The sequence below is a fragment of the Melanerpes formicivorus genome, unplaced genomic scaffold (genome assembly GCF_026170545.1).
Source record: "Melanerpes formicivorus ecotype bairdi unplaced genomic scaffold, bMelFor1.0.p_v2 SCAF_48, whole genome shotgun sequence".
Classification (NCBI taxonomy): domain Eukaryota; kingdom Metazoa; phylum Chordata; class Aves; order Piciformes; family Picidae; genus Melanerpes; species Melanerpes formicivorus.
This window is the reverse complement of record NW_027142400.1, coordinates 5,196,724-5,340,902: the sequence shown is the minus strand read 5'-3', so window position 1 is coordinate 5,340,902 and position 144,179 is coordinate 5,196,724. Positions and strand designations below refer to the sequence as shown.

Below are 144,179 nucleotides of genomic sequence, written 5' to 3'. Positions count from 1 at the left end.
AGTGAAACCTCCTCGATCCTTCTTGCTACTTCCTCAGACCTAATGATCATCCCAGGCAGCTTTTGGTGTGGTTTTTGGGGAGGAGGGTCCCACAGGATGCAGGCTTGGAGAGAAAGGATGCAGAGTACAGACCATTGCATTTGGCCCCGTCCCAGCTGCAGTGGCTGGCTGATGGCTGCTCGGCTCCATGCTCCCCTCAGTCCTCAGCCCTTTTCCCTGAGCACTGCACATGGCCTGGGCCCAAGTCCTAGCACTGCTGCAACATAAACCAAACTGGCACTGGGAGTGTCATGGCTGGCTAATTGTAACTGCTTTTCCAGAGAAACAGGGCTTATGCAGCCTACCTTCAAGTGCAGGGGCTCCAGCTACTCTCCACCCACCAGCACATCAGCCTCTGAGCTGGGGCAGTTGCTCCAGAATGGTTTAGTGATGCTGTTGGAGAGGGCAAGCCATGGAGTTGAGAAATAAACATCCATGAAGTCAAGAGAGAAGCATGCCACAGACCTGGCCGTCTGCACCTGGGCTGCATACAGTGCAGCTCATTGGAAAGAGAAAGGAGTAGAAACATGCAATGCAAATAGCTTAATGTGTCTCATTTTTATGTAGCAAAGTTGTTTCCTTGTAAAACATTGTTCTATAAGGTCCAGTTTCTGGAAAAGATGAGAGAGGGTCTCATGGGTTGGACATGGGTGTGGTGGTTGGGTTTTGCAGGGCTGATGCAAGCATGGCTGCTTTTTCCTCACTGGCTTCATAAAGCTCATCCACATTGTGCATACAGCAGTGCAAAATTTACACAGAGTACTTACTCTTCACATAAAAATAAAGAACTTTTATTTTCCTAGCGTACTATATTTAGGTCTTTTGAGTGGAATTAGAATTTGGGGGGTTTTTTTGAAGAAGAGATCTTGTGCTGAGCCCTAGATGCAGGTGGGTCTGAGAGGGAAGTCTGGAGCCAGGCAAGTCCACTCCACACTTTTTGAGGAGGCTCAGAACCCAACTCTAGCTGAGACTCTCATAGCATGAAGAAGCCCTAGGTACTTGGGACAAGGCCAAAATGCTGTAGGGGCAGGTGTCTGGTGCCTCATGGAACATGCCCTGATGCTACAGCCATCATCCAGCTGCAAATATCCGTCTTATACAATGTTTAAAACAAAAGCCAAGTGCTCACCTGCAGGAAATCAATCAAATGCAACTTAGGTTATTTCACAGCTCCTCTCCTTTTGCCAGCAAAAGCAGTACACTTTCTGCCATGTAGCATCAGGCTGAGCTATAGGGATGCAACAGGGCAGTTGACAGGAGCCACCTGCGTAGGTTAAGAACTAACTGTTGGCTTCCCTTTAACTGGATTCAGGCCAGCTGGATCATTCTGGTGCACAGGCGTGTGCCTGCCCCTTTGTGCTACCTGGAGATATTAGATCTCATGCAGCAGCATCCAATACACAGCGGATCAAGGGTATTCCAGGTCGTTTAATGGGTACAATGCTCAGCCCAACTTTCAGCCACTTGCATGTAGATCACAGGCACTCTAGGTGGAAATTCTGCCATCATTTCTGTAATTTTCAACATCTGTGTACGTAAGTCCAACAGGTAAAAACTAGTCATCAAAGCACCAGGTCTTCAGGAACTGTGTTGAAGCATGAATGTGAGTAGACTGGAAAACAGGATTTCTTTGATCCATCCATTTACACTCTGCTGTGGGGTCTGTGTTTGAGCACTGGCTTTCTGAATGTGTTCACCTCCTCTTTACCAAATCAAAAAATGTAGCTGCTGCTCTTTGGCATATTCCCATACCTGCAAAAAAGAGCATGCATCTCAGCTCATAATACTCTTAACGTACAGTTTGGCATTCACATTTCAATAAATGTAAATGGCAAACAATAGCAATATTAGATGATTCTTCTAAGCCTATGTGTACACTGATATTCCTATTAGGCTGCAAAACACATTATTAAGCATGCAAAGACTATTGCACTAATTCCCCACTTTAAAACCAGCCTGAGTTTGAGTACTCAGAAAGCTGCTTATCTGTTCCTTTGGACTAAGAAGACTCAAATGCTTTTCAATTATTAAAAGGGCTGAATTATGTCTCAGTCTAAACTTGGAAGTCAGAGGAGTCACAGACCTCTCTGAGACCTCTGAAGGAAGTAAAGTCATTTTAAATACAAGCTCAGATTTTCAGAGGGCGCATGCAGCTTCAGAAGGGATCTCTCATTTGTTTGTTTGTTTTCAACCAAACTTATTCCCAAGCAATTTGCATTAATGTGCTTTGTGGGCTTGGGCTTTCCAGCGCTTCAAGGGAAGTCCCAACCTTAATGACTGTGCTGTCCCTGGTGAAAACAGATGGATGTGCAGGAGGAGACTCAGCACCCAGCCCTGTGTGTGCAGTTCAGTCTGACTCCTGCTCAGTATCATGGAATCATAGGATCATTTTTGTTGGAAGATACCTTTAAGACTGAGAGACCATTAACCCAGCACTTCCAGATCACCACTAACCTATAACCCTCAGCACCATGTCTAGACATCTTTTAAATACCTTTAGGGATGCTGATTCCACCACCTTCCTAAGCAGCCTGTTCCAATGCTTGATAACCCATTCTGTGAAGAAATTTTTCCTAATAACCAACCTAAACCTCACTGGGTGCAACTTGCCAGCTTTTCCTCTTGTCCTTTCACTTGTTATTTGGGAGATCAGACCAATCCCTTGTGCCACTAAAAAGACATTAAAGGGACATTGTTTTCACCTGATAATATGGAGAGTGAGAGGCTCAGTCTTGCTTGTTTAGTACAACCTAATCCAGCACTGTAATCTGTAGAGGTCTCTCCATCAAAGGCAATAATGCTGCTTGCAAGCTCCTAAATCTTTGCACATGGAGCATTTCTTTGCAAAACACCAGCCAAGGTCCTGAAGATTAACAGATGATAGGGAAATACAGCAGACCTACAAGAATACTAGATGTATTTTCTATTTGCAGATTTATTTGTCTGTCCTGGGATGTGTTTTTTGTCATGCTTACAGCATGAGTGTGCTATTTGACACTCTAAATCAAGGAACAAAGGACTGAAATGTTAGAAAGAACTAAACTGAAATAAATTATTTTGTTTATCCTGCAAATCAACATCTGCTCAGACCTATTTCCTTCAACTCTGAAGTTGTCATAATGGGGTATTTTGCCTTCTGCTCAGTCTAATTATAGATACACAAGCCAAAATCTCTTCATTTTGCTCACAGCTATAAGCAGGAGCTTTGCTGCTGTGTAAAGGACAGGGAGAGTTAAACCCAGCTGGGTTTAAAAGGCTCTTCTTCAGAAGGTGTTTCCCCAGTAAATTGTGTTGATACCTATCTGGGAGGATGTTTTCACATTGAATTCATTGTGTAGCTGCTTTTCAGTGTTGATAAAAATCATCACAAAAGAAGACACAGAGTGCCAAAGGACTGGGTCTGCTCAAGCAGTGATGGGAGGAAATTGATTGGCTCTCTCTCATCATCACTGTGCAGTGCCCAAGAGGAAAGGGACTTGTGCCACAGCACAAATGAGGCACCCTACACCTCTAAGGTTCCAGAAAGGACTTTAAGTTCATAAATATCCTCCATAGAAGTCTTTCCTCCAGCGTCATGTGGATGTGTGGCTCATGCAGGATGAAGGTGCCCAGGATGGGGCAACCATGGGACTAGTGACTGCTGAGCCCAGCACAGACATGCCTGCAAGTTCAGCAGTATCAGCCCAGGGAGCCCGAGCCTGGTGCAGGCTTGTCCACACACCTTCAACTGCAGTATTTGCATGACCTTAGCAACCGTGGTCACATTTGTGATCATCTCCAATTATATCCTTTTCATTCCACCCTCATAAGAGGTCCAGGTATCCCACACTGTAATGATAAAGGACTGTGGCTTAATTTGTTCAGGTTTCACCAATTTTCTTGCGAATATGAGCCATCCTTACTTCAAGAACTTGGTCTCTGAAAGCAGAGGGAAAATTTCAGCTACTCACTGTCCTGATGGAAATGATGTGGTTTTATTCGAAACCTTGACGCCAAACTAGGTTCGGATGCAAATAAATACAGCTCCACTGTTGTCAGAAAAGGATCTATGTTGACTTACACAGGAAGAAAGCATGACTGTTCTCTGCCTTCATTGTTTTGTCACAGCTCCTGAAGCAACATATCCAGCTTACAAGAAATGGTCAACACTGAACTCCAGATCTGCTCTTGAGGAAAAGGAGCGTTCACAGGGTTTCCAAGACTTCTGACTACAGATTTGACAAGAAAAAGAACAAGCAGACGGAAACATGCACAGAAATTGTTCTTCCGTTCCTCCAGAGCTATACCTCCTCCCAGGACCTTATTCTGGTCATGATAATGTCTCCAACATCTGTTGCGGCTGCCTGCAGCAAGGCCCTGCCCTGGGGCTCCTCAAGATGTTGTCTGTCTGCCTTACCACCCTACTGCTGCTGCTGCTTATCAGAAGCCCTTGCTTGAGGCTACCCCAGTAATTCTGTTTCAGTGCATGACCATTATTTGCTCTGCAGAGCTGCAGAGCAGGGTAAAACAAGAAGCTTTTCCCAATGCTTGATATTTGCAGCTGTGAGTTGGGAACTCATTAGCTCCCTTATCTAAAGCCATCAGCACACAAACTGGGTCTACTTTAAGTAAGGAACATTTAGAAAAATAACATCTTATTACCAGCACTGGGCCTCACACATGTAGAACTCTTTCAGAGAGGCTTGGGGAGATGAAGAGTTTTTGCCCTTAATTCACAGTCTTCAGATTTGAGTGTGCTTCTCTCCATTAGAAATATGCCCTGGGAAATGCAGCTGCTGAAAGTAATCACTGTGCATGGGTCTGTATTGGTGTACACGCAGGAGGGCCCAGGATGGTTGTTTAACATTTCCTCTGTGGACCTACAGAATATTCCTCACCAGCTGTCTCTGGATTCTCTGTTAGAATGTCTCAGACATACTGAGGATCCCTTGGATATGGCTTACTGGACTGGAACTACAGCAAAAGTTCAATATTGCCATTAAAATGTAAAACAAATATTTTATTTATTTTTTTTAAGCCTCTATTAAAATCGGTCCACCTATTCATAACAGGTAGTTCAGTTGCAGGTTCCTCCTCCAGAACACCTGGAAAGACAAAGGTTCTTCAGTGAGGGCAAATGCGGGGCTGGTCCAGATGCTCCCTGTAAAACACGTAACAAGCAGCAGGAAGGAAGTTGCTGCAGTTAGCTATAGAGATGCTCTCAAGCAAATGGGCACAAGAGAAGGAGGACAAAGGGACATGGTAACCATTCTTGTTCCTCCAAAGACTGGGAAATGTCTGCATTAGTAATAAATGGTGTATGGCTATCCTGTTCAGTTGGATTTTAGGCTCTAATGAACAATGAAAAAGGGAATGAAGTGGAACAAGAACATGCATCATGAAACCCTGGCCTGCACAAGTCAATCCACTAAGTTTGGTAGGGACAGGATTTGACTCTGCCAGCCCTGTCACCCTGTGTCTATAAGCCTGTGTAAGCATTGTGGCCATGTCTGGATGCAACTGTTGTGTCCCCCACATCTACAGGACCTTCTCTGCAAGCAGCACAGGCTTTCTCCAAACTGAAAGGCTAGGAAAATGAAGGTAGCACTTAAGCAATATCCTGTCACAGAGACCGAGCAGGAATTTGTAGCACTTGAATAGTGCATCCCCAAAGAATCTTTCCCAGGTCTGACCCTGATCCTAGTGCATGCTGGAACAGGACTATGTGAATTTGTAATCAGTGCTGTAGACATGATTTAAAACCCTATAATATGTATCTCACCATCACATCAGTGCTTTACATTGAGGAGCTCAGAGTACTGTATTTTCATGCATATAGACTGCATCTCAGATAACTCACGCAACTGTTAAAGAACTATCCTTTGCAAAGAAGTTCTTAGCTAATCTGCATCCTCAGATAACCCAGGGGTCGTCTTAGAGTATCAGTTGTGTATGTGAAACCATGGGTGTAGGGTGGCAAGCAGCCGTTCCCTCCTTCCTCTAAGCCTTCACCTTCCGTTCCCACTCCCACCTCCTTCCCACAAGAACACAAGTTTTCCGCAGTCACCATCTCTCACCCCATGTGAGATGGCAAACCAGAGCGAACAGCAGCTCATGCTGCTCACACCTACACTCTGGTCAGTTTTGTTTCTATGTGTAACTCCTGGTGCTGGCACCAAGCATGGACCACTCCATTTGCTTTGGGGTGCAGTCAGTGAGGTGGCAGCCTGCAGCTGCCATGAGCTGATGTGGGGAGGATGGAAAGACCAGGGGAAGTCACAAACTTGTTCCTAAAACTGTGCCAAACTCCAAAATAACTAATTCTGTTCCTATTGCATGTGTTGCCCTCTCAGTGGCAGGATGATCTTTCTGTGTCTTGTTTTCTTATTCCCAACTCGGAGTGCAGACAGTAAAGCCTCCCTGATGCAAATTTCCACTCCAGCATTACAGAAGCTTGGCAGAGGAGCTGAGCATTTACAGAGATGCATGCTGCAGCCAAGAACCTAAAATTAGACTTCTAATGCCACAGTCAGCACCCAAGAGGTGACCTGATTTTCAGAAGTGGGGGGAAATTTCAAAGCCTGGGCCAGGTATGGTTCAATACTCCACAGAAGAATCCACAGCATCTGTGCATCAGCTGCTTAAACACTGATTTGCATCAGTCAGGCAGGTCTGCAACACAGAAGGACACCAAGCACGTAAAAGCCAGCTGCCCTCTCATTAGGGGACTCATGTGCAGAGGTGTTTCATCTGTGGCACATTTATTCAACCACCTTGCCTCCTTCAGACTCTTCTCACTCACAAAAATTTCTGACCATGCCTTTCAAGTTCTACAGTTGAGCAACTTCACACATGCATTTATTCAGCTGATGAGATAACGGGATAATGTATTTGCAGGCATCAGCTCATGGGCATAGACATTTGCCAGGCTCTGTGGTTTATTTAAAAGCTTAAATATATTTCATGGTTTCCAAATGAGCCAAAGAAATAGCTGGTTCCCCAGCCAGCAGCATCAATGCTGTGGGTGTATGCAAGGCCAGGCAGCTTCAGCAAGACAGTGACACATACAACCATTTTATAACAAAACCTGTGAGTGTATCAAGCCCTTTGCACATGCTGCACCTAGGGGCCTGTGTTTGTTTTTGACCAAGGTCATCAGATGAATTATATCCTCATTGCAGAGTTTGTTAGAAAGGTCTTTGAAACCAGATGGGATTGTGAAACACTCTTTTACTACACCTAATGCACTGCAAATAACAGTGAAAAAACTGACAGCAGGCTGGAATGCAGAGAAAATTGCTTTGATAAACTAAAGTGTTTAAAATAAACTTTAATGTTATTGATCTTAACCCACGTTGGGAAGCTGAAGCAAGAAGCATTCTTTCTAGAGTAAATGAGTTCAGCTTCAAGTTGCTGTTGAAAAATCAACAACACAGGAAGCAAGAATTAATCTGTGAAAAATAGGAATGTGTGAGCCATATCAGAAGGGAACAAACCGAGGCTGAGAATCCCTTAAAATGTGCTCTGGTTCTATTACTTTCTTTCACAGAGGAATATAAGCACCCTAGCTAGCAGCTTGTGCCCTAGCTTGAGAATGTGGTGGATGGAGGAAGAAGACAGTCGAAGTACACCATCATCCTTGCCAGCACTGTTCTTTGGTGCCAGGCAGCAACAAAGGGCCATCACCTGTGCTGGATATGAGCTGGGACCCTTTCAGGCAATGTGTTTTAGAAGACATCTCACTTGATTTCCATTAAGAAGTGTCCTCCATGTCTTTGGCAGCTCCTGTATTGCCACATGGAGATAGAGGCCCATGGTGCAGACTCTGCAACTGAGCTGCCCCAAGCATGCTTACCACAAGGTAAAAACAGTGGAGGGAGTATGGGGGGGCGGGGGAGCCTATGGTCACATTGAATTGTCTATTAAAGCTGTGAAACTTGCTGGAGCAATGCTCACAGAGAGCTGCAAAGTCTCTCTCTCCCATCTCATCCTGAGGTTGGGGACATGGGAGCTATCTTTGCACCATTACAGGCTGGGAGGAACAACAGTGACAATCTCCTACAGGCAAATGTCCCCAGAGCCACCAAAATACATAGAAGCATAGAATCAGACTATTGCAAATTGGAATGGACCCATAAGTATCAACAAGGCCAACTCCTGCTCTTTGCAGGACTACCTAACCATAGACTATATGATTAAGAGCATTGTCCAGACAGACCTCAAACTCTGACAGGCTTGGTGCTGTGACCACTTCAATGATGAGCTTCTTATAGTGACCAACCACCCTCTCAGTGAAAAATGTTTTCCTAAAGTCTAATATTAATTTGCCCTGACAGCTTCATTCCATTCCCTTGTGTCCTGTGACTTTCATTTCTCCTGTCCATAGAGACAGGGGAGCATTTACTCTCCAAAGGACCAAGTAACTGCCCTCCCATATCTCCCCCAGCAGAGATGTTCGCTCTGGAGAAGTTGCAGCACACAGGGAAGCTGCTCCATGGATACTTGGCCAAAGGATGTGCTGCAGTGGCACAGGGCAGTATGCCTGGAGGATCAGTTCCATTACACACCAGTCCTGCCAAGCTGGCTGGAGGGGCAGCTGGCCCCATCCCTGAGCACTGAGATCTCCCCTGTGTCAGATGCCTGTGTCTTCTGTATCATCCCTCCTGCCCCAGGTATTGGCACTGATGGAAGGTGCCAAGTCTTCTCTGGCTGTTGCTGTTTCTTATTGAAGTGTCTGTTTTTGTTTTCAGAGATGAAAGCAGAACATCGTACTCGCTCCTAAGAGCTTTTCTGAGTTTCCCCCTTCTTCTGATCCTCACCCTCCTTTCTGGCTGTGCAGCCTGGGAGAACTAGGATATGCTACCTCCTGACCAGACCATCTTACAGAGCCAAGCTGAGACTGAGGTCTTTGAATGACTCCAAATTTGAGGCTTTACTGCTCCATCCTGACCCACATCCAAATCTCCTTGCATGGGCCCTGAACTGAGCAGAGGGTCAGATCTGTAAAGGCTGTTTTCTTGCTCGCTTCTTTTTCCTGGAAATCTCCCAGCCAGCTGCTGCCATGGCCTAGTCTTGTTTGGCTCACGAGGTCTGATAGGATCACAGCCCGAGATAGTACAATCGCTGGCCAAAATCTCTGGTGTCATCTGCTCCTCACTGGCTGGAACAACTCCCCCAAGGACCCAATAATGACAGATTTGCAAGGGCCCTCTTTGGGGTCCTCCTGTCTGCAGCACATTTCTATGCAGAAAGGATATTGCTGATACATCTTCTAGGTCCATTCTTTAAAAAGCAACACAAAATAACCCTGCATTTGTCTCCAGAATTTGATAGACATTTTTATGTAAAGCAGCTACCTAACTCCTGAGGGCTCTGTGCTCTCCTTTTGGATCAGTCCCAGGATGTGGACACAAGATAAAACAAAATCTGCTGGACTCAGAGACTGGGGACCCATGATGGAAGTTCATGACCTCCAGCCCTATCTTGCCATGGGCAGCACAGTGGTGCTTGACTCGATCTGTCTCTGCCACAATCCACTCCGCTCTCCTACAGCAGCTGAGGCTTCAGTGATTTGATTTTTGCACATACCACCACAACCTCTCTAGATATTAAATCCTACCACAGGTCCAAGTCTTTAAGAATCTATCTCAATATGAACCATTTCTGAAAGTCTTTTGCAATCAGCAAAGCCCATGGTGCTGGATTACAGAGACACTTGCAGGGCAAATAAGAATAATAATTTGAAAACTGAATCTCAGATGAACCTGTTTAGGATAGTGACTGTTCTTTGGGTGGTCACTGCAGGCAGAACTCCACATGTGGGGCAAAAATTGGCAGAGCATAGGAAAAAAAAAAAGAGGGTGTGCAGATATATTTTTAGACTTTCTATTTTGGGGTACTCATCTCTAGCATAACATCTGTGGGATCATTTTATAGCTGTGATTGTTTACCAGTGACTGGCTGACACTGACATAGCAGGGATTTGATAGTAGTATTTTTTTCTGTGTATCTGTAGATACATGTTACTGGAGGGCAGTGGGGGTGGGTAAAAGAGCTGTATTTAAACACCACAGCAAAGGGAATATATTTTTATATCAATCATTATCTTGCTACTTGTAAGATTGTCTAGTCTGTGAAAAACAAAAGAAGTTCTAGGGTAATGTTTGCTATTTGGAGATTACCTTGAATTTGACCCTTCTGCTCAATTTAGACTGTATAAGCTGCTGAAATGGTCATGTCCAAATGCCACAGAGTCCAATCCAAGCTTTGCAGTTGCAACTCTGTCTAGAGACTCCATGGTTTCTGCACTGTCAGTTCCTGTGAGAGCCTTATCAACAGGACACATCAGACAAAGGAGAGTTTTTAAATGATAAAATTGTGGTTTATTAAAAAAAAAAAAAAAAATGGAAGGAGAGAAGCAGAGAGGATGGGCATGAGAGGAGAATCAATCCAGGCAGAATATACTGCAAGGCACATTTAGATGCAGTGCATAATGGAGATTGCATTGATTTTCCTCCATTTACTGTAAGGTAACTGCGAGTGAAACTGTAACAGGAAACTTGGAAATGCTCTTCACAGAAGCTATATTTAGGCAGACACACTGACATGATACCACTGAATAAAATAAACATGCAGGAGACAACCAGTCCTGAGAGACTTGCAGCTCCATCCGCATGACATGCAGCAAGAGACTGCGTTATTCCCAAGCCATCTATGCGACCTTTACCAAAGAAACCTATAGAAAGCCAGCAGGGTGCTGGGCAACGACCAACCTGAGTAAAATGGGGGCATCTTAATTAAACTTAAGGGGTTTGGTCTTCCCTGCTAAAACAAAATGCCTGCTAGCCGGCCAGAGCACAGCCCCTTGGGCTGATGATCCCTTTTATATAACAGGATAATTTACCGCTTGTTGTCAACAGAAAGAGTGACAATTTGTTTGCTGCTCAGGCTGGAATTAATGAGTTTTCTCAGAAGCCTGGGTCGTTTCTGGAGTTAGGGGGCAGCTGCTTCTTTAAAGCCTTTGGCATTATCTCCTGTGTGAAATTAAGCTGTGCAACAGGTCCATCCGCCTGCTTGGGGTGATGCCATCGCAACGTGTGCAAGGGCCTGATTTTCAACAGGGCACCCAGAGCTTTACCCAGCTGCCTGTGCTGAATACCCTACTGCTCCTTTCCCACTGGCAAGGGACGGCTTTCCCCAAAAGGATGACTCCCAAAATCTCAGGCAAAGAGAGCAGCCCTGTGCCCTGGTGCTCTGCTGGCTTTTAGGTCCTGCTAGGGTCTTTCCAGAGCAGCCATGGGAAGTCACTTAACTCCCCTGTAAGTGGGAGCGATGATGCTTTCCCTCTTCACAGCCTGCACGTGACACACGCTATGTAAATATTTAGTAGTTGAGCCAACTAATGCTTGCCGGAGTGGCACAAGTGAATATCAGATCTGCAAACATTATGTCCAGGAATGCAGCAGAGAACACTGTTTATTTTTATGAGCTAAGTGCACACCTTCTCCTCTTGACTGCAAAAACTGCCCTGTGATGGGAAGGGAAAGCAAAAATCTGAGCATTGTCCCAAATATCAGCTTATTCCTCCTTGTACAGCATCCATGCTAAAGTTTGCCTTGCAGACATTAAGGACAAGGTGTGAAATGACCTTCCTACTAGGCTGAAGACCTCAGTGTACCACTACCATTCCTCTGTAGCAGGGGAAGAGGGGGCATTTCAGAAAACAGCAATCAAACTCTCTGCCTAGGCTCTGAAGAAATGAGTGTTGAGGCCAAACACCCTCAGAGATGAAAAAGCAAAGTCGAAGGATTTTGTGGGGCTGGCAGGGTCTGAAAAGGAGAGGAGGCATGGGGAGCTACATCAGCTGGTCTTTGCCATGATCCATGTTTGAGGTTGCCCCCTGAGCAGCTGGGGAATAAAGATAATCCACTCAGGCAGAGGGTATATTTCAGTCCAATAAAGTGACCCATGTAATCTACTCTTTATTATGGAGCAAGCCTATTGTTTCCCATCTTCTGGTTTATACCAAGTGTCAAAATGATGGATTCCTTTTTTGGAATCAGCCATGTGAAATCAAGCCTTTGTTTTTGCATACCTGTGTTTAAGTAATTTCTCTGTGCATTAAAGAGGGTTTTATCTATATGCCCACCAGAAAATAAATTCATGTTCTTGACCCAGATTGATTGCCAGGTTGAAGGGGTTGCATGAGCAACTCCTTGCTCTATTTCATGCACACATTCAATGTTTGGTTACATTAATCATAAAAAAAAAATATCACTAGGCCATTTCTTTTGCCAGGCAGAGGCAAAACCCCCTTGCTCTGTGGTTACAGACTGCAGAACACGCTCAGTGTTGAAGCCACAGTTAAGATAAATATGTTGCATAGGTATCTCAAACATTTGCAATGGCTCAAAATCCAACTGCTTCCAGGGTGAGTTTCTGTATGAGTTTCATTTCTTACAGACAAGTGTCTGTAAGGCATCTCCAAGGCTCTTATCCTGTGCACACTCCATCTTTCAGATGACTACTGTGGTAAATCGGCACGAGACATCTACTGTAAAAAGCTGCCGCATGACAGTTAGATGTGTTTGCCAGTGCCACTCATCCTCATTATATTTAGCAACATAAGCACCAGGTGGGCCAGTGAGGGCTGACCCACTGCAAGTGAGTGTGGATGATCTCACTCCCCTACAGCCCAACAGTGTGGGAGGGAAGGAGGAAGTGTCAGTGCAGGCCAAGGCGAACAAAGGATATCTGTAATTTTTCAGTTATTCGGCTGTCTTTTTTATCACTGGTCACCGGCCAAGGCAAATAGACATCTATGCCACCTCTTTGTGAAATGTTTCTCCACAGCATCAGTAGCTTGATCCAAGTGGTACCTGCTTATTAGGAGTCCACACCCACTGGTGGCAGCTGGACATCTTTAAAAGACAAAGGAGCATGGTCCAGCGGTTGTACCACCAAGAGATGATGTGATGAGGCATAACGTTGGGGGAGGAAATTGAAGCCCCAAGAAGGGTGAAACATACATGGGGAGTTGTGAGCACAACACAAGCCATTGAGTGCCATCTGCTGCTATCTGGAGATCACGTTAGCTCTGCGAAGGGCACGACACTAAGGGGTCTGCCTAATATGGAAGGAAAAGCAGGAATGAGCTCAGTCATGCTGCATCTGCTCTCCCAAGCCAAGGACGAGCAGGGAAGGGGTCTGGAAACCATACAGATCCACCAGCTGGCTCAGCACAACCCTCATGCATCTGACAGCCATGCCCCTGCATTGAGGAGGAAAGCCTTTCCCAATGATGTTTTCTTGCCACCAAACATTAATAACGTGGTGTGAGGTCCTTGCAGACAGGCAACTGCTGACCTTTTTCCTCCCACTGCAGAGCTCTCTGAAGTGACATTTTTCACTGCTGCAGGAACGGCTGCTTTTCATGAGCCTCATTGACATCGGGCAGGGCCTCTGGCAGTGGAGAGGGCAGAGCAAGGCTGGCAAATGGCTCAGAAGAGCAAAGGAGCAGCTGTAGCTCCTAAAATAGTTGGGTTGTGTCATTTCGGTCTCAGTGGGCCAAACCCAGAATCCATGCAGAGCAGTTGGGAAGCTGTTTGGTCAATGTTTGCTGCTTGCACAACACTTCTTGTCTTTTCTGGATGGATGGATGGAGCTGCTCTACAAAGATGTGACCTGTAGGCCACCAAAGAAACTTTACCACAAAAACATTGTGTGACACACGGTTGCCTGCTTTCCTCTCCCATAGCTCACAGCACCCCAAATTATGCCTTAATCATGTTGAGCCTTTGCCAGAAGATACAGGACACACCCTGCAGCACCACCACAGCTAAAATCCTCTTGCCCATGCCTGACTTGAGGAAATGCAGCCCCTTGCCTTGATTTCCTCTTTGACCTCTCCCTAAATGCCAGCTGAGGTCCAGCTCTGGTGCATGGTGCCTGCCTCAGTGCATGGTGAGCTGTACACACAGGGCTGAGGCTGCTCAAGTACTTTACTCTCAGGCAATGCAAGATCTGCCATTTTCAAACAACTGCTTAATTCATTACGGCTTTGTGTGATTTAGCCCCTCCTGTCATTCCCTTAAGAAAGGCTGACTTGGTTAGAAGGGCAGGTTCATTTGTCAGTGGTGTAACAGCTGCAGTTCAATCCAATTCTCATTGCTACCACACATCCGACCAACTTGTTCACAGGCTTACCCTGATCACCTAGCCATAAAATCATAACCTGCTCCATGCAGTACTCAGCACTGAGAACAGTGATCTCATTAGAAGTATGGATGTATTACAGAAATAATGAGACAAGTTCTGCGTGGGAAAGGCTTTTTTTCCCCATTTTGTGATGGCAGACTTCCCTTCTGCACTGCAAAACCCTTTCTTCCTCATCAAGAGGCAAAGCATACAGTAAAATTACCTCTTTTTTTCACCTAGATAGGTCCTTGGATGTTGTGAAATACTTCATGGCATCATTGCTCTGATTTTACCAGCAAAAGGGCAGATCAGGGCAGAATTCACCCCAGATGCTAATGAGGGAGAATGCCAAGAGAGCAGTGCTGGGGCTCTGTATGGAGGCAGGGGCAGAGAAACTGGCACGTGCCATCTCTGCCAGCAGCATTTGCTTGCATGTGAGTCAACTGTGGGGCAGAAGGCTCTTGAGAGAACACAAGAAGGAAAGCAGATATTTAAGAAATTAGTCACAAACATAATGGCTTAATCAAGAGCCCGTTGGAGGCAGTTGGGCTGTGCTTCACCAGAGGCTGCTCTGGCCACCTGGGCCAAGACAGAGGGGTGAGGGCTCTGATTCAAGAGCATGGCTAACTTCCATCTTCCCTCCACCTCTCCCCACCTTGTCTCTCACCAGCACTAGGAAAACCATCCTGCCATGTACTTGCCCATGCAGCAGCTCTGTGAGCTAGCCCAGGAAACTGATCCATCTGGAAAATAACAGGAAAGGAACAAATGAAAAAAGAAGTCACATGCGCCTTGCAGTCAGATCTGATCACTCTCACTGTCTTCACTAGACATGAATAACCTCCCTCAAACATATCCAAGAGGATGGAGCAGGGCAGGAGCAAGTAATTGGGAGAGAGAGCTTGGAAGAGCTCATTTGGCTGAAACTCAGTGTGGCTGGAGATAATGATCCCAAGGTGGGTGTCTGGCTTGGGACAGTGCATGCAGGTGGGGTGTCATAACACCCCATACTGTGCTAGTAACTGGGCCATGAACTAAGACATGAAGGCATCACCTTCAGGCTTTTAAAGCAAAAGAGACAATGTGGTGATGGTCTCCCCTCCCTTGCTCTACCTGAAGCTTCTTTAGCTGTTGCTCCAATATTGTTACAGCAGGTCACATATATATATTTATAATGTCACCTTGTCTTTCCTTGCAATAGAAACCAACGGAAGAGAGGGATGACATGCTGAAAAGCATTTGCATGTTTGCACTGCTCACATTTGGAAACTAATTAGGTATTCTGTACAAAATGGATATTGAAGGTAAACAAAGTGCATCTCCCAAACTTTAATGTTTGCTTTAAAATAAGCAAACATATGAAGAAGATAATTCAGAGGCTGAACCTACTTTGTATTAATAGTTGTCTATTTAATTTCAAGTACTGACTGGAATATATCCTACTAATAGAAAGGAACAAAGGGCACTCTACTATTAGTAAATTTAATTGGAATATTTCTGCTGAGACAGTTTTGCTAGCAGAATCCGTAATGTTTACATAAAACCCCCTTTCTCTATTCCATAAAAGAAACCCATGTTTTCCTGAGGAAAGCCAAAATGCTTCAGTGCAGCTAAAACTTAACTTTGTCAAAAAATATCTCAGTCAGAAAAGGGAAGGAAGAGATAAGGAGAGGCTTTCCCTAGTTCAATCTAGCCATTAGCCGCTTTGTTGCCCGATATCTTGATTTCATGACTTCCAATAAAAAGTTAAGCTACAGGACAGGCAAGAGTGCCTGCACAATGAAGCTATTTTTTCTGTCTCTACAAAATGCCTCAAGAAATGTTTGTCACAATGCTAGAAGTTCTGATAAGAGGTACTGCCAATAAAGAGCCAGCTGCATTAGGATGTAAACATAAAAACCAAGCATTACCAAGGAAAAAGAAAAAGAAATAGTAACAATTTTTGTGAAGAGCATTCAGGATGGAAAAAAATCAGTTGCTATAAACACAGCTAGAGGTTTGAATTAGATTTTTTTTTTTTTTTTTGGTTAGCCCACCCAGTTCAGTCTGGCTTAGGAGCTGAATGAAGAATCTGGCTTTTTCAGTGTAAATCTACCATTTGCATATCAGGTCTATGGAAATGTGCTATCAAACTTGAATTGTTACTTCATTCTGTTGCCTGCATGAGAACAAAGATGACTACATGGCTACATTTTCTTTACAGTAAAACAAACGAGAGCAAGGAGGGAATAAAAGCCACCAGCAAACCCCACTCCTTCTGTTTAAAATTATAGATGTAAGCAAAGAGCCCAGGGAGCAGCCCATATTAGGCAAAGTGCACTCTTTTCTTGTAAAAACTTTGAGGAATTGAAGATCGGCTGTCCCCACTTACACACATCACTGTGCCTGTGTACTGCAAATGAAAGCAAGAAGATGCAAGAATACTGGAACAAAGGGAGGTGCTTTAAAGTCCTCACTGGAGTGAGTGAAAGGTGAATAGGGTCATGAGACATGCACAGAGGGAAATCATGGGGTCACCCCACCTTCAGCTTGATAATCACAACTGAACTGGCATTGGTATCAGCCCTGCACCTGTTCTGCAACCAAGAAAACTTCAGGCCAGGCTCCACTGGAGAAGGGACAGTGATAGGAAAATCCATGTCCTGGGGGTTTGTCCAGGTTACCCATCTCCAGGCTGCAGATATTGATGATTTGCCATCCTCACTCCTACAGCTGATGAGGCTTTGCTTGGCAGCCTAGCAAAGAGCACCCTGCACTCCCAAAGCCCCATCAGACAGACTCTGTGCACCCAAGAGATAGCACTCTGCCTGTGATGATGAAACCAAAGCTTGTTTTAGGTCTGAGAGCTTCGCCCTGCATGACCGTGCTGGGTAACCCAACGAGGACATCACACGTAATCAAACCTGTTAGAAGCATAATGTAACACTACACCTGGGTCAGGATCCCAGGTATGATTTCTGCCAGCTCTGCAGCTGAAAATGAGCTTTCTGGTATCTGGTCTCTCTCAAGCTTCAGGGATCAGATTGGTTTATGAACCTGCTTATATTAAGTGCAAACAATTTATCACTGCAGATTTTCCGTGAAGTCTCCTCACTGTTGTTCCTCTGTCTTCACAGCTACCTGCCTCTGAGAGCTCAAACCTCAACCTAACAGCTTCTGGGAGCTGTGAAACCTGTGGACTCTGTGGGTACCTTCTTTTACCCCTCAAGACATGCCTCAAATCTGGCATTTTTAAACTTTCTTTTTACTTTTCCAGTGATTTTTCCTGCAAGGTGTTTTCAATCACAAACATTGCATAAAGGGGGGCAGTATGTAACACGAGCGAGAATGGTACACTCCCTACACACAGTTCTCTTCTTTACATACCATGGCTTTTGGGTTGGTTGCATCACAATCAATAAGGTGTGGGGGTTTTCCAGATACACTGCACATACCACATAGTATGTTTGAAACTGCAGCATCAACAAATCAAAGTAAACAGCCTTCTCTCCTCTGTGAGATGATGAAAAACATAAATTATGTAGTCTTTAAACAAATGGTAAAGAGTTTCCTTATTAGGCTTCAGGGTCCTGTGTGTGTATATGCCCCTTGTAAAATCCTTGTCATTCCTGGGTCTGTAGGTCTGTATAATGTTCTTCACAGGTTCAACTGAGTGGTCAAGCATAGCATACTTGGGCTGGGGGATTTGACATACACACATCCATGCATATATATTTATAAACTACAGTGAAAAAGTTAAAATCTCTGCTAATTCTTTTGCAGAATTTTCCTTGAGAGTGAAAGCTTGCCCTGCTTTTGGTAGGAGATTTCCTCTTCCATTTCCCTTCCACAGCATTTTCTCCATTTCTTGACTTGCATATAAATGTTCTCTATGTTGAACCTCCAGCTTTACCAGGTAAGACAGTTGCAGGCTGGAGACACAACCTTGTCCTTCCCAGCCACATAGCTCTAATCCACCTCTATGTCCTCCAAATGATAGTCTCAGACACATCACCTCATACTGCCTTTCCCTGCTCATCACCTTCTCCTGGCCACAGCCACCAAGGCACCTGAAAACCAAGGAAGACCTTGGATGAAGACTGAAAAAGGACACTGAAAACACCGAATAAAAATGCATCAGCAGCTTTACTCAGGCTCTCCATGTGCTGTAGCAGACAGCTGGGTAAGCTTACTGGGGGCAGTGGATGGGAAGAGCCATGATGCGTGCTCACTTCCCCAGGCTGACAGGGGACCACAGTGGTTCACCACAGCCCTGTGGGAAATGACTCCTTTGAAACAGGACATTAGTGTGACCACCAGCTACCTAAGAGTGCCTGTGAGTATGAGAATCGCAGTGCCAACCGCCCATATATAAATAATTTTGCTTAAACAAATAGCATCTAGTTCCCTGTACTCCTTATGGGAAATATCTTGGACAAGCAAATACTGAGGTTATCAGAGAGATATGTCTTATCTAAGGCAAACAGCAATTTTTAGGAGGGTCATCCCTGTTGACCAGTTAAACACAATCCTCATAGGATGTCTGGCATGTATTTATCCATAGAAATGCCTCACCTGTTCTGGGTAGCCTTTGAGAGGCAAAGCCTGTCCTGGTCTCTTGCCCAGCTTCTATTTCCCATGCAATCACCTGTTATCTCAAAGCAAATGTGCAACAAAGGAGGAGAATCAACAAGATTTTTGCAAAATGGAGTGCTGAACCACAGCCAGGCCTCCAAAGATTACAGCAATACAAGCAGTATCAGAAACAGTGTGTCCAGCATGAGTAGGGAAGTGATTGTGCTCTTGTACTCGGCCCTGGCGAGGCCACAGCTTGAGTACTGTGTTCAATTCTGGGCGCTGCAGTATAGGAAAGACATGGAGGTCCTGGGGGGTGTCCAGAGAAGATGAAAAAGGTTTCTGTGGGGTTTGGAGGGCATGGCATGTGAGGAGCAGCTGAGGGAGCTGGAGTTGTTTTGTCTGGAGAAGGCTAAGGGGAGATCTTACTGCTCTCTACAATTATCTGAAAAGAGGCTGTAGTGAGGCTGGTGTTGGCCACTTCTCCCAAGTAACTAGTGATAGGATGAGAGGGAATTGGTTTAAGTTGTGCCAGGGGAGGTTTAGATTAGGAAAAACTTCTTTATTGAAAGAGTAGTGAGACATTGGAATAGGCTGCCCAAGGAGGTGGTGGAGCTGCCATCCCTGAAGGTGTTCAAGAAGTGTGTAGAAGTGGTGCTTCACAACATGGTTTAGTAGTCATGGTGTTGGATTACAGTTGGACTTGGTAATCTTAATGGTCTTTTCTAGCCTTAGTGATTCCAAGCTTCTATGAAAGTATGTGTAGCCAAATGTACTTAATGACTCACCATCCTGGCAATTCCCTGCCTCTTTTCTACAGCAACTTTTCACCCCAATATTTTTGCTGTGTCTCATTTGAGATATAACTCATTAAAGGTAGAAAATATTTCAAGTTACTTTAATTGAATCACCGTCCCAGAATCAAGCCAAGAAATTGCAGTCTCTGATGATGATCTTTTTGTTCCCTCTTATTTCTCATGGACCAGTAAGGAACTGTTGGTATCTGTGAAATTATAAATGGGACTGGGAAACTATTGCACAGGTATAACAGCAGGATTAAGGACTGCCCTATTGTTAACAATTGCTCTTTGACATGACTGAGCAGTTTGCCAGCACTTTCAATTAAATGGGCATTTTTCTAAGATGATGGGTAATTTGAAGGCGATTTTTGGCTTTGATGTCTTAGAATATACTGCAGTTGGCTTCTTTAAATCACTGATTTTTAAAAATCCCGAGGTAAGACTATCCACAGTTTCTTCTCCGCTTTCATGACCATTATTCTTTCATCAGTTCATGACCTGGAAAAGTGGGTAAAGACTTACTGGGGGAACAAATAAAGGCAGCTCATGCAAGGAAAGCTACAGATCAGCATTTTAAAATTGTAAACACCTGGCATTTTATGTAAGCTGGTATTTTCTGCAATGGGTAATACAACACAGTTAAAGACAACATTAGGGACCTGACTCCCATTTTATTTACTTCACTGAGAAGCTAGAATGAATCCATTCAATTCAGAGGAACTAAACCACTTTAGGAGGGATTGGAAGTCACCAGTAGGCGTATGAAATCTAGGCAAATTTACATGATGTAGGAGTCCCCAGCTTTTCAGCCACAGTGTAGCTATTAAGTGAATGATCAGCAGTTCATTATATTAGTGTTGGCATACAGTAGAAGGTAGCAGATGACTGGGTAACACATTCAGATTTAGCTCACACTTTCATTGAGGGCTGCTCACCATTATCTCCTGCAAATATCTTTTCAGACATCAGCTTTAGGGGAATGTGCACTGAAATGCTCTCTGCTTATAGATTGATAGATGGAGAGAGAGATGAAGCAGCCAGTTGATGACTGGCACACCTCCACCCAGCAGGCTGGGCACTGCAGGAAGAAATCCCTGTGTGGACCAGCAGAGCTTCAAAGCCCCATTGCAGCATCTCCCACCTGGAGGGGAAACCATTGCCCTCTCCTGCACTTCCCAGTACAAGACAGTTGGGACAGGACCAACAAATGGATGTACATTGGGTTGTAAGGGCCCCTCAAAGGTCATTTTGTCCAACCCCCCCCTGCAGTGAGCAGGGATACCTCCAACTAAATCAGGCTGCATCATCTCCACTTCAGCACTCTAAACGTCTGGGGGACTATGGGGTATATTCCGCTTTCATGTGCAGTGTTCATAAGGTACATCCCACATTTCCTGCTTTCACTTTTGCCTGTGCATGCACTGGTTGTGTGGATACTGCCTTGTCTTTATCCCAGATTAGCTTTTGCATATGGACTCTGCTGTTTATTGCTTAATACATCCCTGTATAGTCATTTGGCAGCTGAACACATGCCTTGTGAAAGGAAAGAAAGAAGTGGAAGGGCACTTACAGTAGATTTAGAGACTTATTACAGTAACCAGCAGTTTGTGCCAGACATTATGCAGCCAAAGCACTGAACAGGATTGAACAACCTACTAAAATCCAGAGAATTTAAGCTTTTTTTTTTCCTGTTATTTCTCTGTCTCACATTGCTGGCTGAAAATAATGCTTTTCAGCACACAGACCCATACCAGTACTATTTTTCCACATGGGTGAAAGAAAGACCCCAAAGCACAAGCACACAAGTCTCCAGAAGACATAAGAATTTGCAGCTTTTTGCCTCCAAACAGGTGCCCAATACTGGTGGTGGCTGGACAAAGTGCTTTTCTGAATGCTCAGGGAGGAGAAACACCCAGCAGTCTTGCACAGAGAGGAGCATCTAATGGCATTTATTTCCTTTTGGCAAAAGCTGCTGGTAATCACTAGTTCCATTTCCACCCATTCCCACATCCCATTAGGTCAATTTGTCTCCTGCAGCAAAGTAGGATAAAGTATTTGTGGCATTGCTATACATGGGCACCTCAGTGTCCAGCAAAGCCAGCCATGCAATGCAACTTACTTAGAAAGTCAATGCCACGATTTAGAGACATTCTGGGAGTTATTTCCTTTTCCATCCCTCCTCCTTATTTATCTCTGTGGTTTTTTGCCACTAGGACTGCTGTCTTCATTTCTGACATCCACCACAGGCAGAGACACCCTCAGTGACCAGCTCTGCCTTGTGTGTTGCTCAGCCTAAGCTAATACCTGCATGGCTGGAGCAACAATGTGCCCCATTTGGGACTCACATCACAAAGCTCCCTCCACATCCAGGGGAGGATTTGGAAATAGTGTAAATGTTGCTGCATCCACTATCCACATCCAGGAATGGTGTTTACAACCTCAAAGGAGGCACCTGACCTCTCCAAACTGCTTTCTGACCCATCCCAGTTTGCAGACCCTCTCTTCTCAGCAGAAGTCCTGGAGAGAAAATGAGGCCTGCTGGCAACAGGCTTGCATTGCTTACACTATAGATCCACATCCACATTGTTTTATGGTGAAGTCAGCTGTGCCAGCTCAATGGATGGATGGGATGCTGAGAGTGTGACAGCATCGGGGAAGCCTTTGGGCTCATGGTGATACTGTTGTCACTTGTATTGCACCAGATGAGCTCCAGCTCTAGATCAAGCCATGTTTTCTACATTTCCCAAAAGCTGGGTGCAAAAGATGTCTCTCCTTGCTTCCCTGTCTGCAGAGGGAGAGCAGGCACTTGGGGACCAGGCACCCTGAGGCGAGTCACAGAGCACAGCTGGATCTTGGAGTGCCTCATAGGGCAGTGGTGTTTGGATGTAGGAGCTTCATTCAGTTTGCAGTGAAGACAGAGCCTTATTTGCAAATCTCAATTTCAGGAGGGCTCAAAAATCCCAAAGTAAAGACATCCTGTGATTTAAATAGGGCATGTCTTACTTAAATGTTCACTTGAGAAAGGATTTAGCTCTTAATCCTTCCTTCTTGAGCCAGAAGGGAAGGATATGTCCTCTCCATTTTCCTCCTATTGTATTGCACCCTCTGAAAGATCATCAGACCTTTACTGATGTTTAGATGTAATGGTGATGGGCACATCACGAACTCCTTGGAAAAATAAATTTGCTTTGACTGTTGTAAGTTAATTGGGGATTTGTTTTCTTTAAAGCCCAAAGCCCCACCTCTTCACTGTCTGGGTTGGTTTGAATAGGACCAACGTTCAACCTGGGTTTTGAATAGGATCCCACAAAGCATTTGCTTCGTTCAGACCCCAAATGCAATGGCAAAGGCCCAACAAGTGAGTCAGTGAGGTTCTGTGAATCTGTTTATCAGACAGCAACAATCATTTGTGGAAATGGCTTTTGTAGCAACAGAAGAGTCTATTTGATGGTACCACTGACTAATGTAAATGAGGATTAATTAATGTTTTCCTGCAGTGATGTTGGCACTGATAGTGCCTTATTCATGTAATTTAATTTCTATTGACAGGCTGCTAATGGAAATGGATAGCAATGGGTGTCTCTTCCATCAGGCACACTCTGCCACAAAAATAATTCTCTGAACTGGCAGTTGCACTCATTTGTTGCTGAAAACGTGAGGCAGTAAAAGAGGATGAGTCAGAAATGGAAAACAAAGGGACTTACTGTTAATTCATAGCAGTCATCTCCCAGGTATTCGAAACAGGAAAAATCTGGGGGTTCAGGTCTGGTTTGGGCTCAACTGCTACTGAAGCCCAGTTTAAATTAAGCCCCCAGTCATGGATGCGCAGCTTCACAGTGGGAAGGAGCATATTTAAAGTAGGCAGGGGTATGTGCAGGCAGTGCCATAGCTCAGGGCTTGGGAGGGGAGAAGGTCAGCTCCTGACCTTTGCATTCCTTATAGCCCAGCAGGAGGCAGGAAGGGTACTGCAGTGTTAATGTGCACCAAGTTGGATCCTTCCCTCCCCACAGGGGAATCCTGAAAGTACAGATGCAGACCTGCTTTGAATAGGTCACCAGGAAAGCCACTGTTGTTCAGGGATGGTTTGAGTCCAACAAAATACTCAGGTTGGGACTCCTTTATGAGCTGAGAAAAATGGGCTAGTTTTCTTCTGGTGCTCAACTCCATGCTGTCCAGAACTGCTCTCAGAGTTTTGAAGGGCAGCTGGGGAATTGAAGCTCCTCAGAAATCATGGAAGTCAGAAAGCAGAAAGAAATAATCACATGAAAAATCCACCTTTTTTCATCTTACCTAGATAATTCCTGTAGCAATCCACATACTTTTTTTTTTTTTTTCCTGTTTAATTACATTAATTTTGCACATTGCTTACTTCTTCAGCAAATATATGTTCTTTTGACAATGGAGACTCATGGTGAGTTTCTAAGGGGCCAAGATTTTACTCTGTACTGAGAAAGCTTCACATAAGGCTCAGTAAAAGGTCTTCTGGGTGAGTGGGTAATCGCCAGGGCAGCAGAGCCTAACACATGCTGTTGCCCCTGTCCTTGAAGAAAATGGCAGAAAATGATCTTTCAACATCTCTGTATCTTTAAGCTTCCCCAAATGTCTGACACTGAAAAAATTTTGGATGTTGAAAGTCTTTCCTGTGATCGTTCTGAAATACTCAAGGCTATGTTTTGGATCATACACCTGATTGTATGACATTGAGCAGAAAAAAAATACTTTGAAATGTGAAATGTGCCTGATCATAAGTAGTAAGGCTGGAACAAAAGCAGAACACCAACCAGCCATGACCAGCCTGGAAAGAAGAGAGAGCAGCACCTCTCAGAGAGGTAGGAGCAACCAAAGCAAGAGCCCCGTGGCCAGTAACTGCCCCACAATTCAGCTTGTCCCCACATGCAACAGCCTGTAGCTCTCCCTCTAATCTGACCAGCCATTTACATGCTCACCATCAGCATTTGCTTAATCCTCATACCTTCACTGAACTCCATCCTTGTCCTTTCAAAGGGAGATCAGTAACCTTTCCCCTCCGGGTATGCTGCTGCTGCTGTCCCCATTCTTTAACCAGACTGGATGCTCTAATTTGATGTTTCTGCTGTGCTCTGCCCTGATTGCAGCAAAAGCCAGGAGAGCTTGGCACATTGGAAAATTAAATATTTGCCATCTAAAGTCAAGCATCCAGAACTGGAGGATATTGAAGTTGGGAAGTGAACTGCAATACTACTCCATACCTCAAGTCCTGCAAGATCCTGGTAGCTGAAACCATTACTGCAGTAGCAATTTATTTCCTGCTGCCTTCTGGAATATCTTCTTGCTGATATGAGCAGGGAACAGCCTAACTGTGAGGACCAGACCCCCTGGTTCCACCATGGGCACAGTCAGATGAGGAGCCAAGCCCACTGGAAGTTCACCAAGAAGGCACCAGCTTCTGTCTGGGATAGAGTGGTGTTCTCCACCCCTCCTCTTGCTGATGCAGAAACAAAAATAAGTGAGGAGATGAGAAGTGGAAACAGCACCCCAGCCTCATGCTCAGGGCACCCCTAAGGAAAGCACTCTGCATTTAAAATTAAAGAGGAGCTGAAAGAGCTGGGGGAACAAGGACGAGAGCACAGCTTTCCTCTCCCTGCCATTAAGCAAGGGCAGGGTTGTATGGAGATACAATGACCCTCATCAGACTAGCTCATGCAGTTAGAGAACAAAAATCAGGTTTCCAGGCCTAAAAGTCCTTCTTTAAGCTTGAAAGAGAAGCAGCATTTCCAGTCTAGGGATATCTGAGCACAATTAGTTTGGTTTAATTTTGTTAATTGCTTAATGTAAATGACAAGAAGGGTTATCACCTGCACAGAAGACAGAAGTACTACCAAAGTGATAAGGGTAGGGAGGAAAAAAGCAAGAATTACTGCCTAAGGAAGGGAGAGTGGCTAGACCTGAGGAAAAATGTTAATAAAAGCTTATGGAGTCCTCGGGTTTTTGCAGTCAGCAGAGCATTGGAGGCTGGTTTCCAGGCTGACCTTTGTCACAGAGGTATTTATCACCTTTGCCCTCTCTTCCTACAAGCACCTACCTGCACAAAGTCATAAGCATCCCATCTGTGATTAGAGAGCTATTGTGCTCCCCTAATAGGTGAGGAGGATGGGGCTTGAACATGTTCCTCTTACACAGAAAGTGACTCCAGCCCACCTCCCTACCCATCCCTGCCCTAGGGACTTGAGCAGCAGCCTGGCCCCTTTCAATGGGTATGCCAGATTAGAGTTATGCAGCATGGCTTCTCTTTCCTTTTTCAGTGTCTTATAGCCACGTGCTTCACCTCCTGCCTGGATTGGGCCCCTCACTGCTGGCAATATCCTAAATGTCAGAGGGACTCAGGCTGCAGGTAGGCAGGGGCAGGCAGAAATCCCTACCCAGATCACAGGCTTGTAGGTGACATGAAGGAGAGTGGGCAATGCATTCAAGTGCTAGACAGGAACTGCATCTATGAGCCACAGGATACTTGATGCTCAATGTGCAATGCTCCCAGTTTGTGATCTGGCCATGCCTGCACATGTCCCTTCTCCAGGGATTTGCCTGTAATGGGAATTCATTAGCTGATTTTACAGGGCTGCTCCAAGGCATGGGGCATGTATAGGCAGTTTACACCCAGTGCATATCACCCATGGGACACCACAGCTCAGAGAGCTTGTGTCAAGGCTGGACATTGACCTGCTCCTGTCTGAGCAGTGGTGGGTGCAGAGCAGCACCCCTGCATAAGTTTTGGAAGCTATCGCCTTGACAGAGGCACCGCTGAGAAGGTTGGGCAGCTCTAGGCTGGACAAAGGAGGTTCAACCTTAGGTGTTTCTTCCTATTTTTATCACCTCTATCCTTTGTTGAACATAGCTTACAGCAGCCCTGCACCAGGTTGTTCCCTACTGGAAGCATGGGGTTGCAGAGAGGTTGGCAGATGTGGCATTAGCTGGAACAGATGACAGGAGGTGTTTTGTGAAAATCACTTTTGCACTGTTACGGTATTCTGCATCTTGGTCACTGACAAACATCTTACAAACCAGTTTCAGACATCTGAGCTCTGAAAGACTGAGCACAAAGCTTCTATCTGCAAGTTTGCTTATTTTCTGCTGGGTCACCAGTAATCCAATAATTTATCTTTTCTTTCCCCTATGTATGTGGTGCTTGCTAGGTCTGTGAACTGACCTCTGTGAATAGTCACTTAGATTGTCTATCAAGGGGATGTGACCGGCAGGACTCTCTTTCTGCTGGATCCCTCAAGACAGCCTAGCAGCATTTGATGAGCATGCTTGCTGATCTGCTGATAATAATACCATGTCACCCTACATCTTCAACACTCCTACGCCACGCAGGCTTTCTATATCTGTTTCATTTACAGAACACAGTAATTATCTGTTTTACACATGAAGAGCCTAGAGGCAGCCCAGCATTGTTCGGCTCACAGTGTTTCACTGCGGGTTGTAGTCTACTCTCTCAGCCTGAGAGGTAAACAAACAGCCTATTTAATAAGTACCAAATTCTGTCAATGCCAGTAGTTGCTATGGTGAGAATTCCCAGTGCGGCGCTGCAGCCTTGGTCACTCCAGGCAGACAAACGTGGGCGTTTCAGATCACAACACTCTGTTTACCAAGGTAGGACTGAAATGCTTTGGAGGGCAGGGGTGGAGGTTGCTGGAATGGGGAGCCTGTTAAGGAAACTGCCAGAAACAAACATTCCCAGATGGGAAGATATAGGAATAATCAGAAAACCAGCTCTGGTCAAGAGCACTTGATTCAGCACTGGCTGAGAGCTGTTTAGTTTCTGATGTATCGGTATTTTTCAGGGCAACTCTGAGCTTGCAGGGATGCAGAGCACAAAATCCCTCAGCAGAGAAGCCAGCAAAGGCACCAACAAGCAGCTGCAGATGGAGAAATATCTGATCTTTCAGCCCTCAGGAAAGGCTGTGCAGAAGAGATGAGAAAGCTGATAGCACATTGCTTGATCTGCTTGCTGCATCCTTGCTGCATGAGGAAGACTGCAGGCTCCAGGCCTGTCAAACCGTCAACTTTCACTTGGTTTGACAACAAACTCACTTCACATATATGGTTACATTTAAAGAAAACAGGGGTAAAAAGAAAGCTGTTGGAGCAAGTAATGTCCACAGATGCTTCCTAGAAGTAGAATGTTATTTTGCGATCTGGCACCAGCATTTTAGCAGCCTATAAAAGGTAAAGTTGGTACTACAGCCAGCCATTTCTACTGTACAAATAAGAGCTGTGAATATATTCTGGAAGTAATGTCAAAGAGGACCAGATGGGAAATGAGCAGCACTCATTCTAATTTAACAAAGACAGCTAACCCAGAATATGCATTAACATGTAGCATTTTCATCTGCCTCCATTCAGAACAGATTCTTGGTATCATTTCCAAGCAAAGGAAATTGAAGGAATACTTACTCCTTGGTGAATTGCTGTTCTCTCATAATTGGAAAAGTTTGGCATCCAAAGCTAGGTGTAATATGTTTTGCCTGGAAATGTATGCGAGGACACAATACACCCACAAAACCCTGCATTTGGGCATGCAGCCAGCTCTGTTTTGGTCCACACTAGATGGATCCAGGGTTTCAGAGGCCCCAGGCATGTTGCTGGCCTGCAGAGGGAGATACCAGCATGGCACTGAGGGGAGACTGTGCCAGCCATAAAGAGAGTCTGACATGGGAGCTGGGGGTCTCTCTCCAGACAGGGGTCGGTTTGAACAGTAAAGTAACAGCAGGTCTGATTCCCTGTCTCCTTGCATGCAAACATTGTGGCTTGTGTACAACATAATCTTTGGAGACACACATTTTGAGGGCTAACCCCAAATTTAGAGGCTACCATACCCTAGATGCGCATTTTTAAAATACAAACTAATTTTTGGCTGTTCCAGAACTTCACCGAGTAGAGCAAGCCTGCTTGAGGGTGGGGATTCTAGGGCACAATAAACTGTGAGATTTCTTCATGTGTTCAGTAGAATTCCTGATACTATTTTTAAACAAAAAGCCACATTTCCATTCCAGCTCTTTCTTTTCCACATCCTGAATGTTGTAGGTTTTGTTGTTGTTTGCTGGGTTTTGTTTTTGTTTTCCAGCATGAATTCAATCTTTTTATTCAAAATTGTTCATTACTGGAACCTGTCTCAACTTCCAAGCTCATTCATGTAATGGTGGCAGTTCCCCCAAACCCTCCATCCTGCCATATTACAAAGCCAAAGCTTTATAATATCCTGCTCGGCAGAACTCTGCTTTTAAAACATATCATTAATTTATGATAGCAGAGCAACTTCAACACACAATTAACAAAACAGTCATCAGCTCCATTCCAGAGCACTCTTTCCTGGAGAAATGGACAGAGACAACTTGTGCCAGGTCTTGGAGCAGTCTCTCTGCTCAGCAGGTTTTTTTCACTAACCATTTTGTTAGGCAGTCCCCAGGCCAAATTCTGTCCAGCAAGTGGCCCTTCCCTGAACCAAATGCAGGGAAACCTGCTGCAGAGCCTCTGTTTTAGAACAGCAAATGGAGTCAAAGCCTGAAAACTGGTTGAGGTCAGCCCAGATCACCACCAAGTTTCCATCTGACCTTGAAAATCTGATCAAAATGCACAGCTCTGGCTGTGAGTTGACACTGTACACAAGATGCTTTTTGTACAACTGAAATGTCTGGCTTAATGGATCCCTTCAGTCCCTTAGCTTTGCCTATGCAGAATTACATTTGAAGCAGCTTCACATAACTCCTGGCCAGTGACCTGTGTCTTCAGAGAACAAATCCTCTTTCTATCTCTCTTAAGAACACCTTCAATATATTCAGCTGGTACATGAAGAAGCCACTTTCAGAAGCAGAATGGAATCTCTGACTTTCCAGGCGAAGTCTTTTTCTTGATCCCAGGGACAGCTGTGCTGGCCTGGCTCTGAAGGGACTTGGCATGCTGGGAGGAGAGCAAACCTGGCAATAGTCCCCAACAGTCTGCAGCCAGTGACAGACCTCTCCAGACAGACTCCCTCAAGTTCTCATTCCCACCAGCTCTGGGATTCTGCCCCCGAAATCCCTGCTCTGCTTCCTGCAGAGCCACTGCACTAAAGTGTGTTTGCTGTGTCATTCACCATGAATAAGCAGCCTGTTTCACTACCTGCTTCATCACTGCTTCATGAGCAGAGCAAAAGGGGAAAGCGGTTGTCAGTGAGTAAGGAGAGGCACATGCCTTGAGGCTTGCTCGCTCATGGTTTAGAGAGTTTATAAAGGAATCCTGAACAATGGGAGACTGCTGCTCTCTGAGCATGCTAGGGATCATCACAGCCAGGAACAAAAGCACAGACTGGGGAAAAATCTTAACCTGCAATTATGTTCAGTATAGTGCACCAAACCCTCTGTACCCCACAACTTCTTTTCTTTCCCTGTGTTTTCAGCCTCTGCAAAGTGAAGGTGCAGGTTATGTCCTATTCTTTAGGGCTGGAGTAATGACTTGCAACAGCTTCTGAAATTACTACCCTTGCTGGCTAGGGCAAAGCAAGCAGCATGAACTTTATAGGCAAGAAAGACTAATAATCTCTCTGCTTTCTCCCTTCTCTAAAATCCTTCCTCACCCCTCCCCTCCCGGAACAAACACACTTTTTAAAAGGCTTTTAAATAATCTCATGTTCCTTAACAAAATTACAGCAGCAGTTTCCTCCTTTAATAGCACTCCTCTTCTTAGTAATCTTGTTTTAGCTTCAGTTTTTGATAGAGAGTGCTGGTAGATGAATCATCTGTCACCCCTCTTGGTTATTTTGCCTGGCTCCAGGAAGAAGGAATTCTGTTCTGGAGCAAGATCTCTTGCTCAGAAGCGGAAGCTCTCATTTATGTCTGCTTTTAACTAGGAGTGATAAAAGTTTTATTTGAATGGTTAATCAGGACATAAACAGATTAATTCAGAATGTGACTCTGATCCAGCACAATGAATGGTGTGGTTCTGCCTCTGAATTACTTAAATGAATTGAACTGTCTTCTGCAAGCTAGAGGTCTGCTCCTGCACATAGTCAAAGACTGACTGAGATCCAAATGTTAAGGGAAACAGTGGGCAAAAGTGGGTTTGTTCAAAAGCTGTGATGTGGATGATCACTTCTGTGACAACCTCTGCTATATAAAAGCCTAGAGCTATTATTTTTGAAAGGAATACAATTTTATCAAAATGGGTAGAGGTGTCAGCAAGGAATAAGACTACATGAACATGCACAACATAAAATTATGCATCAGGCAGGGAAAAAATCTATAGAAAGATGATACATATTGGATTCTTTTTGTTGTTGGGGTTTGGGTTGGGTTTTGCGTGTGGGGCTGTTTGGTTTGGGCCTTCCCTTCCCTTCCCTTCCCTTCCCTTCCCTTCCCTTCCCTTCCCTTCCCTTCCCTTCCCTTCCCTTCCCTTCCCTTCCCTTCCCTTCCCTTCCCTTCCCTTCCCTTCCCTTCCCTTCCCTTCCCTTCCCTTCCCTTCCCTTCCCTTCCCTTCCCTTCCCTTCCCTTCCCTTCCCTTCCCTTCCCTTTTCACCAGTGTCACTGTGTAAGCACACACTGGAAGAACTTTTCCTGCACATCTCCACTGCTGGGGCTGGGCTGGCATGATGCTCATGCTAGGACATCACCAGTGTGATGTTCAGCAGTTCCATATAGAAATCTGTGTTTCCATAGGTCTGAATGATTTACTTTTAAGCACATTATATTATAGTGGTCTCTCTGTGACAGAGGATCCTAACAAAAAGCAATTCTTCTTCCTCCAGTGTTGGATAGGTTTTTCAAGTGACCAGAAGTAGTGAGAAATATCAGCTGAGGATGCTGCTGCTGCATGAGAACCTAATATCCGAGAGAAATTCATGAACCCTACTCCACTGATGATGAATAACATCCTTTCAAATAAAGGATGGAATAACAGCTTCAAACACCTCATATTTTTTTTTCTTCTGTCACCTACCATACTATCCAACTTACATTTAAGTTTAAGAAGCTGTGAGCTGGTCAAGGCAAGCCACATGGCTAATGTTGTGAAAGGAATGTCTGTATGAAGGGAAATGCACCATTTATAGGTACAGACTTTTTAGCAGGTCCTGTTGCAATAGGACAAGAGGTAGTGGTTGTAAACTACAAGAAGATGGATTCAGACTAGGTATAAGGAAGAAATTCTTTACCATGATGGTGGTGAAACACTAGAACACATTGCCCAGAGAGGTGGTACATGCACCATCCCTGCAAATATTCAAGATCAGGTTGGACAGGGCTCTGAACAACCTGATCTATTTAAAGATGTCCCTGCTCACTGGAGGGGAGTTGGTCTCAATGACCTTTAAAGGTGCCTTCCAACTCAAAACTATTCTATGAGTCTATAATTACATCTGTGTACATGCATCTGGTACCTCTCTCTCTTACACCTTATTGGTTCATTGCATAGATGCATGTCTGTTTTCCTCCCTACTCATTGAATATGTCCCTTTCACAGTTGTGGATATTTTATTCCTTTTTTCCTGAATTCTGCCACCTGCTCTTGGCAGGACAACAGCACTTCCTGATCAACAGCATCTCCTGCTCTGCCAAGTGGTCCAAACATGGGAGAGGGATGTCAGGCCTCCATCCTCTAACAGAAGATTATTCAATCTCTAGATTATCTGAATCTATATTGGGTTTCAGCTAAACCACTGGGCAGTGACTGGCTGGAAAGCAGCCCTGAGGAGAGAGACTTGGGGGTGCTGGTGGACGACAAGCTCAACAGGAGCTCTCAGTGTGCACTTGCAGCCTGGAAAGCCAATCAGATCCTGGGCTGCAGCAAGAGTAGTGTGGCCAGCAGGTCAAGGGAGGTGATTCTCCCCCTCTATTCAGCTCTGGTGAGACCCCACCTGGAGTACTGCATCCAGTTCTGGAGCCCCTATTACAAGAGGGATATGGACGTGCTGGACGTGTCCAGAGAAGGGCCACGAGGATGATCAGAGGGCTGGAGCACCTCTCCTATGAGGACAGACTGAAGGAGTTGGGGCTGTTCAGTCTGGAGAAGAGAAGGCTCCGAGGTGACCTAATTGTGGCCTTCCAGTATCTGAAGGGGGCCTACAGGAAGGCTGGGGAAGGACTTCTCAGGATCTCAGGTAGTGACAGGACTAGGGGGAATGGAATGAAGCTGGAGGTGGGGAGATTGAGGCTGGACATGAGGAGGAAGTTCTTCACCATGAGAGTGGTGAAGCCCTGGAATGGGTTGTCCAGGGAGGTGGTTGGGGCACCATCCCTGGAGGTGTTTAAGACCAGGCTGGATGAGACTCTGGCCAGCCTGATCTAGTGTGGGGTGTCCCTGCCCATGGCAGGGGGGTTGGAACGAGATGATCCTTGTGATCCCTTCCAACCCTGACTGATACTATAATACTATGAACTTTTGTGCTTTGGATAATTTCCCTATGAATTTTCCATGGGAATCAGAGATCTGTCACATTGGCAATTGGTTAGAACCAACATATGCAGAGTGGGTTTTCTTAGAATTGCTCAGGTAAGTTTGCATATAAAAGGAAGAAGGGAAAATTCTTTCCACAAATAAAGCACTAACTATTTTGGTCACGAGTGGCATAAACTATTTAAAACTTTTCCTGAAAATGAATGCATGGCTGTACAGGTGATATCACCAAGAAGTTTTCTGATTTGCTTGAGCTTGGATGAATGCTTCAAAAAAAACAACTCTCAAAGCAGGGAGAGCACCTCTGTGCACTGACTAGCTGAACTGATCCAACTAGGATCCTCAAGGACTGGTTTCAAAAGAGAACAGGTAAATACAAGCATCAAGTACTCATGCAGAGGTGTATGAACTAGGAGAAACACCATTACTCATAAGAAAATCATTGGAGGGATGCTGAAGAGGATAATGGATTATCTGATGCAATAACACAAACAGTGTAAGGAATAAACGAGATAAAAACCTTGATACATAATCAGAATGAGAATTGAATCTGACCCTAACCAAAGAGAAGGAACTGCTTGTAACATGCAAGAGGAAGGCAGCTTGGGTGAGAATGACCATGGAACAACAGAGTTCACAAGTCATAGGAAAGGAAGGAAGGAGAACAGCAAAATAAATACAATGGACTTCCAGAAACCATATTTCAAAAACCTCATAGAACTGATAATCATGAGAAACAAGTCTCAGAAAAGTTGGCAGCACCTTAAAGAAACAATGGTAAGGACACCAATTCAAACAATCCCAGCAGAGAAGAGAAAGCAACTGCTGTAGGAGATGGATGATTTGTTTAAATCATGACCACTTCATTGACCTCTAATTAAGAAAGAGTGCATTCACATGGAAAAGAGATTCACTTGCATGTGAATGTAAATGCAAAAGCTGAAGATGTAGGGATCAAACCAGAACAGTCAAGGTACAAAAAGAAATATAACCAATAGGATCAACAGCACATCAAGAAAAATACCTTAGCAAGGACATGAAGGCCATGCTACTACTACACAATGGGGAAAGAAAGATAGCAATGCATGATGTGAAGACAGTGGAAGTACTGGCATTTTCCACTTCAGCTTTCAGTAAAAAGAGCACTCTTGCCCAAGTTAACACAATTAGTGCCACAGATGACACAGAAATATCTCCATCTAGAGAGAAAGAAGAATAACTACTTAGCTGGATTAAATATTCTATGTTTAGACTGTTTATGGAAGCAACCTCAGGGCTGTTAGCAGCTCTCTGGGATGCAAAAGAGAATGAGCAAGGTGTCAGAAGACTAGAGAAAGGAGATGTAATACCATTTGGAAAATAGAGGAGGTGGAGAATAAAGCACAAGGCAACCCCATTTGAATTCCAGGAGAGACCTGAAACAATTAAAAACCATGCTCTATAAATGTCTGGAAAATAATAAGGAAGTGAGTAATGGCTAACACAAATTTGTTAAAACACCCAGATATTTTTCCTATCATTAGGGCAGCAGGATGTGCAAAAACTAGTAGATGAAACAAAACTATTTATTAGGGATTTTTGACACTAGCATCACATTATTATAACTAGAAAACATGCTCTAAAGCTCCAACAGTGAAAAAGCTGCTAAGTGGAGGGCAAACCAAATTTAAGTCAACAGCAGTATGCTGTTGCAAGAAAGAAAGAAAAGAAGGAAGCAAGCATCGTGTCTGTGTGCATAGCGAGTAATGACTACTGCCTGGTCAGTGATTTATTCCTCCCACCTCATCCAGGGCTGCTAAGATCTCACTGGAACTCTGTGTCCAGTTTGGGGTATTAGATTTTTTAAAAATTGAGAGAAAAGGGCAGAGAGAACGCAGTAGGACTGCAAGAATGATAGAATGATCAAGGGCATGGAAGAGATGTTAGAGGGAGGCACAACTATAGCCTTCAAATACATAAAGGGTAGCAGCAGAGAGGAAGGGAATATGCTGTTCTCCACATCTGTTGCAAATAGGTCAAGAAGTGGGAATCAAAGCACAGCAATATAGCAGAATGAGAGTTAACCACCAGAACAGGTTATCACAGCTATGAAATTTCTGTCTGGAGATGTTTTTAGGAGGTCAGATACCCATCTGTTATGCAAGAAACTGGCACTGTTTGTCCTTCCTTGTGGATGGGATAAACTAGGTCATCTCTGGATATCCCTTCTGACTTTACTTTCTGTGATTCACATAACCAGAAAGTCAAAGGTAGATGTTTCTTGGAAGGTGAATACATTGAACTTTAAGAATAAAGGCCACCTATGGGTAGCGGATACAGGATGGTTCAGTCAGTTTTGAGAAGGCTTCTGAGATGGGCTGTGGATTTCTAAAAATACACCCAGAAAATAACAGGAGAGAAAGATCTTCAGTATTAAGGGAGTGGATTGAGTCTCAGAAGTCAGATTAACTAAGCAGGTTTTCTACAATTTCTTTTTCCCAACTGACCAATTAACACCTCCACCATCACCTCAAGTGTTAACATTTTAGGCAAGACTTTGAAATGTGGGAGGTGATCAGTTGGCAGGAACTCTCAAAGTCTGTGTTCAGTAGACCTCCTTCATTTTATTAATATTGCTGGTCTTTAGTACCAAGTTGTACAAACTGAGACCAACTGACTTCTTGGGCCAGACAGAGCATATGCTTCTGCTGGCAGAAGACCAGGCCTCAAAAGCAGAAAGCATGCCAGGCAGTGAAGTTGAAACGATAGGAAACCACCTTCTTTCTGCTCTGGAGCCCACAGAGACCAGCAGCAGCTCAGAGCTGGGCAACCACTGAAATAGGAAAGGGTGGTGCCAAGATCTCAGGCCCTTTCCTGGCACAACTTCCATCAAGCATAATTTTACTTTCCTATTAGTAGTTGGGAAGGAAGACAAATATAAGCACTACCTTATGTTTTTTCCACTTCATCTTCTCTTGGGCTAAACTAGCAGCTCAATCCTAAGAGAAACCACTCCCAGGTCTCATATTGGAAGATATTTTAAAACATCTTTGCAGTTCAGGTCTGCTTTGCCTCCATGAAGAGCACGCACGCGCAAGTACATGCTTGTTAAAGACATTACGTTAACCATACAAATCTAACAGGACTCTTCAGTCAAAGTCAAGGGAGAAGACATATCTTTAACCTGCCAAGTCCACAGCAATGTTCAAAATACCCTGGTTCCAGCCAAGTTCCAGAAATAAGAGAGAAAGAAAAATCCTTCTCTAGTTACCCTCTAGCTCTCTTCCTGACCAGACTTCTCCATTCAGCCTTGGCCCACAAAGCTTCTCATGGAGGAGGAAGGAGGGAAGTTAATTCTTCACAGCTGGTTCTGTCCTGCAGTGCCTTGCTCTCAGGACAGGCAGCTGTAGCCTTCCTGGCCAGAAAAGGAGGGTTAACTCCTACTCTGCCAAGTTTCAGATGGACAACATCCAAAGTGATCTTCTTGCCTTTAATTTTCCCAAGCAGACACATTCTGGCCTGAGTGAGATACATGTCCACATCCATATCCACTCACATGCTAACAAATGACATGCCTATCCCTCTGCCATCTCTAAGGCAAATGGGTAAACCCTGCCCCTTCCTAACTGCTATGATCCTCCAGGGATATTTTATGCAAATGATTTAATGAGCATACCTGCAAGGGATTTGCATACAGGCATAACTTAGCACTAGTGCACAACCAGAGCACAAAAGTAAAAATCCTGGCCCAAAGGGCTGGGAACAAGGTGGTGTGGGATGCCGGCACTCCACCCTGCCTGAGACTGGCCATAAGCACATCCTTCCCCTGCCAGAGGGATCAATGTTCTCCAGTTGTGTCCCTTGTGCAAGATGAGTAACTGCTGAGTGAGACATCAAAACCCAGTTAAAGTCAAGCATGAGCTTTCTCAGCCCTATTCCCACCCCTCTTTCATACACAGCCCCCAAATCCCACTTGCTATCGTCAGCAGGGCTTGCTGGAGAAAGGAGAAGGGCAGCAGCTGGAGGAATTGAGGGAGCAGCAGTAAGAGTGTATTTATTTTATTGTTTTTAATCTGGATCTTGACATCTCTTGTTTTGGCAGGGAGGGAATGAAATAAGAGTACCTCAAAGCTTGTGCTCAGCATAGGGAAATTGATACCGACTGCCTGAGCAGCAGAGAGGTGCCAGACTGCACAGAACTGCACAGACAGCCCTGCAACTCAACATAAAGGCATAGAGACCCAAAGGGAAGATGAGGGGAGGAGGACCACAAAGTGGGGAAGGAAAGGTCCTGGCCTCACGCGCTGGAAAAAAGATGGCTGCTGGCACAGGGTGCAGCCAGATGCAAGATGGCCAGGAAAGGCAGCGGGTTGGGTGACATCAAGCTGGGTTGCAGGTGTGGGTGTAAGAAGAGACGCTTTACACTTGGCAGCTGGGGCCTCATGCAGGCCTTGGACAGTGCAGCTGATTGGGAATGACTTATGGAGCCAGTATACTTCCTCAGAGGAGGGGAAGCCCAGTCCAACAAGCTGTTCTGCAACATGGGTACAGAGCCTGGGAAACACTGGAGCAATAGGAGGACAAATCCTGTCTCTGCATCTTCGGATGCAGAAAAATTCAGTGGTGTGTTGGAAATGACCTAGGCACCACAAGGGCTTTTGCTTTTCACCTTATCTTACTCCATCTCACCCCAAATTCTACCAGGAGGCAGCCCCCATGGGAAAGCAGGAACTCTGATAGAGACTGGACCCTTCAGGCTGGTCCTACAGGGACACATCTGATGCAGGTTGTCCAAGATACAAGGAATGCCTCCTCTTAGCCTTGGTCAGCATTCACCTCTTGATCTGGCCCCTGGGCCTTTATATAAGCTCAAAACTTCTGTGTTAAGAAATATTTTTTGCTGTGTTTCCTGAAAATGGTCTCTATCTGTGCCTAACTAATGAAACAACTTTCTGTACCTGAAGAAGAATAGAATGAAAGTCCAGAAATAATGACCACAGTGAGAGAACAGAGTTCAGGCTGAAAATGAGACTGCAACACCAAGAAGAATAAAAAGACAATTTCCCTGAGCAGAGTGAATGCCTAGAAATAGCTGCACCTCCCCTCTCTGCTCAAGTGAAGTCAGGTTACAGCGAGAAAAGGCAATTTAAAATGGCATCAGAATTTTGGAGTCCTGTAGAATATTGACAAAGGCAAAACCAAAGCACAAAAAGAGTGTGCAGTGTGCTCAGGGTAACAAAGAAATTCTGTGATACAGCAGGTAACCAAGCTTGGCTCTGTAGAGACTGAGCATATGCTGTAACTACTGGATCATCTTTCTTCTGCATTACATTTGCTTAGCTTGGTGATAAAAATATATGTCTTCCTCCACAGGTATATATAATGCAGAAGGCAGATTATGAGGTTTTATGTTTGTTTATGATGATACCTGCAAACAAAATACCGGTCTTGCAAAATATTTTGAATGCCATGCACTGCAAAATAATTGTTAGGCAGAAAGCTCATCTAAGAAACTCATTCTCTCCAGCCACCAGAAAAAGTAATTAAAAATTAAAGAGCACTTGCCTGTCCATTTGAAAGCCAACAAGCAGCACATCTGGGCAAGGGTACAGGCCCAGAGAGTTTCTGATTAATGAAATGCAGCAACTTTAAAACAATACCTCAAAACAATGTCCTGTCACCCTTTCAGCTCTCTCTGCTTTCACTTTGCTTTCTTCCTAAGGTGGGTATACCAGAGGCTATCTTCACCAAAAAAAAAAAAAAAAAATAAAGACAGCTTGAAAGCAGTTATGTTGGGAGGCACAGATTCAAAGGGAGGACACAAAATAATTAAAAGTAATATTCACTGCTCCACTTCAGAGAGCTCCTGTTTGAGCTCAGGAGGGATAAGAAGGAAAGTGGAGGGATGCTTCCTGGAGAGCAACTAAGGTGAAACGGGACAGCAGAGGGGTAGGCTCAGGACACTGAATAGATAGGAAACCAGAGCAGACTGTGGCAAGTGGGAGACGTGGGTGGGGAAGGAGCAGCAGGTCTGTAGGTGGCGAAGCAGGAAAGCAAGGGGAGCAGGGCGGACAAGAGGATTTTGGAGAGCGGCTAGCCAGCTGGCACACATATAGCAGCTGCTGCTGTGTCAGCCTAGGAGAGTAGCTGCAGCTGCAGGCTGGCCATGAATAACAGAGGAGCAGCGTGCCGGCTGGCTGCTGGAGGAACAGAGGCAGCCGGGACGCTGAAAAGGCTGGGGGAGGTTCTCTAAAACGTTTTCCACACAGGGGAACATGACAGCCCTTTGATTTCTGAGCTGTTTGTTCTCCAATTGTCCACTCTGTTGGATGATCAGTTCTAAAGAGTTAAATGGGGAGAGGGGGGAGGGACTGAAACAAAAAGAAAACTTAGGTCCAAAATGCAGACGTAGGCTTTGATAGGATATCCATAGCATGCAGTTGTCTGGATGTATACCTTTCATAGTTGTCAGCAGGGATCAAAATCACAGGGTGCTTAAACTAAAGGAGAAATCTCTGTTCAGTTACTCTTACAGTTGCTTGAGCCACCGCTGGAGAAGGACATGATCCCACCACTTGACCATCTGCTCTGTGTACCACACGTGTCACTGAGAGCACTCTATAAGCGATCCTGTGTCAAATCCTATGTGGCTTTGTGTGTGCACCCTTTGTGCTTCTACATGAGTGTACATACATGTATCTCTCATACTGCTTCACAGCCATGGGATCACCACTGTGTTCCTCCACAGCTGTGGGTGCATGCAGCCTACACACAGCCCTCTGGGGCCGTGGGTGCTCCCACCTTCTGCTTTTCTCTACAGCAATGGGTGTACCCAACCCATACAGTCCTCCACAGCAGTGGATGCATACACCATGCAGACTCTTCCACTGCTACAGATGACCCAACACTGTGGTTTTTTTTTTTTCCCCACAGCTGTGCTTGTGCACAACATGCTCCTCCATGGTAGCGGGCACTCTCAACCAGCACAGTCCTCCATGACTGTAAATGCATCCTACTCCACAGCTGTGCTGTAGGTGATCCTACCTTGTGCCCTACTCCACAGCTGTAGGTGTATGATGTGTGCACGTTCCCCCCAGCGTCACTTCTTGCCTGCATGTGGCTTGCACCACATGTGCTTTTCTGCATCTGTGGGTGCATACACCCTGTGCAGCCTGGTGTGAGCGTACCCCATGTGCCCCTTCGTGGCCAGGACTGTATCCACCCCACGCACTTCTTCACAGCCCTAGGTGCACAAGGTCACTCCTCCAACACTGCAGGTACGTGGATCCCATCCACTTACACACAAAGGGTGGGTGCACACATTTCGAATACCCCTCTGTAGCTGTGGGGAGCACAGGTACCCCACTCGTGCTCCCCCACGCCCTATAGCTAGCAGATCCCACCGGTACCAGAGACACAAGGCAGAGCACAGCAAGGCAAGACCGGGCGGAGGCTCCTACTGCTGCCTGCCGCCCTTTAAGAGCCGCGGCGGGAGCAGCGCTGGCCCCACCCGCCGGCCGCGGGGCCGGGCCGTCCCCCTCATTAATATGAAGGCAGCGGCAGCAGCGGCGAATGGGTAATGAAGCTGTCACTCCGGCACCTACTTGTTGGGTGTCCGCGGAGCCGAAGCGCACAGAGGGCGAGAAGAGCCCGCGGGAGGGGAGCGGCGGCGGAGCGCTCCGGGCGGCCCCGCCGGCAGCCCATGCCTTGCGCCCCCCGGCGCGCTGCGGGTGGCTCCCCCGCCGCCCATGCCGCGAGCAGCCGCTGGTCCGTGGCTGGTGGGCTTGGCGGGCTCCTCTGAGGCGGCCGCGCGGAGCAGCAGCAGGCATGCGGGGCGCCGGGCGGCGGAGTCGGGTACCCCGCGCCTCCGCGCTCGGCCTGGCGCTGCTCCTCGCCTCCTGCGTGCAGGTAGGGGAGCACGGGGGACTCGGCTCCCGGCCGCGGGCTACGCGTCTCCTTTCCTCCTCCCGCTCCGGTCCCACTATGCGCGTTATCTTGTATACATGTATATATATTTATATGTGTCTGTGTGCAGCTGTGGCAGGGTTTAAACCCTCAGCCGGCGAAAGTTGGAGGCGGGGAGGCGGTGAGCGCCTGGCCGCAGCCCTGCACTCCCCGCGCTGCCACCGCCCGCGGTAGTAACGAAGCTGTCTCTTTGATTTTTATTTTTAGGTGTCCCGGTCCACGGGCTATTTCGAGCTGCAGCTTAACTCGGTGCGGAATGTAAACGGCGAGTTGTTCAATGGGGAATGCTGCGATGGCATGAAAAGCCCCCAGAACCTGGACTGTACCCGGGACGAGTGCGACACTTACGTGAAAGTCTGCCTCAAGGAATATCAGGCCAAGATCACTCCGGTCGGACCCTGCAACTACGGATTCGGATCTACCCCCGTTCTCGGTGGAAATATTTTCTATTTGAACAGCAACAAATACTCCCATCAAGGCAGAACCCCCGAGACGGGCAGGATTGTTATTCCCTTTCAGTTTGCGTGGCCGGTAGGTTGATGATCCTGTTGTCGTTATCGTCCTTTTTTGTATTCTCCCTCCCACCCCTCACCCCGCGCCAGTTCTGCAGCGGCTGCCCGCTCCCCCGTTAGAAAGCTGTGCTAACTGCTGGTTTGCTGCCCGGGTGGGGCAGCCGCCTCCCGAGGCTGCGGGGTACGGCCGGAGGAGAAAGGTGCGGGGGGATGTACGCAGTTCTCGCTCCGCGGTGGGCCGCAGGAACGGCGACAATCTTGCAAAGGGCTGCCGGCGGCGGGGGCGTGCTGGCGGGGGTCGCTCCGGGAGCGCCGGCGCCAGGGATCGACTGCGGAATGGTGTCTGACTGCGGACTAACGGCACGACGGGTTCCCGCCCCAGTTGTAGGTGCGGCTTGTGGGCTAAGAAAATTAAAATAATGAGAGTAATAACGGACAAAGCGTACCCGAAAGGCAAAGCCCGACGGCAGCAGCGCACCCCGAGCCGCCAAGCCCCGGCTGCTCCGCGCAGCGCGTACTTGTTCCCAGCTGGGGGCGCTGCTGGGCGGTGCGCGCGGCGCAGGTGGGGGCGCGGCGTGGGGCGCGTGCCGCGGCTCGCGAAGGGCGCGAGCTGCTGCCCCTCCTGGGGCGCGGGCGGGGCCGCTCGGCGGCGGCGGCGCGCGCGGCGGCCGTTGGCGCGGGGGCCACGAGGGGCGGGCGCTGCCGGCGCCGCCGGCAGGCGTGAGGGCTGGGACCGCCCGCGTCCCGAGCGCAGCCAGCTCCCATACCTGTACAGGGCTGAGCGTAGGGCTGCTGGAGGAGTTTTCCGTCAGGCGCAAGACTCGATAGGGAGCTCCTGAAGCACAGCCATGCCCTGATACTGTCAGAAACCTGATCCATTCCGCGGCTGTGGGGCGGCGGGAGCTGTGGGCATGTGTGTGCGAGACCCTGGCACTGCCCCCGTCCCGCTCTGCCCTTCCCTTAGGATCTTGAGGGTTTTCTGTGACTCGCTCCTTCTAATCTGTTACCTCACCTCCCACCTCCCCGTGCGCCGCCTGGCTGAAGTGGTACACCAGCAGAGGCTGAAGGCCGGTGGCCATCCTCGTCCTTGGCGGATGGCGATCTTGGCTTCTGCTTCTCGAGTGTGTTAGGTGCGGAGCGGGGCCCGTGCTGGGGCGGACTGGGGAGTGGCGTGCGGGAGGAGGAAAGGACGGGCTTCCTGCCCGGCTGCGGGCAGGTATGATCCTGCAGGGAGTTTCACAGCTGTTGCTCTCGGCCCTTCCAAGTGGGCCACGGGGTGGGATCTGGCAAGTTGAGAGGCGCTGAGGAATGAGGATGGTGCAATGCTCTAGCTCAAGAGGGAAGATGTGTATCGGAAGCCCCAGTACCTCTTGGTTGCCCCGGCACCTGGTGACTAACAGCTGAAATGGCATTTGCTGACCTTTCAAGATAGGTAGCTCGCAGGATCTTTGTTAGCTGGAAAAATTCTACTAGGAGTGAGCAGGGACGAACGTATGAGTATCTTAATTTTCTGTGGTGTCAGGACTTTCTTAAACTGAAGCTTGTATACCTCAAATTAAGAACTGGCTTCTATTTGATGGTAGGGGTTTTACTGGAGTTAGGTGATTAAAGAAATGGTACAACAAATACATTTCTCTGCTGGGAGGCATTTACATTCTGGTTTCCAAGTTGTGATGCTTTGCCTTTTATTAGTCCTGTGGTCTGTTGAATGTAGAAAGGTTCCTGTTAAGATAGCAAATATCATTAAACAAGGGTATTTGGAAATCTGATCTTAAATGTTCCCTTTGATCTTATAACTTAAGATTCTTTCTCTTTATTTACCATTTAGTGCAGGCTTGATGAAATCATAAACTCTTCAGAGGGATGTTTTAGTAATATTAGCACCTCAAACTCCATCTGCACGAGGAAGTAAAGGAAGCTTAACTCTTTTATTTTGCCAGCTTCCAAACAAGAGGAGAGTTTGATAATCTTTGCAGTGCAGGTCTATAAGACTGGCCTTCTTTGGTCTTTCTCTGTTGGAATAAGCACATTCCTACCTTGCAGCTGCCGGATATTGTTGTTCTATGCTCATCAAGTCTGAAGAAAGGCCTGTTGGACCTAATTCTTGCAGGTAGATTACTGCAGTGTTTCACAGTGTGCTGTTATTTCTTGTTTCATTGCCTCTGGGTGTTTTAAAGGACTCAAAAGTCTTTGGTTTGTCTTTTCATTGCTTTTTTGCAGCTGTTGCAAAGCACCCTGTAATTTATTTAAACAGTGTCATTGCATTTCAGTGGGTGGCTGGCTGATTTTTGAAAGGTTTACTGAATGCTCTTCCTGCCCACTCTTGATTCTAAAAATAAGCTGTGGAGTAGTTGTGGTTTTAAAAACAGTCTCAGATTTTCACTCTGTGATGCACTTATGGAAATAAGTCACTCCTGTACGTTGTAGCTGCATCCTGAGCTCTGAACGACCAGTCCAAAATGGACATGTAGCATCTTTGTCACAGCTGTACATAAGCTGTGTGGACTCTGCAAGGAGAAGACTTAGTTGTAATGCCTGTTTAACATGAGGGTTTTTTGAAGTATATGGAGTCCCTGGGTTAGGTTTTAATTCCCTAGGATAATTCCAAAATTGTTATTGAATAATACTCTACTCAAGATTGAGAACAAGAGCCAACAATATGGGGGACAGTCTCTTCATGTGACTTCCCCCTCCCCCCTGTGCAGCAGAAGTGAAATTAGCGTTCCTTTACCAAATAGACAGTGAAACAATGACTGAAGAGGAGCAGGAATTTTGTCCTCACTTACGAAACAAATTTGCCTCGGTGCTGGCAGGGAGTAAACCTTTGGTTTATTTCAGTAGTTCTAGGTTGCATTTTTAAAACCAAAATCCAACCATAGTGAAAGCCAGCACTGCTATATGTGGATTTCCTGCTGACCCTTGTCTGAATGACAACTCTTCACCTAACGAGACTAACTTACTGTGTAAATTGCTTGAGGGAGTTTTTGTCTTGATTTCTGATACTGCGGTGTCCTGAGCTAGCAGTAGCTGTAAGGCAAACAGTATCTTGAAAAGCAGGGGGGGTTTGCCTTGGTTTTATTGTACTGAGTTATTTTTTTGTTTATTTTACATGGTAAAATTTTATTCTAAAATTTGGACAAGTGGTTTTGCTGTAAAGCTGCAGTACTGGAGTTCAGTGGTTTCCATTGTTTGATGCAGTGTCAGTTATGCAGTTTATTCTTATTTTTGCCTTTTAAAATATAATTAGTCTGATTCTGCTTTGCAAGAGGAGCTTGGGATAATGCCAAAAAGTTCTTAAAATTGCTACCTAGGGATACATAATCCACAGAAATTTGGCAGTGGGAGAAGCTGAGGAACAGCTAGAACAATACAGCTGTCACCCACCTACCTTACTTTTTTTTTCCTTTGCCTCCTGCTGTAAAATTTGAAATTTAATACTCATTTGAGATTGTTAACAAACAACTGATACAATTAAAATGGCAAAGATGGAAGTATTAAAGTAACTTTGGAGAGTCCATTCTTATCACTTAGACAATTTTTGTTCATTAGTCCTGAGTGTTGTTTTTCTAGCACAAAGCTGTCTATTCAGATACTGAAGTTAGAATTATCTGGCAGAGCAATATTTATCAATAACAGTTAAGTTACTGGCAGAATTTTAGATTCAGGCATAACTGAAGGCTGCATCTGAATATGTTTGAAAGTTACAAGTGTTCTTCTGGATGGGTTAGATGGAACTATTTTTCACACTCCATTACAAGATGGCATGAAATGAAGTTGCACATGTGTGGTTTTTCCCTACACCCTGTTCCTTCCCTCAGGGAATTCACAGCTTTTCCTGCACCATAAATACTGATATTACTTCAGTTTAATTAGTCATACAGAGGAATTGTTCTGACTAGTTGTGAATGTTGAAATAATGTACTGCAGGATTCATTGTTCGCTTCCCCTCTGTTTTTGAGGCTGCAATGTGACTGGCAGTGCAGTGTATGCATAAATACACTATACTCTGAGCTCCACAACTGAACTTCACAGTGTTCAGAGACTTGGCAATAAGTATCAGAAACAAGCAGTTTCACTGCTTGTTTTCCTTGGTTCCTAGCTAGGCTCTGTGTACCTCTCTGAATAAAGGGTATTGGAGGTTCAGGGAGCCCTCACAACTTGTGTTGGTAAAGAGCACTTTTTTTACTAGAATGTGGGAAACTGTTTTCTGGACACTGATCTTAAGATTTTCCTATTTAAAGTGTGATTGTCACCTCTCTAAACTTGTGAAGTACTACTAACTTTCAGGTAGATCAAAAGAATACTACATCAATATCCAGGCTCTGTGTGAGTTTCATCCATGTGTAGTCCACATGTGAGTCTTGTCCAAATGCCTGTAAGGATTCACTCTTGATCTAAAATATACACAGGAGCATGAACCATCTAATACAGAAAGCTCTTGAGAGTGTAACTCGGTTGCAGCAGTGCACGTCAAATTTCATAGAAAGCAACTCCTCTCCTCTGAACACCTGAGTGGGAATATTCAACCTTACAGCTTTTATAACTTAACGGGTGCTGTGTTTTGGCACTGTTGTCTTCAGTATAGAATTCTATGTCAAGCTCTCTTAATCCTTTGACTTTGAAAAAACTAAGGTGGTTAGGCCATGGAAGGCATCTAGTCTTGGTGTGTATTATCTGGGATCCTTGATAACCACAGGGAACAGCTTAACTGTAGGAAATGTTCTTGCCTATTCTTGTTTGGCCTATAGTCTACAGTTGGTCTACCCTTTGTCTTGACACAGCCATCCCTACTCTGTGATCAGGATCTTGAGGCTTTGTAATGATAATATCCTAGATAAGATTATGATATTCTCTGTGAGGGAGTAAGCATACAGCCCATCATGATGGATCTACTTAAAGTAGGAAGGTTAAAGTTAGGCTATTCAGCACTGGGAAAAGTGCTTTTTCACAGCCATACTTGCACTTTTTTTCGTGAAGAAGATGAGAATTTCATGTATGAACCATCCTCAAGTGATGCACAGCAGCCTTTGATCTCTAAGAAGTTGTTCTTTGCTTTGCTGAAATTCCCTTAAAAAAGTGCCTGCAAGACCTGAGGGCAGGGAATAAGAAGTGAAAGCAAGATCTTATGCCAAAATGTAAAACTCCCCTGGTATAGTGATGGCTTATAATGCACATCCATCACACCTCCTTATCAGAGGAAGTTGGCATTAAAAAAAATGTGGTTGATAGCCATATATTGATTAACTGCATAAATGTTTAAAATCTCATTTGCCAGCAGCCTAACTCGTTTTGTCCATGTGGAAGGCTCTGCTCATAGCACAAACCTTTCTTTTTAATACTTGCCCACTTTTCCTCCCTCTGTCCCCAGCTTGCTGCTTACTTGATGACTCTGCTCAATTGTCATGTCAGATTCTAGGACTGATGTGGAAACTGGCATGCAAAACTGCATCTTAGTTTGAAAATATGCCTGTAGTCCTTGTACTTATAAAGCCTTCCCCTGCCTGTTGCAATTCATGGACAGATGTATTGTGGATCAGAACACAGTCTTGGGGAACTAGATTAGGAAATTATAGGCTTTCGCCTGATCAGTACTGTATTTGCCTTCAAACTTTTTTTGATATGAAAGGTTGAGGGAATGATGTGTGATATAAATGATACCCCTTTAGTTTCAAGTAACACAAATACAAAAGTAGCTTGCAGGTTTTGTTACACTCTTTTCTAAAAGAAGGTGATGGTTAGAGACTGGGTAGTGACAACTCCAGTTGATTTCAATAGCAGCTGCAGGTGTCACCTCTAAAAAAGAATCAAGGCCTTAATGGTGAGCACTTCACAACCACTGTTTGAGAAAGGGATTTGCTATTGGTATGCTGTGTGTGCCAGCAACTATTTGCAGCTTGCCCAGAATAGAAAGACTAAAGACTTAAGTTTCATGTAACTATAGAAAATCTGTCTTCTAATTTTAAGTAGAAATGTTCTTTGCTCTCTTAATCTCTCATACATTGATATCACTAAATATAGAATTTACTTTCTTTGAAGTAAGTATGCCTCAGAAAACAATATACTACTAACCTTGAAGTTCTGGGGGATTTTTGAATGTCAGACTTTCAGATAGTAAAGAACACTTCTATTTATACTCCTTGAAAGCTTCCTTAAATAAACACTTGCTTATTTATTAGAAACACTGAGACTGAACTCAAAACTTGCAAATGACCTTACCTCCCAGACAGTAGTGTGCTTAGACACCTCTTGCCAACTTTCTAATCTTTATTCTGTAAGGTACTCCAGCCGGCTATTGGTGAAATGTTATACTCTGGGCCAGGCAGCTGGTGTGGGCATTACATTTTTGACTGAAAATGGGGTAGATATTAGAGTAGTCAGGATTACTCTTATGCAATAGGATGTGAGTTGAAGGAGGTCAAGGTAGAAAGAAAGCACGTTCAGTATACCACAGTGTGATGAAGGCTTCATGGCACTCTTTGGGCTCCTCGAAGATGCTTTAAATGCTGTTTTATCAAAAAACAAAACAAAACCTGCATATGAAAGATCCGCTAAAGATGCGACTAATTCTAGCCTGATCGGGTTGTATTCCCACTTGCAGACTCACAGCAGTCCTGTGAAGTTCAAGGAAATGTGCTGGTGTAGATGTTGAGAAGCTTTGTGTTGTAGATGCTGCCTTCTGTCTTTGATGCTACTGCTTGTAAATTGCTTGTGCAAGTTCAGTTTGCTTTGATTTACTATTAGAGTTCATGGTTAGCACAAAAGCTGGAAAAGAAAAATCTGTCAAATGCAAAACAATTACATTTTCTGAATGTCAAAACTGGTTTAGTGCATTTTTAATGTCATTAATCAGTTGCCACAAAGTTGTTCTTGTCTGATAAGAGTTGTATTTGAGGCATATGTGTGAGGTAAATGATGATGATTACTTTTAACTTATTGCTTTCATTTTTGCTGTCCCTGTTAGGCCCCTCTTTGAAAACACGATCCTGTCATTATGTGTAGGTGAGAAGAGTAGAATTCATCCTTGCTGTGTAGTCTGACTCCTTTGCTTGTTTTTCCTGTACGTTTTGCTTTGGCTGAGCGTTGGCTCTGAAATACATGATATGAATATACCTTAGAAATGATGAAAGTTCATAAAGCAACTGTGATCGCACCATATACTTAGTCATCTGCAGAAGCTTTAAATTACTGTGTGCCTAAAAGTTTCCCTTTCTCCTCTCTGTTTATTTCAACTCTGTGGGTCCTTCTCGCATCACTTGCTCTAGTTCAGAGCTGCTCAGCCTCCTGGAGAGACTAAATAGGGAGGGTTACTTTCCTGATGGCACATCAATTTAATTTACCCTGGCACTCCCCAGTTCTAGCTGCTAGTAGTCTTCTGATCTGGAAAAAGCTTGGGAGCAGCAATTTGGAAGGAGAGAGGCTACCTCGAGTAAGGAATAAGGGGATACTGATACTGCTTCTGACTCCTCTATGCTTAGCCAGATGCTTACCCAAAGGATAGTAGCTAGTGTTCCTTCACAGTAGGTCCATAATTCTCTTTTGTGTCATCACTGATAGGCCTTTGATGCACATTTTGCTGAAAAAACACTCTGAATTCTGGTTAGTGGCTGTTGAAAATTGATTGCCTTTGGCTAGAGGTGATCAGCACCAGTAGTCTGCTATATCCAGTTTGTGGCTTTTGAGATGCATCTTCAGCTGTCATGTGAGCCAGGAGGCATACATTTAGCTTGATCACTTTCCCTTCCCCTTGCCACTGCCTCCAGGGTTGGGGAATGAACCAGTTTGGATGGTTCAGGCCATCTTGGCTAGGTCATGTTGCTTTTGTAGGACCCTCAGAGCTCCTGCTTTCCACTGCTGTACACCCAAGGAGATCTGTTGGGAGAGAGCTGAAGGGAGCTGTGTGATAGCTCTTGTGTAGGTCACCTCGAGTGGGCTAGGAATGTCCATCCCTGATTTAACCATAGGCTTTTGGTGCTTCTCCTTTCTGCATAAGGAAAATTACTGTATATAAAACATCAGTCTTAAAGATTAAGTGAAGACTATCATGTATTCATTGATAACATATTTGAGCAATGAAGCTGGACTGGGACTGAAGAGATTATTTTAGTTTTCAATTACTGAGATCCCCTCAGTTTGTTGTTTTTTTTTCTTGATCTTATGGCCATACTTTGCTGAAAGATACTTGATTTTAGGAATCCAATGTGCAGCATAGTAGTTACATTTCAGAATCACCAAAGATTTAACTACCACCCAGCTCTCAAATGAATGCTTTCCTGAAATGTCTGCTGCTGCTTTTGATACTGTTTTTGTTGCAATTACATTTGGAGACTGTTTTAGTCCTATAAAATACTGTTGTTTAAGACTTGGGCTATAGGCTTATGCTCATTAAACTTTATTCCTACATTCAAAGAGTTGTAGTCAACTTTTGCTTAAAAAAGAGGACACTTAAAGGTTTTGTAATTGCTGTTTCAGATACTAAATAAGTTGTGTAAAGTATATTTGACATGATCTTCTGACAGCAGGAGGAACTCTCAGCTGAAACATAGTAAGCACAGATTTTTAATTGACTTTGAAATGCCTGTTTGTTCCTCAATAGCAGTCAGAATGCTGTGTTAGGTGGAAGGGGCAAGGCATTTCAAGGCTAAATGACAATCCTAGTCTTACTTGATTAAAGCTTGCCAAGGTTGCTAAGAAACAGCCTAATAGTCCTTGAGTAACCAATTATATGTCTCATGGACAGATGCACAGGTGCTCATTCTCTGAAGTTGTTTAGTTTTTTTTTTAAATCTGAGATAAGACTGCAGTATTAGTACATAAACTGCAATCTGTTTACATCCTGCTTTGGGCTTGAAAGTTTTGACTATGTATGCATGTATATATCTTGTTTCTAGCAGGATGTATTCTGTTGGGTTTTGTTCAGTACATTACTATTTATTACACTTAAACTGTTCTTGTAATGCCTCTTCTATTTTCAGATAGTCTGCTGGGCTATAGTCTCTCCTATGCTTCCTGGTGCTCTGAACATACCAGCTTAAGTAATTTTAGGTGTCTAACATTTGAATAATCTTTAAATTTCCGGACTCATAGCAAGTAGGCAATGTTAACATTGCTGCAGGATCCTGCAGTTGGATAGAAATGCTCCTTTATGCAGAGCTATTTTTCCTTACCCCTTCTGAAGCAGTTCTGTATGTACAAATTGGAATGAGATAGTGTATGAGCTTTGCAGTTAATTTATAACATCAAATAGGAGTCTTCCAATCTTTTTTTCTCTCAAATATATATAATTCTGCTTATAGTTTGTAAAGTTTTAATGTCTACCTTAAAACACAGTACACGCTTCTGATGTGAAAGAGAACTTAACTTCTAATTAGGGAGCTTCTTCATACTTAGAAGGCTTGACTGGCATGTACTTTTAAGCATCTAAATACCTTAATAATTGATCTGCTTTAGTCAAGACTGAAATAGAAGGCTTTTAGGGTGTGCAATTTTTGGTTCCATTTACTGTTCTTCCTATTAATGGAGAACAATTTTATTAGCACTCATTTGCTAGTCTGTGCTGTTGCTTAACAGATTTTGGGACAGTTCCTTTCTTACATGCCATGTAAAACATTTTCTTTGGAGTGCTTCTGATAGTTCTGATCCTCTTATGTGTTACAATAACATGATTTTCCTTATATCCCAAAATGGAGTTCTTACTGTAACTGTCCACATATAATCTACAAAGTCTAAAAGTGAACTATTAAGAGCAAGTGTAAACCATGTTGCCCCTTGATAATAACTGGTTTATGTACACATCAATAAGCTAATAGCACCTCTTATGTTGGTCATAAACTGTTCTTTAAACCATATGTTTATGTATAGACTCAAAATGCAGTGTTGTCTGTTGAAGTTTGTAACACAGAGTATTGTTTACATGATTCATCCACACAAGTGTTTTTTTCTATCCAAAAGAGAGGAAGGGAAAGAATCAGAGAAACTGAAATGTTTAGACTACATTAAGGTGCTGGTTGTCAAATACTTAGTGCTGCTGCAGTGCCTTCTGACATTTGCTGTTAAGCTGTGGTAACATAAGGGCTGTATGGTTTATAGATTGTATTCACTACTTCTGGTGGCAGTTCTTCAGAGGTTAATTTCCAAAATTCATATCCCTGTTCCTAACACTGCATGTCCTGTACTTAACCTGTGGACTGTCTGAATGTAATTGTGGTAGGACTTAAAAGAACAAACTGTTTCCCATCAACAGATCTTCTAAAGCTGTTCATATTTACTCCCAGATCAGGGTAGATGTAAGGTAAATAAAATAAGCTTTAGCTGGCAAGGAAGAGATAGTCTTGACTTGTGGCATTGTGCTATCAGTGTAATTTGTTCGTCCCTAAGCCCTTAGGATGCATTTGCAAGAGTTGGTATTCCATGAAGCTTGGATTTGCCAAAGACTTTGAAGAAGACAGAACAGCAGAAGGGTCAGTGTCAAGTGAAGTACTAAAGAAGCTGAAAAAGTATTAATTAATACACATTAGCAAGTTATGAGTCAAGCTTTGGTTTAGAAAAATTGTTCTTCAGGTTTATTTAACATTGGGTTGCTTTAGGTGGCTTCATTCTGTTCTCTATTGATTCTCATGAGGAAAGCTGTAACACTGGTACACACCAAAGAAATAACCAGGGGTCAACAATGGAATGAAGTTGAAGACTTGCTGTGATAATTAATCTCCCTTTAACTTCCAGATACATGTTGGTGGGAGAAGGGAAAATTGGAAAAGCTTAGAGCAAGTTTACAGGGCAAGTGCCTGCTTTCAAAGGTGGTTCCATGTACTTTGTGACACTTGTTACAAAGCTTTTCTTCCAGAGGCATGGCAAACTGTGGATTTTGTCTAATTTGTGCTAATACAGAGGTAGATCCCCTCCAGTTCACAGTAATCTGAAAAATATTTGCTGTTAAAGTTCTGGTGCTACTTTGTGTCGAGGTTGATCAAATCTTGGTTGCCATATATTTCTATAGCTTGGAATTGTAGGATACATACACTGTTGTTTATTTGCACCTGTAAGCAGTTGATGATTTTATTTATTTTTTTTTTAAATAGTAATTAAATAGAGCATATTGGTTGATACTAAAAGGTTGAGTTTTACTGTAGCCACAAAGCGCTGATCAGAATATTCAATCCTGCTGCTGGAATACAGGATAAGGACTTGTTACAACAATATGTGTTTATAAACTTAGTTTTTTTCACAACTGAACTCTGCTGCTCCCATGTATTTTTAAGTGTACATGTCTGTGTGCAGACTTCCTGTTTGATCCTTATATTCAAGGTTCTAGCTTGTGTAGATCTACATGGAAGGACTTGTACCATATGTTATAGTGGTGACTCTTGTCTGTTCAATTTATTCCCATAAATTTATGGAGAACAGCAAGATACAGATGTAGCTTTGGTTATGTCTTCAGTGTCCTGATACAGACAGCTGAGGAGGTTATAAGTGAAGATGAAAATTCTTAAGGCTGAAATATCGTGTTTTCTTTCTGTTTCTCTGCTGGACTCTAGTATGTGCAGAAATTCAAAACTGACCTGGTGTTAAGTTTGGGGCTGTAATAAAGGACAGTTTAAATGTGTTACACCCTTTTTCTGGATTGATGTTTCTCATACTGTGAGGAAACCTGTAGTCTACATAACAATCTTGTGCCAGTGTGAATTTCAAATTGACCGAAAACCATCATGCAATTTGCATAGCAATAGAACCTAGACATGTTCTTTATGATGAAAAGGCCTATGATGATACCTGTGCTCAGAGCCAACACCACTGGAGAACACCACCATCATCTTGTTTGGAGTTACGTAAATGCTTGCTCAGACAGCTGTTACCATCATTGTGGACCAGCAAGGCCTTTGACTTCTGCATCCTCTTTCAAATGTGTCTGATGCTACCCAGCTAGATCTAGAGTTGATGTGGTTAAGTAAGACTGATGAGAAAGCTGAAGAGGACTTAGAAAAACAGTACCCTAATGTGCTCTCTTAGGAACAGAGGTTGAATATGGGCCTCTTGTCTTCCTGGGGCAAGACATCTAGGCTCATTAGCTTGAATTGGTTTTGTGGGCATTTGCTTATTTTGAAACAAAGGGAGAGACTGCAGTGCTATCAACAGCTACCATGGTTTAAAAGGGTTAAAATTAAACCACTGCTCTCTGTTCCTGGGAACTTTGCATACACAGAACTTAGGGGTATATCTTTTTTTCTTGGTTTGCCTGCCTTCTTAGTATGCATATTTCCAATACAAAGGAGACTGCATGCAGGTGTTCTGTGTTTAGAACAATAATTAAAGTATGTTATTACATAGTTTGTTTAACTCCCTCTTGACTTTGAGTTGAAATTATAATGATGCATGGCTTGAGGTGCCCAGAGGACACTAATATCTATGCCGCACAGAGGGGAGGGAAGTGCAGTATTAATTGCAAGTTAATCTTTGAATTCTAAATATTAGCATAAAACGAGTCTTGCACTAACCATTAATGGGTCTTCATTGTTACATATGCTTCAAAAGAGAAAATCTAGCTACACTTTCATTAGTGCAATGAGAAAGTGTATGTATAATGGACTTAATTTATCTTGGACTTCTTCCAAAACTTTAGGAAAAGAGTAGGACTTGGATACTTGGTTAATATCAAGTTTGTCTGAAATGGTTCAAAGATGGTAGCAAGGCTGAAAGCTTCTGCTAAAATCTAATAAAATAACATTAAGGCAGTACCCAACTGTCTGCATGGTGTTGTATTTGTGCATGTCTCCTTCAGAAAGGCTTTTTTCTCTGTTCTCTAATTTCATCAATGCTTTGTTCTGTTCTTTGCTATTGCATTAACTCAATGGATTTCTGGAAACCACTAGTGCTAGCTCCAGTTGTGGTGGAGAGAACTATATCTTAAATAGCTGTGAAATCATGAAAGTGTCTTAATACGCAAATAGCTTGGTTTTTAACTTTTCTGTAATGATCAGGCAAAATGTCTAGTGAAACTTAATCTTGTGACCCTCCATCTAAAATGGTAAGTTTCTGACTTCTGTTTGGTTTTTTTGACCACTAAATTTGATACTAGCAGAGAAACATGTATTGCAATTACTGGAGTTTTCGCCTATATACAGCTTCTGTTTTAATCTCAATTGAAAATAAACACCTGAAGAGAATGGAAGGGGAGGGCTCCTTGAGGTTGTAGCAGATTTGCAGGGTTGCTGCATGTGGGATTTTTTTTTTTCCCTTTTTGTTGCTTATGCTCTGTAATTGTGAAAAAGAGAAATGAAACCTGGGGAAGGCATGCTTGGCTCTCCTGTTTGAGATTCAGGCACAATACAGACTGTAGCCCTTGACTACTTTTACATATAAACTAGGATGACATTATCTATTCTTTTTGTGTGGTTGTAGTATAGCATACCAAATACTATTGTTTTGGTAGCTGTTGTATTTAAAATGGTTTTGTTCTGGCTACTGGCTGGCTTTTCTATTGCCTTAATTTCTTCTAAGGTAAAGAAGGAAAGCTTGCTGATACTATATTCTATCCTAGTTTGCTTTCCAGGAAACCTCATTGAAACAAAGACGTTACCGCCTATATCAAAGGACATTTAAAGATCAGTTAACTTTCAATCAGATTCTGTGTTTAGTGTATATAGGTCTGTTAGGTTATCTAGCAGAGGGGAGCTGTGACAGTAGGAAGAATGACTGATGCTTCTTTGCTGGTTGTATTGGTTTTCTGTGGTGGTCATTAGCTCTCATCAGGTATTTGAAATAAAGCTAAGTGATGATTGGGATGGTTTAAGACTCTTTTCATGTGTATTTTACTTTGTGTGTCATCCTTCTTTATAGTGTCATTTGTTCATAGTAGTTATCTATGAACAGTGTCGCAGTGCTTAGGCAACTGTGGAAGAGCTGGCATTTGGGAGTGCCTGTCCTTTTTGAGGCTCATTTTCTACATGCCTAAAACTTTTTGGGGGGATGCTCTATCCAGCAAATAGAAAGATCATTGGAGATGCTTTCAAGATGCAGGCAGATAGAAGCATATCAGAATATGTGGGGTGGGAAGGGATTGCTTTATGTAGAAAAGAAACAGTTCTGTGGAGTTGTTGAATGATAGTGACTTTCTGGAAGTCTTTTCCCATGATGTGATACAGACCTAAAGAGAGGTCTTCTAATTGGTGGGTTCTGAAGAAAATGTTTACAGATTATTTTTTTTCCCCATTATTGGACAGTGCGAAAAAGTTCAAATAAACCTCCTAACATAGGTTTAAAGGCCTGTGTTGTCTTCATTCCTGCTTCCGCACCCCTTTTCCTTTTTGTCTAAAAAGTGTTTCCTGAGATGACTAAGGGATTATGGTTTTGGCTGAAGTTCTGAATCTGTCCTGGGCTGAGTCTGTAGCTGGAGGCAGATTCAACAGGCTAAGTGGATACATCTACTGTTTCCGTTTATCAGGAACACTCTAGGTCTCCATGTAAAATTTCTAGGAGCATCTTTTAGAAATCTAGGCAATTTATCTGTCTCTGAAAAGAATGGATCTAATTCCTGTAGTTTTTGTGGGGGACTTTGAGTAATGACAAGGGTTCTGTACAATATTGGAAGATGCTCTGCATTTGACATGGTTCGGTTGAGTTAGGGAAACTTAGTGTCTGACATTTAGTCTTTAAAGTTCTAACGCTTCTTCATTCTTGTTAGTACTTTCAGATTGTTACAGATTCTCTTGACTTGACAGATTTTGTACCTGTCATACTAATCTAACCTTCACCTTTCCTATTCTATTCTTCCCTAATTCTCCCTGGAGAATATAGATGATGTTTTGAAAGCTGTTTTATTCCTCCTTAGAGACTAGTTCCCAAGTGCCTGACAGGTCTGGCTTTTAATGGAGGAGGCATTTCTTGCTTGCTCTTCAGCTATGGTGGAGGAAGGTGTCTGTGTGGAGCTGGAATATGCACCTTAGTGACATATATAGACAGTGCAGAATCACTTTCATAGTGAAGCAAGAGTGACTAGGAGTAGCACCAGCCTTCATCTACAGTACATTAGAAGCCAGCAGGGATTGATTTTTTTGTTTGTTTTGTTTTATGACTGTAAATAGAATGGCTGAAGTTTGAAGATTAACTGTCTAATTATTTTGGTTAACTTTGTAGATTTCAACTTCCCAAGCCAAATACTGGGTTTTTTTGTAGTTAAACCAGGAGTTTATTGTAAGTGTGCTGACAAATTTGTGTGAAAAACTATTATAAAATCAATCTTAGTACTTCACTTGACACTTGTCAGTCTTGAGCTAGTTAATAAATACTTTCTGTATTAGTGCATTTCTCATATCTTCCCTTCATGACAATATGTTCTGCTTTGTGTCACCTGACTTAATCACTCTTAAGACTGTCTGATTACCTTTTTCTCAGGGGACATCTCATAAGCCTAGAGTCCTCTAAACTTTTATTCGAAATAGTAAGATCTTACAGTTAATAGGTCTAGCCCAGCTTGTCTTTTTTTCTGAATAGCATTTGTTGCGTCGACTGCAGCAGGTGGATGGTTTACTATAGTTTGGTAATTTGAATATTCTCCCTCCCCCCCAATTATTCAATATGAAATTTCAATATTGCAGAAAGGAGAGTCTTGATTAATTTTTCTTAATTTATGACTACTGTCATGGATTTCAAAGAGTTCCGAAGTAGCATTGTAACTCTAATTTCTTGGTCATAATTTTGATTACCCTGGGATAGATACTAATGGCTCAGGCAGACATGCAAGACTCTACAGTGTAATTTTTATTCTTTTCTCCAGTACGCTCTAGTTTTTATGTCAGCTGTCAGAAAAGGCAGAATATTTGCTTCAGAACAGCACCTGTACTGAAACCAGAGTTCAGGGAGCATAAGCAAATGTTCATGGAAGGCTAAGAGCGAGAATATAGAAAACCTTACTCTCCCAAGCTTTGTTTTCAGCCTGGGGACTTCCTGAACTAGTTGTGGATTGGTCTTTCCTAAGTATTTGTGCTAGTCTGCTCTTGGACCCACAAAGCTTAGAACCACTTTGCTCTAGGCACTCTGCATGAAATACTATCTTTTCCTTTGTTTTGACTGTGGCTTATGATTATGGCCCTTTAACTCTTATCAAGAAGAGAATGGCAGAGCTCTTCCTAACCAATAGCTGGGCCTGTTGTGTGTTGTAGACTTCCATCCCACACACCTGTTGTCTGTTTTCCAGGCTGAGGAATTTTGACTGATCCTTTCATTCTGCTCATGGAAATAATTTGATTCTTTGTAGTATTTTGTTGGTATTCTCTGAACCTTTGATTTGTAACCATCCCCCTTTTGGGGGATGCTGTTAATCCTGTCTCAAGGGAGAGTGGGAGAACTACACTGCTTCCCTCTAACTTCAGTTACAGAATCACACAGTGGTGTAACACGGAATGTGCTTTTCCTTGTTTTTTTGCCTCTGTTCTCAAGCCACCCCTTCTAGTCAGAGTACACTTTCTGACTAGCTTCTGAATGTCAAATAGTTGAGAGGTGGACATGAGTGGGAAGCAGGTCTCAAAGAACTTGTGTTGAGCTTGTAAAGGGAACATGCTTAACTGGAAGCAAGCTGCCTTTGGTGGATTGAAGGGAGTAACTGGTTATGGAAATGAGAAGTCACTAGATGTACTTTGTGTGAAACATTGCTTATCAATGCTAATTTGCACTGAACAACAGACTCACAGTTGTCTGTAACTTAGGGTTATATGAGGTGCTCTGAAAATTATTTTATGTTCAGCAAGGTTGGAATGTAAATGACGATTTAAAATACTGTGCTCTGGTTATGATGATTGGTACAAAGAATCTTTGAAGATACTGTGGAAGGAGAAAGAAAATCAGTAAGATTAAGCTGTTTCTATCTTAGTCTAAGAACTGGTGTAAAGATCTAGAATGTAACTATTCTGGTCACTAGAACAAAATTGTAGCTGCTGGTCATTCACTTCAGATTAAATTGATTATTTTTTGACATGGACATTGTTTGCTGAGATGGTTGGCAAAAGTAAATCTGTTTCACTTCTGATCTATTGTCAACAAAAATACTGATTTATAACTTGTGGTACACAGAAGGTGCCTAGATGTGGCATAGTCGAAGGCATTTACAGTATAATAGAAGTATTTTAACAAGTGGTAAATGTGGTAGCTGATACTGTTCTTGTTTTTTCCTGGAAAATCTCAGGAAAAGCAAGTTATCACAGGAAGCCCTTGTACCTTTGTAGCTAAATTTTTTTCACTGGTGCTTTTGTTGTCTAGTTGTGGATGTATAAGTAAAATAAATTATTTGAAAGGCAATCTTGTGTTTGTTCAAATTTAAGTGTCAGCAGTTGAAAGTTTGGACTTCAGAGATGGAACTTAATCTCCTTGAGTACAGCAGAGATGTAAATATGCTGGAATTGGGGAGTGGGGGATGGAGTAGGGTGGGGATGAATAGCAGATAGCTGTAAAAAGCAGAGTCAGATATTACTTCTATTCCATTAGACTAGCATTGCTCCTATCTATGTAATGGTGAAAAACAGTGCTTTAAAACAGGGATGGGCTTCTCTAGAACCTTTAGTGTCTTGTGATCTGAGAGTAGCTAGCAGGTCTGCTTTTCTTCAAATGAAGTCCTGACATGACTTACTGACTGGTTACATCTACAGCTTTCTAAATAAGAAGCTTGGACTGGCTTTTGACACTGAGAACTGTTAGTGAGGTATGTCCTTCCCATTTACTCAACAATGCAGCTTTGCTGTATACAGTAGCTGCCTGACAGAGGCCACTGTCAAAGGTTAGGGCCAGTACTGAGGTATTGGGAACAAATACTCTGTCTAAAAGACATCATTTTTGACATGATTGAATCGTGAGATTTGCTTTGAGTTTGTCTAGGGTGATAAGAGAAGCCTGTGGGGTCTGTATTCTGATGATTTAATTTCTCCTGTGTAGATGGAGCCCCAGAGAGCTTGCTCTTCTCTGTGTGTGGTCTGAGGTGACTGCATTAATACTGTTGCTTCAGGAGCTCTAGTCAGAGATGTGGTGTTTTGACCTCTTGTGAGCTATCTGAAAATGAGTCAATGTTTCTACAGACATTAAAGATAATATGGGATTTCAGAAGACTTTTAGAACTTCTCAGTTTAAATGCTTGCTGTACCATTACACATCAAGGTCCCCTCTTGTCAAGAAACTCCTGCTGCATTCTGCCATTACAGCAGATCAGAGTATCTTCAAACCTTCATTTGAAGGTCTTCCTACAGATATGTCATCTGGTAAGATACGATCTACTAGTTTGATCACCTTGAAGAGAAACAGGCCTTGTTCTTGTTTTCACAAAGCACTGGGCACTGCTCAATAGGTATAATACCCCTTTGAGTTCCTCCTTGAACCTTTTATCTTTTAGATGCTTGCAGCTGGCTGTTGGTAGTTTTATTCCACCTAGTTGCTGGGTAATTTTCCTTAACTGGAGGTGAGTCTCTACCTGGTTGTTAAATTTGGTATGTTAGCTCCAAGACTGATGCTAACTTACTCACCTGTTGTTTTTATTTGTGCTCCTCTTGCAATGAAATGAGTCTTAATAGTCTAGACATCTAGGTTTCTCCCTGCCACCCCCATATGCATACACACCCCTCCAGTTTTGACTTTGCTTAGTTTGGAGGAGGAGTGGAATTAAATGCTCAAACTCATGTAGGTGGAGATAACAGCCTGTCGGCTGTTAACCATGGCAAAAAAATACCCCCTTCTCCCCAGCTGTTTTTTCAGACTTCCTAAAGATTGTCAGGTGGGGCTAATTTTTTTTCCCCTTGCTCAACATTTAGGGCTTCAGTTTGTAAACATCATCCTGCTTTTGTGGCTGAGCCAAATAGAGTACAACTGCAGTAACTGCTTTCAAATAGAAGGCTTCAATTTAGCTGTTTTCTGGTGATGTTTGCAGTACTGTAAGCTGGCCTTCCACAGTTCTCCTAGCAAAATAGTATTGTTTGTCCCTGGTTTCCAAAGGGAAGACTTTTGTTTAGGACTGTGTTTACTTCTCAGATGAAAAATGAGGGTTTACAGGATGGACATCTTCATGGCGCAATGGCCTCTGCATTGAGCACACAAGTTCCTGCATGTGAACATGACTGAAACGCTCTTCAATTAAAACCAAAACAAACCCAGGCCTTCTTCCCTTCCCTCCCTATCCTCTTCCAAAAATGGGAAGCTTTTTTTCTTCAGTAAAGATCTCCATTGTGGCTTTATAAATCCTGCTTCTAAAAGATCAAACTGGGGGCTTGTTCCATCTCCATGCCTTTAAACGTGTGTTGAAGATGAGTCCTGGATCTCCTCAAAATGTTGTCTTCTTTCCTTTGCACTTCTCAGTTATTCATGAAGAACCTGTAAGAGCTCGCTGCAGAGCTCTCCTGGGTAAGGAAATGGAATATGCTGCCTTGAAGTCAGCTTTTTCCATGACAAGCAGACTGCTTAGAGGGAGAGAGGGGCTGAAAATGAAAACAGAAGGGAGGGGAGGTGAGGTGATGCCAAGGCCCCCAGACCTGTGCTTGCTTCACTTGTGTAGACATTAGAGAGTTGACTGTGCTGATCAAGACACAGTGAATTTGGATGCAAGAAATACTGCTTCTGTCTTATTCCAGAGGTTACAAAAATTAGATTAGTAATAGGAACAGTTGTATGCCACAGTTTTTAGAACTGCTTTTTACAGTTGAAATGTTCAAGTACAGATGTTATCTGTCCTTGATTGAGGTTTGAAAAGAAGCAGTATTTACCAGTGATGAGACCTGGCATTGTGCGTTTGTGGAAGAGGATGATAAGGTGGGCTCTGGTTTTGTTCAGGAACCACACATCATTTCTACTTTATAGCCTGATTTTCTTGCAAGGTTTTTCCTTGTAGAAACTCCAGTCAGTATTTATTCCCATGAAACTAAGAATTGTCTATTAGAAGAAAGGTATTTTAATTCACAGTAACATGTTACTGATGCAGAAAATGTCACATTAATTTCAGCTGAATCTTCAGTTCTTGCCTTTTTCAGAATTTGAGTTGGAGAACGTAAGTTCTATACATGACTGAAAGGTCTGTCAGCAGACTGATGATAATTTTTGGGATGAAAAGTTTGACATGTCTGCTTTGCCAAAAAAAAAGCCACCCCACCTTTTGAATCTTGATTTGCCAATATCAAGGTAATAGTTCATGAAATGACAATGCCAAACCAATGTTACAGGTCTTATTTTCCCCCCTCCCCAGAAAGGAGGTCATGGGGATTGCATTGGGAGTGTTTTGTTTAGAGTAAACAGTGGAATAATGCTTTGAACTTGCTTTTGTCAACACCAGTCCTGAGAAGAGAGAAGAAAAAAACACACCAAACAAAAAACAGCAAACCCAATAAAACCAACAAATACAACTGGAACAGCATCACCAGGATAAACAGGTTTCATTTGTACCTTTCCAAACTACTTGGCACATAGAAGTAATTAACTCCTGCAAAATGTCTCTTTCATAGAGCCATATTCTTCTGCAGTGTGCTGATGGTCTCCTGCTGACTCATAACCTTTAACATTATTTGAGCACAAATGCTGTCTTATGCTTAATTCTTTAAGGAAGATAAACCTAGACACTGGTCAATAGAATCACATTTATTTTCAGTGCTGTATGTTCACCCCCATCCCCCAGTCAGTTCCAGGGACACTTATGAAGTATTTTGTAAATATTGTGCTAGTACAAGTTGAAAGAGGCAAAAGATACAGAGCAGATGGAAATGTGCAGGTCCTGCGCTTTTGAGGTGCTAGTCACATCAGCCTATGGCAAGAGTTCTGTTCAGCTTAGAGAAGAAGCAGGTGTGGTGGTGTGTGTGTGTATTATGCATAAGACTCATCAATTTGGTACATTCTTAAGACACTTGTTAAAAAATGTGGAGTTTTTTAGCTTTAAAGCTACTCTTATTAAAGATACATCAAAGAGCCAACATAGAACTGGATCATGCAAGGGGTTTAAAGATTTGCAGTATGGGTACATCTTAGACTCTGGACAAGAGTTAAATTAATGCAAGTTGTTAAACTGTGCTTATGGAAAATAATTAAGTTGTCTGATGTGTGTTACAGAAGAGATACTTGTGGATGGTGCTAGCAGGTGATGTGCTGGGGAGTCTGTTGGACTTTCTGTTGAAGAGTGGAGACATGACTAACGTAAGACAATAGTAGAGTATGTCTGTTATGTCAGCTAAAAATATTCTTTAAAATTTCTGTCCATTGTTGTTCAGACTATAGCTTTCCTCTGGTTACTGGGCAAGGTTGCAGTATGGCTGAGATACTGACATATCCACATTTTTGATAGTCAAACAAATGTTTCTGATAGCTGAGCAATAATTGGAAAGCTCTCAGTGCAGCATAACATGAACCCGTTTAGTAATATGGGTGCTTCCGAAGTTTTCAGTTGTTATTTTAAAGTCAAATCCAAAATTCAAAGGCAGTACTGTGGAGAGGAATTCCTCTTTAAGCTTATTGACTAGCTGGAGGTGAGGAAGGGATGAGAAGTAGGGTTGATAATCTTAACTTTCTTTTCTAGATGTAGAACAATCACAAAAATCAGTATTTCTTCCAGTTATGCATCTAGTGTTTGTTAGGAGGTTTTGGAGAGTGATGCTGTAACTGTCAGTAGAAAGCAGGAAGTTGCACAACTGAGAACTGTCCTAGCTGAAACTGATCTTCTAGTGAATATGCATTTATTTATCAATACTGTTTACTGCCATTTGAATAACATCTCTGATCCCTTACAAATGTGACTACAAGCCTTCCTAAAATGTTAGCTACTGTGTGCTCCTTCATGTGTAGATGGCCAAGTTCTAGCCCATTAGCTTATAAGTAGATAAGGGGAAACTGGGACTATGGGATGCCAGTAAGTGGAAAGATGTAGTAGTCTGGATCTTGCATTTGTTGTGTGTTCTTTTTATGGATGGGCTTACAATTCTTAATGGTCACCAGTGGGAGGTCAGTAAAAGCAAATGGTTGAGACCAGGCATGTGGGGCCATATCCATGCCCTGGCTGCCACTAGGAGGCAACACGAGCTGTGGGCTGCAGGGATCAGTTATTTGGCCAGAAATTGAGTTTCTTCAGGCCTTGGAAGAAGAGCTGTGCATCAGAGTCACACTTGCTGGTAAAGTACTGTTAAGTTTCTATAAGGCAGTAGAGGAGTATTTTTCAAGTCCAGAGGCTGTGCCACTGGAGATATGGAACTCTATTTTAAGCATCTTAAAATTGGTACAATGCTTCTTTAACCCCCAACCTTTCAACATAAGCATGCTGGAACAGTATATTGTGTGGAACTCTACCCACAAAAATTCCCAAGCACTCTAGGCAAAGATACAAATCTGCTTTTGAGTGGAATGTTGGGAAGGCAATATTTGACCGATCCATTTAAGGTAGCAAGTCCAGCTTAAATTTTTTGTTCCTTAGCCTCTGTGGGCAGTCAGATGCAGCAGTCAATTTGCAGTAGGAAAGACCAACACTTACATGAACTAAGTAAGTGGACATCTGGAAGCGCTTGAATGCTATTTTGTACTTCTAATGTAAATTGATGGAACACAGGAGAACTGAGAGATATCTTAGAAGATCAGTTGTTAAAAGCAGGAGAGGTTGATGCTGAGTATAAGCTATCACTAAACCTTTATCTGTTCCTGTGATGGGAAAATCATCTTCCATAGTGTATGTCTGAAGCTGAAAGTGTGGAATAAAGGTATCTTTCAAAAGGCATAGTTTGTGGCTTATGTGTTAATGTAAGTAAACAATATAGAAAATAGACAAGTGCATTTCTGAATAGGCTGATTGTTTGCTGTAATCAGGAAGGACCTCAGTCAGAGCCCTCCTACATTGGGTGCTGCACTGGTCTTCCTTGTGGCTGCTTCTGCTCTAAAGTGGGGAGATTTCAGTGTTAAGATCAACACTCCTTGGTGGGAAGTGAGCAGCATACAAAGCACTTCAGAGTGAAAAACAGGCATTTCTTTTTGTAACGGTAGAATAGCCTTAAGCATCCCAGGAAAGATAGCTGAATTCTTACATTATCCTCTTCCTAAGATGATGCTTTTAATTTCTTGGCTAAATGTCTCCCAGTCCATGTGAATTTGTAGTTCGTTAGCCTGAATTCTGTGCACAGTAAGGCTTGGCTCTCCTGTGTTTAATAAGCTTCAGATTTTGATGTGACTTAGCTCTAAGCACAAAGATTTATACATAAAGATTTTAAGACAGTGGATGTTTTTTCCTTGGTTTTAAATGTTTGTGGGAGTCTCAATGGTAACTTGAACAAGTTGGAAATCATCAAAGCCAATCACATCCTGGGCTGCATCAAGAGAAGCATAGACAACAGGGTAAGGGAGGTGATTCTCCCCCTGTACACCACTCTGGTGAGATCCCACCTGGAGTACTGCATCTGGTTCTGGAACCCCTGTTACAAGAAGGATCTGGACATGCTGGAGTGTGTCCAGAGAAGGGCCATGAGGATGGTCAGAGGGCTGGAACATCTCTCCTATAAAGATAGTCTGAGAGAGTTGGGGCTATTCAGTCTGGAGAAGAGAAGGCTCTGAGGACACCTTATTGTGGCCTTCCAGTATCTGAAGGGGGGCTACAAGTGAGCGGGTAAGGGACTTTTTAGGGTGTCAGGTAATGATAGGACTAGGGGGTATGGAACAAAAATAGAAATGGGTAGATTCAGATGGGATGTTGGGAAGAAATTCTTCACTGTGAGGGTGGTGGGACACTGGAACAGGTTTCCCAGGGAGGTAGAAGCACCTTCCCTGGAGGTTTCTAAGACCAAGCTGGATGTGGTTCTGAGCAACCTGATCTAGTGTGAGGTGTCCCTGTCCATGATGGGGGATTGGATCCTTGAGGTCCCTTCCAACCTTAACGATTCTATGATAATTTGACTTGCTAAAATCAAAGACAAGTAAACTTTACACATATGCATAAGGTAACCTTTTCATAAATAGGTTTAATGTTTGAATATCAACATCTATCCTACACAATTGGTCGTAACCCCCCCAAAAAAATGCTTGAAGCCTTGCTTTAGTGGAGTAAAGCCCTCATGATTTTTCCAAATCTTAAAACAGTTTGAAATGTGTTGCTGCTTTCCTCAGGACAAAGTACACTTCCAGGTGTGCTTCCCTTAACTGCTGTGTCTTTTGCAGGTCTATTTTTCATACTACCCATTTCACAAGGAAGAAATGCATGGTGAATTTTTGTGTATTTCCTGTTTAGATGAGTTTCTTTAGAAAACAGCAAACATCTGTTACGTAGACTGATCTTTCATGAGCTGCCTAAAGAGTGATTATGATTTTATTTCTTTTTGGTTGTAAGTTGCTTAAGTCTTAAATATCCTAGCTGTTTCCCAATGTTCAGAACACTTTACTTCATTCCAGCCTCTCAGGGCTGCTTGTGAAAAGGATTTCTGTGGCCAACAAAGTTGAGAATTAGATGCAGTGGGAGCAGAATATAATAACAATAATAATTTAGTCCTTGGTGCATGTGGGGAGGGAATTGGTTTTGTTTTGCTGTTAGCCTGCTTTCCCCCACAATTTCTAGTGCTATTATTTCATGCTTTTGAGAAAATGCCTTTGAGGGCTTTCACATAACAGTAGAGAAGTTTAATTTTTTAACTCCTTTCAGTTGGCTTTCTTAATAGCACCAATATCTGCTTACTCAAAATCACTATTTGTCTGATGTGTGAGAGTTTTCATTACTAATTGGTGTTTTGTTTCTTTTCAGAGATCGTTCACGTTAATAATAGAAGCATGGGATTGGGATAATGATACAAAAGCTGGTGAGTATTTATGTAAAACTTGCAGTTGCCACTTACCTGTGTTATATGTATACAGGTTAGGGAGGGAGGAAATGGTATGCTGCTGCCATTAGCCATCCCTCCAAATCAGTTTGAATGCAAGCCTGATACTGAAGTAAAGGACACGTACAAATCCATCAGTGAATATTGGGTTAGGAACTGAAAAATTACTACTGACAAGAAAAATAATGGACAGTAGTAAGTGAAGGTTGTAATATTTGACTCTTAATTAATCTTAAAACACTTAAAAATCACAGTAGGCCCTTTCTTGAAAATAAATAACTAAACTCTGTGGTGTAGAGTTGCACATGAAATCCTTTCTCTTTACCAAAAACCATGGCATCCAATACTTTTCATGCTTAGGTAAACAACCAATTGTTCTTGCTCCCCATAAAGAAACCACGCTTGATGTTTTTGATTAAAGTATTCTCAGTCAAGGTATGATTCCTTTCTCCATTTGTTTATTGTCTAGTACTGAAAAGCTAACTTGTTTCTGGTGTGTAAATGCTGGTCTGTAACGCTCACTATCAGCAGGGCTGTTGATCTGAATGGAAAGCAACATTACTGTATAAATACTTGAATATCTTATGTAGGTGCTTGTTGTCATATTGTTGCTAAAGTAGGACTCCAGCTTTAATCTACACCTTGGTGTAATGGTTTACAAACCTAATAATTGATGCTGTTGGCTGCAAATATTAAGTGAACTTCAAACTTCTGTTGTAGTTACTGGACTATTTAATCTTGGCTAGAATCAGTATAGAGGTTAAGAGTTTGAGCATTGAGATAGCAAATGTTTAGCCTGAAATCATCATTGCTTTCTAATTATATAAGTTCTGTTTTCTGCTGCCTCACTGATTGCCCTTATAAAGATGCATCAAGCAAAAAAAAAAAAAAAACACTTGACAGAACAAATTAGAGTTTCAAAGTCATTGAAGGTTGACATCAGTCCCACTTGCACTTTCCTGAAAAACTTGCCTATCTTAGATTTTTCCTAACATGCTCCATCTCCAATGACAAAGTAATGATGAGTTTGTTCCCGAGTCTTCACTCTCTTAGAACTGAGCTGCTTTTGTCCTGTTGAACAACTCCTTCAACCTTTTCTAATAGGTATGTTTTCTTTAGATCTCTGGTAATTCATGTTGCTGCAACCCTTCAGTTGGTCCACAGCCTTGAGTGACACTTCCTAAAGCTGGACATGGTATTCAAAATGAGATCTTGTGTACTGAGCAGAGTAAGCCTCAATCTTGAATAAGTTTAGATACCGTACATAGCAACAGATTGGAGGTGTCCTTGAATGTTTTGTTCAAAAAGTACTACATGAAGTTAATTCCTTTAAGTAGTTTCCAGCTTGGGAATAATTTACCTAGGAGCATCTAGTACAGCAGATACTGGAATATTCGTGCCCTATTTCTGGATGGCAGAGCAACTCATAAGATGGTGTAGGTGAGAATGAACGCTAAGAGCCTACCCTGCAAAGCAGATCTGTATGCATTTAAGTGATTAGTTTTGTTCTTTTAATAAGCTACTTAACGGTCTTGTAACTTGCTGTATTTGTCTTACAATCTGCAGAATCGTCTTGCAGACCTGTAGTTTTAAACCCCAGGTTTCTTTTCAAATGTGTTTGGTAAGGAGGCAGTCACCTTAGGCTTATGTTGTCTTATGTCTCTTATTTTTAATTTTTTTTGGCATGCTGTAACAAATCTGTTTATTTGCATTTATGTCCCCCCCTTTTCTGTTTTGTTTTGTTTGTTTTTGTTTTTTTAAATACTGAGGTTCAGGCAAACAGGATATATAGTGTCTTCTGGGGGCTCACTGGGCCTTCTCCTTGAATTAACAGTTTCTATGATTTACAGGAGTCTGTCAGTGTTCTCTCAAGAAACTGTTATGGTAGCTGAACTTTAATGTAGGCTGCCAGAGAGGTGCTGATAAGGTGATTGTATCTGAAAGCCAGAAGGTTTGTCATGTGAATTTAGGAGGGCTTTCTTGGACTGTAATTTGGCAGAAGCCTAGCTAAACACTTGTTGTCTTGTCAGAGTGTCCTTCAGTAGATTTTTGTCTTGTGAATCTGTAAAGATGCAAAGACATGTCCTTTGTATTTCCACAAGGACTACTAAACTGCCGAACAGGGGCAATTTATATGTAAGAGAATAGGAAAGGGAATATGCCAGCTTCTGTAGAGAAAAGACAGTATTTGCTTCCTGGAAGAGTGAACAGAGTATCTGTGGAAAACTGAACTCCCTATCGTATCCTGAACACTGAGCTGATCTCTGGATCAGGTTACATGCATCTTCTGTTGCTACTGTAAGAAAGATTAATCAAAGTAATTGCCAGAGTCTGTTTATAAGCTGAATAATTAGTTCCAAATTCAGGTTTTGCTTTCCTTTAATGGGGATGAGTAAGGCTGAAAGCTAAATGCAGATCCTGTGTTTCAGCATGGCCTTTCAAGTAGGTATTTTTAATTAGCCCATGAAAACTCAAAAAACATTCAGAAAAGAAAGGACTGAAACTGTTCTAAAGGACTAAGAAGGAGTAAAAAAATGAAACAGGAAACAAAGCACTGACAAAGTTTCCAGTGAGAAGTGTGAAGCTTTTAGCACAGTTATTTTTCCCTCCCTCTATGTTCTAGAAGCTCTTTTCTTCCTTGCACTCATCAAAAGCAAGGCAAGGGTGCTCCGAGTAGATCTATGAAATATCTTCTGAAGAGCAAGTCTGCTGGGGCAAATGTAGTTTGATGCAAATAATGGGGATACAAACTCTAAGGGACTTTCAGAACCTGATTCCTGAACTATTCCTGCCCTTCTGTCCAGCAGCGTTGGTTGAGAGGGAAGCATGTGGCAGTGCAGTGTTACTACTTGTTTGCTTTGGGAGGGTGGAGGTGAGGGAGAGGAAACTGCCTTAGATACAAAGTCACTGTGAAGGTCCTGTTCTGTCTCATCTGTCACACCAGTTTATGCTACTTTGCAGGTAAGTCATTTGACTTGGCAAACATGATTGTAAAGCAGCAGACTTACTAACGTCTGACTTGGTGCTGCCATTTGGAATCAAACCAGCATCTGTGTGTGAAGTAACTTTCCATGTGATTACATCTACTACAGGGATGCAGTGGTTGCTGCCTTCTTTTGTGTTAGCTTGTAGGGGACTAATCTGTCTGTATGGTGCTTTGAAATGCTGCTTGAAATGGGCTGAAGAGATTGCACTTCTGAAGATGAGTAGCTCCTGTTCCTTTGGCATGAAGTTCATATGCTGCTGTATGTCTCTCCTTGCAAACAGCTGCCAGCATCACCTTTCTGTGTTGCGCTGTGAGCTGCTTCTTGGTTCTGTCTGCTGCTAAAAGTTTGTGTTGGTGAGCAGTGTTCCTAAGTCAGCATAGTCATAGCTTCTGATTGCAATTACAGGTAACTACTCCTCAGATAAGGCTTCCTAATCTAAAAACTACATGTTGTAGGAACAATAAAAGTTTTTAGCCACCATCTATGCTTAGGCACATCTGTGCCACTATCTGCTTTTCTAGAGATGCTTGTAGACGATTTGGAAATCAAGGGAAAAAATCCTTATTGCTTCTGAGGGCTATGTGTGGAGATTTGAGTAGTTATGCTGCTTTTCTGACCAATAACCAAACAAGTTCAGTTATGCAGCTCATTGCTTTTATTGAGGGCTAAAAGCATTGTGTAAGTTCTAAAGTGAATTTTAATGCTGAACCAGATGCCAGGAGCAAGCTTGTCTCATTGAAACAGTTAAATGCAAGTGACTGAATATCTTCAGAAGCACTTTGACATTGTGGGGGAGGAAGGAAGAACCTTGATAAACTCTTTCCTCTGATTATGGATCCCTTTGGAAAATGCACCCTCTATTTGGGATCATTTTTATATTGGAGCTGGCTTCTTGATGCCTTTTTGTGGTTCAGGGCACATTTGCTTGGCTTAAGGCTGTTGAGCCCTACTTTTACTGATAGTAAACTAGAGAAAAATCACTTAAAATTTGGAATACATTCTTTTTCAAAGGAGTTTGTGAACATATTTTGGGTATTCAAGGAAAAAAACAAAAGCACTGTCAGGTTATTCCCTTGTTCTTGATTTCAGGTATCAAGAGGACTATTGTGCATAAATATATTTGCAGTAGCTGTAATGCTTGTTCCAATTGATTAACTGGATCTGAGGAATCTGCATTAGCCTGAGGATGGATGATAGAATTTTTATTACATAAGCCACTCCTTTGATCTTAGGACCTGTTCTTTAGTCCATCTGATGCACTTTGAGGAAACACTTTTACAGCTGTGACTATTGCAGCTGTTTTTAATAAGCTAGTTTCTTATAGCTGGAAAATAACTCTATCATGCATATTTGCTATTTGTTCAAATCCCAATGATTCAGCCTTTCCTTTATAGTTTCGTGGATCGATAGTCATTAGAGAAGGATAAGATTATAAAAGGGTGTTGAATCTAATCATGATGCTTTTAATGGTGTCTGGTGAAATTATAGATGTTCTGCTCAGTCAAAAACAAAATGCAGGAACCTTTTCCTAGCTTAGAGGTTTCTTGTCCCCTCTACTACTATGTGCTGGTGGATTACAAAGTAGTTCATGTATGGGAATTGGAAAGTTAGCAAACAAGGGTAGGCTTCGGTAAGTCTTGCCTACCTGTAAAATATTTGGTTTATGCAGACTAGTCTGGGCAAGCATAAATTGTGTCCTGTACACTTTTAATGGTAAGGCAGGGGAGGTACTTTCTGCTCTTAATAATTGGAGAACATTTCATTGCCTAATTAAAATGGAGCTTTTTCTTGTAATCTTTTTTTAAGTTCAGTATTCTCTAATTTTAAGAGGATTGATTTTTATGGTAGACACAAGCTTGAAAAAAGCTGTTACAATAACAAAGTACATTGCGGAGCCCATTACTTTAGCTTTCCTTTTCCTTTAACGTTGAAGTGACTGATAATTATTGCTGGAGTCCTTTTATATGCTGGGGGGGCAGTGCAGCTTTGGTAACAGATGCACAGGATACTTCTATTCTGTCAGTAACTTCCTAGTTGAGAAACAGTTGCTCCTTTTGGGTTTTTGTTCTAAACAGATTAGGTTAATGAGTTCTGGAAAGTAAGTAGGTGAAATGCATTTGCTGAAAATGGTAGATAGTACTGCTTGATGTGAGCTTGCTGTGTTTTATATTACCAGTAGTCTGAGACTTAGACTTTCTCACTATCATTACTGCTTCTTCCCATGTGCAGGTTTTCGGTGGTTCCTTTTCTTTCTTTTTACACAGTGTGGTGTTACCAGATTTGAATAGTTGAAGACATTTGAAAACTCCTATCACTTGGGGTTACTCACTGTCTACCTCTACCCTTGCTGTGATTTGCTTATTCTTAACATTTACTGAAGCAATCATATATTATTGTACTGGCAATAATCATCTCCTAGTATTGAAGGATGCCAAGAATAAAATGGATAAAAATAAAAAATACATATTCATGGAAATACTTCATACTGCAGTTCCAGAATCTTATATCCTTGAATCTTCTTGTCCCATGTGGTATATAATAGGTGGTGTAAATTTAGTCCCAGTAAACAAAGCCTGACAGTCACAGTGCTGCTGTTTTCTGTGAGGGCAAGGCAGGATGCTTATAGAAGGTATTGCAATAGTGATTGTAGTTATTGGTAGTTCCACTGGGCATAAGGATAAGCAGGATACAGAGGTTAGAATGGCCCCTTGACAGTCCTGGGTTCACTTGTATATTTCCTTCAAAATGTTAAATACTAACTACACAGCGTTCCCTGAAATGCCTGTTAAGGATCTTTTGTCTTTAATGTTGAGAGAATGGTAAAATGGAAGCAAGCTGATTTATATACACAATGTAAGCATACCAGAACACTTACTATTGCCTAATAATTGTGCAGCAAATTGAGTTACTGTATGTTTTGGTTTATTTTAAAAATTAATCTTATGCCAAAAAACTTTGATATCTCAGCTTCTAGTTTATGCTCATTTTATAATAAAGGAGGCAGAAAGGGCCTCAGATCAAGATAAGGCTGCTAGTTGTCAGCTTGTGGGTGTGGTATGTTTGGCTGCCTTGAAAAATAAGCTATTTCCTATGGATTATGTTCCAGGGCTTTTTAATATTTCCTTTGGGACACTTTAAAATTGGCTTTCCTGTAATGAACTTTGCAAGGCAAAGGAAAATTCAGTTATATGGTAGATCTTTATCATCTTAACATTTTCTTTACTAGATTTTCTCTTAACCAGTTGGGTACTTTTGATTTGAATTTACATGCTCTTCTGTGCTGTCAAACTTACCCCCTGTTGAATTTACCCTTTTCTTTAAAAGGTGAAGACTTGTTAATAGAACGAGTGGCACATGCTGGCATGATCAATCCAGAAGATCGATGGAAGACACTACAATTTAATGGTCCTGTTGCCCATTTTGAAGTACAAATAAGAGTAAAGTGTGATGAAAATTACTACAGTTCCCTGTGCAATAAATTTTGTGGTCCTCGAGATGACTTTGTTGGTCACTACACATGTGATCAAAATGGAAACAAGGCCTGCATGGAAGGCTGGATGGGAGAAGAATGTAAACAAGGTAGTATCGTTTACTTCATTTTATATTCGCTCTAGTGCTTACATAACAGGTACAAACTGCAGGAGATATTTCTGTAGTCTGTGCTGTAGCATACTAATTTTAACACATACAGGCTTTGTCCTTTGAATACAAATCTTTGAAAAAAACATTCTCTGTGAAGAGCACAGCCCAGCACAGGGTAAAATTTTGCTTGTGGTGTGCGGTGGGGATTACACAACAAGTAGAGGATTTGAAATAGTAAAGCATATTTTTACTAATTGATTTTGTTCCATGGTGGTGTTACTTTAAAGTAAAACTATGTATTACATCTGTTAATGCAAGATTATATGGAGCAATTGTTACCAGTAATACACTAGATCTTAATCCTGTAAAACTGATTTCATAATACTCTTTTTGCAGATGGAGTTTTAAGTGTAATACAGGCAAAACTGAAACCTTTCTGATAGTTCTTAATGTGAGCAGAAATTCAAGTGTAGCCATCTCTTTCACCTACCACTTAATCAAAGCTATGTGTTTTGTCTTCAGTCTCAGTGAGTAATTAGTACTAAAATTAGAGAGGACCATGTTTAAGGCTTACTCGAGGTCATAATTATCCATTGAAGCTTGAGATTTCCAGCATAACACTGGTTTAATACCAAGTTTGAAAAAAATAACTTTTTGAGGAATGTTTCAATGGTTTTACTCTTGCTGCAAATTTTTTCAGCGACTTTTAAAAATAGTTACCTTACTTTTTTTCCTAAGAGTTGTAGTGGCGCTGGTTTTGTGAAATAGCTGGCTGGAAGCAACAGTTATTGGAACACGGCTAAAGACAGTCTGCTTTGCACAAACAACGTATAGGCTGATTGACAGAAGCCTAGACTGATGCCTGAATCTTTCTGTTTACAGCTGTGTGTAAACAAGGATGTAATTTGCTCCATGGGGGTTGCAGTGTACCTGGGGAATGCAAGTAAGTCTGCATGCTTCAGTATAATTTATTATTTTTTTTTTGAGTACCCATCTTAGCATTTTTCATGTATATTACTACTCTTTAAGAGTCTGCTTTAAAATGGAAAAAATTCTATACAGGAGTATGGATGGAAATAGAGCTGAAGTAGATTTCACACATAAAAGAACTACATTTACTGTTTTGCAATCCTATTTTTGGTGTATATAGGACTGAACAGATTTGTATCATGTAATCTTAAACTGCATCTATCAAATGAGAATAATCTTTGTTTTATTTCTTCTCCTCTCTATAAAAATAATTAGGAGCTTTAATCTCTCTGTATTATTTGTTATAAAAAAGGGAATTTACTCTTTGGACTGTTACAGCAGGGAAGTGCTCACAGTCCTAGGAGAGACTCTCTCTCTTTCTTTCTACATATGTGTATGTATATATATGATCACCAAAATAGTAAACCTAGCTTTTCCAAAAAAAGGGCAGGTTTTGGTAGTGATGGTGATACAGTAGCACCCCCAACCTAAGCTTTCTGCCCCAGAGGGAAGTTTTTGGTCTCTATATGTGAGAGGAGCTTCTGAAATGTTCCATTGGCTTTGTGATGAAGCCCATGCAGTGTCTGTGATAGCAAGATGAGTTGATTGGTTTGTTGTAAAAGTTCAGATATCTATCACAGTAGGTCAGTGTAAAAATAACCATTTCCCCTTGGCTGTGGAAGAAATGGGAAAGGTCTGCTTGCAAGTTTGGGATCCTGTGTAAATTCTTAAGTTTATTTGTGGTCAGAGTTGTATGCACCATTGAAAGGGTAGATTTGTGCAGTTGTTCCTTTGTAAGCTGTATTGAATCTTCTTGCTTGGAATTATATGTAACTGAATTGGCTGCTGAGAGCAGCCGAACACCATTTGTGGCAAGCTTTGTTGTCCTCCTAGCATTTGCTACAGCCAACACAGAAATGGCAGAGATAGGATGCAAGTCACTTAACTTTGTGCTTAGACCTCAACTGGGGTTCAAGTGCCATTTCTGGAACTGTTGTAGCTGATGTACAAACAAGTCCCATCCTGCTGCATAGCCTGAAGTGTCTGACAGTGGGGTATGGTAGGTAATAATGTCTAAAATCATTACACTAGAGTGGCTTCTTACTGCCTTAATGTCCACCAGATGCTCCTGACTTGAAGATTTGACATGTTGTATCTCTTAAATTGAACTGCAAACTGTAAAATCCAGTATATGAAGTGCAACACTTCAGTCCATCTGCAGTTTCACATTTGAACAGCTATGAAATCTCCCTTTTTTTTTTCAAGAGAGAATATTTCTATTCAATGTTATTTTTGATCTTTTCATACCATTAATTATTTTCAGTGGGATTTCAAGTATTGTTTTCCCCTACCATTGATGATTAATTTTTTTTGCAGGTTACAAGTAGAAATTGAGATTGACAGCTGGGTCAGTATTAGTTCTGCTTGTGCAAGAAGTATTCCTTCCCTTGAGCTTCCAAGAACACAATTTCCCCTTGAGAACCTACTATAATGAATTTCAGTCTATGTAAGGGTTTCTGGATGTCCTGTAGTTTTCTGGAATCCCATATACATCAAATGATTGTCCTATGAGCCTGTGAAAGTTTGCTTCTGGAATGAAAGGAGCCTTTGAATAAAAACGAAAAGGCAATGTGTTTAAACAACTACAAAACAGTACCCTTTTGGTGGGGAGTGAAAGGGAATGGTGCAGTTTCCTCCTTTAGGTTTCATTTCTTTGTGATGCCAGCTGTGTCTGGGAAGGCAGAAGTTGGAGAGGAAGAGGAAGATGTAAAGAGGTGAATACAAAAACCTTTGAAGATGGGAGCCTGGGTGGCTAGAGTACCTTTTTAAGGTGTCTGCCAATAGTGAAGCTTTTCCTTCCTCCTGTGAGTGACATGCTGAAAGCATCTAGTGTTAACCTTCTTGTCCCTTTCTGACCTGCCCAGCTAAGCAAAGCTTACAAAAATAACACTGAGATGTTTAAAGGACTGACCAGAAATCTCACGATTTTGTTGGGTGGATTCTCTGATACAGAAGGAATTACTGGGGGAAGGAATAAGGGTCTTAAAATTTCAGATAGATTGTGTGCCCTCTGCCTTGTTCCTTTATACCTGTCTGTGAAGTGATAGATCTGTGATCACCAGGTTGGAGGAAAACAATGGCCTTTCTGTGTATGGCCACTCCATCTGCAGTGTTGCAGAAGGTTCTTGCCTACCTTTTTAAAAGTGACTTGTTGCTTGAGCTTGTTTACACAGCTATCTTTAGTTTGTATTCTGTAATAGTTATTAGGGTATATTAGAAATGCTGCTTCTATCCCAACTGGATAATGCTTCCTGTAGAAAAATTATGCTGAACTAAAAACAAGTAAGGCTCACAGATGACTTATCTCCAGCAGTACAAAGGAAGCTGTTATTTAAAAGCAACTGCTATGTTTGGTGCTATTGAATTATAATCTAGATTCCTTCATCCCAGTTTTTGGACAGTTGCCACTGTCATTTAACAAGTGAAAACAATGTCCTTTTTCAATTCAGAAAGAAAAAGAAAATGTGAGAAAAACATGGGCATGAGATGTGTGGAACACCACTGGTGTCAATAGCCACTTAAATGCCACTGCAGATCTGGCAACTAAAAATAAAAAAGTTGGAAAATGGTTTTCATCCAAACTTGTGTGAACGTGCAGGTGACTTAAGTAATGGCTCTGAGGTGTCAGCTGAACTCTTGTCAAAAGAATCTACCCTCCATGCTTTGATGTTCCAATGTAATTTAGGGCAGGTTTTGGATAAAGTGTTATACCAAAATAAGATCTTAAAAGTAGCTAAATGACTGCTGACTTAGTAAAGTGTATACCATAGGCTGTAACTGGACATCATCTGTTGGGGTAGTTCATATGCCAACTGTTTTGACAAATTTATTAAATATGAACTCAATTACATCCTCAAAAGCAAATACAACATAGCTGTATCTCGAAAAGACGAGAAATTGTTATCTTATGCAAATAAAAACTCCAACCAACCAAAAACCAAATCTTAATCTGTATCTGGAATCAAAATGGCCACAGTATTTTTTTTTGTTGTTGTTCTGCCTGCGGTGGCAGACCATATGGTCTTGTTGATTTCACCAGCCCAAAGTGTTATAGGAAGGACTGTCAGAGAAGTATGATTGCCAAACCATGATGCTTGGTACTTTTTGTTTTTTCATAATTTGTAGTACTTGTTAAATTCCATTAAACTGTCCAGAAAAGAAGGAAGCTTGATCTAATGGCTTAGGCTCAGGTTCAATTGTCTTGTGAAATGAACAGAGTTGAATATAGAGAAACACAAATTATAGTCTCCTTCCATGATTAAAACTACCAACTTGAGAATCTTAGGTGCTGCTTGTAAGCTTACTGACAGTTTAACAGCTTCATCTTTTACTTCTTGTCATCCAGAGTGGGATGGGTTTGTGAGAAGTCCAGATAGGCCTCGTATCTGGCCTACATTGCCATCCCTGCCAGGATCATAATGTTTTCAGAAGTCTTTCTACTTTCCCTGTTGGCTTTTGAATGTTTAAATTTCTCTTCCAAAGCAAAACAAAAATGGTGAAGTCCCCAACACTGCTCAACTTGTGTCCAGCTTCTGGACCTATGATGGGATCTAGGTTGTCAGTGTAAATGAAAGTCTTACTTCACACAACTATAGTACAAAAATTTCTTGGAATGCATATCCTTACTAAAATTAAATGGAAATGGTGTCATTACTAGTGCATGAACATGAATTTGTGCAAGATGAGCGGAGCAAGCACAGTTATTAAAAATGCTGAAGTAAATAAGTTGGTTAATCTGTGTGCTTTGACCTGTCTTATTCTAGAGCTGTTTTTGAACTGTGACAAAAGGCTGGTTTACCATGTTGGTGATTTTTGTTTTGGTTTTATGTAATCACATTTATTTTATTATATCTTGTTGAAGCAGATTGCTCAAAATTGCTGTCCAGTGCCATATATCTTCTAGTCCTTGTATTCCACTTCAGCCTTGTTTGCAAGGCTGTTTTCTTGTGTCCAGCTGTGTCTGCAAACAATGTAGAACTCTCCTAGATGGTTATCCTTCCTCAGTCTGTCACTATACCTGCTTTCTGCATCTTGGTAAATAAAGTACTGAAATAAAAGCTTGAGTTGCATAATAAGCTACAACTACCTGGGGTGTTGGGGGTGCAATAGTGTCCTAGAGATCATTTGTTAAAGGCTTAGGATTGTTCCTAACTTTTTCAGGAGTAGGCCTACCAGTATCAATAGTCTTACTTTGATTTTCATGACACTTGGGTGATTAACATTAACATCAGCTTTGGGGAACTCTTCCTGAACTTAAGGTAGTTGGAGTCTTGTCAATTCATTCTTAGGTAAAAAGAGACCTGATGATGCATCTCTAAACAGGAGGCTATTTAAGAACTGTAGAGGACAGGACAAAAAAGGAAGTCAGTCAATTGTCTGTTTCTAAATGTAAGAGATGGGGAACTTCCATACTAGCTAATTAGATTGCCCTGATCTAATTAGTATGGCTTCCTTCTACAATTGTTCTAGAACAGAGTTGCAAGAAATGTCAGACTACTCTAAACAGTAAACTAGAAAAGTCTTGTTTGAGCTGAGACTGACTATGGTCCTTGAAGAGCTGTTATTTGGCCCTGTAGGAATGCTTTTGGTACCGGTACCAGGACATGTTCTCTTGTCTCTTCTTTGATGCAAGATACCATGTCACAGCTGCGAGTTTCAAAGAACTTGGAAAACTTACAATTGCTGTGTTGTCATATAAGTTCCTTTGCCTGCTACCATGAATAGTAATGTCTGTATTATTGTTTTTTTATGTCCTAATAGTAAGCCTTCTGGCAAGTATTTCACAAGCAGATGTATTAAGTTAGACAAAGAAGAGTCCTGTGTTGTTTCTTTATTTGTTGAGGAACTGAGACACACTTTTCATTCACATCCTTGGATGGTTAACGGGTAGGAAGGCACAGAATGTATCCTAAAGGTGGATGCTACTTCCAGGAGTATGTGGACCAGTGTACAGGAAGTGAAAACGTATTATTCTAACTTGTGCCTACAGTAGTAGGCACTGTAGACAAATTGGAATAGGAGATCAAAGTAGCATTGAGAACCCAATATCCACGCGAAAACCACTGTTTTGTTTTGGGTTTAATTTTTAGACTAGCCCTAGTCTGTTCTTGTGAACTGCCTGTGTGCAGCTGGAATATGTTGTGTGCTCCTGGCATGCATTATCTTACATTACCTTAGTTTAACCTAAAAGGAATCAAATTCCTTTGTTCTAAAGCAGCTCTGATGTGAGCCAACACACCATCAACAGGAATGATCAGGCAGCTCATTTAAAGAGTGTGCTTCTGGTGTGAACTAGTGCAAATATAGACACACCCTTAGAGCCACTTACTGCAGGTTAACTGAGCAATGTTTCCTCATGTTCTGGCTAAACAGTTTTGAACCATCCCCTCTAACAGCTCCTTCACAAAACTCTGAAGTACCAGTGTGAGAATGTTCTTTCCTTTATTGAAGGAGGATAAAATTTGTACAGAAAGGTATATCTTTTGGTCTTATAAGAATGCTGGGGTTGAGAAGAAAAAATAACAAGGTTTCAGGTAATTAAAATATTTGCGTTCATTAATGACCCCCCTCCACCCCCTCAAACTATCATGCCTATTTCAAAGGTAGGAAAACAATTCCGTGACACCTTTTAGTAAGCACCATACTAACTATAATATTGAATCCGGATGCTTGGAGTTATAGGATCTAACAGCTAGACCATATTGCTGCCTGCTATGCAACAATCTCTTAAAAGATTAAACAGACTTTTTATAGTTATTTTAAGTAAATAACTAATATAAAGCTATTGTTCTGGCCTATGCAGCACCATCCTGTTCACGTCATTAGAAAATTTAGTGGTTTTCCATTTAAGAGGGTTATTTCTCCCCCACCCCTGAATGATGCATTTTGCTTCTGCTCTTAATGTCACTATTTTGCTTCATTTTCCTGTGTTGAGTGTTTTGTCCACAGCTTCTACTTGAAATATGAGTGGGAGAATTTCCCTCCAAAAAGCCTGGTTTAAAAAAAAAGTGTAAATTTGTCACAGTGATCTTCACTTCAACTTTTGTGGGATGTGCATAATACCAGTAACATGAAACCTGTATTAATTAAAGGCTTATACCACATTGTCTGCATCTGCTCTAGGATTTTTTAAATTTATTTTTAGGCTCCATATTCTGACTTAAGCTTTAGAAGTAGTTTGGCTTTGCATTCCTTCACATTGGTAGTTTATTTCAACATGAAGTGGTGACAAATCTCTGTAGCTGGATGTAGAACAGAATTTATTTGGGTATCTTCTTATTCTTGTATATTGTGTTTTGTCTTAAGGTTAACCAGAGTAGTTTAGTGATTGAATGAGACCTGCAATATGGATTTTCTCAGATAACCAAAAGTCATTGAACCAGAAGAATAAACTGTGTGATGATAGTATGAAAGAGCTGAGTAGGTAAAGTTAACTGTTGAGAGCACCCTAACTTTTTTGCTACCTAATAGGCATCTTCCTTCTGTATAAGGAGTTAACAATGCAAGGTGCTGAGAGACCACGATTAACAGACCGTCAGGATCTGTTTTAATTTCTTTGCCTTTCCACATTGTTACCATAACTGCTGTTGAAGAATGTATTGTAAAATCATGGTCCCACCTCATGCCCAAAGGAGATTAGATCTACTTAGACCAGTTTATCCATACAAGTAGTGTATCTGTTTACATGCAGCAATATAGGATCTTTTGAAAATGTTGTGCTGTTTGATTTGGAAATTTCAACTTAGCTTTCACTAAATAATTATAACACAAACTTTCTCAGGGAAGAGCAAAGACTACTACTGGCTTGTTTACTAAAACTGCTTCAGTAAACATAGGGAAAACAGTTCTGCAGAAAAATCTCTATTTAATTGAACTTGACCAGTTAAGCTGTTTTAGTGGCACCTGGAAAAGCAAACCCCTCAAGTCTTGTCTCCTTTCCTTGCTTTTCTTTGCTTCTGCTGTTGACTACGTATGCGTCTTTGAACTGTGTAGTGATGGGTGCTTCTGCAGGATTTCTTGATACTAAATATGCAACTTAAACCATATTGAGATCTACTGTAGAAAGTGTTTTTCCTTATCCTGGAGTTTTACTATTTGAAGCCCCACTGTCCTATTGTAACCAAGTATACACTGAGTTCAATTATTGTGGATTTATCTACTTGTCAATGACAGCAGTATTTTTCCTGCACAGTGCAGTTTGTGTAATCTCAAAACTGAAATGTTATCTAGAAGCTTTACTGATGTTAACTCCTGCCACTTCCCTTTTCTCCGGCCTTGTGTTTAAAGTCTCATTTTCTGTTGCCACTAGATTCTCATCTAAGGAAAATGGAAGCTGTGAAGCTTGTTGGTAGAATTAAGATCTTTACTGCAAGGTCTTAGTTTCAAGATAACTAGCAATTGTTCTGCAATTTCTATTGCACTGTCCCTGTGTAAATCCTGACCTGAAGGCATGCTTTGGGTGGGAGCGTATGCCTGTACTTCAACCTTCCATCAGGAAGTTGCTAAACTGTAACAATCTATTTATGGTAACTTCTTTTGTACTTTTAATAACCCAGCAAGGGCTAAGATTAAGCCAGCTCTGATTTTGTTTTGCATGTGTTTGGTTGTAAAGACAAGTTAGAGCCAATGAAGTCAGCAGAGGGGAAGGACAAAGGAAGTAGAATCTTGATTCCAATAAGAATTTTCTTTGTTTATCAAACAATGGGAATCCTTATGAATTCTCTAAGTTTGGCTGTCTTATTTAGTCAGATGTGAAAACTTTAGGAACAGCAGACATGAAGTAAGTTTTAGTCCACCATTAAAACTGTACTGTTTTTTATTTTTGTATTGAAGATGTTGCTTTTATATCTATGCCTTTTGGACTTCTTATAGTGGGTCATTAACCTTTTTAAATCCTTGTGCCTTGGCTTTATATCTTTCTCCTAAATGGTCATTTAGGAGAAAGATATAAAGTGAAATGAATTCAGAAATTCATTTATTGATCACATCTCGCTCTAGGTAGGATTGAGCTGAGATCCACGTAAACATTTTTTTAGAAGGAAGTGGGATTAAAGCTGCTCTAGCACCTGCTAATGTAGGATGCAACTAGACTTCCTGTTGAAGAGGAAATCCTAATTTACTCTTCCTTATAAACTGAAGGCTGATCAGCTTACCTCATAGTAACCTTTTGACTTGTAAACACTGTGTTCCTTCTCACTGACTGCTTTTAGCCTTTAGAAATTACTACCCTCAGGCTTGGTGGTAACTTTAACAGTAAACTTAAACTTCTTCTGTGTTTAATATTGTGAGAAAGCAGTAACTCTTTCCTGCTGAACTAATTTTAATGAAGTTAAGCATACCTACAAACTCAAGTAGATGCTTAAGATGCCTTCAAGTTCTTGGAAGGTGATTGTGTTTTTCTTTGCCCTCTTAATCACCAGTGCAGCATTAAACAAAGAAACTTGTTAGCTATTGGGTATGCAAACCAAATTTAGTTACTGTGAACATTTGCTTCGTGATGCAGGCTTTCAGCCCTTGAAAATACTTCTTGTATGTGGGTGGGATGTTGGCTCTGGCTTGGATAGTCATGGTAAATTAATGGCAGTAGTGCCAGGTTTGGTATGGGTGAAGATTTGGGTTAGGGCCAAAGAAGTGAGTTACAGTGCTGCCTTTTTAATTTTTTCTTTAATTTATTGTTTATTACTAGCCCCTGAAAAGATTTTTCTGTCCTTGAGGAGGAAGGAAGAGACCAAATTTAGCAGGAGCAGTATTTATTTCCTCTTACTGCAAACAGAGCAAAAGAAAGCTGCTTCTGAAATCTATTCTCCAGGCTTCTGATAGCCCTGCTTGGATGAGTGAGCAGAGGCCTCTGGTCTAGGTACACAGCTGAGGGTCTCCTTAGGAATCCTGCAACTGTGAGATTTGAGTGAGGAGCAAATAGCAGTGCTGAGAACTCAAAAGTGGTTCTAGAACCTTATAGGAAAAAAAAGATTTGTATCTAGATTGCTTCTGCTGTGTAATTAGTAGAAATTTAAATAACATACTGCCAGCATAACTAGTTCTGTTCCTCTGGGGATTCATACAGCTTACTGAAATGGTGGAAATGGACTGATTCACAAGGAACCAAGAATCCTCATTTACACTTCTTTTCCTTGTTTCCTCTCACCATGCTCTAAAGACTAAGAGTATGTTCTTTCATGATATTCAGGGCATGTACATAACAGAATGGTGGTGTTAAATCTATAAGAGTACACTTTCATTTCTAATGTTTTGGTTTTTTCCTCCTAGGCATTAGGGCTTCACTGGCATGCATGTGCCCAGCTCCATTCAGTGTGGTTTTGTGCATCTTCTTGTTCTTAGCACAGCTCTTAAATTGTTTATATGAAATACTTTAGAAATAACAAGTATAACTTCTTTTAGCCTAAAAGATCAGGCTTACTGTTTCTTTTTTATTAGAATGTGTGTGAAATACACATCAAAAAAATGCCTGTGCCAGTGTTCTTTTTTTAAAGTTCAGACTTTAACCCTTTTCCTGTAGCATAAACAGTTATGGTTTTTTTGTTAGCAGAGTTCTTTTTATAGGTAACATAAAGATACTGGTCTCTGAAGAAATCTGACAGAATTTCTACTCTTTTAAAAACAAATGAGTTAATGGCTTTTTTCCTGTTCTCTCTCCTCCTGTCTCCAAAGAGTAGTTTTTTCACTAGAGAACACTGAGTATAGAATAAATGTGTTTAAAAGGTTCTCTTGAAAATGGACAAGATGTCTGCCTCTCTGGCTGCCCTTGTATTTATGTAGCATTCTAGAACAAACTAGCTAATATCTTGAAATTTATTTCCGTAGAGAAAAACTATTGTGCTTGTTTCAGTAAGCCAGCAGTCTCATTTTGAAAAGTAATTTCACCTTCTTTTATACCAATCAGTTTTTTTTCCTATGTGAGGTGATTGTGACGATGAGACTTCTTGTGAAGGAAAACTTGTTCTTGTAACACAGGGCTTGGCATTGTTCTTTGCTGTGGTATGTAGAACAGTTGAGCAAGATTAGTTCTATTAAGGGTGTTCAACAGGACCAGTATGTCTCTCCTTAACAGAAGAAATAGTGTTATCTGTTGCACAGTGAACAATCAATCTTGTTATTGAGAATGGTAACATTCTAAATACCTGTAATGCTGATAATTAAGCATTGTGTTGCTAACTTTTAACATGTGAACTTACATCTTAGGTGTCATTACGGTTGGCAAGGACAGTACTGTGATGAGTGTGTCCGCTATCCAGGCTGTGCTCATGGGAGCTGTAATGAACCATGGCAGTGTAATTGTGAAACCAACTGGGGTGGCCTGCTCTGTAACAAAGGTACTTAACATTAATGTACAGAAAAAATAAATTAAGTTGCATGGTTAACTTAACTCTTTAACCATTTATATTCTGCTAGTTTGCAACTACCTGAGTGTTTCTGTGCCTAATTTTTTTTATAGCAGGTGCTGCTTAAACATTGTAAGTGTAGGAATATTTAAGACAAAAGGCTTGAACTGACCTTGACTGTAATTCATGCAGTTGTCTTTGCTCATCCTTCCCTGTTCTGTGAATAGTTACCAGATGACAGGCTAGCTCATGGAATATGAGGATGATGTAGATGAATAGTGTTCAAGCCAGAATGGTATCTGTATGTCTGACTTCAGATGAAAATGGTGAGATGTGTTCCCTATTTGACACTTTTATCTGTCCAGATCTGAATTACTGTGGAAATCACCATCCCTGCCTGAATGGTGGAACCTGCATGAACACTGAACCAGATGAATATCGCTGTGCTTGCCCAGATGGCTACTCTGGAAAGAACTGTGAAATAGGTACTTCTGTAGATTGCATGTATCTTCAGAAATCTGAGATGGTTTTAGGTATTTAGGCAGGTGGTATTTCTATATGCTCATTAATATATTTTTATTTTAATTTGTGTAGAGCAGCTGTTTTCTCTTTTACAAAAGCTAGTTTTGGTTTCTCAAAGGGGGAGTGTGAAAAGTGATGGCACGTAACTTTTCAGCCTGATTGTTGCTTTTTCTGGTAGTGGGGATGTGCCAACTCCAACCCTCCTGTCTAGTGCCTTATACTGGTTGTTCTGGTGTAGTGTGCCTTCTTGACTGGTCTTAACAGATCTGTGTCTATCCAATATGAAAAACCACACAACCACAATACAAAGATAGTATATTGCTTGTTCCCCCTTATCCATGTGTGTGTTACACAAAGACCAAAATTGTCAGATACTGGAGACTATTTTAGTATTTGGACACTTTTCCTGATTATTCTGTCTCTGGAGATAAGGGGCATGTGCACAATGTCTATTTTTTCCTTCTTGTTTTAAAGACTCAGTATTTGGAGAAAAATGAATGCTTTTTCATATGTAGTATTTAGCTGGATGTTCCGTGGCTACTTTACCACAATAGATTGTTAAATCCCTTTTTAAAAAGTGATATTCCCAGTTTTCTCACATGGAATCTTGCCTCCCCATTTTTTCTTCTTTCTTGTTTTTAAAATCACTTTAACTGCTTGGCCTGAAGTTCACTAAACTGTTATCAGCAGAAGGTTTTCACATTTATCAGAATGTAGATCTTCTTTGAACTTCTATGCAGTGCTACATGGTTTTAAGTGAATGAAATCTTGTCTTAGCTTGCCCCAAAAAATTGTGGGGAAGTACCTTGGCTCTTCAGATGAGGAAGCAGGGTAAAGGGAGTTACACATTTAATGAGTTCTTTACCAATTATTAGCAGTAGATTGGTATAGAACTCATTAAATGTAGAAGTGCTGCTTTTTAGGTACTAGAGCCTAAGATCAGAGACAGTATAAATCTCTGAAAGATAGTATCTCTAAAGTAGATTGCAAAATACAAATGCTAGCAACAATTAGATAGCCTTATCTAGTAAGGGGATTTTTTCTTTCCAAAAGCTCCCTTGACTTCTGAGAAGAACTTGATTGTTGTGTAGCGTAGCTTCTGGTGTTACAGTCCTATATGGAGTGACATCAAGCAGTACTGCCTATAATTGCAAATAGCTCTATTCTTTGCTGTTTCCAAGGAACAGTAGTAGAATGAAGGTAAAGAGATCATCAGTACTTACTGTTCAGACCTCAGTGTACAGCATTTGTTTTGTCTAACTGAAGGAAAAAAGTGCTGGAGTACTCTAGAGGTAGAAGTGTGTGACTGAAAGCAGTGGGTTAATGGGGAACTGCTCGAGCTCCTGGGACACTGCGATAGTGTGACCTGTCTACCTTCAGGCTTTTTATTCAGTTTATATGAAGGATGATGTCCCTTCAGTAAAATCCTGTTTCAGTTTCTGACTTGGAATCTTATCTCTATGGTTCCACAACTGTAGAGGGAGGCTCCAAACTTCTGTACAGGCACCTTTTGACTGCTCATGATTTTGGTCACTTTTAATCAGAATGCAGTTTCTTAGCAGTGCAAAGTTCCCTTTAATAGACACCAGAAGAGTATTTAGTAAGAATTTCTTCCCTTTTGTCTTCCCAGCGGAGCATGCTTGTGTATCTAATCCGTGTGCTAATGGTGGAATTTGTCATGAAATCTCATCAGGCTTCAAGTGTCACTGCCCATCAGGGTGGAGTGGACCAACATGTGCTATTGGTGAGTTTGTACTTACTGATAACTTACCTGTTAGTTGTATCAACTCTTTCAACCCTACTTCATATCATGCTCTGTGGGTTTGGATTGGTGGTAGTGTTTGACTTCACCTGACTTCTAACAGCTATATGCTGGGAAACTCTGAAGAGATTAATGATACTGTGCAGCCCACAGTATCTAGTTGACGTAGCTGAGATCTACAAGTTATAAAAGCATAGCTGGGCAATACACAGATGAATGCCCTGTTGCCAAAGCTTGTAGGACAGTTTGACTCTTTAGCCTATCTAAAGCAAAATATAGAATGGATTCATTTTAAGGAATATAAATGTGAATGGTTCTCCCCTCCTTAACACAGTAGAAGAGTAGATTCATTTAAATGCTGAAGTATTTGATTTGGATGACAGGGAAATAGTAAAATGTATTATGAACCTATGTAGTCGTTTGCTTCTGATTTGGAACACAGGGGATTTTAATCCAGTTTTCAATAGCAGCTATCCCTCCTACCCCCCTCCCCAAAAAAAAAAAAAAAAAAAATCCAAAAAAGGTTTGTCTCATAATCTAGGAATGTGACTTCCAACAAACATGTTCATTGCTGACAGATTAACTGAATCCTCTTGATGTTTGCAGATAGATAGTTTCAGAGTTCCTTTCTCCTACATCAAAAATGTGCGAAAACCTATGCATAAGTTAGATAAAGCCAATCTGTTCCTAAGCTTGCTTATTTGTACAGTCTTCCCTTTCATCTTAAAATCACTTAAAAAAACCCAAATAAGCCAAGTTTTAAAGTATATCATGGAGGGCATCCTTTGACTTTCCAGATATTGATGAATGCTCATCAAACCCTTGTGCTCAAGGAGGGACCTGTATTGATGGTATTAATGGATTTGAGTGCATATGTCCACAACAGTGGATTGGAGCAACATGTCAGCTTGGTAAGTAATTACCTTAAAGTTTTGAAAACCACTAGATATTATTCCTAAATAATGAGTAATTGTGTAAGTGGTTTTCTAATGTGATTTTTATTGAAGAACGTACTGAAGATCTGTGTTGCAATTGATTTCTTAGCTCTTCTTTAGTAGATCTCAAAGCTAGAAGTTTGAAGTGAAGCTGTAACTATTTAAGCCTCAATTTAAGCTTACTTACAGTAGTTCTTCTAGAATGTCAGATAACGTTTCTGTTTTAAAATACAGCATGGGTGATGGTAGTTCTTTCTTGATGGTGGCAGAACAGTGACTATAAGCTAATGGAGGCAAGGAAGGGATTTGCCCTAACTAACATATCTTTTTGAGTTGTGGTAAAGGGAAGAACAAAATAACACGCATGTGCTACTACAGACAAAATGTGCATTAAAAACCTGTGGTATGTAAATAGGTTTAGTGCCCTAGCAATGTATAATAAGAGCTTCTGATGCTTGGATTGCATGGAAACTTTGCTGGGTGCTGTGGTAATCTGTTTCTGGGTTTGTTCTTTATTCTCTTCTTTCTTTTCTCTTCCTTCACAGATGCTAATGAGTGTGAGGGGAAACCCTGTGTTAATGCTTACTCTTGCAAAAATCTCATTGGTGGATATTACTGTGACTGCATTCCAGGATGGACAGGAGTTAATTGTCATATCAGTTAGTATTTCTTTAGTATCTGTTGACCACAGGATGCTTCATTCTTAAAAAAAGATTTTGTGATGAACAATAGTACACATACTTCTAAAAGTAAAAATACCTGTTGTCAGGGTTCCTCAAATTTCCAGCAATGTGAAGTGAAAATAGTTTGAAAATACATTTGAAAGTGTAATTGGTATTAAAATGTGCGTAGATATAAGCTTACATAACTCTTAATAAATCTCATTCTGGATTCTGAATGATGTCATGTACTAATTCAATTCAAAATACTTTTAGCAAAAATGTTAGATATTAACTGATAGCATTTAATTTCTATGACACTGTAATAGAAATATGTAAAATGTTTTTTTAATGATATATATATTTTTAAAAATAACCTCTTAAGACCTCAAGCATTGTTGCTTGCTATTGAAACATCTAGAAAAATCCTTTCTGAAAAGAATTTGTCTTTTATTGGTTTGCAAACCTGTTAGAGCTTAGTGTTCCAGTATAAATTCTAATGTCTTGCATATTTTTATCCATAGATATTAATGACTGTCATGGACAATGCCAGCATGGAGGGACTTGTAAGGTAATTGCTGTTTATTACATGCCATGTTGAAAGCAAATCTTTTTCTGGCTAGGAATGCATTCTGTAGTTGGGAATTACAGGTTGGTTAAATGATACAGTGTAGTGTTGCACCTTTTCACAAAATAATTTTATGTAGAGCTACTGCTGTTCACAAATCCAGACTATAGAAGTAACTTGAATTCGTGTGTACAAGTTTTATGAATAAAGCCTTTCTATTCTTGTTTTTCCCCCACCTCTGAAGGATGAAGTGAACGGTTACCATTGCTTATGCCCTCGTGGTTTCACAGGAAAAAACTGTGAGACAGAAACAAATGAGTGTGAAAGCAATCCATGCCAAAATGGAGGCCGTTGCAAAGACCTGGTGAATGGATTCACTTGCCTGTGTTCACAGGGCTTCTCAGGAGTCTTCTGTGAGGTGAGGGCAGTGGTGAAATTACAGCAATGCTTTTCATGGTTCAAATTCTTGAAATAAACATATGTCTGGGTTTAAATAGTAGTAACCCAAGGCTAAAACATTGCTGACTGACATAGCTGTTACTTGATACTCTGAATAAGCAAATTTGTTGTGCAGTGCTGTCATAGTAGCTGTAACACTTGAATTTGCAGCCTGATTAAACTTCCAAGCTGTTGCACATAGGTGTAGACTCACTTAAGGAATGCTTGCAGCCTTAAAACTTTTAAGCTTGAAACATTTTCTTTTGCAATATTCAGGACTTGTGTCCTTTTGTTATGCTAGAATGTTTTAAGTGTTCATCCTAATATCTTTCAAATACATACTTCAGAGTTAATGCAGTTAATCCTACTGCTGTTGGTAGGAGTATCCCCATAATTAAAGACATATTAGATAATTTTAGGAACATGTAGTTCTAGTGCTTAAGAATTCAGATCTGAAATACTAGTGATAGTTCATAAAGTGCTTCATGCTAATTGAGATCTTTCTAGGACATTAGACTTGGCAATATAATTTTATTGCCCTAGATATGTACTTGGTCTTTTGCTGACAACACTTACATGAATTTGGCTATGGTTAGCAGCATCAGCTGGAGGCATTGGGTTAGGGTTTTGTTGGATTTGCACCAGAATTTTTCATGGAGGATATTAGTGATCTCTTAAATGCTGAAGTAATTTTTTTTCTTTATTATTTGTATTTTTAAAGAAATAGTGCTTTCCTTTTAATTTAAAAAAGGTTGCAGACATTGACCAGTTCAGTAAAACTGGTGCAGTACCTAACAGCTCATGTACCATTTCTGCGTAAGGATCATAGCTTGAGTATTTCACTCTTGGCTGGTTCACACCAGACTGTGTAATTAGTTTTAGCAAATCTGTTTGAATAGTAGGGGGGAGTTGTCTGCTTGCCTTGTCTGTTGCAGGAAATATCTACCACTGATTCCAGATACTAAAATACCAGCTACTGAACTTGCAGTGGGAAGGGGAAATTTACTAATGGAAGGAAACAAATGGAGACATCTGATGGAGGAGATCTAAGAATCTTTCTCAAACCTTAGCTATTTTTTATAGTTTTCTTTGAATGTTTCATATGAGAGCATGAAGTAGCTTGCTGAAAATCCCTGTGTTGTAGCTGGAATTGTATATGCTGCTTTGAATTAAATACTTAACACCATTTGTGTTCCTTCTGGTTTGGTTAGGTTTGAAATTTTCTTCTATCTAGCTACAGAACCGCTAAAAATAGTGACCAAATCCGCTGTCAACATAATTTTACATCTAAGGTTGTGAAAGCTCTGTGAGATGTGAAGAGGGAAAAATTCCCCTTGAGGAAAGGAAAAACAATCCTTAAGAATAACAATTTGGAGGAAAGTAACAATATTTAGTATTCCTTTTGAGGTGAATTTAGGGCATCACCAATTGGTGATGTGTCATGTTGAACTTGTAGAAGCAGAACTGCTTTGCTGCAGCAATTCATTTGTGTTAAGGGCTATATTATGAAAGCTAGGTTTAGATTTTGCTTTTTGAAACAGATGGTAAGAAATGTTCAAAATGTACCAAGTATTCTCTGTGCAAATTGGCATGGTGATAGTATTTGTGCAAACAAGATCCTGAGCAGCTTGGTGTAACTAGACCTACTTTGAGCAGGAGGTGGGGAGTAGCTGACCTCTAGAGGTCCCTTCCAGGCTATGTGGTTCTATAATAAATTCCATGTGTTAATTGAAGTGGGAAGAGAAGCTGCTGGAGAGAACAGGCTTTTCTAAGGTTCTATGTTAAGTGTCTTGCAGACAATGCTGACAAGTGCACTAGTATTTAACTTTCATTACAGCACTTAGTATGTGGGTGTGAAGGACAGAGAAATTACTTGTCATGATCCAAAATAGTCACAGTGTGATATCTCCTAATGGCTTGATCTCTGCTAAGTTATTGTAGCTGTGCTTATTCAGCCTCCTGCTTATTCAGCCTCCTGCATCAGAAATGCTTTGCATTAGGATTGACTAACCTAAAGTTTCTCTGTTTTGCAAACCTTAAAACTTGAGGTTGCTTGTGCATTAGCTTCATCTGTCTTTGGCAGCACAGACAATCCTGCTTACTTGTGGGAGATGAAGCAGCTGCTGCTAATGATGGTCTTTCTTACAGATGGATATTGATTTCTGTGAGCCTAACCCTTGCCAGAATGGGGCAAAATGCTATGATCTAGGAGGAGATTATTACTGTGCCTGTCCTGATGACTACGATGGAAAGAATTGCTCTCATCTCAAGGACCACTGCAAAAACAATTCTTGTAAAGGTACCTGCTCTTGCCCAGAAACTTGTCTTAATGTATTTGTGGTACATTAGAACAGTAGTATTTCTGGAATGGCACAATGCAGAAACCTTTTTATTGTACAAACTTGGACTTTGTGAACTAATGAGGTAGTGAGAGAAGTGATTGTAACAGTCCTGATTTATAAGGAGATAGAGGGTAATTTACATTCAACATGATTTTTAAGATAGTGGCTGGTTTTAATTTTTGCACTGCTTTTTCAAAAAGTAAGAAGTGATTGGTGATGCAAACTCAGTTTAATGATACACTTCTCGTTCTTAGTAATAGACAGCTGTACAATAGAAGTCTTCACTAATACAACCCAAGAAGGAATCCGTTTCATTTCATCTAATGTTTGTGGACCTCATGGACGGTGTATTAGTCAGCCAGGAGGGAATTTTACTTGTGCCTGTGAAAGAGGTTTTACCGGAACATACTGTCATGAAAGTAAGTTTCTTCTAAATAATTTTGTTGCTCTGAAACGTAAGTTTTTGTTATGAAATTTATGACATAAAACATGAAGATTTTACTAAAGTTACAAAAAGCATTGGTTGAGATGTACTGTTTGAAATGTGGTTTCTTCTGGCAAGTTCTTTGTCATTCATTCTTGCTCTGTGAAAGAAAACTGAGTTTAGTCCGCCTTTAATATGAATATGTCTGCATCCACTGGGTTTATGTACAATCTAACAAGAAGACATGGATTTCTCCAACATGGGAATGATAAAGAAGGTACAGACACCTTGCGGGATGTGTTGCTGTTGCAGGCATTTATTGAACACCTGAGCATTTTTGCAGGGTAAACTTAATGTTCTGGTTTGACTTGCTATGTGAGAGAATACATCCAGAAACCTAGACTGGCTTGAAAACAGTTAAGCTGTTCCTGTAACAACCTCATGTTGCTTTTCCTGAAGACACAAGTGTAGACCATTTCTCTAGACAGGTGAAGACAGCCTTGAAAGATAATTGTTGACTTTTTGTCATAGATATTAATGATTGTCTTGGGAAACCTTGCAAGAATGGTGGGACATGCATCGATGAAGTTGATTCCTTTAGATGTTTCTGCTCAAGTGGTTGGGAAGGAGAACTGTGTGACACAAGTGAGTGCTACGAAGTGTTGCAGGATCAAATATTACTGTTTTGCTGTATCAGTTAATGACGATTGGTACATGGAAGTTTCTCTTCTATAATTAGTTTACTCAGTGTTGTTTACAAACGTGTTTTCAATAAGATTTTTCGGTAGCAGCTCTAAAAGTTTCACTTCCTCTTTAATGGGACCATAATCTGATTTTTGATATAGCACAGAATATATGTTAGGAGGAGAAAACCTCTTTGTGTTCTGAGGAGAGGCTAAAATGCATATATCCTGTTAGGAGGTCTCCTCATTATATGCTTATAGTAATAAAAGCAAAATGTACTCGTTGGTGTGGGTAAGGGACAAACTTATGTAATCTGTTCAAACATAGTAGTTTGCAAACTTGGAAAGCTTTTTAGCTTTGAGCTAGTGCAAGCTATAATGTGCTTCTACCTTACTAAAGTAATTTATAAGTTTTATATCTATTCCTTTAGAAAGAAAAGAACTGTTGAAGCCTGAATTCTTATACTCAGTGAATACCATGAGTCAGTGTTTTGTATTCTGGGTTCCATGGGAGCTGCCTCGACTTGAGACACATTAGTCCTTAGTTGACAAAGTACTGTAACAGAACTGTTCTTGGTTTAGTTACCTCAGAGGAAAGTGCATTTGGTTATTTTATACTCTGAAGATCCTTCTAATGAAGACATCCTTCCACCTTCAGTATCTGAAGGGGGCCTATAAGAAAGCCAGAAACTTTTTACAAGGACTTAAACTGATAAGATGGGAGGGAAGGGTTTTAAGCTTGAGGATGGTAGATTTAGACTGCATAATAGGAAGAAATTCTTTACAGTGAGGGTGGTGAGATACTGGAACCACTTTTCCAGCAATGGTGTGGATGCCCCTTCCCTCGAGGTGTCTATGGCCAGGTTAGATGAGGCCTTGAGCTGCCTGTTCTAGGGGAGGTTGTCCCTGCCCATGGCAGGGGACTTGGCGCTAGATGATCTTCAAAGTCTTTTCTAACCTAAACCGTTCTATGAATCTATGGTCATGTGAATACGTGGACTCACTGAGACTTATTACAGGATGTGCACCAACTGAAATGTGAAATAAAGACAGAGAAGCTTTTGGCAGCTATCATGGTGAACAAAGCTTTCTGTGTGGTCTAGATGAAGTTCAGTCTGGAGTAATTATGTTCTACCTATTAAAATATTTGTCTCAAGTGAAAAGAAATTTCTCTGAAATTCAAATGTGTACATATGTATAGCTGTGTATATACATGCATTAGTGTAGGTATATGGTTAAGCCATCTAATGTTTTTAACTCTCTGTATTTTGAGACATAAAGCAGAGGAGGGAGCATTAAGCATCTCATGTGGATGTCCTGGGTTGGGGTGCTCCTTTACAGACCATTCTAATGCCTACTAGAAAGTTTTTTTTTCTGAGGTTCAGAATGCAGCTGTTTGCTGGAAAAATGAAACTAGCTTGGTGCACTGCTTAGAAGATATACTGAGTGATACTTCTAAGCTATTAGAAGACCTTCCTTAATTCATGGTATTCTGTATTAAATCAGATCCCCCCCACACCCCTTCTTTATATAAAGATAACCCCAAAACAACTGGGAATGCATCTTCCTAAATAGCACACAATTTTATTTATAAAGTGTTTTATACTTTCTCATGATCTTAGGTAGGCTAGATATTCTAATCTGAACAAATCTTTCTCTAGATTTCAATGACTGCTCTCCTAATCCATGTCACAATGGTGGCCGATGCATTGATTTGGTAAATGACTTCTATTGTGACTGTAAGAATGACTGGAAAGGCAAAACTTGCCATTCACGTAAGTGTTCTTTGCTTTGATCTTTGTTTTACCCAAAGACTTGTTTTCTTTCTTCTCATGAGACTAGAGTTCCTGAAATCTAATGTTAAAACAATTGCAGTGAAATCATAAGTGCATTTTCATTGCTACTTCATTTTCCCAGGAGCAAAATAGAGCATTTAAAAACAGTATTCTGTCATGGAGTGAAATAGTGCTGTAAGAGATGCCCTTGGATTCCACTTTTCAGCTTGTTTACCATGATACAGCAAGTGGAACTATGCATTTTTAGTACTCTTCAAAAAAAGTAACTTTGTAATTTAAAAAGTGGCTAGCCTTAGAATTGAGTAAGACCAATGGAAATTAAAACTGGTTTATTGTGATGTATAGGTGAGTACCAGTGTGATGCAAATACTTGTAGCAATGGTGGAACATGCTATGATGATGGAGATACATTCCGCTGTTCGTGTCCTCCAGAATGGATAGGAAGCACTTGCAACACTGGTAAGCTTTTCAAATCTTGTACAGATGAAGCCAGAAAAAGCAGAGAAGTGTTTAAATAGTACCTAACTGTTTAATAAACAGACATGGTGGATTTTTTTTTTTAGCTGGCTAGTTCACAGCTGTTCCACTTGGCTGGGTAACTGAAGTTTAGAGCCATTTCTTCTACTTACCAGATGTGATACTGATTTTTAGGAAGCTATTCTCAGCTTACTTAGTCTTCTATGTAGCTTCTCCTAAGCAGATTTGAAACACGTGGACTTGTGCCTTGAGTTCTCTGTTAGTCTTTCAAGGCCCTGTGAGTAAGTTAGAGAGGCATATAAGCAGACATATTCAGGAAGAATAAAATTAAATGGTTCTTCCTAGGGAATTTGCAGAGTTCCTGTCTGCTGTAGGGAACAACTCTTGGTTGTTTAGGAGATTGAACATAGTCTCCATGGTTTATGTTTATGAATGTGAAACTTTAATGAGGAACAAGAAGTTGGATGAAGGTAATTTAGTGTAGCTCTTCTAGTTTTTAGGTACTATTGCAGCACTGACTCAATCTGAACTTCAAATTCAACTATTTTATTATGAAGCACACCTTGTAAGCTGGGTAACTCACTGCCAAAGTAGGGAATGACGCAGTATTTGAAAGGTGCTTACAGAGATGGGGAAAAATAGATACTTATTTTAAATAAAACTTCATGGTTCAATCAAACAATTAAATTGAGATGGTGAAGGTAGGTAAGAGATTCTCATGTGATGTGTGACACTCTTGCAAGTCTTGCACAATTCACTCACGTTAATCAGGATTGTGTTAATTGATGTATCCAGAATCTAGCTATGTCTTCTATGCTGACTAGAGGCCTCTTCTGTTTTTGAAGCTAAAAACAGCAGCTGTATTCCAAACCCTTGCATGAATGGAGGAACATGTGTTGGCAGTGGAGATTCCTTTTCTTGCATCTGCAAAGAAGGATGGGAAGGGCGTACATGCACTCAGAGTAAGGCTTTTCTCCTTTCTTCCCCTGCATTCCCCCGGGATAATATTAGGAGTGTCTGGCACAGAGCTGTTAACTGAAACAAAGCAAGTTTATAGAGTTCATATGCCAAAACATCTGAATCATTCAGAGTGGGAGGTAGGTAAAGATGATGATGCTAGAGTAATGAATGAAGAATTTGTCATGCTTCTTTTTGCACCTAATCTCTGCCAAAATAAGACTTTCAGTCTTCTGTAGAAATAGCAATTTGGAGAACATGAGCAGAGCAAAAAAATTCTCACCAAAATACTAATTTTAATAATTAAAAGAATGGGGTAAGGCAGACACTGTAGTATATTCCATCATTTTCTCTGAGAATGGCAGTTAACTACTTTGACCTACCAGTGTAGTGAATTGGTTAGCTGACGTAAAGCCTGCAACAATGATTCTTCTTTTTTTCCAAGATGTAACACAAAGGAAGGAAAAAGACACCTACATTTGAGCTCTGTTACTACTCTAAATCTGCTGTGAAATTACTATTGTACTGATATATGCCCTAGTTTTCTCTTTCAAAGCTGACATTGCTAGTACTAATACTGACAGGTAATTCAGAGCCATGTATAAAGGAAAAGTTACAAGAAGTCTGACTAGCTGCTCATATAAACGTGAAGTGCCAAAGTAGCAGTGATCCTTTAGACAGCTTTTAGACCCTGGTTAAATTATCCACTACCAATATCCTGGTTTGTTTATGTGACATTGCATATGGATACCAAAATACACTGAAGTTGTAAAATACCGCATTTGTCAGTCTGTCCATAAAATTCAAAGTGTTGTTCATTGGTCTGTTTAGTCTGACTGAACTTCATTCGCAAGTCTAGAAGAAGACTTTCAGTTCTGTGTTTTTCTTTATTAAATAGTCTATTGAGCATTAGATATTAGAAAAGAAAGAAATTTTAGAACATATAAACATTAGAAAATATGCTACTAGTTACACTAGTCTGTTGTCCTTTTTTATAGATACCAATGACTGCAACCCTCATCCATGGTAAGTGTATGAGCTCCAGTTCTGTACCTGTTTTACAAATTAGAGAGCACAGTAATAGGAATTTTCATTCCAGATTAAAAAGTAATTTTACCCTAAAACAATTGAAGCCAGCCTTCTGTAAAAATCCTAAAACAATTTTTTGCCATGCTTAACCTGTTCCTTGACAGCAACAAAGATCAGAAAGCAATCCTGAGTGAATCCTATCTGAACAGATAAAAGCATTTTAGTGTATTCATGCCAGAACTGACTAGTAAATGACTGTGATGCAAAATGAATAAGACTTGGTAACTTTCAAGCATCTACAATTGAGTTCTAGAATAAAAATGAGAAATTAAAAGCTGTTAGTTTACAATTAGAAAAAGTAGATAATATTAAAGTGTTCTGTTAGGTCAAATAATATGTATGAATGTGTTTTAAGAGCAAAATTATTTTTTTTTTAATATAAAATGGGAGCACTTTAAATATGGAGATTAATATTTCTGGTTGGAGGGGGAAAAACACCAGTATGTGGATAAAGCAAATCATCTTTCTCTGTCCATTCTGATGCAATAATTTGTACCTCCGGTATTAAAAAAGCCAAACAACAAACTAAAATGAAAAAAAACAAAAACCAGCAACAAAAAGCCCTAACAAACAAACCAACCCTTGCAGAAGCTCAGTCTTCCTTCATGTTCACTCTGCAGTGCTGTTTCTCTCAGTGAGTTGTTGATGCACTTCCCCACGCATACAGGCACCGAGGTAGGATGTTGCTGTTTTAGCAGGTGACTTACTAAGCAAAATTGTTTATCTAACATTATGCTTTCTCCATTGATGACAACAGATCATCCACTGAAACAGCAGCCTAAGGTTTAATTAGGGCTTTAATTAGAGGACAGTGAACCAATGTAGATGACTTCTTAAGGAGACTTCTATCATGAATTAACATGAACTTTTTAATTCTGCGTTGTAAAATAGTGAAGGAGAATATGAATAGGGACAACAGAAATCTGCATTCAAAAATGGCACACACAACCTTCTGGTTTTGCTCATCTTTAGACTAATGAGAGAACCCTCAGTGTAACGATAGGTTTATTATTTTTACAGTTACAATGGAGGCATCTGCGTTGATGGTGTGAATTGGTTTCGATGTGAATGTGCACCTGGGTTTGCTGGTCCTGACTGCAGAATTAGTAAGTGCCTGTATGGGTAAAGAGGCATAAATCAGAAAGAATACCCTTTGACCCGTTAGATTAGCTAAATTCCAAATCAACAGACCTTCCATTGGGCTACAATAATGAGAAATCTGTTGCAGGTTACTGCTGAAATGGTAGAGCTATTAATTCTGAGGTCAAGCTGTACTCCATTTGTTAAGATGTGGTATAGATGTGGTGCTTAGTGACATGGTTTAGTGGTGGACTTGGCAATGTTAGGTTTGTGATTGGACTTGATGGTCTTTTCCAACCTATATGATTATGACTAAGAAAACAGGTACCATTGTCAGATTGCATCTCAGTAAATGTTTGATTACAATGTTCTATGTTCTTGTAATTAATTTTTACCTATTTTCTCTCTAGATATTGATGAATGCCAGTCTTCCCCTTGCGGGTATGGTGCCACTTGTATAGATGAAATAAATGGATATCGATGTACTTGTCCCCCTGGAAGAATCGGTCCTAGGTGCCAAGAAGGTATTCCTATATTTGCTATCAGCCTTTACCTAAAACCTAGTAGGGTATAAGGTAGCTGGTATAGAGTTTATGTACAGTAGCCTGATGTGTAGGAAACAAACTATTATTAGTAGTTTTCTCTTTTTAAAATGTGTTTACATTTGTATAGCTTCAATGACTGAGAGGTGAAGTGTCTGAGTGCGCCTTTATGGTTGTTTTCTACTTAGTGATTGGAATTGGGAAGCCGTGCTGGCTTAAAGGAATCACCTTTCCCCATGGCAGCCGGTGGGATCAGGAGTGCAACAACTGCCACTGTTTGGATGGCCGTATTGACTGCACCAAGGTAGGCATTTTGACCTATTCTCTTAAATAATTTTTGTCTGAAATTTACCAGTTTTCCATCTAGACTCTTCTGTAGGTATCCCTCCTAAAGGCCTTTGTTCAAATTAAAAAAACAAAAAAAAAAGTAGTGAAAAGTAATGACTTCCTGTAACATTCATTGTAGGATTGTTTTTATTATCAATAAGGTACTGTCCTGGTCCCTACTTGCTAGAACAAGCTCTCTAGAAGCAGAAGATGCACTTTCTGCAGAAAAGGAAATATGAACTGGAATGAAACGATGATCCTTGAAAGGATAAATCACTCTGCTAAAACTTTGCAAACACAGTTCTAGAGCCTCCAATGTTGTGAAACTTTAGTTACAAGGTAAAGGACGTGTAGGAAGAAACCTCTTCAAGTGGGTAGTAATTGCCTTTTTGCATTGTCAGTTCATAGACTTAGTGAAGGATGAACTGCAACCTTTGTATGTTCATTATGGACTACAGCCTGGTGGTTGTGACTTCAGAAAAGTAAGACTAGCTTAAATGCATATTGAATATGTTATATTGGTATGTGTGCTCTGAGCCATCCTGAGATAGTATTTCTCAGTGCATTTGTGGTACCTGTGCAGGTAGAGAGATACAAGGTCAGTGTCACAGATTGTAGGTCTGGGTGGGTGGCTCCACTAAGAGCACTTGATGAAACATTGTCTCATGGCAAGCTCCCATGTTTCAATGGAAGTACCAGTTTAAAAACCTCTGAGTCCTATTAATCTATCCAGCCTTAAACTGATTTGGTTTAACTAGGTCCTGTAGGTAAAGAAATAATTAAACCATGCACTTAGCATTTTAGAAGTATCATTTTAGACCCTTTATCATGTTGTGATTTCAACTTTGAGATGTCATCACAAGATAAAAGTCCCTAAAGGTAACTAGAATCTCCAAAATAGCAATGCAATAAATCTAACTTTTATCTGTGTGGTATTTGGTTATCTCATGCTGTCTCGATAACAAGTATCCTTTTAGAAATCCATAAGCTCCTAAATAATGGCTGTCTATCATTAAATAGAATAGTAAAGTTTGCATCGTGAAATGGAGCTGTTGGTGAGCTTGCTGTACCTCAGTAATTTGGGAGTATCAACATGCTGTTTACTTGCAGGGGAGAGTGGTTGAGGTGGCAGTGCTTATGCAGTGACCTGCATCAGCTCTTGCATCTTCTGCATTCTGTAGGAAGAAGCTCAGTATAAATATTGAAGAAAAATTAATCCTTGAAGAGATGTTTCTCTTCCTAGATTTATTTTAAACTAGTTACCTAGGTTTTTATGATGTTTGAACTTCTGTAACTCAATTGTAGCACAAACCTGTAAGCCTCTAAGGAGATCTGCCCGGTCAGTGGAGTCTCAAATAATCTTTTCAGTTCCTACTTTTGGGTCCATACAAAATGTTTTGTTGGAAAATGAGACCAGTAATGAAATAGACATTTTTTTCATTAATATATTGTGTGAATTGCTATTTTTATTTGTTGCAGTTAATTGCTTTTATGCATCAGTACTTTGTTCTTTTTAATTTCTAGGTGTGGTGTGGGAAAAAGCCTTGTTTGTTACACAAACACTGGGATAATTCAAATAACCAGTGTCCCATGGGTCAAGAGTGCCAGGAGAAATATATGAAATGTTTCCAGCCACCATGTGCAGACTGGGGAGAATGCAGTGCCTCTGAACCTCTACCTGCCAATATCAAGTGTCTGCCTAATTCTGGATACTTGGACAATGACTGTGCTAGAATTACTTTAATTTTTAACGGAGACAAAGTCCCCCAGGTGAGAACAAAATTATTAATGAAGTATGGCAATATATGTAGGGATATATTCCATGTCAAAGCACAGAAGATTCATGTTTCTAATACGATCTCTTGCTGTCATGGACTTGCAAAGTTTATTAGACTCCTCTATTAATTTTAATTGTGCTTTGGCTGAACAAAGAGGCAAAATTAGGATTTACTCTGAATGTTTTGGGGTTTTTTTTAAATCTCACAAAACTGCTTTCTTACCTTTCAAGATGGGCTCAGACTGTACTAGAACAGTCATGCAAGCTCAGTTTCACCCCCTTCATTCCAGAAACCATGTTCTTTTCTACTCGTTCTTTCTACCTTCTTTTCTGCCTTATTAGGTCTCAGTAACTACAAAAAAATCTGAAGATGTTTATTTTTATGTACTATTTTTTACTTGAACTAAAGTCAGGCCATCTCCCTTGCTTCTAACAGGGCACTACAACTGAAAATATCTGTTCAGAGATCCGGTATTTACCAGCTACTAGGACTGTTTCTAGGGAAAGAACTCTGATAATACTGTGTGATCTATCTTACTCCACAGAGAACGCAGTGGAAGTTGCTATTGTAAGTATGAGATTTATATTAATATATATAGGAAAATGTTTTCTTACTGTTTTGAGATGAAGATGTTCAAGTTTGTTTCACTTCAATGCAAGTACTGCAATCTATGGCTTAGTCTGACTGCAAAGCAGATGACAGTTGTGATTTGCAACTTCTTGTGAAGCTAGATAGGTGAAATTTCAGGTTTCATTAATGACATAAGACTACCACAATTTCCTGATTAAATTGAAGACTGATTCAGCTCAAATTACCAAACAGGTTCTTGCCTGTTCTGTCAGAAATCTTGGGCTACAGGCCTTCTCAGTAAGGAGAAAGTTGCAGGTGTCTGGATTTGGTCTTGTGAAGATGTTTGTGCTGTGTATGTAGAGTACATCTGCTTCAGGATGTTCAATAAATACCTAGGTGGGTGGTGGGAGAAGGTGAAGGTTGAGCAGGTGAAAGGAACTGTTGCCCTACAGAGCTAAAGGCTTGCTTAAGAGGTGTTTACAGCCTAACCAGCTTTGTTTCCAAGTAAGAGTTAATTTTCGTAGTAAAGTGTTTATTGAAGCAGAAGCTGAACTGCCTATCTCTAGCAGCACTGCAAAGAACATGCTGAGCCATGGTGCAGGAAGCAAAGTGTATGGTATAAATAGAGCAGACTGTTCTTAGACCAAGCTTCTATCTAGATAATCCACATGTCTTGAAGTGCTCCAAACTATGACTAAGTTTAGCACAGCAGTGTAAGTAACATGGAAGTCAGCTGGCTTTTATTTGGGGTATGCTAGATTAGCAAGTAGGCATGTTACCCACCAAGTCTGACACTGCATCTGCAGTTTGGATAGAGCCAGCCGTGATAATGCTCCAGTAAACTTGTAGGGTTGTTTTTAACTATTGTCAGATAAATTCAACCTAGTGAACTCAATTAAGATGCAGCTGCATTTAAAAATTATATTTCTGTGGGTAAGTGATTGCAATAACTTCATTTTCCTCCTGTAACTTTTCAGTCATTTGTCCCACATCGAGCTGAACAAGATAACAGTCTCATACAGAATGCTGCTAACACGATAGTAAATGCAATCACCAAGCGGCAGAACAGCACAGTCATGTTGTCAGTAACAGAAGTCAAAGTAGAGACCATCGTTGTTGGGAACTCATCATCAGGTAAGGTTCCCATCCTCACTGTGTAAGCATTTTCTTTTCCCCTGCTGTCAGTCTTTACTACCTTTACATGTTGAAGAAAATAATAGATTGGGTTGCTGCTTTAATTGATTCTGAATGGAAGAGAAAGCAGTTTTAAAACCAGGATTCTGTGCTTATGGGCTAGTTTAAACTTAACCTCATCCCTTTCATCATATCTCTGCCTGCCCTTGCCACCATTTTGTTTTTGACTTCCAATACCATCTTCCACTCTAAACATACCTTTCACATAAGACCTCCTCTTCTCATGTGCTACTCCAATCCTTTCTGATTCTCTATCTTGATTTTAGTAAGGCATTTGACAACATCTCCTACAGCATCCTTGCAATTAAACTGAGGTGGTGTGGTCTCAATCAGGTAGTGAGGTGAATTGTGAACTGGTTGAAAGGAAGGAGTCAGTGTCGTAGCCAATGGGATGGAGGCTAGTTGGAGGCCTGTGTCTAGTGGAGTCCCTTAGGGGTCACTACCAGGACCAGTACTGTTCAGTATATTCATCGATGACCTGGATGAGGGCACAGAGTGCAGTGTCTGCAAGTTTGACCACACCAAGCTGGGTGGAGTGGCTGACACATCAGAAGGTTGTGTTGTCATTCAGCAAGGCTTGGACAGGCTGGAGATCTGGGCAGGGAGGAATTTGAAGTTCAACAAGAGCAAGTGTAGAGTCTTGCACCTGGGAAGGAACAAATCCATGCACCAGTATAGGTTGGGGATGGACCTGCTGGAGATCAGTGAAAGTGAAAGGGGCCTGGGGGTCCTGGTGGATGGAAGGATGACTGTGAGATAGCAATGTGCTTTTGTGACCAGGAAAGGCAATGCCGTTCTGGGGTGGATTAGAAGGGGTGTGACCAGTAGGTTGAGAGAGGTTCTCCTCCCGCTCTACTCTGCACTGGTGAGGCTGCATCTGGAATATTGTGTCCAGTTCTGGGCCCCTCAGCTCAAGAAAAACTGAGATGCTTGAAAGAGTCCAGAGCAGAGCCAGAGGATGTTTGAGGGAGTGGAACATCTTCTGTATGAAGAGAGACTGAGGGAGCTGAGGGCTCTTTAGCTTAGAGAAGAGGAGACTGAGGTGACCTCATCAAAGTTTATAAATATGTAAAGGGTGTGTCCCAAGAGGATGGAGCCAGGCTCTTCTTGTTGGTGCCCAATGACAGGACAAGGGGCAATGGGTGGAAGTTGAGGCATAGGAAGTTTCACATAAATATGAGGAAAATTGTTTTCACTGTGAAGGTGACAGAGCACTGGAACAGGCTGCCCAGGTGATCTTTAAAGCCCTGAAATTCTGTGATTCTCTACACTAATCTTAGCCCAAAATCAGCCCTTGATGTTGCTGCACTATAGAAACTGAGGTTGAGAGATTAATAAAACTATGGGGAGGGGTCAGACATAGTGTGATGCCATATATATTCTGAAGTACTTAAGTGTTACTTACCTTCAGAAGTGTTAAAGATGTCTAGTATCTTCCAATACTTTGCCATGATAATGTGAAACTTTGGTCTGTTTCAATGTGATTGTCACCTAGTACACAGCTGGCTGAAAATGTAGTGCTCACTCCTCTTAAAGAGGGTATGCTGTGATTGGAGTGACCTTTATCTCTGAATATTGACTCTCCAAGAGCTATGCCAAAATAGTTTAACATTTTGCGTGTATGTGTTCCTGCCTGAGGGAGGGCAGGAGGCTGTCTTATGGAAGACCCCTGGTAGGCTGCAGTTCAACTAAGCCTCAGAGTAGAAGTCTTAAAATAGTAGGAGACTCTCCCAACTTTTTCCTTAGACCTCCTCAACATAATCTTCTGGAAGATCTTCCACACATAGACCAGACAATTAGTAAATTGCCTGGTTCCACTTCCTTTGCATTTTCCTTCTAGGCAATGCCTTTAAGCTGTTAAAGCCTTGGCAAATAAAGTATTTCCTCAGCTCCCCCAAATGAGCATACCAGCTTTGTTTGTGTCATGAACAGAAATTGTGTAGATAAAGAACTAAGCTGACATTCTGGCATACCTCAACCTCTTTCTTCTGACAAAAGGGATGGGGATTACTTTGCTTCCTGTCCCTGGAGGTGTTCAAAAGAAGATTGGATGTGGTACTTAGAGCCATGGTTTAGTAGTCAGGTGGTGTTGGGTGATAGGTTGGACTTGATAATCTCTCAGGTCTTTTCCAACCTGGTTGATTCTGTGGATAGACTAACTTCTCTTGCAGCTGGTGCTAGAGTGGTTTCCAGGCTCCTCATTTTTGATAGGTGACCCAGGCCAGGTTCTTCGAATGAAGTTGTCATGAAGTACACTAACCTGTACTCTCCTGGTCTTTGATTTGTTTCCTTTCAATGCTGTCCCTTAACTGGCTGAGCTACAGGGAAACCTATCACAAAATGTACTGTAAAGTCTCATATCTGTGTTGAGAATCCCATGTCTGTGAAAGGATCAAGTGTATTGATGAGATGATCATTTAGACACTTGATTTACTCTGAGATAAAGTCTATATGCAGACTCCAATTTCAAAATACAATTCTCTGTGTAGGAACGTTTTTATGAAGGAAATTTGGATACACAGTCACATGTGGAACTAACACAGGTGATCCCACTGAGTTTATCCCAGTGTTCTGGGATAAACTGCTATAAAAGGTGCTTTTTTTCTTTGAGATATTTCCTCCCCCTCATTCATGGTTTAGTATAGACTAAAGAGAGGAGAGAATAACAGTTACTCCAGGAATACAGTACTCTCTCAAACTGCTAAAATGCAAGAACATTGGCAATTTATTCATTCTCCCCTTTACCAGAAGGAAGTGTTTGAGTGTGTGCTGTACTCTGCATAAGAATACGTTCAGAGAAAGCTTTAATGTCGGGGTGAATGACCATGGTGTTGAAGCAATTGGAAGTTCTTACGTAGCCATTTGCAGGTTATTCTGTCCGCAGTGCAGAGGGAATTGTTTTGGATCAGAGGTTAGGATTGGTAGGTTGTCAGCATTTGTCTGCAGGGCTTTTGCACAATCCTACTGTATGCAAAAAGTTAAGCACCTCATGTCTTGTCTCTTACCACATGTGAATTCTTGCTTATCTAGCAGAGCGGAAAAATGTTGTTATTCTATCCATGCAGTAAAGCCCTTGAGGAGGCAGGGGAAAGAATCCAAAAGTACATAAATTTCCAGAAATGGTTTCCTAAAGAAACAATCAGTGTCTATGTGGCTGAGAGGACTAGTGGGGTTTATTTGGGAATGTGGCAAAAGGCAGTTGCCGCAACACTTTTTTTTTTGTTTAATCCTTGAGCAGTGAAGACTATATTCTGGTGTCTTGCTCTGAAGTAAAACTGGAACATCCTGAAGAGCGCAGGTTTGATTTGTTTGTACAGCTCTAACCTGAATGTTTTTTTGAGATAGCTGATACATAAATGTCTGTGGGATTGATGGTAAAAGGATTCCTCTTACAGCAAACACAGGACATTTCTGAGGCAAGTGCCAGTACTTCTAGAGCAACTTAGAGGCAGAGTAGTCTTTATAGCCTGCCTCCTGCAAGGATAGAACTCTCTTGTTAAGAGTTATCACTGAGGGTTTGTTTTGCCACCTTAGCTTAGGTCCTTGAGAGTGAGATGCTGCCTGTATAACCACTTTGTTGGAAGGCAAGAGAACATCATAAATGTTTATCATCATCATCAAGCAAGAAAAGCTGTAACTTCATTTGCACTAGCAAAGAACATTTCTAGATGGACTAGTGCACTCTAGAGGTTATCATTGTGTGGCCATAACATCCTATTTCCTTCCTCTTAAAATTCATGCTAGGGCTAGCCAGTCGTTATGTATGGATATTTTTCTTGCAGGTGTCCAGTGCTATACATCTAGTCCTGTTAACTCAAGACTTTTTTTTTTATTTACCCTCTAGATTATTTGGTTCCAATCCTTTGTGCGGTTTTTAGCATTGTATGGCTGACTTGCATTATCATCTGCGTGTGGTGGACTCGGAAGAGAAGAAAAGAGAGAGAGAGAAGTCGTCCTCCCCGAGAAGAGGGTGCCAACAACCAGTGGGCACCTTTGAATCCCATAAGAAATCCTATAGACAGATCTTACAGTAACAAAGACATTCGTTATGAATGCAAAAACTTCATATCTCCTCAAAAAAGAACTTGTGATGCAGTAGAGGAGTATGTAGAGTATGAGGAAGAGGAGGATGAAGAGGAGGAAAGAGATGAGGAAATGGACAAATTCCTCTCTCACAAACTTGCGAAGCCTTTGCCAACAAAGGCATCTGACACATCAGAGAGCAGTCCAGTAAAGAAATCCCATCAAATAGGCAAAATGGACAACAGATCTGTAAAAAATGTGAATGCGTCAAACTTTGAAGGCAGTAGAGACTAACCTGTATGTGGAACGCAGGCTGACTGCGCCTGCGCTTACTGGGGAGGGGAAAAATTGGCATCTCCACTTTGCATCAAGGACTAAAACTATCTGGAGTCAAATGTTCATAGTTTCTTTATTTTGCGTAAAAAAAGAAAATAAATAAAAATAATAAATAAAATTTATTTTGTTTCTTTAGCCTTGTATAAATTATTCAATGACTGTCAGATAAAAAAAAAATGAGTAATCTTTGATAGTTGCTATTTTTGTAAAGTTTACTTATAATCCACTCGCTGTGTGGCAGAGGAGAGGTTGTATTTTCAATATGTGTAAAGTTTAGTACAAAAGACTGTACACTGTTTACAGAATGTATTTCTTTTTATTACTTGCTCTAATTTAATGGTGGCTTTAAAACCTCCTGGTTGAGGAAATTATGTGAACTTTAAACTGCTTTCTTGACTTTGAATCTCTATTAATGGCAGCTCACTGCACTTGTTACGTTAGTAGCTTCTGTCAGAGTTTTTTTTTTTCCTAAATTTGCCTTACACACTTTGTAATAGGAACAAAAAGTTATAGAGATCTTTCAACTGTGGTTTAAAAGTGGCCTTTTAATTTCTGTTTAATTACTTTAGAATTGCAGTATTGAAGCATGTGACAAGTGCCTTGAGATTAAACTTTTTCTATAGCAACTGTCAAAGACTGCCATATCAAAATAGTAAATTGTGAGAACTCTAGGTTCCCCAACTGACACAGTTTATTTTCTAATAGTGAAAGTGCTTTTCTGTAAATATGTACATATTAAATGAATCACTCTGTATATTTGATTTAATAACTTAAATATTTGGGGGTTTGTTTTTTTTACATGTCATTCCTTTTAATTTATGTTGCAGAAAAGGAGGTTTTATGGCAGTTTATAAAAGTTTTTTTTGGGTATTATGTCCAGATCAGAATATGATGTTAATACAATCAATGTTAGGAATCTGTTGGTCATTTGTATTTACATAGGAGCATAACCACTTACATGTAAATAGATCCAGAAATGTTTGTTTATCCCCATCTTCAGCCCATCTCAAGAACACTAACGGGTGCATCTGCTGTACAGTACCAACATAGCGAGGCATTGTTTTTTCTTTTCTTTTGTGAATATGTTAATTACATGTGGTATTAATTTTTTGCGTTTAAATACAGGCCTAATGAAGGGAACAATATTTTCCTCAGTCTCGTTTCTCTTGTGCTTTATTCATCTTTTGCTTTAAAGACAAAAGGCTGGTGAGCTGTGAAGGTGGGAGTACCTCATTAGAAATGGTTCTTTCTCATGGAAGGTTTATGGGGTGGTTGTTTTTGGTTATTGGGTTTTTTGTTTTTTAAAAAGGCTTCATTATTGCTATTAACTGGGCAAACTATGTTAATTTTAATTACTGAAGAAGCATAACACTACATACAGCCAGCTACCCTACCAGTGAGAGGAGCGGATGTTTGAGAGTATAAACTCTGGCCCATGAACAATGTAAACCTGAATGTTTTGAAACCAGTTATTTTATACAGGAACCCAGGACTTGCTTTGCAGGATCTTCTGTTTTATGACATTTTTTGACATGTTCTTAAAAAAAGAAAAAACCTTTCAGAAAAGAACCTATTTATTAAAGCATTTTATAATGATATTTGTTGTAACTTTTTTACTTGTGCTAAATACTCAAAACTTATTTTGATAACCTGGTTAGGATTTAGTTTAGAAAAGGGTACTATTCTTCTCATGTTCCCCAGTATAATCCTGAGTATTTAAACCAAAAAACCCACTTTTTTTTCTGCTACTCTTGTAACTTTTTGTACTGTAATGCTGCTGTCTTCCATAACCTAATAAAATGATTCCCTCATTGTGTGTAAGATACTTCAGAGTGTGTTTGCTTTTGAAGTGCTTGGAGTTCTGGTATGGTGAAGCTTGATGAAGGAGTGAAAGTCCTGATTTAATGCCCACTACTTGTAAGCAGAGCTCAAAGCCTGCACCCGAGTGCTGACACTTCCTCAGCTGGCTTGGCAGGAGTGTTGTCATCTGCCCACTGCTGCACCACTGGCAGTGTGTGTGGGAGGCGGTATCCCACATACGGTCTAGAGACACGGACGCCTTCAGTCCTTACACTGGGACTCTCCTCGTGCTGCCTCTTTGAAAAACAGAAAGGCTGAGTTTAACTGACACTTACTGACCGTGCATATGATGAACCTTTTGTGTCACGAGTGCCCAGCGGCTGAGGTGAGGCTTGTCCAAGCAGTTTTATTTTGCTTCCCTGGGTGATGTGAGGGCTGTTGAGCATGCAGGTGCTTGAGACAGTGCTGCCAAATTGAGTTTGATTTTTAAGTAATACCTTTCTCCTCTGTTATGCAGCTATTCAGACCTCCTACTTGTCATGTTCCAATTTCAGCAGGTCTATGCCTGTTTCTCACAGGGGCTTGAATGACTTGTGTAAAATATGTTCTGTAGTAAAAGGTGAACTTCTCCCTGAGATAGTATGGAATATAAAAGTTGTGTTTCTCCTAGTAGCTGTAATCCTCCAAAACAGAATTATAGAATAGAATAAACCAGGTGGGCAGAGACCTTCAAGCTTGTGTCCAGCCCATCATCCAACACCACCTAATCAACCATGGCACCAAGCACCCCCTCAAGTCTCCTCCTAATGATGGTGACTCCACCACCTCCCTGGGCAGCCCATTCCAATGGGCAATCACTCTCTCTGTGTAGAACTTCTTCCTAACATCCAGTCTAAACCTCCCCTGGTGCAGCCTCTTGTTCTGGTGCTGGTTGCCTGGGAGAAGAGACCAGCCCCTGCCTGGCTACAACCTCCCTTCAGGTAGTTATAGAGTGCAATAAGGTCTCCCCTGAGCCTCCTCCAGGCTAAGCAACCCTAGCTCCCTCAGCCTCTTCTCATAAGGCTTATGCTCCAAACTTCTCACTAGCTTTGTTGCCCTTCTCTGGATGTGTTCTAGCAAGTCAAAATCTTTCCTAAACTGAGGGGCCCAGAACTGGACATAGTACTCAAGGTGTGGCCTAACCAGTGCTGAGTATAGGCGCAGAATGACCTCCCTGCTCCATTCCAGTTATCACACAGTTATTTTGTTACTATTTTCCTTGGAGCATTAGTTTGTCTTTGTCTTGAGAGCTGTTTCTTAGACATAGAATCACTAAGGTTAGAAGAGACCTTTAAGATCAGCAAGTCTAATTGTAACCAAATTATCATGAACTATAAACTATAGCCTGAACTGCCACATCTACAGGCTTCCAAGTCAGTTCTCAAAATTAATGTGATTTGCATGTTTCAAATTTCCTGCTCTTGAAGAAAGGCTTAGGCTGGTGGTGGAGGAGCAACCAATGTTTTCTCTAGAAATGAGTTCTATAACTTGGTGGTTGCTGTTAGCTCCTCAGAAATAGTAGGAGCAATGCTATAACCACTCAGGACAGTTAATTTTTGCAAGATGCATTCTGGGAGACTGCCAGTGTTTGAGTACCTGTTGCAGGGAGCAATTTCTCATACTCAGAACATACTTAAAACACCTGAGAGAATGCACCTTGTTGGGAGATTATATATAACTACAAATTACCGCAATGTGTGTTGCTGCTCTGGGCAGGAGAAATAACACTTTTACGTGCCTATGGAATAAGACTGGTGCTGTTCAGTGAGCTGGCTCGATGCTCCTGTACGCTCTGGTTCTGCTACTTTGTATTACTGAAATAATACATGGATTAATGGGGTTACAGCGGTGGTCATCGCCCACTGTCCTAAACAAAGGGGCAGAGCAGTTCTCCCGTAGCCATTGGATACCACACCCTGGATTTGTTCAACTAGTAGTGCTGTTGGCCTGCTAAATCCAACTATTATTTTATGCAACCTCTGTGTGATGACCAAGGGTGAGTAATGTAGACTGAGATATGTGAAACAAGATGAATAAAAGCAACACAGTATAACCTTGATCTGTCTTACACAGATTTTATTTCTGTGGTGCTCTGAAACTGATTGCATGTCTTCTCCATATCAAAACATCTCAATTTCTGCTTGGTACACATGTGCTGAGCTGTATGCTACTAATAGTATTATCAGTTAGAAGAACTGTGTAATGTAAAGAGTTAGTAAATGGGTTTTTCCATGAGAGTTTGGGTTTTTTTCTGTTAAGCAATGAGTATTTCCAGATTGTTATTTTTCCTCTCCTGCTTTTTTATAAGATCTGATGCTAACCTGAAATTCTTTGCAAACTCAGTTCTTTTGGCCATGTGGTGTTGTCCAGTTTGCTCTCCAGCAGACCATGGAATTAGTATGTAGCAAAATAAATTTTTCATAGAATTCCATGATTCTATGATAACTGTCATACATGTGCTTCTGTCTTTTAGTTCTTGAGTCCTGATGGGCTGTCAAGTAGTCATTTTGATGCAACAGAGGAAGGATAGGCCTGAAGAAGAGCTCAAGTAGCTAATGAACTGGCCCAGGCAGTTACCACCCCCTCTGTTAGGCAGTCTAGCTGAGACTTTTGGGGGGCTTACTGTGAGTGAGGATAGAAGAGGCTGGCATTGCTTTCTCTCCTTTCTCAACAGTAAAGTAGGTGTTTGAGTCATTCTTGGGAATCTTGTTCTTGCTTTGGAAAAATTGTGTGAATCCCAGACCTGTTCTGTTCAGTGCTGCAAAGCAGACCCTAACTAGTCCCTTGCCATAATTTCATCACAGATGGTGGGATAAAGGATGGGCTCATAAAAGAGTAAAGGAACAAAAGGTCCCCTTGGGAATGAGATACAACTAAATCCTTCCCATGTTCATCCTCATACCCACAATATTTCTCCATGAGCAAGTGGAACTCTGCTTTTGCTCTGTATACAAATGGCATCTTGCAGTGTGACAGAGACTTAGAGTGTAAAAATCTCTTCTTCAAACGCTTGATTGTAAACAGCTGCTTGCAATTAAAGGCTTATAAATGGATGTCATAGGTAATAAATTGGATGTTGGGCTTTTTCTGCAAGCATCTCTAAGGTTCATTGGGTCACTTTTGCTAAAGCCAGTAGAATCTGTGTGGTTTAGATTCATCACCTTTTTTACATGCTGTGTGCTACTTCTGGACCAAGAAGAAATAGAATTGTACAGAGCAGTGTCAATGCATAGCACCAAGACAGGCTTAAATGACCTGAATCAGGACCCATGTCTCCTGCCTCAGAATTAGTAACCCAGGTTATTTCCAGAGAATTGGCACAAGGCATGTCATTTCCTGAGAAGGAGACAATGCTGTCTTGATTCTTGCTGCCAGTAAACATGTCCCATATTTCATGGAGCACATTCTTCTCAAAGGGTACTTTGTGATACCTTCTTGAAAGGACTATGTAGATTAACTAGTTTGAGTGAATCTTCAGGAACTTAGAAGGGGAATTCAATTTGTTTCTGTCCCTGGCAACAAAGCTGCTTCCAGTTTTTCTAGATGGGGGGCAATCATGGAAACCATAAAACAGGCAGTGGTTAGGAGCTGTTATATACTTCATACATATATACATGCATACTATATATAATAATACTTCATCCATGTTACTCTTTATAACCAAAGAAACACAAAGAATGTGTGCTTTTCTGAAGACCAAACTAAGAGTGCCTTTTCTTTTGTTGTTTTGTTTTTCTCTCTCCTGTGGTGGATAAGGCAGAGGGATCACTTTGCAGCTCTAAACATGGCAATTCTGAAAGGATGCAAGACTGTGACTAGAGTGCTGCACTGTTCTCTGGCACGTTCCCAAAAGAGATTATTGCTTTCAAATGATCTGTCAAAAAACAAAACAAAACAAAAAACCCAAACAAAAAACACCCACAAAAGCAATCAAATGCAAATCCTTCAGCCCTGTTTCATATGGAAAGACATGTTAACTTGTAGATCTTTCTCAGCTGCTATCCTATCTCGTCTCCCACCCATCTGAAGGTGGCTTGGGTTGAAGGGGACTTTTCCCTGTGGCAGATTTGCTGTGCTGATAGGCTGCATATGAAAGAAGCTTGAGCAGGGAGCTGTGGAGCAGGTTTGGAAATTGCTGTGGCAGCAGCATACATAAGGCCCTTTGAAGGCTTGGTCCTCTGTTTGGAGTCATAACCCTACCTGTTAATGAAGGCTTGGTCCTCTGTTTGGAATCATAACCCTACCTGTTAACAAAGCCCTATCTGTAGGTGGAAACTGATCCAGCCAACCACCATACTGGTAAAGATCAAAGGTCCATCTAGTCCTGTGTCCTGTAGCAGCCAGTGGAAGATGCATAGAGAAACTGCAATAAAGCAGGGAACTGCAGCTAGCCCTCATTCAGTTTCTGTCAATCTGTGGTTTAGGGCCTTCCTGAGCCAGACATGTTTGATAGGCACCACTTCTTCATGACATTATATCATCCTTTTTATGCTTTAGGCCTCCACGACATCCTGTGGCAATAAGGTCCACAAATCCACTATGCATTGAGTAGAAAAATGTTTCCTTTTGTTTGTTGTGAATATGATCCCTGATAAGGTGACACAAGTACAGCAAAAAGTTGTTCCCTCTTCAGCATCTCCACAACTTTTGGGATTTACAGTGCAGACACCCTTGTCTCCCTGGGGTTGAGAGTCCCAGTCTCTACCATCTCCATTTGCAGAGTTGCTGTTCCACATTATCAGTTTTTTTTTACTGTATGAACTCCATACCCTTCTAAATTGTTCTCTGATGATTTTGAGTTGGCACAACCAAACTGAGTAGCATCTGATGTGTGAGCTTCCAACATGGATCAGTACTGTTCTCTGCTTTGTTTGAATCCTTTCTTTACAATCTCTGTTGGGCTGACTTCTTGGCCCCTACTGGCTTTGAGACTGGTGAAGAAAAGAGAGATGATTGTTTCATGCTTTATTTCTGCATATACATGGCTCTTATTAGAGTGAAGGTCTAAAGCTGCCTGAATTTTGCTGCCCTGAGTGCTGGGGTCCCTGAAGAAGCTCATTCTATCCATGACTGTTGTCAAGGAGCAGCACTGGAAAGTGGGGATGGGTACACCATGCTGGGACTGAGCTTTCTGATCTCATTTGTTTGGCAGAGGGAATATGTCAATGACCAGGACTCATGCAGATAAAGTTAGCAGAACAGCATCTAACCCTGCAGCCTTACCAGTAGGGAGGAGGCTGAAAAGGCTGTGGAAGCAGACTGTGTTTTGGGATTCAGAGATGAGGTTAAGTAGCTACCCCATTGCATTCATTCATCCCTCTTGAATTATGCTGTTGAGGACCTGTGCAGCAAGTCACAGCCAACAGAGTCTTTCTCAAAAGTTGTATGTCCACAGTTCCATGTTCTCCAATTGGGACTGAACTATTCATGTTCACGCTGCACCACCAGCACTCCTGGTTTCCTCTTAGAGGAGAAGCAAAAGGGAGAAATGTGAGAAGGAAGAAGGGTTGAGTGGCTGGTAGCCGTTGTCCTGTGCCCAGCCCTGAGAAGTTGGTAGGAGAGGTTGGGTGGCTTCTCTACACCGTTATCTGGCAGAGCAGCAGCTCCTATTCTTCACTGTGCTGCCCATTATTAAAATCTTGCCCACAGCCAGGAACTACGGCAGGCAGCTCTTTGTTTTAGGAGCAGAAGAAATACCCTGGCAGGGCTTTTCTACATCCTGATACAAGCCAGTGCTAGAAAAAAATAATAAAACCACAAACAATCCATTGAGAGATGGCTCAGATTTACAGTTTTGAACATTTAGGATGTATAGTTTTACATGAAGTTATAAGCATTAGAGCATTGATATATAGTATACGATAATAGTTGTTGGCAAGAGGGGAGTTGTACCGTTGTTCGGTGCAGTCCCAGGACCTGACCTCTCTCTGAGCTGAAAATTCAGAGGCAGAGTTCGTATCTGTTTCTCCTTTTGCCGCGTGGTTTATCTAGTTCTTCTCTCTTTGATGGTCCCTTTGCTGTTGCATGTCTACATCACTGGGCTACAGTCCAAAAAACTCCATGAGAGGAGCATGAGAAAGGGTTGTTCAGTGCTAAAACTCCAAGTCAGCCTGCACAGGAGATCTGCATGCCAGTGCTCACTCCAGCCAAGGTGACATCTGTGACCTGAGCTGCTTTCTGTGCAATTGAAACTCCTTGGGGCAGGACTGGCCTCTGCAGGGCACTGAAAGTTCAGCTCCTGCAACTTTTTCTAAACTCTGCTTTTCAAAAGCAAATAGAAATGGTGAGTGCAGCAACTTCTCAACAGGAAGCAAAATAAGGCCTTACTGGAGCTGAACATTTGGGCAAGTTAAAAGGTGAGCATGGATGAAATGATGGGGGGGGGGAAGAAAACTGGCAGCAGAGTTTTGCCTTCCTTGAGCGTGTAGTGGGAGGTTATGCCTTGGCTCCCTGGACCCCAATGTGCTGCCGGGGGCTGCCTAGATGCAAATCTCAGCCTTGGTGGCATGCGGACAACTCCTGAACATGGCCCTAAAACACCTTGGAAGCAGGGAGAGAGGTGTTCTCATGGCCTGCTGACACCGCTTTCAGTGCAGATAAACCAGTGAGGTTATCTCAAGTGCAGCAATATCCTCTAAAAAAGTGAGGAGGAGAACCTACTTTGCACTGTGTCACCATGGATAAAAACCTGTTAATGAGCTGCACTAGTGTGAGTGGAGACCCAGCACCTTCTATGGATGTTGTACAGCAGCAGCCTGGGTGCAAAAGACCTGCAGCAAAATGCAGCAGAGGGACTACATGGCCAACATTTTCCAGCCTGGGTGTTTAAATTTTGCTCTATATTTAGTGCCCTAAATGAGTGCTTTGATTTCAGTTTCCAAGCACCTGCTGCTTCCATTGACTCTGGTGGTCTATATGGGTCCCAGCAGTCCTCAGGGTTAAGCTGCTGTATCTACATGCCTAAATTTGGGTACTTGGGTTGGGAGCTGCGGACGCTATATTCTGCTTGGGTTTGTGTTTCTCCTGCTCTGGGGTATAGTGCTAAACTGGGGTTTGTGGGCAAAGTGTTTTCAAAACAAGGGTGGCTTTGATTTGCCAGTTTCTGGTTCAGCTCATTGGAACGATTAATCATTTATTGGAGCAGGGAGCGATTCAAACTTCTGGAAATAAAAACTGAATTAAAGCAGATTGCTTTTTCCTAGCAGCAGGGGCCAGATGTGTGCACAGCTTAGCCTCCTGAGTCCATCTCTCCTGCAGTGGGAGTGTTTTTGATGGCCTGTCCCCTGAAGACCTGGTGGAAACACTGAGATCTAACCCTGAACATAACCATCCCACGGTCAAAATCTCCAGCTGGCTGTGACAAGTCAGCTAGGCACTGCTGCCAGTGGAGCCAGCACTTACCTTTGAGGGAGTCCTGGTCTGGAACCGGAGCACAAACACTTTTCCCTTTATGCTCCTTTCCAGGGCAGGTAATTTATGTATCTAGGTAAGCACTGGCAACCATGTCCCTGTTTCTGTCCCCTAATATCCTGTTGTTGCCTTCCAGAGCAAAATACCAGCAGACATTCAAGGTTACTTCCTTGGCATGCTCTGTGTGTTTTCAGCCTGATTGTATCTGCACTGCTTAGACATTTCCTGACATGCTGCATCTCCTCTGTTCTTGCATCACAGGATGAGCATTCACTTTGCATGCTCTGCTGTAACAGACCTTTCTTTCCTGACCACAGCCCCAACTATCTTTTAGAGGCTTGCTCCCAGCCATATTCCCTCCTTTCTACTACTCCTGCTTTCCCAGATTGCTCCCCAGATACTTCATAGTGCTTGACAGATGTTGGATGTTGAGGCAAGTCACTAGTCAGAGAAGCAGATGTAACAAGAATCAGATGCCCACATGAACATGGGCACTGAAAAGCACTCTCAACTCTCTTACTTCAAGACAAATGGTTTAAAACCATCCAAAAGGATGGCTTTAAAAAGTGACTCCCATGGCAGGCTGACTGCTCCAAATCTCCCTGAGAAGTGTGAGTCTAGATTTGCTGCTTCTCACTGTTCCAAAGTGCTTCTGCCTCAAAAGTCGTTAAGGAGATGGGAGCTCCTACCTGTCTCCACTCCTGGGGCTGGGCTTTGCAGCATGGTCCAGCCTCCATCATAGAGCCCATATTGTGCCTGATGCTGCAGATGAAAGCTCTTGGTTGTTTACAAGCTTTCCTCAATTAGAACTCATTTGCTGCTCACACACTCTATTTAAAAGCCCATGTTTAAATCAGCGCTGGTGTGCTGATTAGGAGTGCCTGTTGTGTTTTCTTTCTTAGATACACATCGTAATTCCTCCACCTGTTAAAAATCTGTTGCTAATATCTGCTATCAGATTTTTTTATTTTTTTCCCCTGCCAGGATAGCCACAGGGCTGCAAATGTTTGTTTAACTGAAGCTGTTTATTTCTCATAAATTTCCCTGTCTGCACATCCATTTAGGGTCAGGCAGAAAAAGCTTTGCACTCAAGCTAGATTTGATCAAAATAGAAAGTTTCAGCTTGGGCATTTTGGCAGCCTGGGATCTCTTTAGAGACATTCTCTTGGTGAGACTTTCTGACACACAGCCTCAGAAAGTGTGGAGGGGATAAACCCGGAGCCACTTTGTGGACTGGTGTCCTGACTGATGTCAAGGGTCCTGGGTGGTGGGGCAGCAGCAGGAGTTCTACCCCATGGAGGATCCCTGAGCCCTCTCCAGCTTCAGGGACTGGTCCAAGCAAAGCTCTCCACATAGGGCTGAGGTGATCTTTTAGCCTTAATTGTTGCAGGTCAGCTAAGTGGGGATTGGATTTTTTGGGTTTTGGTTTGGGTTTGCCTTTTTTTTTCTCAATTTGTCGGGTTTTGTTTGTTGGTTTGTTTTTTACAATTTCCCTGTCATTTTCTTTCTGTTCCATTTGTTCTTTATTACATCATTTTGTTAATTCATTACAAACTTTCTACCTGATCTTTATGTAGCCATTTCTCAGAAAATCAAACCAGTCAGATCAGACTTACCTATGAAAGGACAACTTTAGCCTTTCAAGGAAAGTTCTGCTGAGATTGCAAAGCTCTTACTATAAAAACTGGCCTGTGGTTGTGTGCACTTATTTCACCTCACCTTGTCATAGCTTCTCATCCTATTTCCAGTACAAACTTAGGAAACTCGAAGCAAACCCAGGATGAGTATGCAACCTTCCTTCCTGTACAGGTGAACTGATCCAGCAGACTTCCAGGGAAAAGGGCTTTGGTTTGGCATTGGTTTTCATCAGTCATTTCTCCCTGGTAAACCTGTCCTGCCACAGTTTCATTTGTAGACTTTTCCATCTAATACATTTTTCTATCCACCTACTGAGTTATTTTGTTTCTTACACTGAACCTTTGCAGAGACCAAGATGAGTTTTTCAATGGGCTATGAAGTGGAATGCTGATAGAAATGTTCCCACATAGGTATCTGATTGGGACACTGCATTTCTCTCTTACATGCCCCTGCACCTTCCGTGTATTTCATGCTTTAGCCAAGGGTCAGGTGCCATCTCCCATTTGCCATTTCCACACTGTGGAAGTCAACAGAATCATTCTGGATTTTCTACAATGTACATGATTATTTTTTTTTTAATTGTTCCTGTCATAATTTTTAGAACAACTCAAAGGACTTTGGGGATGCAGTCAGGAAATATAATCTTGAGTAAGATAGAAACAAGAAAGTAAAGCCCTTGTTGTATCTTCCATGCTATTTCCATCTTCAATGTATTTCCTCTCTCAAATTGCTTCTCTCCAGAGTCACACTCTGCCAGAGATAGCTAGGTGGCGGTGAGTGAAGAAAGGAACAGTATTGTCTACAGCTTTGAACCACGAATAGCCCTTGGAAAAACAGCAGCAGAGATACAAGTTCACATTGATAAAGCAGGTTGCCAAGTGACAGAAGACTTGATCTTGTTTCACTGAAGCTGGCAGTGAGCTCCCATGGATGTCACTTTATTACTCCTCCCAGCCTATCTTGAGTACCATCCACTACCAACCTGGGCAATGCATGGGTAGAGTGTGACTGTGGAGATTTCTGTGGGGTTAGGGCTGGCTTTGCTGATTGGGCATCCTTCTGCTGCATCTGCTGGGACTGGGTCATATGCACTCATGAGAAGCAGGGTGAGTTAACTGAGGTTCAGCATCATGCTGATATTGTATAGTGCTCTTTGGTCTTGTGTTGTTGAAGGAGTGGGCTCAGGTGCATACAAATATATACATCAAATTGATATATATCAGGGTTTTATTAGATGCCAATTTGTAAGCAAAAGTCTCAACAGGCAGCTGCCATTGACTGGTCTCCAGTGAAGAAGACTGAGACCCTCATCTCTCTGTTGGTCTCACAACTCATTTTCAGTTCTGACTCCAGCAGCAAAAGCCACCACTGACTCCACTGTGTTGGTCCAAACCCTGGTATGCTACTCAGATGGTACACTGGGCCACTCCCATAGAAAGAGTTCACCTCTGAGGGTCTCCACTGGACCTGCCACTGTACCTTCACCAGGTGATGGAAGAGGACAAAGCAATGTAAGGCCATTTTGATGGCTGCCTCCTTCCCTGCTACCCCTTTCTGCCCACTTGGTGCCCATGACATGAAACATCAGGCAACTCTGCGGCAGTCGCTTTCTGCTGTTACCAAGACCATTTGTCAAAACCCTGTGCAATGTCAGCCAACAAGGGGAAACTGTTTTATTTCGGTGCCTCCAAGGGGGCTAGATGAATAGCTGAACTGCAGCAGCCTGATGGATTTTGGAGGAGGGGGAAGCAGGACGGGACACGGCAACAATTTGCTGGGAGGCCTTTAGGGAAATGTTGTTGCAGCGCTGAGGAGCAGGAGATGGAGTAACAATGGCTCCGGTTTACATTGTGCTGCGGTGGTGCTGTGATCTGCTGCCAAGATCAACCCGGGAGAGAGGAACTTGAGAATAACACGAATAGTGTGGCAAGAGAGATACCCCACAGCATATCCTGCTCCCTCGGACTTTGCCTTTGAGTCAGGAGTGAAATATTGGAGCTATTGTGGTGAAGTGAGACTTAAAAATAGAAGAAAAAAATTACTGAGGTTTTGGGGTTTTTTTCTTCTTCTTCTTCTCTAAGGGACGTTAATTGTTTTTAAGTTGTGCTACTTCTAGTTGGAGTCAAGAAGGAAAACACTTCAATTCATTGAAAGCACCAGAAACCATGTCACTCATCAGCTGTCCTGTGAGGGCTGCCCCTTATCTCCATTGCCATAGCAATGCTGCTGCTCGGGTTACTCTCCCCCATGGGTTTCACACCATTCTCTATGTTACTCTCTATGCTTGAGATCTTTTCATAGGAGGCCCATGCTTGAGATCTTTTCATAGGAATCCTGGTTAATACCATAAGCCTTGAAAAAACTAGCAGCCAAACCCAGCTTTGGGCTTGGGATAGGGTTTCTGGTTATCCGTGTACATGTCCTGTGGGGAAAAGGACAGCTGGTGCCAGGGGTTTCTGCACAGGAGATGAAGCCAAACTTCCAGGCCAAAGCTGGAAATTGTCATCTATCTTGCAACAACAACACCTTGGAACCAAACTAAGTTTGGAAAGTCACAGAGCTTATGCTTTTTGTAGTGTTTAAACCTGTTTGTTTTCTGTTATCGTGGGGATTGGTGAACTGGGGCTTGTGTGGTTAGCTGGTAAAGCTTAGGGGTCTCTGGGTGTTCAGAGAACTGCATTTACATGAATACAGGATGAAACAGACCATCAGATCTGTTCACAGAACCACAGATGCTGATTACCTTCAGAAACAGCACCCAGCCATCCCCACCCCCCACCCTCTGTTAGGCTCGAGGTGCTGCTGGATGCTGTTGATGTCGAACCTCTTAAAGGTTCCTTTCTGGGTTCATGAAACCTTTCCCTCTGCCTCTGAGCTTCCTTGAGAGAAGAAGCTGATCTGGGACACCAACACCATCACTACTCCAGGACAGCTGTGGATGAGCTCCAGCCACCCTCCCAGGGAGTAGCCCCCATCCCAGACTTGCTGCTACCTTTTGATGAGTGACTGCTGCCACATAGGGAGAGGGCTGCTGCCCTACAAGGAGAAGGTTGCACTGGTTTGTATAAATATAGCTCACAACATTTATGTCTGGGTTTACCAAATTCAGCCCTTTCCCACTGATAAAATGTGAGAACCAGAACGGTCATAGCTTTTACTGCCAGAAGGAATGGCTAAATCTGTATTTACCCAGATCACTGAGCTCAATTGCTCAAGCTCAGTAGTTTGTTTCTCTGAAGCCCACATTGCTCTGAAGACACTGAGAGATGGAGTCTTTTCCTCTTTGTCTCAATGACTGGTCATAATCATTGTTCAGTCATGTCCTTCTGGTTCAAATATATTTGTCCTCAACTCTCAAACCACTAGGAGCACTGAGTCTTTTCATCCCTCCAAAGCATATATATCAGAATGTCCCTCTCTCCCTCTTTGCTAGAATTAAGAATTCAGTTTCTTAAGAGACTGCCTCTAAGGTTTGTTCTCCTTTCCTGTTCTTGTGTTGCTGCTGTGCCTCTTACGTTCATGACGGATAACATATACCCCTGGTATTCAGCATCAGAAACCGGGTCTTCCACAAACAATTTCCAAAAGAGAGAATCTGATTTTTCCTCAGGATCTGGAAAAGGCCTGTGAGCAGAACAAGGGCTTTTGGATGAAAAGCCTGCTATGGCTGAGATCTTCCTGGCAACAAGCCTGGGAAAGCATCTTCATGGGAGATGTCCACCACTGAACTGATAGCTTCTGTGAGACATGACTGCACCTCACGTGAGTGCAAGGCAACTCCAAAACCTCAAAGGAGCCACCATGCAGTGAGTCACTTCTGCAGCAGATTGAATCAGCAGAAGGAAGTGAATGAAGAACAAATAACGGATTTCAGGAGATGGAAAAACAGCCTCTAATCAATGTGAAGCCTGACAAAATACCCAGGTACTGTTCCAAGATGGCATAACTTGATAAAGGTGATGAAAAGACAACATGGGGCAGAGAAACAACTCTGGGACCAGTACTGTGCTGGATATGGGGGTTGGCATCCCAGATGGGATTCCTGACTAGCTGGGACACGTCTGATAGTGTTGTGGGGAGCAATCAATGGTGTTTCAAGACCATTATGTGCTCAAAGAGGGATATTAAACACTGGAAAAGGAGCATGCTCAAATTGTTGACAGAGAGACTTTTCAAATGTCCTTGAAAAGGAAAAGGAGGAAAATACCAACAGCATCCAAATGCTGGATGAAAAAAAGAGTCATTGTTTACAATCTGGACTACTCATGCCCAGTTATAGTAATGCTTTTAGGCCCCGAAGCTCTGGAGAAGGCTGAGGTGAGGAAGTTCAGGATGTCGGACCTTGACTGCCAGACATTTCTGGAGAAAAAGATTTCCTTTCCATGACATTATTTTTATCACTGAAAGGAGCCAGTGGCCACCACCTTCCTTGTTCCCTCCATCAAAAGGCAAGGCCCACGAGCTGTACTCACCTCACTGTGCCTTTGGCTTTGCTCTGGGTGAAGAAGAGCCAGGGATATATATGGTTTGAACAAGAGACAGGGAAAAAAGCCCACTTCCTCCCTGGCTACCTAGCCTGGTACCTATTAGGACAAATGAAATCAGAGGTTACAGAGCTCCTGGGACCTCAGTGTGGTCTTAGGTTTTGGCAACATATGGCCTCACCCCTAGTTTTGGAGGTAAGAAACCAGATAAAGAGCACATGGGTTCTGTACCATGGGCCATTCTTCTGTCCACCAGAATAATTTTCCATCTACAGCTCCTCCTTGAGCTGGGTTTAGTTCATCACTGAACAGAAGTGTACTCCAGAGCCTGTCTACCCCATTGAGACTCACTGTTGGGCTTTGCTCACTTCATGCACCAGTGAGATGTTAATGTGCTGGAGTAATGACGTGTCAATGTCGCAGAGCGGTGGCACACTAGCATCTTGAAGCAATGCCAGGATAAAGTCCTGGAGCTAGCTGCAACCAAATTCTCACTTGAGCCATGGTAGTGTTTGTTTAACCAGAGGACTGTCAAACTCATAGCTTGTCAGTTTTGGCACAGTATGACTTCTTATAAACATTCAGGACTGCCTAAAAACCTAAATGTATTGCATTATGATTGCTGTTAATCACAATACCCCAGCACAATTACTGATCACCACTGAATTCTCCTTCCTGCTACAGAAAGTCCTCACTCAGTGTAGATTTATTTTTTTTTTAATTTTTTTTCACTTCATCAGGGAACATAAACAGATGCCACAGCCTGCATTTCCTATCCCATCAGAATGCACCTGAAATTCCAACAACAACTGAAAATCCCCCAGCAAAACTCCCTACCCACAATTTGCCAAGAAAAGCCCAAGCTCATGGTAATTCCAAGGAATTCACAGGGAACTTGTGCACACCAAGCTAATTCCTCGCTGGGATTTACTAGCTTGGTTGGAAGTAAGTGTCATGTACTTACTGCTGCACAGTGCTGCATCTCAGATGACAATTTGAGAATCATTTGCCCACAGCTGGCTTAGTCCAGAGATGGACAATTCACCATTTCAGCCACCAGTCCACACAATAATGTTACTGAAAGGGGTCATGGCATGGGGGCTGTTTGATTGTCAAACCATTTCTCCTTTAAAATACAAAATTTTTGCACAGTAATGCTCACACCTTCCTACTATCCTGCTGTAAATAATTCAGTGTTCAAAAGAACATTTAATGTTTGTTGCTTTTAATGTGGACAGGAGACCAAGCAGCCTTCTCCTGTAAAGCTAATTGAATGTCACAGAGCAGCTCATGGCTTACAAACAAAGGAAACTTGTCTTCCTTATGACTAAAAGAACAATAAAAACAATAAAAATGACCCATCTTAAGCAGAGGAGTGCAGTGACTCATCAAATGCTCTAGCAGTGGCCTAGATGGCATTATTCAGCTTTCAAGTCAGAGATATGTGTGCAGTGATCTCATAAACCAAACTCACAGCAGCAGCTTCTGCACAATTCTGAGTCAGCTACAATTTTGGAACCTTGAGGTACTAAATTTCCCAAGTGACCTCAAGGTGGTTTCCCTAATGGGGAGTTGTGTGGATGGTTTGGAGCTCACACATCTGCAATGGGACTGGGACATCATCCAGCTGTAAATCTCCAGTTGAGTAAGCCAGCCAAAGATCTCTTTGTGCAGGATCTCAACCAAAAGGGAGAATGTCATAGCAGAGGAAAACAAAAACCTGTCTGCATGAGTCCAATTTTTAGTGGAGCTTCTTTCTTCTGCCTTTCCCCTATGTGTCCAGAAGCTGAGTCACTCGTTGAAAGAGAGTCAATGAGACCTTCTAAGAGCACCTGCTTGGTTTCTGCCCACAAACAGAGACTCTCCCAGCCTTGTTGCTTAGGTCTAGGCTCCTGTTTGGGGAGGGATACCCAGCCTGCCTTTGACCGCACAACATGCCCAGCAGCCTAGCTCAGTACTGCTGGTGTGGGACCAGCCTCTGGCATGGGCCACAGCTGTGCAGCATCACTGTCCACAAACATTGTGATGTGCAGCCACCATATCCACAGAAGCCCTCAAATTTTGGCGGTGCAGGTGAGAAAACCTGTTTGGCAAGTGTTCCATGGCCCAGGAATTTTAATCTCCTCTAATCTGATCTCCATTGTGTGCCTGCACTGATCCTGTGTCTGCTATACCTTCTGCAGAGAGTCTCCTTCCTTACAACCTTGTCATTGTGCTCTGCAGTCTGCAGAGGGCTTCCCAATGTCCCTTTGATATTTGGGAGTGGAGTCACTTTGAGAGCAGCAGAAGAAAAACACCTCTGAATATTCTTCTTTCCAGCACCTTTCCCCTCCCAACATAGTGTGCCATGAATCTGGAGGTCCATTTCCAGCCATGTCCTGTTTCCATTTCTGTCTGCACCACCCCAGGGTCCATAGCCAGGTCATCCCCTTTCAAAGCAGGGTTAATGCAGTCATAAACCTGCAGTACAGCTCTCCCAAGCCAGAGCTCTTGGCACAAACAGCTTAGGCATTATTTTGACCAAACTCAGAAAAGGTCTCTGCTGTGCTGCCTGCAGCACCTTCCTCACCAGGAGATGCTAACAGGGTCACTACACCCTACAGCCATTCATACTTCTCACAGATGTCCCCCAAGAATTTTTTTCTGCAATTGTTTTGATGCTAAGTCAAGTGAATATCTATATACATGCACAAGAGACAAGATGCCTCACACCTGTGTTTGGATGTCATACAGCTTTTTCATTTAAGAATGTCCACATATGGAGGCAGTTGATGCATCTTTTTCTCACAGGCTCTTTCATTCTCCACAGCCTGTAAGTGGCTTTCTGCCAGCTCTGCAGCTCCTGCACCCCTCTGCCAGGCAGCAGCACTGGTGATGACACATTTTACAGGTCTGCAGGGGAAATGATTAAAGGTACACAGGACAAGAACTTCCTTTGCAGTGTCAATTTATGTGATTCTTTAGCTTATCTGGGGTTGAAATATTGGTTACAAACCAAAACGTAATAATAAAAAATTTTCTTTACAGCCTCTTCCAGAGGTACAGATGGGACTTCAGATATCAGAGGAACATTCTTCATCAATACAATCAATGCTCCTTATTCCAGGCTCGGTCTATTCTGAACTGTACTGCACTGCACTGCTGTTTGTAATAGAATATGCATTAAAAATTAATGCACAGTTGTTTCAAAAAAAGAAAAAAATAAAAATAAAGAGGTTCTTGAAAAAGCCTGGAGAATATCTTGACCTTGGCAGGAAAATGTCTGTGTAACCTATTGCAAAACCGCTTTTTGTTGAAAGCTTCACGGTCCCACTGAAAGTTTCACATTTTTAAGAAACAATAATTCCCCTTCCCTTCCCTTCCCTTCCCTTCCCTTCCCTTCCCTTCCCTTCCCTTCCCTTCCCTTCCCTTCCCTTCCCTTCCCTTCCCTTCCCTTCCCTTCCCTTCCCTTCCCTTCCCTTCCCTTCCCTTCCCTTCCCTTCCCTTCCCTTCCCTTCCCTTCCCTTCCCTTCCCTTCCCTTCCCTTCCCTTCCCTTCCCTTCCCTTCCCTTCCCTTCCCTTCCCTTCCCTTCCCTTCCCTTCCCTTCCCTTCCCTTCCCTTCTCCTCCCTTCTCCTCCCTTCTCCTCCCCTCCCCTCCCCTCCCCTCCCTTCACTTCTCTCCCCTCCCCTCCCCTCCCCTCCCTTCACTTCTCTCCCCTCCCTTCCCCTCCCCTTCTCTCTCCTTTCCCTGACTGTCTGCAGGCAGCTGTCTAAATAAGCTATGTCAAAAATGTCTTCTTGTGACACTGAAGAATGAGCAGAAGTATTTTTGGTCACTGAAGTGGATGTGCTTAATATCCCACATCTTCTCTCTACACTTTTTCCCATGTATTCCCAAAGCTGCAGGGCAGCACACATCTCTGCTTGGCAATTTCATCCTGGGAGCTTTGTTCCCCATCCTGGGTCCATCTGAACTTCCTGCTACCATTTTGTCCTGTTTCCCCCTGCTGACTCAATGTGAGATGATTCCTTCTTCTCTCTTTTTTGGCGTCTGATAACCTCTTTAGGGATCACAGCCATTTGTTCACAAAGTGTGTATTGGTGCCCATAGGCAAATTTTAAATCCCTAAATCCTCTCTTAGATGCTTCAGTGGTGCCTTGAATCTGGTTCAACAGTCTCATAAGCAACAGACTGTCCCTAAAGAGCCAGAGGATGGGCACATCCCTTTTATTCCACTACACTTTGCTCTCCAGGATGAATAAGAGAGCATCCCAGCTTGCAGACGATTATTTTTGAACACTTGGAAATACCTGCCTGTAAAAGTGGAAGTGGTGGCCTCAGGATGGAAGGCAATTTTCCAGAGAGGTTGCTGGCTATGTGTGTGACAGCTCATAACTGCAGGGAGGCTCTGATGGATCAAGCCGGGAGAGAGGCTGTGCACCATAAATGGCCTTTTCCAGAGGAGGAGAGGAGGGTGGTGGGGAAGATGGGTGAGGGAAGCCAGTGCAACCACAGTGGCCTGCCTTTTTCTGCAGAGAAGAAAGTCAAACACCATTCTCAAAGGGAGCTGTGAGTGTGAGGAAATCCTGCATTTATTCCCAAAGATGTGACTGATCTGGTGCCTGAAAGACCCCAGTCCTGCAGTTTTCTCCCCATCCCTATGGATCTTTCCTTGCTCACCAGGTCCCCCTGTGGATCTGCCACCGTTGCCTGGCTCTGCAGAGGCTTTTCCTGCCTACACAACTTGTGCTTGCACACAATGTGACAAAGGAACCTTGTAAAACTGGGAGCATGAGCAGTGTTTGGCCCTCCAACCCCTGACCCTCCAACAATTTAGTTAATGATTGTGGTTATCAGATATACTGGCTCAGCAGTGCATCCATCACGGGGCTGACAGGGATTCAATCCTATAAGGGGAGGGAATGTTCAAACACATTCAAACCTGGCCAGGCCAACCCCCAGCATGTCTCTCCCCCTCAATCCAAGAACAAACAGAGAGTTTCCATCAGGGGAAGATCTGCTGTGGTTTATTGTAAAATAATACATAGAGTCCAACAATGCCTCAGATGCAGCACAAACCCATGAGATGCTGCTTAGCTGCTAATGCTCCTTGCAGTATATTGGGAGAAAAAATAAAGTAACAATGCTTTACATTCCATGACAATCTTTGCCCATTCATCTGCAATATGTTACTTGCACCTGCTGCACAAAACTGAAGTCAGAAGCTTTCTTTACTGAATCTAAGGCTTACACCCTGCATCCATCCTCTTTCAATGTCCTGGCTCTACACTAAGGGTTCTTTTCTCATTTATTTTCAGCCCCTCCCCAGGACAACATTACCCATCCAACTCCACCATCCTGTACCATTCCTTCTCCCTCTTTTGGTAGATTATTCTACAATAAATCACATCAGTCTTCACATGATAGAAAAGCTCTTATTGGTCTTGGATTTGAGGGAGGTGGGTAAAGATACTGTCAAACCACAGCATCTCCAAGGGGACTAAAGTGAGGATGAGAGAACTGCTGCTGCAACAGCATCCCAGGGTCAGTTTGCCCATACTTGGACTCAACCCAAATTTTCCCAAGTCTTGCAACCCCTGGCTCACCTCTGTCTTTTTGCATCTCACAGTATTTTCATAGTGAGCAAAGTATGAAACAAAACAGTGAAAAATGACTGCTAAGCTCATGAGGTTATTTTAACAGGCTTGGAAATATCTGGAGGCACTTCGTCTGAATAGGCCTTGCAAAAATGAGCCTGAATCCAGAGTTTCTACACACCACTCCCTCTTTCTACTCAAATGCCATCAGAAATCTTCACTTCTGTTACATTTTCTTGACTCATCCTGTCACAGATGTGTGGGATGGGTGGTGGGCAGGCACAGGGCATCCCTCAGGGTGTAAATTTTCACCCTCCCAGTTCCTTCATATGGAAAAAAACCCTCCAGAGGAGAGATCCAGAACCCCATTCTTGAATCCCAACCATCCAGGAGGACCAGGAGACAACTTATTGCCGAGTGAGCCATACATTAACCAGCTTGGCATGCATCTGATATGCACAGCAATTATTTCAAATAAGACAATGGTAATTAGTGGCTCCCGCCTGAAACAGGCCACTCTCCATGCAAAGCGCTGCAGTGAAGAGCAGACCTGGCACCTGCTTTTGCTCCTGATCAAAAATGGGCCAGGCAGCACTAGCTGGGCTTTGAAAGAGTTGCAAACACCATGTTAAAGTTTATGTCTTGTTTTGAATCCCAAAACCTTGGCTTAGCTTTCTCAAAGCTCACTCTGAAACAGATAACACGAACACAGGAAATCTGACTTTAGCAGGAATAAGGCAGCACAAGCACCTCTTGGCTGATGGGTGCTCTCTAGATAAAGTGTCAAATGCCAAGGCATTCTGCCTGGAAGACCTGATTCTCCCTGTACAGGCTCATGGGTAGCTGACATGCCTTTCACAGGAGTTCACAACATGGCCAGGTGGAGGACATTTACACACCTGGGAGAGACTGACCCCAGCCTCTGCATAGTGGCCAGCTAGGGGAAAGCTGCAACCAATAGACAGGTTTCATCACTCTTTCCTTTCCTTCCATGCTTTTATGGAATCCAAAGGAAACTGAATGTGGCTGTCAGTGTGGGAGGATAGCCTAAGTGATTTTGGGGTAGTCCTGTTGTGTGGGAATCCCTGGTCCCAGGCTGGCAGCCTTCACACTGGCCAGGTCTCAGAGGGACTGGTGTGTTAGGGAAGCCACACTGCAGCACTGCGTGATAAGAGCAGATAAGAGAGTTCCTGTGGTGATTACAGCATGACCAAACAAGTTTCCTGATCCCATACCTATGCCTGCCACTCCTTGAGACAATACTGTTCTCCCTGTTGGGAATGCACAGGCAAGCAGGAGCAAAACAGAGCTGCAAGCTCTGCTGCCTGGCAGCAAATACACACCACTGCACCCTCATCCTGTGCAGGAGGCTGGCTCAGGGACTGAACCAGGGAGATTTCCTAAGGAAATGTCCTGGCAGGACAAAGCATTGTCAGTGCATCAGGCTTGAAATTAACAAGGAGAGAGGAGTTCAAAGGTACACTGGAAAGAGAAACATGACATGGACCAGTGCTGAACATATGACAAAAAGCAGCTAAGAGTGCAGAGAAATTGTCTTTGCCTAGCTGTTATTTGCAGTTCGATTCTATAGGGAACCTGAGGCTCAGAACAATGGACATTTTCTTCTCTCCATCAGCTCTTCCCAGCTACAGTGTCATTACCGGAGCACTTTCTCTGCTTGTGAGGGGAAGAAATTGTCTCTGCCTCATGGATCTTTTGCATTTTCTTAGCTCAGTGCTCATGTGAATGAACACTCTCACAAGAAAACGTCACTGATGGTTCCTCAGCATTGCTTGTCCAAGGCTTGAGCCAGCCTGCCAGCCTGCCAGTCTCTTCCCTTACAGCCAAGCCAACAAAGTCCAGACCACACATCGAAAACTGTGGTGAGTTCCTCAATGCACATTTCCACTGGACAAGTAGGCCAGACCATGGAAGTTTGGGCTAGCCTGGTGTGTGCTGGAACACTGACCAAAGCGGTGCAGCACTGCAATGGGAAAATGCTCCTACTAAAGCTAGATGTATCATTGCCATTGGTATTTTAAGGTAGACCATGTGCTGATCTGTGGGTGGAGAGTTTGCTGAACTGGGACCTCACCCCTGGGGTTTTGCCTTTTTGCCTGTACATTTCCCCTAGCCATGGAGAGACTATCACTCTCCTTTTAAGTAAGCTAAGGGCTTTCTGGTGCCTTACAGTTTGATTAGCTGCTGTTCCAGAAGCAGACCAAAGCAGAGAGCTCCAGACCCACCTAAGTCTGTGCCTCTCTGATCTCTTCTATGCAGTTGCTTGAAGGAAACACACCTGATTTTAGCAGCAGATACATTGCACCACTATTGTATATTCAAATCCTACTTCAAAGCGTGCAGACATCTACCATGTGATTCTTACCCTATTTACAGGCCACTGAAGTCATCAGGGCTACACCAACAGAAAACCAGGGCAAATTCATCCCAAGCAAATCCCATAGCTGTGTGACCTGGTGTAGAGCTGAAACTGGTTTCTGAATCTCTTGTTTTTGCAAGCTCAGTTTGTCTGCACTCATTTAACTTTAGTGCCCAGGCTGCAGTCTGGACAAACAGCATAACACCAGGTCAGGGTGTGCAGGCAGCATGTGCAGTCAGCACAAAAAAGCAAAGAACGGCCTGTTAGACCACGGTATTTAACAAAGCCCACAAGAAAGAGTTTTCTGGTTATCTCAGAGGGCTCATTTGCATCGAGACAGCCAGTTTGCTTCTCTGAACGCTTCCTGGCCTGCCTGAACAGTGCCACCCAAACAGCTCTCAAGAAACATTTTAATAGGTACCACTGGATAAAGCTTTGTAAATGCAAATCAGAAAGGTGACCAGAAAAATTTGCTTTGAAGTTATTTGTTTTTTCCCCATTAAGAAGTAATTTGCATAAATACAGAGGAATCTCCAGGAGCTGTTCTCCAAGCTGTTTTCTGCAAAAGATCCATGAAGCAGAGACAAGCTGTTCCCCTCACAAGCAGAGAAAGTGCTCTGGTAAATACCACTGTAGCTGTCCTGAGGTGCAATGGTTGAACAGCGGCTTTTTCATGAATCTTTATGGGGCACTCAGTCCTGTTAAGACCTGCTTGGTGAGCTACCTCATTTCGTCAAGAGAGTTGAGTCAATGGTCATGGTAGACCATTGCCTTTTGGGAACTGCATATTGGCAATTGGCTAAGAGGTCAAAAAAACAAATAAATTGTGTGTGTCATTTGGCCTGTTCTGACCCAGGAGAAGAGAAGGTAAGTGGAAATAAAATGTTAATGATATACTCAGATGGTAGCAATGATTTCTACTTTACTAAGGAACCACTTACCAAGTCTCCTGATCTCTACCACTGCTCAGCAGATAGGCAACTCTAGTGTCAGAAAAACAGCACAGATAATTTATCATGATTAAAGGTGCAATAGGTCTCTCTAGATGTAATTAGGTGCTCTCTGAAAGGAAGAGACTATAGCTAAGCCTTGCAGGCATGTTTACTTCACCACAGAGAGCCCTCATCCAGTACTAATATATTATCACTAATGATGACAACCAACAGTTTCTTCTCCACATGAAGAATTCTTCTCCATGTGAGAACTGCACGTTCTCACTAGGCTGGAGAGTCCAATTTTTCACAGGGAAAATTTTTTGCTCCTACGAGATAAGAAATATTTGCAATACTTACAGATTGATCTTTCCTAGATTTTGGGGGAGTGGGGTTGACTCTATTTTCCCCTACTAATTTGTTTCAAATTATTTCCAACATAATTAGAGTGGTATGAATGATCACCCACCACTTTAAATGCTCCGTTTTTACAGTTAGCCCCAAGGCACTACTTGATCTCTTAAACCAGCCATTACAAGAGAGTTTGCCAATCTTTGTTTCACCACCAGACACTTTTTCAGTATGGCATTTGACATATGAGCTATGCGTTCCTCTCACCTGAAGCTCACCTTTGCAAATGTTCTTTCTGAAACAAGCATACTTTAAGGACCATTGCCTTGATGTCCTATGCTGTGTCTACACTTAACATAACCAATTCCTCCCTAAAGATCACATAAGGCTGAAGCAACTTTAGAGGAATCCTGACTATCTCAATGCAGTCAAGTAGTACGGAGGTGGCTATTAGCCATATATAGTAGTGATATTATAACAGAGCCTCCAAATGCAGCATGTCTTAAGAGGTTCTGTGGAGTGAAGGCATCAGCTCTTATCACAGCTGGAGATGAGATGTGTGAAGTAGCACTAGTGTGAAGGGAGCCACAGAAGTACTTCAGATAGATCTCAAAACACATTAAATGACCCATTATGGAGGCAAAAATCATGGCATTCTCAGCAGCCTCTGAAGGGTAACACTGAAGTCCTGAGCTTCTGGGAAAAGGAAAAGAAGAGAAATCTGACTGTGAGTTCAGGATACACTTTTCTTTCATTGAAATGTCCTGGCTAATGACAGCTTTCCAGGCCCCAAGATGCTAATCACAGAGACCAGGAGGCATTAGCAGCAGATGAGGTACTTGGCAGTGGTGGTCTGAGACCTTGTTCTGCCCCTCGTGCAAGGAGCTGGCTCTGCCCACAACATCCATAAACGATCTGCCCATTTTGGGCAGCCTCATTTTAAGGGTGCAGGTGCAGGAGGAGATTATGTTCAGTTCTTCTGCCTTGTTGGTGTCAGGGATTGTGCCTCAGTACTGCATATGTATCTTCACCATGCAGTCAAAGAGCAGGTTGCTGCCCAGACTGAGGCCAGGGTCTGTGTCCCTCAGATTCTGGTATCTGTCCTGTGGAAGGACTGCAGGGGAGCCAGTACTGGTCTCATAGCTTGTTTTATCTCACATCTTCTATTTTGATGTGTTGCATAGAGCTCACATTCAGCTCAGCAAGCAGACAGAGGTTTCTGAGCCCCCAGATACCTAGCCAGTGCTCCAGCTGCAGCACAGTGTTACCCCCTTTGGTAATTTTGCTGCATTCTGCTAAGTATTTGCCTTTCTAACACTTTCTTGATTAACAAACCTTTGCAGCCACTTCCTACTGTCATTCACAGTCACTTTACACCACTGAAACCTGATAGCAGCTTGTCAGTGATTGTAGCCAAGCAGCTGGGTCTGACCCTCAGAAATCAGGGCACTGCAATAAGTAGGCTTTGTTACCTATAAAATGAAGCTGAATAATATCCATGTTTTTCCTGCAGTCTTCACTTGGCTTGAAGGTCCTGCTCCAGTCTGCCACAGAACCTGTCCTGCACAGCAAGCCCCTCCTTTGCACCTGGATGGATTGTGGTGCTCTGGAATCTCATTCATGCGTCTGCTGTTGCACCACTGCTGCCAATCCAGCCCAAGCTTTAGGAGAGGAGAACATGATCGCTTTGCTGGGTGCTGGTGGAGTCACCACACAAGTGGAGAAGACCATATAATCCTCACATTCCTGCAGGAAAGAAAGCCACCAGTGATCTAAACATAAATGACCAACGGTGTGTGTTATTTTTAAGTTCAAAATCCTGAAGGCAAGGTTTAAAGGCAAGTCTAATGGCATTTTTTTCATGAGCTGTCTTAAGTCCCCTCGTCTCTTGCTGGGATTGCGTCAGCTAGCAGTGACATATTTCGGTGTAGGAGCTGTCTCTGTCCCTGTCCCTCTTCTCAAGGCTCTTTAAGCCTCTTTAAGAAGCTGGAGTGAGGAAACTGAGACACGAAGCAAATGCTGGCTTCCATCTATGTATCTTGTCACTCAGGATTGACAGGGACCACAAAGTGGCCTCATGAAGGGATAAAGTCAAACAATATGCCTGCCTGATGTTCCATGCTACACCCTGCCTCTCCTCCCCAGAGCCAAGGGGAGGCTTGCCATGCCCCACGGTGATTTCCCTGCCTGCCAGCTGTCTGTCACTGACCAATGCTGGGCAACTCTGGGCACCCCTGCTGTGCCACACCACCTTCTCCCTGCTTGGGGATGTGAAAGACCCCATGTATCCTCCTTCCCCACCCTGTTCTGTTGGCCACAGAAAGCTGGGGCTGCACCAGCCCTCATAAGTACCCAGAAGCATCACAACTCCCTCTCCCACACACTCTGCTCCCACTACCACCCAAGCACCGTACGTAACAAAAATCAACAAATTCAGACTATGGGTGTGTCTCATTAAGTCCCATATTTAGTCACTTTGCCACATCATAGGGCAGCATTAGAAGAGGAATTGAGGGTTGCAAATGCAGCATGAAGAGAACATCATGTACTCACTGAGGAGCCCTGGCTCAACAGTCCCTGGCTGGGCTGGGTACAGCTGGAGTGCCCAGGCACAGCAAATAGCTCTTAATATGCCTGCTCTGCTGTAACAGAGCATCTTGAGTACATCCTGGTATTGTATGACATTTATCAATGGGCTCCTATTCAGAATGACTGAACTGTTTTCATTGGAAAAGACTTTTAAGATCAGCAAGTCCAACTGTTTGATAACTTTACCAAGCCTGATGTTAAACCATGTCCCTTAGCACCACATCTATGCATATTTTAAACACCTCCAGGGATGGTGATCCCACCACCTACCTTTGTTTGAGAACCCTTTCATTCAAGAAGTTTCTTCAAATATCTAATCTAAACCTCACCTGGTGCAACTTGAGGCCATTTTCCTCTGATCATGTCACTTGTTACTAGGGAGAAGAGACCAGCATCCACCTCAATGCAACCTCCTTTCAGGTAATTGAGAGAGTGAGAAGAGTTTCCCTCAGCCTCCTTTTCTTTAGACTAAACAACCCCAATTGCCTCAGTTGCTCTTCATGACTTGTTCTTCAGGCTCCTCCACCACCTTTATTGCCCTTCTCTGGACACACTTCAGCACCTCAATGTCTCTCTTGTAGTTAAGGCCCCAAAACTGAACTCAAGGTGTGTCCTCATCAGTGCAACCCTGACAATTCTGATTCTGTAAAGTATAGGGGTGACAATCACTTTGCTGGTCACACTATTCCTGATACTGGCCAGGATGCTGTTGGCCTTTTTTGCCACATGGGCACACACTAGGTCATATTCAGTTGACTGTCAATCAACATTCCAAGGTCTGGGTAGCTTTGAACTCTGCTGGGCAGCTTTCCAGCCACTCTGCCCCAAAGCTGGGGCATTCATGTGGTTACTGTGAAGCCAGTGCAGGACCCAGTGTTTGGCCTTGTTGAATCTCATACGATGGGCCTCAGTCCACTGATCCAATCTGTCCAGGTCCCCTTGTAGAGCCTTCCTACCCTCAAGCAGATCAGCACTCCCTCTGAGCTTAGTGTCATCTGCAGACTTGATGAGAGTGCACTCAATTCCCTGATCCAGATCATTGATAAAGATATTGAAGAGAACTGGACCCACTACTGAACACTCTGGAACACCACTAGTGACTGGTCACCAACTGGATTTAACTCCATTCCCCACCACTCTTTGGGCCTGGCCATCCAGCCATGTGTTTCAGCAGTGAAATGTCCACCCATCCAAGCCATGAGCAGCTGGTTTCTTTAAGAGGATGCTGTGGGAATCAGCGTCAAAGGTTTTACTAAAGACCAGGTACACAACATCCACAGCCTTTCCTTCATCCACTAAGAGGGTCACCTTGTCATAGAAAGAGATCATGTTTGCAAGCAGGATCTGCCCTTCATGAATCCATGCTGACTAGGCATGATCACCTGGTTGTCCTGCATATGCTCTATGATGGCACTCAAGATGATCACTCTATGACATTCCTCAGCACTGAGATAAAAATGGCAGGTCTGTAGTTCCCTAGATCCTGGCCCTTCTTGTAGATGGACATCACATTTGTCAATCTCCAGTCGCTGGGTTTTCCATTGGAAGCAACTGTGGAGGCAGGTGGATGATTCCTAAAACTCCACAATGCCTGCCATAGTGATGTTTTCATATCCCAGCAACACCACTTTTGTAAGACTGCTCTGGTCAGTTCTGCCATAACTGCAAAATATAACCAGCTTTGACTTTTGCAACATTTCATACTCCAAAATTAAGAGGAATATTTTTGTTACAGTACAGACAGCTCTTCTGAAAAAAAGAAGCCATTCAATCTGGGATGAAATTTGGAAGGTACATGGGAGGGTCTTGGGAAAAAAAGATGACTCCTGGGGACAAAGAAGCCCCAGTCTTTCCCCATATACAAAGCATTGGGGCCAAAGTCCAAAACCATTATGCCACAGTGCAAATGAAAGTGAGAGGTGATAGGAGGCAGCCTCGTGTGGCTTTCAGCTGTAACTCAGGATGGCTTCACCTGCATATGCACCTGCACAGACTGACACTTGATCCTGAAATGCCCAAAGCTTTGGTCTACACACCTTTCTGCTCCCATCCATGCTCCTTAGTATGAAGAAGATACAGAGACCTATGGCACAAAACCACCACTGCTGATTTGTTCTGTTTTCACATGATCTGTCTTTTTTTTTTGTCTTTTTAAAGCTTTGGCTGTGGCACCTTCTCAGTTGGTCCTCCTTTTCGTGACTTCACCTGCATTTTTGCTCTTCCTAATTCAGGGGCTTTTGTACCATCTCCTGTCAGCTGAAGACCCACAGACAACAGAGATAAGGGAAACAAGATACATATCCCTCTACCCATAAGACCAGCTTCCAAAATTCCTTTTCCTCCTCTGATGTACAAGGCTGGCCTCTATGGGGCACCTTGCACAAATAAGACTGATCTGAAAGCAAAGTCCCTTGCACAAGAAGGAAAATGGCCTGATCCTATGGGCCAGTCCTTGAATCTCTAGAAGCAGATATGCAGAAGCAGCAGTGGCTCAGGGATGGCAGCACAATGTTCATACAGAAGCACCAGGGCTTGTAACAACAGCTTCATCCCTCCTGAGTGAGGGAGTCTGAGCAGTCTGCAGTGTCAGGAAATCTTCTTCAGAATCCCTTGGAACCCAGGACTTCTGACTCTGTGAAGAGAAAACAAAGGAGAGGAAATACTAGCATCAGTTTGGGGATAGAAGGGACTTTTTTTTTTCATAATTTTTTAATTAGTTGGGTCATCACAGTGAAAACAAGATCAGTTAATGAAGCTAAACTTATTTTATAAGCAGCATGATTATGAATGCCCTGACTGCCCAGGCAGAGGGAAGAGTCTCATCCTCAACAGTTTCATTAAAATGTCTTCTATCCCATCTCCCTCTCCTCAGCCCTCACTATAGGTCCTCCTTCTCCTGTGCTGGTGATTGTGCTTGGATATGCCCCTGATAATCCTCTCCTATCCTGGGGGCCTGGGAGGCAGGAGGGCCATGGAAAGAATCCCAGCATTTCCATCTGTCGAATTCCCAAGTGGCAGAAACCTGACCCCGCACGGTGCGGGTTTGCACTGCACTATTGCTGTTGTGGCAGAGCAAGCAGCCTGTGCTCCTTGTCATACATTATTAAGTGAGCTCAGAGAGAGGGAAAGGCACAAATGAGAGGGTGAGTGAACCTGAAAAGTGTAAAAGTCAAATCTATCCCTATAACAAAAAAAAACACACCACAATAAATTAAAAATAAATCCAGCCCTGAGCAGCCTCCGTAGCCGATGATGGCAGCTGCTTTCGTGGGCACAACTGACCAGATACGAGACAAAGATATGACAGCCATGCTGATGGTTTGCTCCAATACCATGGGGTTTTCCCATGATTTTAACAACTTCCTAGGAAGGGAAGGAGCCTGTGTAAATATTACAGACTGCAGCATACTTGTTTCTGTCTTATTTACCTGAGGGCTGAGGAAGTCCATGATCTGCCCAAGAACCAAAACCCACAGAAGTGGTGCACCATGGCGGGTAAGAATCTGCTCAGCTTTGGTTTCCGGGCAGCACATCCCCTTGGTCCTGAAGCACTTTTGGGAGTGGTGGCAGGACCCTCTGGCCCATGCAGAGCCCTGCCATGGGCACACCACTCCAAAGCCATCAGCTGAGACCTCCCTGTGATCCACATTGAGCTGTGCAGGTGCATCCCTCCAGCCATGCTCCCAGCTATACAGCTGCACCATGAAACTGCATGAGATGAAATACAGTAGAGCATGGGTGCAGAGTTTGTCCTCCGGGACTCCATCACCCATAGAAGTGGGTGAGATTTTATGTGGGGAGGGAAGGGCAACCCCAGAAATCACCTGCCTCTGCCCAGGTGATCATCATCACAGCAACAGCAAGTGGTTTCAAGCAGCAAACAACATTCAGCTCACCTCAGGAGGTCCTGGACTAGAGATGTAAACCTGACCAAGTATGCAATCCTTCCCAGCCTTTTCCCAAGCTTTCAAAATGCTTTTGCCAATATTCCAGCCCAGTGGCAACTATTCCTTACAAGGGAAAACAAGAAAACAGAGGAACTTAATGTGTCTCTAGCTGCTTTCAATGAAATTTAATAACTTTGGCAAGGAAGCAGGATTAGCCCGACTCATTCTTCATGAACCCAAAACTGATAGCCTGAAAGCTTGTCTCAAACAGAGCAAAAACGGGCACTCCTCTTATTTGCAGAAGAGGCAAAATTGCAAAGGGCCAAGTATTGCAAAACCCCAGGCTCTGCAGAAGGTGATTTATAGCTATCTGCAAAGATGTGACTAAGGAGCTCAGGAATCCCAAACTGAAAACAGTCCATTGAAAAACCCCAAGACACTGCAGGCCAAACTCTTGACTACCCTCTAGCTGACCTCTGGCAGTGTCCTGGGCTCATCTGAAAGGTGAATGTGTGCAGGTGAGAGGCAGCTGGAGGCACAGGAGGGCACTGCTGTGGGCCAGAGGCTCTGCACACCAGGGCTGTGTCAGACCTGTGTCAGAAGAGGATGGATCAAATCCATTGCTGGAGGCAAGCAGCTTCATGGCTGTCAAGGGACTGAGGGTCAGACCTCTGCTAACAGTTGGATTGGTTTTTTTCAGGAATGTTCTCTTTCTACTAGTGCTCCTGGAAATGCAGAGGCACACAAATAGAAAAGGACAAATCAATAAGCATTTATGAGCCTTGAAAAAAGCATTCTTGCTCAGGTAAAATCTTAGTTGTTCTCTTTATGTGGCTGGGATCATTTGTAATGCTGCCCTCTCCCCAAGAGGCAAGCAGAAGTAAACAGGAATATTTTTCAAATTCAGGAACAACACTTGCCCTTCTGTGCCCAGTGCGAGTATAATTTTCTAAGCTCCCACTAATACTTGGCTTGCTGCAGCACAGCATACAGTTGACTGGTGTCCCTGGCCTCCCTGATCAACAGCTCATTTCCCTATGTGCCCAAACTCTCCTTCAGTCTCCTGGGCTCTGCTTTTGCTATCACTGGAGTTGGAGGCAAAACTTCCCCTAGGTCCAGTAGGAGCAGGAGCCTGTTTCATTGAGCAGCTCCATGAGTATCGCCATATGTTGCTTTCTCTCCCCTTTCTGTTTTCCTTTCAGCCCTATCTGCTTCATCAAAGCAGGGGAGCTGGTGGCAGGGCACGCAGGGTGTTTGCACAAAGGCGGTAATTCAAGCCCCAGTGCGAGCTGTTTTGGCAGCGTAGCCTAGGCACCGCTTGTTGTTTCAGCTGACCTCTCCGGCGCGCCTGCCCCGGCCTCCTTGCTGCGTGCAGGTGGCTCTCACGACAGCCTTTCTGAAAAACTATTTTCTCATGACTCACTCGGGGACGAAGCGGCTCGTGTCCTGCTTAGCAGGACACTTAAAGGCCCTCCAACTTATTTCCACCCCTCATTATTTTTAAGACATGTGCTAAGAAAAAGCAAACTGACAACAGCACTGAGTGGGTACTGCCACTGTGAATCTTTGTTTGGGCAAGAGAGCCAAGTGCTGCTCTTCATTCCCCTGCACAGGAGCAGGAACCCACCACATATGTGGGACCCAGCTATGAGTGTATCCACCATCTCATGCTGAGGACAAGCATTGTAGTTTAAAAGAAATCATGACTTTCTTTCACATGACCACCCCCTTTGTAGGGTAATCTTTGCACAATGGGAAGCACTCAAGCCCTTCTGTTCAACCTTTGCAATGGCCAGTGCTCTCTGGCCCTTGCTTTGAAGAGTCTTTGTTCCAAACTTGTTTCCACCATCTAAGGATTTTGAGGTGAATTTGCTGGCCCCGATGGGTTTGGAGAAAACAAAGGGCAAAATTTCCTGTTGCTGCACTCCTCAGTTAGGTTTCTCTCCACTGCAAGAAGTTCCATGATGGAGAATAGTCAGATCAAAGAGAGACAATCCCAGCTGAAACATGCATAATTTGCATATTCCTTAAAAAAAAAAAAAGAAAAGAAAAGAAAAGAAATCAAAGGTGAGGGTGTGTAAAATATTTGCACCCTGGAGCATATACAGGGTATGCCCCAACAAGATGCTCCTTATTTACTCTGATGCCTAATAACTGAAAAAAAAGCACTGCTGTAATTTTCACATCCCAAAGAATTCTGGCTCATCAGATATACAGACCATCTCCTTGAAAGAAGCACAGATACACTTGGGCTGACTTTTGGCAAATTGCTTACTTTTGAAGGTCAAAATAAATACATTCCTTGTTCAGTGGGAGGTCTCCCATTGATAGAAATCTTTATTGCTCTGGTTCTGCCATTTCATTTAACATTTGATAGGCCCCAAATACAGTTAAGGTGAGTGGAGGATATATGCACCTTTCTCTGCCAGATTCTAGAGTGGCTCTGTGAAAAGTCAAAATGACCAAGCTGAGTTTGGTTTTGGCTGAGAAAAACATGGGTTGTGAATTTAGTTCTGCTGCTGACTCTGCCACCAGCCAGCTGGATGACAGTGACAAGGTCACAGCTCTGTGCCATTGTTTCCACAGCCATAAAAAAATCTTATTGATTCCTTTTTTTCTAGTATTTTAAGATTGTCTGGTGGAAAAAGAGCTTCCTGAACTGTACACCATTACGGTTAGCATTAATATTCTTGTTGCCTTTCATTACCACTGTGGTGGCTATTAGCACTGTTAGCACATGTGACATCACCCTGGTGACTGAGCACAAGCCCACTGGTTTGCCAAAGCAGGGTGGTACTATTTGCGTAAGGAGATGCGACTTGTGCTGCCTATCCTGAGTCTAATCACTGTGTTCTTTATACCTACTGTTTCCAAAGCTTGCACTGATCCAGCATGAGGCAAAAAAAATCAAAACACCAACTGGTCTCTGCTCCCTGTGGAGCAGTGGGTCACAGGGCTGCTCTGTTGACCCCCATCGCCAAAGCTCTTCCAATGACAGGTCCAGTTCACACATCGGCAGGCCCCCAGGGATGCAGAGAAAGCTGCAGTGCAGCACATGGAGAGGCGAGGCAGGGGATGGGCATACACCCAGATGGGAAAACACCAGCAGCAAGAGCAGATAATCTCCTCCTGCCTGCAGCTGCCTCGGCCCTTCCCTGGGCAGGGTACAGCCCTTGGATGTCCCCTGCAAAGCTACAGGCTGGAGGAGACACTTTGCTTCTTTTCCCCACTGACATTTTCTCACAGGAAAGCCCTCCTGTGCCAACACTTCACACTCACCTGAAAACCTGAGCTGTTGCGTGCTTCTTCTAGCAGTCCCATATCCACCATGCCTCACTCCAGCCATCTTCCCCCTTGAAGGGGCCAGGTGCAGGAGCTGTGCATGGTAATACCCTAAGAAAGAGGCTGGCTTCCTCCTGCGGAGTTTTCCTGGCTGTTGGCACACCACAGCAGTGCTGTATTGATTTGCTTAAAGGCAACGATTGAGTCCCTCATAATTTATTGAAGACCAGCCGTGTGGTTTTTGCTGCCTCCCACGCCCTTTGTGGCTCACATTAATAGTGATCGGGTGCCAGCAACAAGTCATTTTTTAGAGTATAATCCCTCTCACAGAGCATCTTCCAAGAAAAAAATAATACACAGGAAGAATGCACCTCGAGACATCCAGTGCTTTAGTGTTGGTTTGTTTGCTTTTTCCCAACAGCCTGCCTTTAAGGTACATAATTTCTGGCATCAGGTTTCCTCACGTAGAGACCATTTAAGTACTTAAGGTGCTCTCTATGTACTGAGCCAAATGTTTTGCCAAGAAACCTAGAATTTCTTTGCTTTAAAGGCATAAAGTCTTCCATCTGAGTCTTAATTATAGGGTTCAATACACAATGAAACTGCAGCTAAGCCCCTACATGTATGGAATGTAACACCACTTCACTGAGCCTCACCTGAAAGACAGCTTGTGAAAAAGCCACAGATGAGTAATAAACTGGAAGGACACTAATAAGAGAAAAGATTTTAAAAATAAATCCCTCCAGTAAATAATTAGCTCTTTTTCTGATTATATTCCTCCTGATAAAAGACAATGATCTGTGTCAGGAAGTGACTCCATCTGAGAACCTATTTCCAGAAAATGTGGTTTAGTGGTCTAGACCATCTGCTCATGGCCAGGGGAAGCGTGGGTCTGAACCCATCTGCACTTGAACTGCTCTGACGTGGATGCCAAAGCTCTCTTGAATCATGCTCCTGCCCTAGGTATCCCAGCGAGGCAGCAGGAGTGCTGGAGTCCCAAATTTTCCCTAGGAGAAGGGAGCCTAAAAAACATAGCTGCTGGGGCATGACCTTGCTGCTATCAAAGATCTGCAGTGCTGAAGTCAATGGGAAATTTACACAGGTTTCTGTGGGCTGAAGGTCAAGCCCATCTTCAAGGGTCATTTTGCACCTGGGCAGGGTCCAAGGTCCCTCTGGGGGCATGGAAAACCCAAATGTTCCTTTGAGGCTGATCTGAGGATCTCCACAGCATAGCAAAACTGTGGGCAGTGGTCTCATGCACTTGCCTGGGCCAGCCTAGACCCCAGCTACACCTTGCCCACCTGACTCTGGCTCCCCACTGCACCATTTCTACTTGCTGGGGCTGTGCCATGTGTTTTTGGTGCAATAAACCAGTGTGGATAAAGGAACTGCCCAGCTTCAGGGAAGACAAAAGGGTGTGTAGGTTCTCCTTATAGGGAAGGAGAGGGAATAGGCTGAGCTGGGATGGTGCATGGGGTGGAAAGCACTGGAGAGGTAGAGCTCTCCGTAACCAAACAGCCAGCTTTGCTTTCCCCTTCTCATGGGTGATGTGCTGCATGGCACAATGATCTGAATGGCGGAGTGAAATTCCCTAGATAAATCTCTGGCCTTGCCAGGTCATCTGCTCAGAGACACAGGCAGGAAGATCACAAACATGTTAGTAGTTCCATTACTTCAACAGAAACATGCACTGCATTTCTTAGCAGGCAAAGAAGTCTCATCAAAGCATACCTGAAAGGAGGGAGCATGCTTCACCCAGAGTACATAATCTTCTTTTTTAACATGTAATTTTTTTTTCCCATTGAAAGATCAAATTAGATACTTTAGCTCCCTCCTTAATTAAATGGTTTTCTTTTTCTTTTTCTTTTTCTTTTTTTTTTTTTTTATTCCCCAAATGGCAAATTCCTACAAATTCAAACAAGTTGTATCACCTGGCACAATTAATTTTTAGTCAGGACATGCCTGTCATTCCAAACAAATTAGATATCTGAAGGGGTGGATTTAGCTGCATTTCTCTGCACTAATCAGACCAAAGCTTTGTGATCCACACGGGGCCAAAACTGATGTTCTTCAGGCAACAGCAACCCCTATGCATACCAGCACCTTGCTGAATCAAAGAGTAAACACCCATTGTGCCCAGGCATATGCCACGGTGGGTCTCTGAAACGATGTTTAATGACCTTGTCAGGGAATGTGTGTGCTGTACTCTTACATTTTTAAGAAAGCATAATAGTGCTTTTGTCTTCTGTTTTTTCCTGTGTGGCAAGTTGCAGCTAGTCTTCAAACTTAGCTTAAAAACTTCACTTGCTACTTCTGGACAGTTCTCTTGCCAGTTCTGTGCTTTTAATTTTGCAATTTCCCCCTTTCCCCCTTCCTCTAGTTGCCTCAGCAGATATTGAGCTTTCTTTTTCAGTGCTGTAATGGATAGGTTGCAAACCAGTTTTGTCTGTGCATGTATGTATCTGTAGATTCACAGTCTCCAGTTCGTTGAACAACCATACAGAAGAGCATAACTTCTGCCTGAAGACCTAAAATAAACACTAATATTCTGTTCGCTAGGTGGCTGCCTTTAGGCATGTGCCAAAGTCCCCCTAAATTAAAGACTCCATGAGACTTTTATAGACACTGAAAACAGTGAAAACTCAGGATTCACAACCAAAGTGAAACTTTCTCTCCTACTCACCCAGAGGCTTTCAGAACTTGGAGCTTTCTAACTGTGTTTGGCTTGGTATGGGCACAGGCGTGCAAAGCACATGTACGGCTCACCAGCCTGCCCTACATTCACAGCTACAGGGCTGGAAAGCTTCCATCTCCAGCATCTAAACCTGCAGTTCAGGATTCATCTCACAGCACTTTAGGCATTTACAACACTGCTGCCTTATCAGAGTTCCCTTCATAGTCATTGTAACACATTCTAGAGAAGGATGAATGTAATTATTTTGGGCATCTATTTTAGCATGAGATAAATCCCACTTGAAGCCATTGACTCTAAATAAAGGTACCTAGAGCTAGGGAGATAAATTTCACCCTAGGTACCTTTTAAGTGTTTAACAAGTCTACTGGCCAACTGCTTTTGCTGCAAAATTTGTAGGAAAATTAGTAAGGTAGATGGAGGAATCTGGCTCTAGGCAAGGAACATTATCATCTCCTGGCAGAAAG

General features: G+C 42.4%; 1 protein-coding gene across 5 annotated transcripts; it reads left to right on the top strand.

The window, feature by feature from the left end:
• The first annotated feature begins 40,523 nt into the window (after nt 1–40,523).
• Nucleotides 40,524–108,475, top strand: JAG2 (jagged canonical Notch ligand 2). 5 transcript variants are annotated; one of them, XM_068160290.1, is made up of 27 exons: nt 40,711–40,859; nt 41,124–41,447; nt 62,483–62,566; nt 66,135–66,189; nt 72,522–72,776; nt 73,662–73,722; nt 84,009–84,139; nt 84,514–84,633; nt 86,301–86,414; nt 87,230–87,343; nt 87,913–88,026; nt 88,551–88,597; nt 88,839–89,012; nt 91,181–91,331; nt 91,629–91,793; nt 92,330–92,443; nt 94,143–94,256; nt 94,623–94,736; nt 95,600–95,716; nt 96,710–96,737; nt 97,821–97,906; nt 98,291–98,404; nt 98,611–98,726; nt 100,274–100,519; nt 100,963–101,094; nt 102,075–102,231; nt 106,136–108,475. In XM_068160290.1, exons 1-27 carry the CDS (start codon nt 40,779–40,781, stop codon nt 106,606–106,608), a joined length of 3,801 nt encoding a protein of 1,266 aa, XP_068016391.1. In that variant the 5' UTR covers nt 40,711–40,778; the 3' UTR covers nt 106,609–108,475. The 5 variants fall into 5 exon arrangements, with proteins under 5 accessions (XP_068016390.1, XP_068016391.1, XP_068016393.1 ...); XM_068160289.1 differs by lacking the exon at nt 62,483–62,566 and having other exon boundaries at nt 40,524–40,859; XM_068160292.1 differs by lacking the exon at nt 92,330–92,443.
• The last annotated feature ends 35,704 nt before the right edge of the window (nt 108,476–144,179 follow it).

Coding starts and splice junctions, on each gene's coding strand:
- JAG2 (XM_068160289.1), top strand. CDS start 40,524: ATGGGTAATGAAGCTGTCACTCCGGCACCTACTTGTTGGGTGTCCGCG. Junction 86,415..87,229: donor TGGACCAACATGTGCTATTG/GTGAGTTTGTAC, acceptor TTGACTTTCCAG/ATATTGATGAATGCTCATCA. Junction 95,717..96,709: donor AGGGCGTACATGCACTCAGA/GTAAGGCTTTTC, acceptor CCTTTTTTATAG/ATACCAATGACTGCAACCCT.